Source organism: Nesoenas mayeri, assembly GCF_963082525.1.
Source record: "Nesoenas mayeri genome assembly, chromosome: 1".
Lineage (NCBI taxonomy): Eukaryota > Metazoa > Chordata > Aves > Columbiformes > Columbidae > Nesoenas > Nesoenas mayeri.
Window position 1 is genome coordinate 15,626,719 of NC_137541.1, and position 144,179 is coordinate 15,770,897.

At 40.5% G+C, this 144,179-nt stretch overlaps 3 protein-coding genes across 4 annotated transcripts in view; 2 read left to right on the forward strand and 1 right to left on the reverse strand.

The window, feature by feature from the left end:
• Positions 1-1,887: 1,887 nt before the first annotated feature.
• PRKAR2B (protein kinase cAMP-dependent type II regulatory subunit beta) lies at positions 1,888-88,642 on the forward strand (the record flags this gene model as incomplete). The annotated part of the gene is given in 12 exon segments (XM_080363565.1): positions 1,888-2,220; positions 2,222-2,285; positions 32,257-32,292; positions 67,410-67,462; positions 68,579-68,662; positions 81,450-81,556; positions 83,690-83,843; positions 85,114-85,215; positions 85,787-85,861; positions 86,612-86,677; positions 86,837-86,975; positions 88,509-88,642. Coding segments are annotated over 12 exon segments (1,347 nt in total).
• A 9,382-nt stretch (positions 88,643-98,024) lies between these two features.
• On the forward strand, positions 98,025-116,825 carry HBP1 (HMG-box transcription factor 1). Of its 2 annotated transcripts, none has more exons than XM_080342269.1 (11): positions 98,025-98,126; positions 102,315-102,507; positions 103,613-103,847; positions 104,757-104,889; positions 105,646-105,757; positions 105,877-105,989; positions 106,315-106,471; positions 107,021-107,165; positions 109,575-109,904; positions 113,618-113,759; positions 115,710-116,825. In XM_080342269.1, the coding sequence occupies exons 1-11, from the start codon at positions 98,112-98,114 to the stop codon at positions 115,725-115,727; spliced, it is 1,593 nt and encodes a 530-aa protein (XP_080198395.1). In that variant the 5' UTR covers positions 98,025-98,111; the 3' UTR covers positions 115,728-116,825. The 2 variants fall into 2 exon arrangements, with proteins under 2 accessions (XP_080198395.1, XP_080198396.1); XM_080342270.1 differs by having other exon boundaries at positions 98,079-98,126; positions 102,319-102,507.
• A 9,596-nt stretch (positions 116,826-126,421) lies between these two features.
• The window catches only part of COG5 (component of oligomeric golgi complex 5), a gene marked incomplete at both ends in the record, with an annotated part of 114,786 nt that continues 97,028 nt past the window's right edge, over positions 126,422-144,179 (reverse strand). Inside the window, 7 exons of the mRNA XM_080363321.1 lie at positions 126,422-126,553; positions 126,786-126,912; positions 127,409-127,485; positions 136,178-136,415; positions 137,781-137,884; positions 138,684-138,746; positions 140,124-140,234. Coding sequence (XP_080219447.1) covers positions 126,422-126,553; positions 126,786-126,912; positions 127,409-127,485; positions 136,178-136,415; positions 137,781-137,884; positions 138,684-138,746; positions 140,124-140,234 — 852 coding nt within the window. The remainder of the gene's footprint in view (positions 126,554-126,785; positions 126,913-127,408; positions 127,486-136,177; positions 136,416-137,780; positions 137,885-138,683; positions 138,747-140,123; positions 140,235-144,179) is intronic.

A 144,179-nucleotide genomic window follows, 5' to 3' on the forward strand; every position in this document is an offset into this window, starting at 1 on the left:
CTTGACCTTGATGATGTTCCTCAGGAGGGACAGTGCTAAACATCAGTGAATTTCACTTCGAATAAGCACTTCACAATGGCGAGCTGTAGGCTTTTCCTGCTGAGAGAAATTAAGCCACAAGATGTTGCTCAAAGGTGTTCCACAGCTCCATTGGTGGAAGTTTCTCTCGCCCGCTGCAGGGCAGCAATATCACCAGCACATGCACGGATCACTCACTTCACTAATTTGCCTGGTCTGTAACACTTTGAAGATCCAATTTGTGAATAAGCTCATCCTGAAAATGCTTCCATGGCAAGCATTTGGTTTCACTTGGAAACTAATTCAATTAAAAATGGTTTGAGATCTAGATCCGTGTGAGAAGCATCATAGGGATTGCTGTATTTTGTTGTCACATATTACTTTCTTGAAGTCAGGTCTTACAGTCTTTCTTGCTAGTACGAACTTGAATTTTGACGGCTTATCTTACCCTAAGCCCTGATGAAGTATATTTCAAGGCAATTTGAGTGATCCTGAATGTTTAGTGAAATCAATTATCAAACAGCAAAGTAGTCCCAACCTTAGACTTTTTAGCAGCCAACTCACTTGGTGCATAAAAACAAGACTCTAATAGATAGTTCTGGAACACCAAAACGTTGGCCAGATGTTCAGAGGTGATTAGGAATCAGGGGGTGATGCAGTTTTCATGCATTCCAAGGATCTCGCCTTCAAGAGGCATTTAGTAAAGCCTTATGAAAACATGGCACCCATAATCACTACTTACTTACTTAAAACATTCAAGCTTCCTGGTGATGACAAGCAGCGCTTACCACTGTGCTAAGTAGTCTGTGCAGCATGACTTGGAAGGGTGTCTATGCTGAGAGTTGGCATTTGCCAATGTTTAAATCGGACATTTTTTAAACGATTGTTTCTTTCTCCAGCTAAATTTTTCTTTCAAGGACAAACAGCTGACAAACAGGATGCGTTTTCTAGCATCACGTCACTCGTTTAATGCTAAATAATGTAGATGAATATAAATAGATAACGTATCTATGTATATGAATGATGTGGGGAGTATCTATAAGGTGGTAGATGGTCATGAAAAGCACAGCAGCAATTGGCTATGAAATACATCCACCGTGTTTCTTCACTGCCCAGGGACACGTCTGCTCATTAGGAATCCCCGCCGGTCCCCAGCGCGGGTGCCTGGATCCCCCACAGCGGGAAGGCACCCCCAGCGGGGATCCGGGGGAACAGGAGGCCGCGGTGCCCCGGCAGAGGAAAGGGGTACGAGCAGAACGCAGCGAACTGCCTCGGGAAGGCAACGAGCACCCCGCCCGGCGGCAAGATCTACCTGCCCGCCCCTGAGGGGCCCCCCGCCCCGCCGAGGTCCGCCGCAGGGCGGGCCGGGCCGACAGGCCGCCCCCCGCTCTGCTCCGCTCCGATCCGCTCCGCTCCCCGCCTCCCTCCGGCGGCGCGGGCGGGGGCGCGCTGCGGGCCGCAGTCCCCGGCGGGAGGTTGTCATGGTTTCCCGGGTCACATGTGTGCGAGGTTCCCCGGCGCGGGGGGAGGAGGCGGCGGGGGCGGGGAGGCTTCAGTCACGGACGGGGCCGCGGCGCCAAGTGTGGGGCGAAGCGGAGTGAGGCGCTGCGGCCGCCGAGGCTGCCAGGGAGCGGCTGCCAGGGAGCCGCTGCCCGCCAAGGACCCGCCCCCCGCCCGCTCCCACCTGCGCCGCCGCCCGCCCCTTTCCCGCTGCCCACGGGCGATCCGCCGGGCGCGCCTCGTCTCCGGGCTGCGGACCCCCGGCCCCAGCCGCCGCCCGCGGGCTGTCCCCCCTTCCTCCTTCTCCTCTCCCCTTCCCCTCTCCCTCCCCCTTCCCAGCCAGGCTGCGCCCCCCAGGCCGGCCCCGGCATGAGCATCTCCATCCCGGCGGGGCTGACGGAGCTGCTGCAGGGCTTCACGGTGGAGGTGCTGCGGAGCCAGCCCGGGGACTTGCTGGAGTTCGCCCTCCAGTACTTCGGGCGCCTCAAGGAGGAGGCGGCCAAGGCGGCGGCGGACAAGGAGGCGAGTGGCCGCAAGGCGGGCACCCCCGCGCCCGGCCATGACAGGGGCGGCCAGCCGCCGCGCCGGGCGCCCCTCGACGCCCGCGGGGTCAACTTCGCCGAGGAGCCCATGCAGACCGACTCCGAGAGCGGCGAGGAGGAGGAGAAGTTCCCGGGTAGGTGTCCCCCGCCTCGCCCGGCTCCGAGGGGGAAGGAGGGAGCCGGGCGGGCAGGGCGGGGGCGGCGCCCTCAGCCGCCCGGGCTCAGGTGGGCAGCTCGGCCGGGGAGGCGAAGGGCGGGCGCTCCCGCTTCGGCGGCCTCACGGCTGCGAGAGGGGCGGCCCCGGGAGCGCGGGGCGGGGGGTGTGGGCCGCGCACAGGCCCCGGCCCCGGCGGTCGTGGGTCGTGCCGGGGGACTGCGGGGGGCCGGGGGTGTGAGGAGCGCGCTGGCCTCGGTCACTGGAGTGTGAGTGGAGGAGGCGGCGGCCTGCCCGGCTGCACCCTGGGCAGGTCCCCGCTGGCGTTGACGCCAAACAACGGAGCCCACGGGAGGTTTCCCGTCTCCCGCTGCAAACTTTAACCTGCCGGGCTTTTCCCTTTTGTTCAGCAGCGCTGGATGCTGGGCACGCAGGTGGCACCAGGGGCTGCAGCTGTATTACTTACCACGTTTAGGCCTGTAGTATTCCTAAAAGATGTTCTTCTTTGAGCACGAGAGAGCAAATCTACGTTTTGTAGCTGGTCCAATGGTATGTCTACCACAGAAAACACTTATCATGGGCATGCTACTCATTTGTGCACTTGATTAAGCATTTTGCATCGATGTACTTACATGTGTTTCAAAAAGCAGAGCATGATTTTAAAACATGATTTCTTCTTGAAAGCCAGGGTGAAATTTTATGCATGGTAGAAAGGCCTATGGAGTAATCGTAGCTGTGAGGACAGCAAAGAACGGATGCAGTGTCTCCATGTTTGAGGGTAACACCTATCTGCACGCAGCTAATGATACCTTATCTTTGTGTGGCTGCTAGGCCTTATTTAGACACGATGTCAGTCCATCAGCCACCCTGATTGATGGGCTGAGTAGCAGCTGTCTCTGAATGGTGGATAGCGCTTCGTCTCATGATCAGGCTAAATGAAGGGTCAGTCAATATGGTTAGATGCTGAGAGGTCAGTCAATAAGGTTAGATAGAGAAGAGAAAGTGTCCAAGCATCTTCATAATCAGCTTTTTTTTTTTTTTTTTCGAGAACAGCTTGAAATTGAAGTATATCTCATCAGATCATTGAAGCATTCATCCCTCCAGGTCATGTTGGAGGTGGATTTGCTTAGCAGAGTACAGAAGCCAGCTGTTTGCTAGATTAATATCAGTGCAGTTTTAAAAATAATGTCTTATGTGCATTTTATCAGAAAAAATGTAGATGTTTAGGAACTGGGTAAGTTTTCTGAATATGTTATGCTTTAAGACAACTGCCATTCTTTTCATCTGTTCTTTGCAGCTATACCATGCGTATATAATGGGAATTTGAATCTGTCAATCAGGTTCTGCAGATTTATGTGGTAGTTTTGAACTCTAATGCTGATTATGTGAGATTAGTAAAAATCTGGAAATTTGCTGTCTTTGAAAACTGAAATGGTGGTAATGTGGAAGAATAAAATTATTATCTTAATTCACTAACACTAGACGTGGTTTTCAAACATGAATTATTGCAACACTAAACAGACTCATTGGTGAATGGAGAACTGGAATGTTGTATGGAGTGAAGTGCAGAAATCCAGCTTGATTTATTAGCATGTATGTGTTACATATATAAAATTTTAGAGGGTGTTTTAAGAAGCTTTCTAAGCTTTATCTAATGAATACCTGTAATCAAGATTCTCTTGATATTCCTTTTGTTGTGATTGTGAAGAAGGAAAGCCATTTTTGTCAATATTCTCATTAAGGAGAATACTAGAATGACTTAGTTTAACTGATTGGTTTATGCATTTGACAAAAACCCTTTAAAATATCACGTTTTTAAGCCTAATATATCTTGAAAGTTTAATCGTATTATGCCTTGTAATTTCTGTCACTTGGAGTAATTAATAATTAAAAGTAACAAAACCGGAAATATTTGTGAAACCATGTGGAACGTGAATAATAAGTAAGTTATAGTAAATTATTACTAATGGTGTGGTTTTGTATGTGTGCATTGTGCAGGAGTGTGTATTTTAAATCAAAATTTTACATCTGGCCTGAATATGCATTCTTCTAAGGTAACATAACAATGCATTCACTCAGCCTTTTGTTAATAACTGGAGGCATAAAGGCTTGTATTAAAATCTTTGTTTAATGAGTTTAAATACCAATTTAAAAGTGCATTTCTTTTGTGCTTTTGCTTTCTGTTTCTCTACACAGCAATTCTTGAACTTAAGTTGGGGGGAATTTTTTTTCTTTTCATTTTTTTCTTTTGCCTTTATGAATAATCAAACTGCTTCTGTATAGTCAATTTGTCCTGTTTGTATACTGCTTTTGTACAGGAGACAAAAACAAATTGGAAAAGTTTATAAGCAAATGCAAAATAACCTCTGAGAAGGAGCTCAGACCTGCTGGTGGTACCTTTTCTTTGTTAAAGCAGTACACTTGAAATGTCGAACTGACGGCATTCCTTAATTAATTCAAACAGGATGCTCCTTGTAAATGCTATTGTCTCCCACCTTTCTTTTTTTTCCTCTTTTTTTTCTTTTCTTTTTTTTTTTTGTTTAATCCCAGTGCGTGTTTCTAAATACCTATAAGCACTGCAGTTGAACTCTTTGTCAGTATTAGTTTTGTCCTTGAAATGGATTTTGGAAGGTACATGAGCATTATCCTATTTCGGAAATGACGACCATAAGCTGTGTTTAAAAGAAAAAAAGAAAAAAAAAACCCCTATTCTCAGGATTAAGAGTCACATGTGAACCATGAATTAAACTCTGTTCATATCCCCTGCTGTGTCCATTACATCAGTTGCAGAAATAAAGGTAAAAGCAGTTATCTTGTCTGGAGGAAGAACTTGGTTGTATTGGTGTTGTAATTCTGAATTGGCACCTGGAGTTAAGGTGACCTCTGAAATGATGTTCTTTAGGTTCAGAGCATTTAGATTATCCCCTTCTCAACACACTGCTTAAATTTGGAATGTTTTTTAGGTCTTCTAGTTGGTGGGGTTTTTTTGTTTTGGTTTGGTTTGGTTTTTTAATATACATTAAGTTGTCCTACATGGGTGTAATTGTGTTAACCAGTCACCACAACTAATTCCTACTAATACTAATAGGAATTACTAAATTGAATAAGACATATACATAAAAATGAGCCCCATTTCGGCAAATTCTTCTAACTGTTTTAAGTTCATATTGAAATGTATTATACTGTGTCTGCAGAATTTGAAAATGCTCAGTAAGTTATTTGTTCTTTTATGAGTGACTATACTTTTCCACTTACATGTCTATATGCAACTTATTTGAAGGGTAATGCCCCATATAATTTGTAACAGCTGTTTTTAAAATATTTGCTATAGCTAAAATTTCATATTTTATCCAGCCTTAATGTGAATTAGTAGAGGTGTTTGTAGAGGGAGCATTGCTGTTCTTTAAACTTAAAAATTGCAATGCTGTGTGTACAATTTGGCATCATGAAGCCTCTGTTTTGAAATAATAGGTAAATTGTAGAAACCAGAGGGTTGGAGAAGACTTTGCACACAACAGCGTCCATGTCAGCTTTGTGATGATAAATGAACTTCATCCGTTCTGTTAATCTCACTTATGATTTTCTTCCTTAAATGAAACAAAATCAGAGAGCACTGAACAGTTTGCAACCTTCCTTCAGGTCTGTTGCGCAATGATAATGGGTAGATTAGGGCAGTGGAAGGGCTCAATAAGAGCAAGGAGGCAATATAAAAATATGCATAGGTTGTAGTAGGGTATCATTACATTGGGGACCATATAGAAAAATATGTGAATTTCTTGAAAATGTGTATGTTCAAATTAAAATCTGGGTTATGATGGGTGGTGGCAAAAGCCTTACTGTCTTATACCTGCTTAGCCAACTTTTAAGAATCACAGAATGATTGGGGTTGAAAGGGACCTCTGGAGATCATCTAGTCCAACCCACCTGCTAAAGCAGGTTCACCCAGAGCCAATCACACAGGAATGTGTCCAGGTGGGTTTGAATGTCTCCAGAGAAGGAGACTCCACAGCCTCTCTGTGCAGCCTGTTCCAGGGCTCTGGCACCCTCAAAATAAAGAAGTTTCTTCTCATGTTCAGATGGCACCTCCTGTGCTTCAGTCTGTGCCCGTTGCCCTTCATCCTGTCGTTGGGCACCACTGAAAGGAGTCTGGTCCATCCTCTTGACACCCACCCTTGAGATATTTATAATAATTGATGAGATTCCCTCTCAGCCTTCTCTCCTCCAGGCTGAACAGACCCAGCTCTCTTGAATGAAGTTTTAGTAATTTCTCCTGTCACTCATCTGAAATACAAAAAGAAATAAAGCATTATTTGTGTGGTTGTAAGGACAAAGCTGATCAGACTCAGGCTGGTGCAGCCTGACTGTGGAAGCAGTTCAGGGAAGTTCCTGGTGACAGGCGAGTCCCCTGCGGGCGTGTGGGCACAGCATCCGTGTGCTCTCAGCGCAGCTTTGGGCTGCACCCCCTGGCAGATCCTGTCTGATGTGTGTGCAGCATGTGTAAGAGACCATCGGGGACGGGCATTTGGCATGCAGACAGCTCCTGGAGGGAATTTTAGCCGCATGGACGGGTGCCTTGGCGGTTCAGTGGGCCTTGGTGGGTGGGAGGGCCACTGGCCACTCTTAGTGGTGTGTGCAGTCACAAAACCACAATGCTTTCAGTGCTTGCTGTACATCTTCAGAATAATAGAGCTTTTGGAAAGAATGTTATCCCAGTATTTTTGACAGAAGAAAACTATTTTCTTTCTGGCAACGGTTATTTTAGAAATCAAACCTGAGCAATTTGGCAGTTTAGTCCCTTTTTTCCTTTCTCTCTCTATTTATTTGTTTTTTTAAATCCCTTAATCTGACCCAGGTGTTTCTTTTCAGGCTGGGAGAATTGCAGTCCAAAAACTTAGTTTGACAAAACTATAAGCAACTAGAAATTTGAACTTATAATGGGGTAGCATTCAGTAGTCTTTGTAGTAGGGGATATGGTTCATTCTCAGACATATGTGTATTTGTGATTGTAGATGAAAAACATACTTCTGCTATAACCAAATTTTTTTTAAAGAAAAGTATGTTTTTATGAAGAATTTAGGTGAAATGATAGCAGCCTCCACTCAAAAGTGTGTATGTGTCCCTGCTCAAAACAAAAGGATACATGAGTGAAGGTGTCTCTGCTGGCTATTCCTTTGTTAAGTTTGTGTCTGTGCATTTAAGAGAAGCAGGAAAAATTCAAAATACTTAAGGACATAAAAGTATTAAAACTATACCAAACCCATTTGAATTTATCTCCAGCTTTTTCTTTAAAGAAACAGCTTGAAACTGTTTTGGCTGTCTGCTCAGCTCGGGAAGAGAGAACAGCATTAATTCAGGAAGTATGGGAAGACATACAGTTCTGTTGGCATGAGTTTGTCATGATTGCATTGTGAATGATAAGGTATAAACAGTGTCAGTACTAACATTTGCACACCACCACTGTTTCTTGCACGTATCATGTCTGTTTTAAAGGAAAGCTGGCTTCCTCAACAATGCTCCAGGAGTTTTGTGTCACTTACTGACTTTGGTTCAGGTTCCCAAAGAAACTTGACATTTTTTGCTCCTTGTGTTTACTCCTATTGATGCATTTACATGACTGGAAAAACATTTACTTTTTTTTTTTTTTTTTGTGAACAGAATGAAGATGTATATGTGGACACTAAGAAGGTGCCTGTTTTTAGAGCGTACTCCTGTTGGTTATAAAAAACAGCGTAATGGCTTAGTGTTTGTAACCTGCACAGAGGTGCTTCATGCATCTGTCAATAAGTTAAGCTTAGTTTAATACATATATATCTCAGGGCTTATCCTCAATATGTTGAGCAAAAGTGTTGCATTCTGTCCAGTGAGAACCCTCAGTCTGAGGGAAGTCTACCTTTAAATAGTCAAATCTCTGCAGGCTCATTGGCCTTAGCTGCTCCTGTAAATCTGGAACATAAGGTTTAGAAATCGCACATTTAGGTCACAAGGTACAGATTAATCAAGGTACGGGCTGCTGCCCCACTTCTGCCTTTCCAGTATCAAAGATGACCTCTAGATTGGGAAATTTTATTTGTCAGGACAGTGGTGAAAGAAACAAGAAGGCAAGGTGGAAGGAAGGACATGGAGGCAGAAAGGAGTTGGTGGGTGGTAAGGAAAATGCAAAGGTAAAAGCGGGAGGAAGGAGGAGGGACAGAACTGAAGTAAGGGGAGGAAGATAAAAGGATAGAAAGCATACGTGAGAGAGCACATTAAATTATCTGCTTTTGTTTTCTCTACCCAGATATAACCCTGCTCTCTTTGTGTATACATCCCAAATTTATGTCCTGAATTTTTTTAATGAAATTCTGTTTGGATTATAAATGTATTTCAGAAAAGCATAAATGCAAACTTACACTAAAATTAGTGGTCAATGCATTTTATGAATGTGAACTGAGTCATTTGTGATTTTTTTAATGTATTTTGGCATGATTGTCTGTCATTACCATACCTGGAGACCTATAACGCTTTTGTTGGGCATGGATTCTAATGAAAGTTCCAACTCAAGTTTTTCGTGGAGAATTCAGATTGTTTTCAACCTTTTTCTGTTTCAAAAAGTAACAGTAGTGGTTTTTGTCAAAGAAGTTGGTATGGACATCAGTACAGCTGCAGTCTTCATAGAGAGTTAAGATGGTTTTGATGCTGATGGAAAAATGAAATATTGAATAGTACATAACAAAGACTGTGAAATGTTTCTTTCTTCAATGCTTAATAAAAAATTACAGTGGTTATTTCACTGACTATTATTTTAATGAGGTACCTTAAAGTCACGATATAGAAAAACTACTGCTTCAAGTTTGAGCCCTTCTTTTGAGCTTCAAGGGAGAGTAATTATGGAGAAGCTCCCTACTTTAAAAAGGTGGATGATTTTTTTTGAAAAGTGAATGAAGGAAGGAGAAGGCTTTGAGAATAGGTCTTGACATACGTGAATTAGAAGAAAAAGAGGTGATCTTACTCGGGATGATACATTTATCATATCAACTTTTTTATAGTGTAGGTTGTTATATGGATGTGGTTCTGTAAAAGATGAAGTCCATGTATGCATGAGTTACTATGTGCTAGGTAAACCTGTTAACAGAAATACACACATCCATAAGTCTGTATTATTAGCATAAACATCAATTATGGTATTGCTTAAAAGCAGTCTTATGAGATTTCTGAAGGAAATATATACTTTTTCCTTTTCTTTGGGACATTGGATGATGACACAGATAGCTCTAGATAGCTTTAAATAGAGCGTTTATGCTGAAAACTCTTATCCTTTCAGGGAACCCTTTCAGACTTGTCTTTTCACTTGCTGAGTTTGAATGGTAACCTGTTTACTTCATGAAACTGAACAGGATGTTCTTACTCTGAATTTTGATCGTGACTAGTAATTATGAACTTTGTTTTTATTTAATCTTTTCCTTTATAGACTACATTTCTGTTTGGTAGGACACTTTTCAGTCATAGTACTAAACAAAATGTTGAAGAGGGTGAAGTTTACCTATGAGTGTCTTCTGTTTCTCTTTATTTTTTACTTTTCTAATTAACCGGTGTTATTACATTTTTCCTCAAAGAAAGGCTTCATGTTTGTCAATTCTGTTTTTCATTTAAAAATTCAGAGAGCTCTATTTCAGGTTTTTGTGCATTTGGTGATAAAAATAGCAGAAGTACTCAGAATTTTTGTTTGCAGTCTCTAGCTAGTGTAATATATGAATCCAGATTTAAATCAGTACAGCAAGTAACCCAGAAGACACACGGGTTTGGGGCTACATCAGGAAGATGGTGTTAATCAAATGTCCAGTGCCTCATTCAGCATTTGAAATGATACCATCTTATGCAAAAAAAGTGTGAGATCTGAAAGGTAGGGGGATGCTGACAGGGCAGGGTGTCTAAAGTGCATGGGAGTAAAATGCAGGTTGTGGGCACAAGGGATCCACAGAGTGAACTGGACACCAGCCATATGGCTGTTTGCCATCTTTTGCATAAAAGGCATCCTTTTAGCACTGCTGCTTAGAGAAGTCATTTACGGACTATGGATAAAAATGAGGAAATGATAAGGAATGAAACAACACACACCCCCAAATTTTAATTTAGTCTTGCCTCATTTTACTGTAACACTGGATAATGGAAGGTAGAGTGGTAAAAAAACATGCTGTAACAACAGAAAGTATTTTTTTACTTGTACGTTTGCCTCTTAAATTGCTCTGCTTAATTATATTAATATTAAGAAAAAGTCATCAGAGCAAGAATTCGAAGCTGAGTGCTTGTGCAGGTCAAAGCTGATAACGAGAATAGCTTTCTTACACAAACTGTTCCAGTTATTTGACTAAAGTGTTTTTTGTAAAGCTGGGCTAAAAGGGCCAATTAGTAAATATTATGAAGACTTCCTTAATGGATGGACTAGAAAATTGCAGTATATAATAGATTTTGAAAGGAGGAGAAGTAACGTGATCTTTCCTGCTCAGACTTGTTCCAGATACTATCCTACTTGTATGAAGATCTTTATAATAGCAGCAACTTCTGAATCCCTGTGATGCAGATGTAAAATGTGTTTTTATAAATAGTGATAGTCTCTTTGTAGTGTAACTTTTTAGCAGACATGTCTATTGTAAAACATAGCAGACAGGAAGAAAATAAATCCTTGCCCAATGCTGGAAAGAAAACATTCCTTGCAAAGTCTCAGTATAGACTATAAATAAAAGATGTACAGAGTCCTCAGTGTTGGGATGGATACAAGCTGGAACCAAGCATAAACATTCAGACTTGTTCGCCTGAGAGCACAGGCTGAAAGATTTGGTGTGTTTTCCCAGTTTTATTTTAATGATGGAGTTATAATGCTAGTGTGACAAAAGAAATCCATCGCTGTGAGCTAGAAGGCATTTGTAACTGTTGCAGGGTGTGGATTAGCTTGAACTCAAGCTGTCCATGGCAGCATTGTGGTCGCCTTTTTTGGATGACCCCGCAAATGAGTATATATTGTCACTGTACTAATCTTGCCCTTCTACCAGTGAACTTGTTCCCTTTTAGATCCTTTCTTTGAAGCTATGACACTTCTTTTTGTTGATGCTTAAGAAACTCCATCGTTAGGCCAGTTCTTGCCTTTGGTAAAAGGTTCAGACTGGTGTCACAAGTCCTTGAAATAGGTGTTCCTCAAGAAATTTTTAAGTTTTGCTTTTTAAGATTCTGCAAATGAGTGTCTACAAGCTAGTAAGTCTGGATTAACAATAGTCAAGACCTTTAATGCCAAAAACTTTGTCTAATGGGGAGCTGGGATTGTCCTGAGGTTTATTATTCTTTTCCAAATCAATGTTTGTGATACTCATCACACAGTCAGAAACAATTACGATGTCTACTGTAGAGATATGTTAAAGTTTTCTAAAGGTTTTGAACACAATGTTTTCTGCCATTCTAATAGAACAATTTTTTCATCATGAATGTGTTTTGAAGAAGGTATGTTCTCAGTAACAGACGCTATGAAACATTAGAGGGACAGTTTTTTGATTTTTTGCTTTTCAGTTTTGTCTAATTTCTGTTGAAATTGAGGAGTTAAGATCCAGGTACCCTTATAGATCTGCGTCTTCTGTCTCTTTGGTACTAGGCTCAGTCATCATTCTATCTTTAGTTCTGTGTTGTTGGTTCTTTTTAATGCGTAGCATTTTCTATTTCCAGACATGTTGTTCAATACTTTTGAGTAATGTTCAGGCATCTTTCTCTAAAAGCCATCTTTTAGCTGATAATTTATCTGTCTCTATTGGTTTTTAATAGGTGCTCGAAACATAAGAAACTCTGATCTAGCTTTCTTCACTACATTATTTAAGCATTTGTGAAGTAATTTAAATATAGAGTTAACAGCCTTCCTTCCTTCCTGTTGCCTCAACCTACAGGAAATATTATTTAGTGGCTAATGCATGTGTAAAAAAACGTTCTGAAAGTAGACAGATGGTTATTTATTCTTAGATACTACTAAATTCAATTCTTGGTAAAAATTTATCTCCACGTCTCCCTTGCTAATCTGTCAGTTTTGTCCTGCTGGAATGTAGCTGCTGCTGGCAGTTGTGGGAGTAGACACAGATTAATTTCCATTATCCACCTTGCAAAGAGCTCTTTAAGTACGCCCTTGTTTGTTATCTGGAATATATTGTCATATGAACATGGCTGATCTTTAATTATTTCAGGTTATGGCCTCAAAAACTTGAAAAAAGAAGAGAAGCAATATCATGCTTTCTCTAAGTTCATCCTTCAAATCATTGCATTCAGTGCTGAGATAGGCTTTGGGATGTAGAAGCGACTGGGAAGTCTTGGGATCTTGAGAAGTCTCAATCAAAAAACAGTTTGAGGTTGTGAGAGAAAAGAGTGCTTTCCATGCAGAAATGTAGGTGTTTGTCTTCTGATTTGTTTTTGGGGAGTTTTGGGAGTGTGGAACAGCCTCTAGAGTAAAGTTTCTTAATGTGAACTTCTGTAAATACTGCTGCAAAGACCTGACTTTCATGCTGCTGCCAAAATTGGAAGTCATTGATCCATTTCCACCAAAGAGAGGATTTTCCTGGGGAGCTTATATAGACTGTAAGAGTAAAGCAATGAGTTGCAACCTACTTCTTCCATCTCAGCTATTGTGGTGGTGGTGGTGGGTTTTTTTTGCTAAAGGATCTTTCTCAGGCACTGATTTTTTAAAATTATTATTATTTTTTATTTTTATTTTATTTTTTTTTGAGAAACAAATGATAGTAAGAGACAGTAAAAGACAGTAACAGCATTTCTATTTTTCACTTTTTGTCACTGTTATAGAGTGTATCAAGTGTTTTGCTTTCCTTCTTTTGCTTTTTGCAGTATGCGAAATTAAGAAGGTTGCTTCAACTGCTATTGATAGAGAAGCTCAGTCAGTGGCTAGCATCCATTTAGCTTGTTTCGAGATAAAGGATTATTTGCAGTTCTGCTTGACAGTAATGGAAGATAAATGACAGAAATGTGTGTGATCACACTTCTCAGTCAAAAGGAGACAGGTTGATATTTACAATTCTAGCATGACAGTGTCTTTAGAGCTGTAACACCAGATGTGGAAGACAGCCGGGGAGTGAGTTAAGGTGCATGTATAGGCCTTTCGGAAGAAGGGGCAAGTTCTCTTGGATCCAAATCATTGCACTGTTCTTGGTATTAGCCATACCTCTTCGGGTGCTTACTGGAATATGCTTTTTTTATGTTAAAAAAATGTGTTTATGTCTCACTCTGGAAGCGTGCCACTGTAGAATCTGAATCCTTGACAAAAATCAAAACAAAGCACGTGAATGAGCTTCAGAAGCAAACATCCTTACATCTTACAGGTTAAGGAGCCTGTTAGTGCTTCTTTCTAATAAACCAGGCCACTGGTTATCTCTCTGACTTGGAGGTGACCAGCCCAGGGTCCCTTTTGGAGGGGCTGGCCCATGGTCGCTGCCTGGGGGGTTGGGCACTGCCAGGGCGTCGTGCTGCTGGCGTGGGGGAATTCGACCACTGAGCACAATGAGTTTTGTGCCTCTCATGTACCTAGAGTTTTCCATGGTTTCTGAGGTGTGTTTTACTTCTGAGACCGGACTTGGTGTTTGTGGCTCTGTTAGAAATCACTACGTTGCGATCCAATGTCTCACCTTCAATGTTCATTGCAAGTTCCTCTTCTATGGATTTTTTTTTGTTATTGTTGTTTTGATGTTTTGTTTGCTGAACCTGTTACTCAGTTGCTTGTGAAGGACTAATAACATTGACTACACAGCACTGACCATACAAACTGGCATATACTTCTATTGTTTAAGTCATAGTATAAAAATCATAGTGGGAAGTTGTCTCAGAACTCTAAATGGTTGATACATGTTCAGTTCAGTTGGAGGAAAACCAAAACAAAACGTTTTATGGCTGGAAAGATCCAGTTGGTGTATGACATGGAGTTTATATCACACCTTTGCAACATCCAGCTGTATTCAGGAAGCACATTACTCCCGGCACATCAGTGTTCAGATGGTGCAGTGCTCACAGCCACTAGTACTGGCTGCTGATCGATAGTCCGGATGAGACAGACCAACACTGAATTTATGTGACCTTTCCTTCATGGTGCATTGCAGTTTGGTGTCAGCTACTAATTTTTGCAAATTATAAGGAACTTCTTTGCTTTGAGACTTTCTTCATTGTTAAATTTAATTTAAATGTTTCAGAAAGTTCCAAAGCTGGTAAGAGGACCAAGCAGGTGGAAGGCATGACTGTATCAACTTTGCTGTGAACCAAGGTGAAAGAAATAAAGCAGGAAGCAGTTTTCTGTCAATGTTATTACTGACAGCAATTAATAGCAACAGAGCATGCAATAGCCTTTATTGATCGCCTTTTTTTTCTTTTAGCAATTGGTATGTCATTTGCAAATGAAATGTCATGTTTAGTTTCAGCACAAACCATTTAAACACATTTAAACCATTTAAAACGGACAGGTTAGGTTCTGTGGAAGCACACTCTTTCCTCATAAGTATCAAGAACAGAAACATAATTGCTATTTCACTTATGCCTGTTAGTGTAACCGATACTCGGAAAGTAATAGGAGTTCAGTTATTGCTGAAAAGTATTTCTTTATGATTTTTTTTTTGTTTTCATTTGGAAAAAGTACAAAAGTCAGAATATAAACACATGCGCTGTTTTAAAAATGTAAAGGCAGAGCCAAGAAGGTTTACTCATTCATTCCGGAAACTCTACTTTATATTTACTTCTGGCTAGGAACTGACATGGTTTAACTTGTGTTCTGCGTTCTAGGACAAAACAGTTTATAAAGCTGTAGAACTACCCTTTTTTTTTAGGTGAAGGGATTAATTTAGCTTTCTTCACCATGTTATAGTTTGTTATGGAGTACATTTTAGGTAGTAAAGTTTGTTTTCTCTATAAAACTAGCCTCATAGTTTTTGTTGCACAAACCGTGTTTCAGAGATTCAACAGTTGCAATATTTTCTAAAGATAACTTCCCTTAGTGTAGTTTATGTTTAATGTTAGTTTCTGTGTTTATAGAGTGAGGGACTAAATGCTTATAACTGATTGTACTTCAGGGAGTGGAAAGAAGGTTGAAGTTTTCATCTGTAATTGGAAAGTCACACAAATTCTAGTTATACTGTGAGATTAAACTTGCCACTGGATATAAAATTGTCACTTTTTTCTATTTGTATCAAAAGGAAGTTTACTTATAGTTCTCAGTTTAAAAATTTTTTTTGGTGATCAGTTGTTTTGATTTCTAAGATAGTATGTATTAATATCTGATGTTTTCTATTGGTCAAATCTTACATATTTTATGCAACTGGTTTGATTTTTAAGTAACCTCTTGTTTAGATAATAAAAAAGAGTACTTTGCTCTGGAGCTGTGAAACAAATGAAAGAGACATGTTAATCACTATTATTGGCATGTCTGTAAAACTGGATAGTGTTTATCTGGAATGCTTATAGAAATTTTAAGGTCATGATACAAGAACACCTACAGGGTCTAGAAACTCTATGCTTTAGAAAATACATACATGTCTACTTTTATAGGCTGGCCTAATGAAGCTGTTACAGTCTGTCAAGTTAGTGACAAGTTTTTAAATGAGTGTTAATGCTGCTGTATAGTAGCTGAGGGCAACTTTTCCCATATCATACTGGTCATAGGAGATACTTAACAAATGTGCAAAAGTTATTCAAATACTCTGTGGGTCTGGATGAAATCCATGAGAATTTGGATTGAAGGTGAAGGTTTGGTCTTTTCTAATCTCATCCCTCGATAATCATCCTTTAGGGAAGAAGAATGATCCAGCAATTAAAAAGAGGGCTCTGAGAGTTCAAATAGAGTTAAATCTCCATGTGTGTTACAGACGTACTGTGTGCCTTTGAGTACCCTGCACTGTACACCTGCGCACACGCTATAACTTGGTAAAATAGAATACTTGCCATCCCCACTTTTCAGTGACCTGTGGCAGTATTTGTGTGAAGGGCTGTGAGGGGCTCATATATTAATAGCATTGTTCGCCTGCAATACTTTAAAAAAATCTCTAGTATCTAGAGTCCAGAGCCCAGCCGATGCTAGAATTTAAGATATTTTTGTCTGTTGCGTCATTTTTTCTGGCCAGATGTAGAAAAAAATTGATTTCTATTTCACTGAGGCATTCAGGAATACCTGAATAATCATCAAAGCTCTTGTAGACAGAGGGAACCTATATGTCCTCTTTACGCTACAAAGATTGCCTGTAAAAGGAGCACCAAAACTGAGAAGGCTTCAGTGAATGTTGCCATAGATGATGTCTGGGCCGGCTTCCCTTCTTCCGGATTTTATCACAGGAAAGTGCTGGTAAAGCTGTTGATAACTATAATATGGTGCTCTAGTGAAAAGAGCAGCTTATTTCCAAATGGACTTGAACTCATTTAGGGGAGTGTGGGGGCAGAGCTACAGGACAGGTTAGGGGTGGAAACTCTTGGAGCATGAGTAAGAAAGAGGAAGCAGGAGAAGCTGAAGGCATTTGCCTGGCCAGCAGCTGCCCATCTGGGGGACACCATGCTGGGGGTGGCCTTGGGTGCCTGCACCCTGGCAGCCAGAGCTTCTCAAGCACAAACTTGCGTGCAGTGAGTGCAGAACTGTCTTGTCTGCATTGCTTGATGTTCCTAACAAATGCTGCTGTTTACCAGATTGTTTATATAAAAGGCAGTTTTTGGTTATGAATATGGACTCCTGCCATACAACCATTACAGAATCTACATTAAACAATGTACTCTTCTTGTCACACTTAACGTGAAAGTCACGTATAGACCCAGACTATAAAGGGTGAAAAAAGTTTTGTGTTGTTTTTAAAAACAAAAAGTTACCCTTGTTTGTAAAGTTTTTGAAAAATCTACTAGTAGGACAAAAAGTAGAATTCAGTTGTTTTTTCTTGTCCAAAATAACTTTTAAAAGAAAAATTAGCAGAAGTACTCCTCATCTTCACTTGTATTGACCTAACGTGGGTGCTGGGAATATGAGTTAAAAGTAATATTTGTCCTAAGTTTATGAAGTTGAGTATCTCTTAGTTTCAGAAACTTTCTGAAGCAGTGTACATTTAAAGAAAAAATTCTGAGAAAGCAAGAAAGAAATCTTAGAAATTAACAAGTAATTTACAGAAATCAATTTTAGCTTTTTTTTTTTTTTCTTACTGAGGGCATAATGTAAAGCACATGTGTTCCAGCAGGTTGGAAAAGAAACTAGCTTGTCTTTGTGAACACTTGAATATCCAGACTACTAGGTCAGAGCCAGGCATCTTATCTGCTTTTCAGCATGCTTGCTTGCACATTGACTTGCTTTCAAGAGAAGAGCTTTCAGTGCTTGACCTTGGAATACGGCATGACCTGGGGAATAGGGCATTTTTTTTGGTGGTGTGAGTTGCTAGTCTGACACATAACCCAGCAAGCAGACTCATCTCTTAGTTTTTGTTCCTCCCTTTTTCATGCGATCTTGACCGTTTCTGTTTACCTTCTCTAAAATAAGCAGAACTTCTTCAAAGGCAGTGGAGGTTGGGGGAGCACACTAGACAGGACAAGTACCACCTCATCAGGCACAGAGTAAAGAGTTTCCCCCAAACAGAGAGTCTCAGCAAGACTCCAGATCTTCAGCTGCATCTGTTGGTCTGCCTTTATTCTCTCTCTCTACTTCCCTGTATACTTCAAATTATCTGCCCAGGTAGGTAACTGTAAAAAGACAACATGAAAAAAGTGTGTGTTGGACTTCTTGGATGGGTTTAGAGGTAAAGGATCTTTGGGTCATGACTAATATGTTTGTTATGATTGGTGTTAGCTGCATTTTAGGTAGTGGTGTCATTATCAAATGTAATTTTGCTAGGCAATCCAAACTGGGAGCACAGTAGGTTATTATTATTATTATTTTTTTTAGAAGCCCTTTGATGGAAGACTATTATTTTATGCCAAGAGTTATTTCATTGCCTGATGACTAATCAGCTCATTGGAGAGTTTTGTTATCAAGAACCATGGAAAGTTGGCCCCTGGTAGGAATCTCACAGATAGTTACCAAAGGAAGTCAGGACTATATTCTCAAGCTTTGCTAGCCAGGAGCAGAGTGAAAGGGGAGTGAAAGTAACTGTGATGCTGAAGTTTACTTACAACAGATGCAACTTCTCAAATGCTGCTCAAACTATTGAGCAAAATGAAATAGCACTGAAAAATCCAGTACTGACCATTACTGGACATTTCTGAATGTGATCCCAGTAATTCAGCTGTAATGGGATTTACAGTTCTACATAGTCTCATTGAATGCTTTTAATGGTGCTACAGTGTAGGAAGACATCAAATTACAGTAGATAGGTCTTTATATTGCACCTTGACCATCTCTCTGCTTGGAGGCATAGCTCAGATGCTACCAGTAATCTCTGTTTCCGACTAACAAAACAGAAGATGCTGAAGTGAATTTCTATCTGTCACTTCCTTTGGCCACTCCTCATCTCTCCTGTACAAGTCAATTGGTTCAGGACAGGAAAGGCATATCCGATTAACCTGTCCATAAGGTGTGTTCACACTGACCTCCCCATTCTCTTGAGAAACCAGTTATTTCGTCTCAAATGCCCCATAATCAAGGCACAGGTGAGGGGCAGTTTGGCAGTAGAGACTAGATTTATAAAGGGGCTCAAGTGACAATGTTTAGTATCGTTATCCACAAATTTTACCTTTAGGGCACAAAAATCTCCACACCAAGTCAGGCAACTGAGCTCTTCATTTTCTGTGTAGTCTGGGATACAATCCTGGCATGTTCTGTGGAAGTTTTGAATTGTTACCATGGAAGAGAAAAACAGTTTGAGATGATTGCAGGCCTGGAAAAAGAACCTAAACAAACGCATTATACCATATATGTGCTATGTTATTTGCTGTAGTTTGCATCTTGGCACTGGGATGGTAACATGCAGCGGCGTGGGTCTGTTTGATCATGGTCTGTGCTGGCACAGTTGTATGAAGACCGAGTACACAATGGAAACTGTGTTGTGATACATGCTATGTTGTAAGATGCAACACATTCTGCAAGCTTACATTTGTGAGAAGAGGGATAGCTGGTGGTGGGGTATCATGTTGCAAAATATTAGCCATTCAAGTGAGAATTTCAGGATCATTATGGAGTTGAGGTCCATGTTGTGTTTGCTTTTTATTTTCTCTTGTGTTCTCCATATTGACAAAGAATCACACAATAATTTAGTTTATTGCAAGTCACTGTAGCTCATTGTTGATGGATTTTTGCCATTAGCTGCAGTTCTTCAGTTGGTTTGGCAGGTTTCATGATGCCTTCAGTAGCACTTGCATTGCCGGTGCCGTGTCGACAGGCCAGCATGCCGCTAATTGAACATTAAGCTTGTGAAGATTTGTGGAGTCACTTAACAACATAGAATTATTTGGTTTGGAAGGGACCTTCAATGGTCATCTAGTCCAACTGTCCTGCATGAAGCAGGGTCATCTTCAACTAGATCAGGTTGCTCAGAGCCTCATCCAACCTGACCTTCAGTGTTTCCAGCGATGGGACATCTACCACCTCTCTGGGCAACCTGTTCTAGTATTTCACCACTCTCATTGTAAAAAAAAATAAAATAAATTAAAAAAATTTCTTCCTTATGTCTAGTCTAAATCTCACCTCATTTAGTTTTAAACCACTACCTCTCATCCTATCGCAACAGGCCCTGCTAAAAAGTCTGTCCCCATCTATTACAGAAGCCCCCTTTAAGTACTGAAAGGCCACAGTGAGGTCTCCCTGGAACCTTCTCTTCCCAGGCTGAACAAACCCAGCTCTCTCAGCCTGTTCTCCCAGCAGAGCTGTTCCAGCCCTCTGATCATTTTTGTGGCCCTACTCTGGATTCATTGCAACTGCTCCGTTTCCCTCTTATGTTGGGGTCCCAGAGCTGAACACAGCACTGCAGGTGGGGTCTCACCAGAGCGGAGCAGAGGGGCAGAATCACCTCCCTGACCTGCTGTTCACACTTACAGCAGCCCAGGACGCTGTTTGCCATCTGGGCTGCAAGCACATGTTGCCGGGTCACATCCAATGTTTCATCCACCAGTACCTTGCAGGACCTTGCACTTAGATATCGCTGTCACCAGCCATTCTTTTGTGGCCTTTTCTACCCCTTTTTTTGATTTATAACACCATTCATGATGGTCAACCTGAATCATGCCTGAGGGCTTTATATTTAGTGCATCATCAGTAGTCTTCTTGATGTGGATATTGGTTTTGACCGTCTGAAAGGGGGGGAGAGGCTTGTATTATTAAGGGTGAATCTGTATCCCACCTTCTCCCTGGAGTCATGTTTGCATGCTGTCCTGCATGTTTGCAAGAGTAAATGAGAGCAGATATTGCAAGAGAACCCAAGGCCTGTGGTGAGGGCAGCCACCAGCACCAGCTGTGCTTCATTCACTTGTCTCTGAGAACTGGAAAGGCCAAATTGTGAAGGGTGTTTTGGCCAACAGCTTCACCGTAATCCCTGACAGCTGCTTGTGGCAATTTAGCTTTGCATGTATGTGGGAAATGAACAGTAAAATTTATTTTTTTCTCTCTGCTTTTATGTTTTCTTCCTTTTGCTCAGCCTCTCAAATCTCAACACTGGGAGCCCAGGCTTTTATGTTGCTGCTTTTATCCAGGCCTGCAGCCTAAGAGTACAAGGATTTACTAGAAACAGAAAAACAAAACCCCAAAATATCCCAAACTCATTCTGAGAAACTGCACTCTGACCTGTGGGACCTGAGCTTGGGGAAGGTGTCAGCCACCACACTGAGTGACTCCAGTGCATGTGTTCCGAGCTGGTGGGAGGACACAGGAACTTTCACATTTTGTTGTTGTTTCACTAGCTGGTTTTGTTGGCTGCCAGACAAGGGACAGTTTGTCTGGTGGTGGGAAGCATGTAACTGGTAGGCTGTTAAACCAGTGAGACATCTGAGCAGGAACCATGCGCCGTGCTCTGGCTGAGGAGTGCAGCAGGTTTCATCAGTCAGCACGCAGGAGTCGGGACGCACCATCCTGCCTGAGGTATCAGCCAGTTTCTGTGGAGCTGGCATTTATGTGGTAGGAGTCAGGACAGAATAATGCTCGAGTGCTTTTCTTTTTGGTCATGACTTTCCTATTTAGATACTTATATAGAGAGATTTCTTTTTTTTCCTGATGCAGTCTCAATGCCATTCTTCTCATTATATTCAAGCAGTTGGGGTTTGGGCTTTTTCTTTCAGAGTCACTATTCTCTCTGAAGTACATCTCTCAGCCTTTCTTTAAAACCAAGTGGGAAAACGTGCTTGGCCTCATGATCTGAAAGCTAACAAAATTGTTTATTTTAGTTCTGACCAGCTGGGAATGAGTTATCCTGAATGCAAGAGAAACTCCCGTTAAGTACGTAATATCCTTAAAATATGCAAACTTTAAAATACACGTCAAGTTCAGAATCTTAAATTTCACCAGGAAGTGAATAAGCAGGCAATGCAGATTGCAGATCCTACATATTCATGTATTTCTTCATCAAGGTACTTTGTAGCACACGTTTCTGCCAAGATTGCCCTAGGAAGCAGAGACTTTGTATAAAATCTTAACTTCAGAAAGTTTTAATGGTGCTTGCCCATGTAGGATTTGTTATAATAGCCTAATGGCAAAGTGACAAAAACATGAATAGTAGTAGGAAACCCTGAGTCTCAAAAGGTTTGAGGCTTTGGATTAAACATGGGTAGTATTGAATGTGTATGGGAGAAAGCAGTTATGTTCACAGTTGTTAAACCGTATAAAATAGATGAGATAATTATAAACTCCACACAAATATCTGTTCCCTCAGAGAAGAATACTGACAGCCATGACATCTCCTCCAACCCACTACCATCAGCAAGATTGCGACCTTATTCCTTTGGAATATATATATAACTTGCAGGTGCTGTCAAGAGACGAAAAACATAGGCCAAAATTTTGTAAGAAGAGAACAGAGCCTAAAGTGCAGTTCTGTAATAGTTAAGGGAAGCTGTTGGCTCTCAGGAATTCAGGAGGGCAGGTCACTCCTGTAAAATCTTGGGTGACCTAGTTTGCAGTCTGACAGAAATATTGATCAAGGACAGGTGCAAATTTATTCTTCATTTTATGATATGTGATCCTGCGGCCTGATGACATACAAAATGTCAGTTTGATAGTTTTACAGATAAGCAGCACCACCCAACTGATTTGGGCATTGCTGGTAGAGCTTTGGCAGAATTACCATTTTTTTTCTCCCCTTCTGAATGGGAACATGCATACATTAGTAAATATGCTTCAGGCAGCAAAATTAGAAAGCAGAAAAGAACATGAAATTGGATCTGGACGCCTACGCTGCAGTGTTAGAAAGCAAATAACCATAATATTCTTAAAATAGCCTATGAAATTTCAAGTGGAAAGAAGCCATTTACAGATGGTAAGAAGATAAAAGCATTACTGGCATTTTGTATCAGATGGGGTTTAGTGGCAATTGTAAACTATGCTATGGCTATAGCACAATATTCTTTGGAGGTGGTAATAAACTGCTTAGCAAAGAGGCTTGTTACGGCAAATGGCGTTGGGGCATAACGATCATGTTAAAAAAAAGTAACAAAACAAAACCAACCGAACAAAAAACCACCACTACAGCACAACCCCCCAAACCCAACAACAACCAAAAAATGAACAAACCAACCAGATAAAAACCTAAAAAACCCCAGCCCACTCTGTTACGCAGAAATAGGCAGTTTGGTAAATTGTACAAGGAAAATGGGATCTATAGGTGGTGCCCAAGCTAAAGCAGCACTCCAGGTCTTGGGGTCTGGCTCTGTGGGAAGGCTGGGGTCTTCATAGCCCAGCATGTGTCCTGCAAAGACTGCATATATTAGATAGAAAAATTAAATACGGCAGCATCTTCATTTAATACTTCTATGTTCTAACATGCAACATTAATCTGAAAGAAGTGTTATGTTTAAAAATAAAAAAAGGCCAAATCTCAAGCAAGCTGCTTGGGTGGGAAAAGTAAATACGCTCTCCAGGAGCAGCATTTCATTCCCATTAATGGGCTGTGACAGCCTCTTTGACTGCGTTGGGTCATTGGTCTGATACATCAGACAGGCACTTCATCTTTTTATTTTCAGTGTTAGTAGTGACATGCAGCATCAATTATTCATAAGAACTGAAATCTCTTAGCTGATAAAGCTGAGGGAAAGATCTCTTTGCCTCTCTTTCGAGGTTGGTGTTATGACAGGTTAAACAACCAGCCAGCTTGCAGCATAGCGACTGGCTGTACGTACGTATAAAAACACGACCATGAAAGCCTGCTGCTCCATAGTAGCATTTTGAAAACAAATATTTTTAACATCAACACTAATTATAATCTGCAAATAATGTAAAAATCCTGAAGTAATGTTTTCGATTCTCTATTTATTAAATGTTTTCAGGGACTCCATTTATAACATTGCTGTTTTCCTGATACCATAGTGATGTGTTTAAATGGATACATGGCATTTTCATCTTTCACAAAGCAAAACCCACAGTATTTATCCACATATTTAATTGACATTCTTGTGCAGTGACATCTTAATAATCAATTAATTAATCAATTGCCAAAAAATTTACTGAGCTTTTTTTTGATGGCAGTTATCAAGTCAAGCCTTTGGGTTTTGAAGAAATAATTTGTGGCCTGTTATTGTGTAGTCATCAGAGAGAGGTGAGGTAGGAGAGTTTGCTGTTTGGTTTTGGTTTGGAGCAACAACTCGTGTGCATCACCCAGGAAGCACATGTTAGTATGTGGGATGAAATATGTAAAGTAGAGCAGCTTTCTCCTGTGCTGTTTTTGGCAGCCTTTCTTTAAAGGAAAGTTTATGCATTTGTAAGAATAAAATAAATTGCTGTGATTCGTCATCTCAGCTTCCTTTGAAGGTTATTGTAGGAGATCATAGAATCCTGTGCAGCCTTTCAAAGTGTGTGGCATTGGGTTTGCAAAGGGGCAGTCCTAGTGTACTAGCACATAATTCTGGAAATTTGAGCTCCAGAGCTAAATTGCAAGGAGCACAAGGAAATTATCTGATGTAGTTTTTAAATTATTGTGACTACAAGGCTTTACCAACTTTCTTGAGAAATTATTTTACAGTGAAATGGAACTCATTTTCCAGACTGAAAAATGAAAAGAAGTGATCTGTAGAGCCAATAAAAATCTCAAAATTCGGGTTTGACTAACTGCATTTTAGGACTACAGCCTCTTGTAAATTTAGTTTAGTTTGCACATTATAAAAATTGGGATAATGGGATATTCTGGTTTCTGTATATTTTTTTCTGTTACAGGTGTGTTGATGTCTTCAGAGACAGGAATAATCATGTATATATTTGTTGTGGTACAGATAGCTTTAAAATCTGTAGGTGTCATTTCTAATTAAAAAAAAATATCTTAGGGCATTCTATCTTATGTGGCTATTTTCTCTTGCCAACATCTATTTTACTTGCAACAGCGAAATTATTCTCTCTGTTTTTCTCCCAGTACCACTTAGATAATGCCACTGTAGCATCGTTTCCTCATCTTGGGCTCCTCAGTCTCTGTGTACAGGACTCCCTGAAAGCATGTGTTTACTTCTGGTCTCCCTGCCTGCATTTTGCCTGCGTATATGAATGCATGTATGTGTATGTGTTCTGCCTCCTCGGGTGCATAGCAGCTGTGACTCCTTGGGGAGCACACTCTTCGGAAGAGCACGTACTTGCAGTGCCTTCCAGCTACACACCCATCTTTGGATGGAGCCAGATCCCTCTGCCTGCAGATCCTACCCTTTGAGGAGCTGGGGGTTTTCCTTCCCAAGGGAAATCAATGTTTCGGAGTGGACTTCAGAACCTTCTGAAATGTTAAGGTTTGTTTATTGGGAAATTTGGCAGCAGTGTTGCTGTCTAAACTTTCAGATTCTTTGGCCAGGTGTTACAGTGTGTACCTGCATGGCCATGATCTACCCTTTCTCCTTGTGTAAAGGCCCACCTTGTGTGCTGTTCTTGAATTTTGTTTTTAATAAAAAAATCACCTTTTGAGGCAGACTGACTTGGTGGGGGAAATAATAAAATATATCTTATGTATTTCATCATTAAAATATTACTGTTGCTGTTAAATTTCCAGAAATAGAAACACACCTATGTAGAAAGCTATGCTCTATCTAACTACTTTATTGTAAGGGCTGTTAGTTTGTCTTCTGAATAACAGTTGTGTGTTCCCCGAACTTATCCCCTCTCCTCATTCCTCACAATCTTTATGGCCTTTCACAGAGAAATGGCAAGAACCATTCTCCATGGACCTGACAACTCCCTTTGTCAGAGACATTTCTTGAGACTGTCAGTGCACATACCAACCGGCATCTGATAACTAGAAGGAAGAATAGCTCTTCAGAGTAAAGTGAACCGTTTCTACAGTTATTCCAACCATAACAGATTTCTTAAGAAATGTTGAGATCTATATTGCAGAGTTTTATTATACATAGTTTGTGTAATTTCATTTAACATTTTAACAGCTTGATTTTATCATCTTACTAAATCTGTATCTAGTACTATTTACTATTTAGAGATTCTAAGCAAGAAATGACCATGTACCTTTACCTCAGGTATGCTACCAACCCTAAATACAATCAGCTATTAGTTCTCCACTGGTAAATTATCTGCTGTGGATAGACTGTGCCATTGTGGTTGTGTATTACTGTTGAAGTTTAACCCGAGCTAGCAATCAAAACTGATAGCTGCTCACTCACTCTGCCTGCCCCCCACTCCCCTTCAAATAAGGGTGAGAATTGAAAGGGCAGGGAGAGACTCATGGATTGAGATAAATGCAGTTTAATAAAATTAAAAAAAAATAATAATACTAATATACTACTACTATTAATATATATAAAATGGAAAACAGAACATAAAAGATACACAATGCAATTCCTCTTGAACTTCCTCAGCCAGTCCCAGGAAGAGAACACCCTGGTCCCAAACAACTTATCCTAGAGGGAGAGGAAAATAAAAAGGCAGAAAGGCCCAGAGGCCACTGCAAATCAGCAGAATGCAAAAGGCCAAACTAAAAGAACTCATGGATGGAACTCAACCTAAATGGAGCAGAACTGGAATGTGTCTCCCTAGCCAGAAAACCCAGCTCTCATTAAATATGAAGCAGGATGCTAATGGCATGGAATATTCTCATTCTCAGTCTGGATGACACCACCTGTGGGCAGAGAGCTCAGAAAGACCTTGGCTCCCACACAACAGCTAAGATAACAGTAAGCTCTTGCATCCTCTTTGTTCCAACTCAAAAAAAGCTGGAGAGTTACTTGGAGAAAAACATTAATTCTGCCCTGGGGTGTTATCTTGTTCTCAAACTAAATCCAAACAACAACTGTGCTAGCTATGAAAAAGAAAAGTTTCTAACTGCATGAAAAAAATTAACTCACTTTCAGTCAAACCAGCCCAATTAGCTGTGCCACTGCTACCTGTGCTGCTCAAGCCCAGCTGAAGTGCCTGGACAGCCAGCTCCAGTGCTGCCCCTGGGTGGGGGCAACTCAGGTGCCCCTGATGTGCCTGCAGACCTCAGCATGCAGAGGCAGCTGGCTGGAGTTCGTTTTGGGAAGGTTGTTTCATTAACCTGGGCTCAGCCCCAGCAGTGCTGGAAAAGGCAGACGTACCCTGCTGAGACTGGCTGTGGGTGGCTACTGGGGCTGAGAGCACACAAGGTGGTGGCAGTGGTTCTGCCTTACTTGAAATTCTGTGAGGTTTCATTACTGTGAAGGTACATTAATGTAATTGTATTATTTTTTGTCTGTTTCAACCTGGGAATGCTCAGAAATAATCATTCTGCCTGGAATAATCCTGAACCAAAGTGAAAGTTTCCAGCAATAGAGGGAAATCAGAGGGGCTCCAAATTATTACTATTAGCATTATCCATGGTGTCTCAGTCTGTCATTGCCCTGGGTAACAAGGAGCTAACTGTCTTTCATCCATTTGGGACATAAAAACCCCGTAAGTCTGACTAAAGCATGTATTTTAGAAAGGCATTCATTTAGATTTGATTTTTCTCTTGTTCTGATTAGTTCACTCTAATTAATAATCCATTTACGAAGGAAGACAGGCTAATGTTAATTTGAATAGTACAGGAATGGGATTGCAATAGGCATAATTCAAAGTATATCTGAAAGTTACTGGACCTCTGAGCAACAGGTGAGCTTGGGACTGAAAAGGTGGAGCATGTAGTGTCCATGATGCTCATCAGTTGAAACTTGCCCTGGGATTTTGAGATATGTCATGAAAAAGCATGTATAAACCAGGAATGACTCTTCTGAAATCACTTGAGTTACGCTATACAAAATCCTGTGGTGTGCTGAGAGCAGCTTCTCAGTTGTTTTTTGAAATTTGGGCCTCAGTGAGGTCCTTGAGAGTTTTAACACTGTTTTGTCCTTATTAGAAGACTTGTTTCATAAACTCACTGGGGGCATTTGAGTCTTTCACCCAAGGATAATACACTATGTTGCAGATATTTCTGTTTTTATATACCTGTTAAGATATAATAGTGATGTTCCTACTCTGTAAATAGAGCTGTTGTTTGGGAGCTATGGGCTGCCAAATTTGAGGGCTTTAGACATGTAACAACTGAATTTAATTTTTTGTTTGTTTGCTTTTTTTAAGGAGGTTTAGTCCTTTGTCTTATGAAGAAATTACAGTGGCTAATTGGAAGTGGAGCTTGTGAAAAGTGTTCTAATTTTTCCTAACACCGAAGATTAATCACTAATCTCCTGCCAGCCCTTGTCACTCAGAGAAGGCATTTTGCCTTTGTGTGTTTTGCTCTGAAAGAGCATTGCCTTGAATTGCCATGAACATGGCCTGAGCAGCTTCCCGATGCCCTCCGGCTGCGGGGAGCCGCATGTGCCCACCCAGCCTTGGGCACGCACAGGGTCCGGTGTGCTCTGCGGCACTGCCCGGGGTTGTGCATGTCCCTGGTTTGCAGACCTGCAGAAGGCACCAGTTTGCAGGTCTGGTTGTCAGAAGGAGTTTGTCCTTAGCAGCCCCTGATAAGCAGAACCTCTTCTTAAATCCCAGGCTGACAGTCCCTGACTTCTTAGGACGGCTGCATGTCTTATGTCTGCGATGTGTTTAGCTTCTTATTCCAGGTGACATTAATGGCACAAGAATCTCTGTTTCTGAATCAAACTTGACTTTGAGCACTTAAATTGAGATTCTGCAAAAAGGGACAGCTCAAGCTATCAGAACAAGTTAACCGTGTAGAGCAGGGGTGTCAAACTCATTTTCACGGGGGGCCACATCAGCCTCGCGATCACCTTTGAAAAGGCTGAATGTAATTTTAGGACTGTATGAATGTAGGAGTAGTTACATTGCTACACTCCTAAAATTACATTTGACTCTTTGAAGGTGACCGCAAGGCTGATGTGGCCCCCCGTGAAAATGAATTTGACACCCCTGAGATGGAGGATGCCCAGGTAGGATTCCATTACCTTCTTAGTCTTGGTGCTCTGCAGACGACACCATAGACCCCAATTTCTTCCTCTTCTTAAAAAATTATGCTGCTTTTATCGTCTATTTTGCAGGGTGGTTGTGATGACTGCTTAGTGCTCATAAAGAACAGATCAGAGGTAAAGTACAGTGGACAGGGAGCAATGGACAGTTGTCGAGCGATGGCAAAATTTTTAGTCCATGCTTCTTGTAGTTTGATGTTGTTTTTACAGCCTGTATTCTTGGCCAATAGATGTGTGAAAACACTTTATGCTTTTTTGATCATTTATAAATTATTTCTGTTTATTTACTTGATTTGTATTGCCAAAATATTTTAAAAACTGTACAATTTTACAGTCATCTGAGCAAGGGTATGCCAACGTGAATTTCACTTAGCAGCAGGTAACATCCTAGATGTTGGAATTCTCTCTTATATAGCACTAACAACAAAACAATGTAATATGTCACATAAGGATCAATAGCTTGCTCACTTTCAAACGGTAATTTAATCAAAACTTCATCATGGCACAGACCCCTGCCATGTCTCTTTTTCTCTCCTTTTAGTCATTTTCCTCCATGTAAGGCTGTAATAGGTTTTGGTTGAGACAAGCTATAATATGAAGAGTCATGTTTAATACTGAAGTGACACCATGCACTTAAACAAGATCCTCTGTGCACAGCAGTACATTGTGCAGTTGTGGTGCAGCACTCTTTCTCTTACTGTGAAAAAAAGACCAAATGTCACTGGACATGTTCTGAATTTATCTGCATGCCAGTTTACCCTTTATTGGGAAAAATCCCTGGATTTTGCAATGTCAAGGTTTTGCAATCCATGGGTTTTGTTCCTTTTACATTTTGCACCAAGTCCGTGGTGGGGCAACTATAGCTGTAAGTTACTGTAAGCAGTTTATTTCTAGCAAGTTGTTTTATTGAATCATTCTGAGCAGCCAACCCTCAGTACAATGTCACTCTAACCTTAAAGTATATTTTTGCTGTAGAGTTTATTTCAATAGCCACGGAGGTCTTGCATCAAGCCCATTCCTTTCCTGAGTTTTCCCTCGTTGGAATATTGTGGTGCTGTGAACTGGTGCATGTCAGCAGTGTTGCAAGTAGGATATTGGGGGTTTTTATGGTTCCAGCAAAATGCTTCTTAGACTCTGTTTCGCCCACCTTACTATGCTTAGCCTGCTAGCCATCCTCGCAACCTCATTGACCATGCATCTACTCTGTCATGAAAATACCAGCTAAATTTCCGTGGGGCTGATGATTCTCTGCAACCTATCACTTCCTTCTTTCTGGGCCCAAAAAAAAAAAGTATATTGCAATTTTCTACAAGAGAAACAGAGAGTATTTCAGCTTGCTCCGTGACAAAGAACTGTGGGTTCTGCTTCTAAATCTCCCAGTAACACATTTGGATGACCTTCACAAAATCCCTGTCTGGGCAGAAAGGCTTTGCCTGGTTGCTGCTCAAACACTGATTATTCACAAGAGCTCAGAAATAGGTGCTTATCAAGGTTTTGACAATCTAGCTAATTTTTTCCTTTTTTTTTTTTTTTTCCCTAACAGTGAATAATTTGTAAAATATATTGTAAAATAAACTAAGCTTCCTGCAACCAAAGGAAAGGAATTTAGAAATACATAGCCAGAGAAGGACTTGTCTCTTTGACAGTCCCAGTAACTTATTTCAAAGAGAAGCAGTCTCAAAATTATGTTAATTTTGTGTTAGGTGTTCTTTTTTAATGTATTTTTTTGTGTTGGTAAAATGTGCTGAGGTAGCTATCTAGAGGAGTTAAATCTTCATATCTACAGATGATGTACAGAACTGACAAAGCCAAATACCCTCCCTGAGTTTGGAGAAGGCTTTTGACTGGGAGCAGAGCACTATTTTATGCTTTCTTGTTACAAATGTGTCAGATTCCAAGTATTTTTTAATATGAGCACGTCTGCTGAGAGCTGCTGCTGGTTTACATGCTGGAGGTAACAGCTCACCCATCTGATGGTGACAGTCACAACCAGTGTCCTGAAATGAATTTGACCTGTAACCCTAGTGACAAAATGAACAGTTTTGAGGAACAAAACAGCCCCCTGTATTGCAAAACAGTAGTTGCATAAAATATGGTGTCAGCTCTAATAAAAATATGTCTATATTTATTGTCTTTTTATTAAAAAAAAAAATGTTGTGGGGAATCAGAATTCGTGTTTAAGAATAACTTTCCTGGTTTTTATATATATATATATATATCTATATATCTATATCTATCTATCTTTGGGGTTTGTGGCAGTTTGTTCACTGGAGATTTCCTTGCTCATGACTCGCACTCTGAACCACCGTGGTCAGGTTTCCCTGTGTGGTTCTTACCTCTTGGCCCTGTGACTACTGTATGTGCTCGCGCAAACTGTCTATGACTGTGCCTCAGAAATTGTAGCTTTGCTCTGTTTTCTTTTTCCTCCCCAAAGGAATAAAAAGTCAGTTTGCCTGTCAAGCTGTTACTGTCTCTCCTGTTTTCTCAGCATTTTTTTTCTCTTTGTCTTGGCTTAGATATTTAAGAAATGATGCATAACTCCCATTTAAAATTAAGTGGAATAAAATTTAAAAGTCCAATCTTTTTCATTTTTCAGTTCCATGTAAACATAGAGAGTGATTTTTCTCTTTTTTTAAGGTTGAATATTAATAAGGACTGTGAGTACATACATTTTTAATGTAGCTGCTGCCCACGTTTGAAATTAGGTCATTCAGATTTTCTTCTTGTTTATACCAGCAGTTAATGTATCATGTGAAAGCAGAGTTCAAGACCGGTGTTTTATACTAATTAGAAGCAGACTGAAGGTTGTATTTGGAAGGCAAAACATAAAAAGTTTATTTCTTTGTTTTATATCTAGTAGCTCCTGAAGAAGCTGGTAACCCTGGAAATTAATTAGAGGCAAAACTGTGCACTTTAAGATGTATTTTGCAGTCTCTCCCAGTTGGAAGCAAGACAGGATTCCAAATGTTTGCAGCATGGGCTGGAGATCTGCCAGGAGGGCACTATAAACCAGTCATTTGCACTGTAAAATGGGGGTCTGGGCGGGGGCTGGCATTGTTATTGACTTACCCAAAGAGGTTTAAAGGTTAGTCAAAGCAAAAGTTGATCTTTCAAATGGGATTGCAAATTAGTCTTTTTCTCTGTAGGAGTATCTTTGGTGCTAGATTTCTAATAGGTATATTTTGTAGAAGTAAATGAGGTTTTTTTTTACATTTTTTTCTTTAATCCATGCTTGCGTCATTGTTTACAAGATTCCAGTTTCTGTGCTCTTGATAAATAATGGAAATGCAGATCTCAATGTTTCACAGCCAGTCACGAACAGCAATAAGTAACAGTAACTCTTAAGAACCTGAAAATGGCTTTGAAAGCTACTGGTTACTATCTGCTTAAAAGTTTAAATGTGTATGAAGTTAACATGGGTTTCTATAAAGATACAAAAATAATGGTTAACAGATTTTTGTAGCTGTCGCACTTTGAAGTATAACATTGTTATGTTTAAAGTGTTAGACTGTTACAGAAAGAATCTAATTGAAATGTTGTGTTTTCTTTCAGCTCCAGTGATAAACCGATTCACCAGACGCGCATCAGGTAAGTTGGATGAAGTTGCATGCTTCATTGTTCTATATAAGAGTTGAAATGTAATGCTGACAGTGATTGTTGTGTAAAACATGATGTGACATTAGTCAGGTTTCTTTAAAGATGACTGACTTAGGTTAACCCCACATTTGTCATCTGGTGTACTGAAAAATGTAGCCAAGGTTTCAGGTCATGGAACTTGCATTAAGCTGCCTTGTTGCTGTGGAATTTATGAAAAACAAAAGCTTTGCTTTTTTCCTTTAAAGACAGTAATTTTAGTCCTAACAGAACTGAACTTTGAGAGCAAGAACTGAACGTGATCTTAACCAGGGTTGTCTTGCTTACTTCATAGACAGCCTGGAACAGCAATTTGGTGATCATGTATGCATGAGAAAAGGTACAGCCATGCCAGAAACCTCACTGTGTTTTTCAGACCGGATTGGGTTTGTATTCTGGTGTGTTATTCCATGGTACTGAGCGTGCAGGTCGGGGCCCAGGCGCAGCTTCGCCATGGTGGCCATGTCTGGTGCTGGGTCTGCGCCTGCCCAGCTTGGGGCCGATCTGTGTGATCCTCAAGTTAACTTGGTGCCTGCCAGCTCTGTTTACCTTGTTCCATTAAATGTAACAGATCCCTCCAAATTACATATCATTAAAAATTAATATTCCTGGCCTCTCCTTGTTGTTCTGCTGTATTGTAGCCTTTAGGCTTAGTTTTTGAGGGCTTTTTCTCCTGAATCATGAGGCCCAAAGCCTAAGTCTTATTTGTGTGGAATACTATGAATCTGAAAGTTGGGTGTGAAAGGCACCAGTAAATGTAATGAGACTCATGACTGACTCATAAGAGTCAGCAGAGCGGGAGGTGTGAGCTGTTCCCAGTCATCTCAGTATGCTAAGTTTAAAATCTAACTGTAAAATGCTTTCTGTTTGCAACTGCAGATCACTTTTAATAAATGTAATAAAGTTTGCATTCCATCATTCAGTAAGTCTGTCCAGACTTCTAACAATCTCAGTCAGAAGGTTCCTTGTCAATATGAAAATATTAGTGGAGATCCTCAGGATTACTAAGGGACTGTATAGAATAATGAAGGTTTGCATTTGGAGGATTGGTGCATAGCGCATGTAGCACAAAGCAAGAAAGTGTAGTGAATTCCAAATATTCTCAGGCTTTTAGTATTGATAATACTTCGTGAGGTACTGTAGCAAGAAATGAAAGGAATGATTTATTAAGTAACATTCAGGAACAGTGAGCAGGGCTTTATGCAATTTCATTGCATGTTTTAAGGAAGGTTTTACTGTGACTGATTGATAGCTGACTTTAATGAATGCAGTCCTTATAACAGATGTGTGAAAGACTTTTGCATTTCAGTAGGAGAGTTTGATTGTTTGAAAAGCTAATACTTGCTCAGGAAAAAAAAAAACCACAGTTATTTTTAATGTTCCTTTAAAAGGAAACTGAGACGTGTTAGAAGCTTGAAATTTTTGCACAATTTGCACAATTGGGGAAATAATTTCTATGGGCATTTAATGTTTCATGTGTTTTGGTCATGTTGTGGAGAGATAAATGGAGTTATCTCATTCAGAATAATGAGTCAAGTTGCATGGTATGGTCCATATATAAATCATGGTTTACTATATGTACTTTTAAATTAAGTTTCTGGCAGCCTTAATAGTAAAAATAATTATTTTTCAAACAAGAAAGTCCGTGAAAGGTGATAGTTTTTACTTTTCCCTTAAATATTAAATGGCTACTGGAGAGGTACAGTACATTTAAGAAACCTGATTCATAAAGTATAAAATTAAGGGTATGAAACAGACTATGCTGATAATACAAACCCTTTACAGGGATGTTTGCAGCCCTAACCACATTTTTAGATACTTTTAAAAATTGAATAATTGTTTCGATACATTAAGGTAGTCAAGATACCTTGCAAGTGGAAAAGCCAGATAGTAGCTGGGGGTTTTTTATGCTTGGCAGCTTAATAGCATTCTGTAATTCAAGTTGATTCTCCTGTTTAGGAAATTAGAAGCCAAATGAAACACAGTTGTTTTTTTGTTAGTGTTTTTTGTTTGTTTGTTTGTTTGTTTCTCAAATATGGATTTATCTTAATTTAGGCTATTTAGCTAAGAGCTATTTTAAAGTCTGAAATGTGCAAGATTATTGAGTCTTGAATGGTTTTTGAAGATTTATGTCTGACGAACATTATTCCGAGTCGATGAGGGGAGTTTGGAGAGTCAGCCGCAGCTCGTGGTTTCACGTTTCACCTGCCTGAGTGATACTGCAGACTGATTCCCAGAGGGTGATTTTAGGGTCCCTGCCCTTGTCACGCTGCTGCCCAGAGGTTATCTGTGCATCCCTTGCAGAGACCTAGGAGTTGTGCTGCCTGAGGGTGCATTGATTTGAAGAAAATAGAAATGCAGGAGGTTTTGGTGTGTTGATTTCTGTTGATTCTGCAACTGACCTGTGCTGTGGCTCCCCTTAAAGAGGGATGGTAGTGAAAGGGGGGTAGTAGCAACTGCCCTTAGGCAGTGGTGGGATGGAGAAGGAGCTGAACTGCTGACACCAGCTGTGGTGAAACATCTAGTGATATCTGCAGCAAAGGCTCCTAGACTGTTCTGCTGAAAGCTGCTTTTTGAGCTCTTGCAATGATAAGCAGGGAGAAGCCAGGAGATGACACCCATTTCTTCACAAAGAACAATAATTCTCTACAGCGGATGTCTTGATTTTGATGTTTCTGTTATTCTTTGGATAATGCATAGTATTTTACTTGGTGGCATAAGATATAGTTATTTTTCCTAACTGAGCTAGAAATTAAGCAGCCAGAGTTTAATTGCTGAAGCACCTGCTGAAAACAATATAGTAAGGCATTTATTATTTAACAGCTGTTCCTGTTAACATACTGTGAATGTATTAATATGCTGTCATTGGTATGTAGAGGAGAAAGGCATAAGTAAGCTAGGATCAATTAATTGTTCTTGAATTTCAATTCTTAACATTTATTGAGCTACCTAATTTAGTATATCTTCTATGTGTTTATGCAAATGTGTGTATATATGCAATGTGGGCTCTCTATATAAAATACACATATACCATAGTGCTGATGACATAGCTACTTATGGGCTAGTTAATAATGCTCTCCATTGTTCTAGGCTATGCACAAAGAATAATAGATATCATAGTCTTAAACAGAGAAGTTTAGCAAGAAGAGGAGATTAAAAATATGTTATAGAGCTAGAGTGAACAATGAGCCAGCTGCAAGTAGTTAATCCTTAATTTGTCTTTTAAAATCTGGTGGGACCGAGATGAAGAGAAAGGAGAAAAACTGTTGAGACAGTCAAGAGGCTTGGATGGGAAGAAAGGGGGGTATGGAGGTAGAAGCAGCATGAAATAGAAGAGAAAACTGTATGTTCCTGAGGTGAAAAATAAGTGGAAATTCCTGAACAAGCTGAGGTAGCCAAGAGATGCAGTTTCTGAATAGAGACAGATACTTTCTTGCTATGGATGAGATTAGTTTTCATCCGTCTAAGTATAAGATATCTAGGGTTGGAAAGCTAATATGGTTCTTTGTGTCAGCAAAAGCATTGGGTTCCTGCTTTTCAGCATCTTGATGGCTATATAAACAAGTAAATTATCTCATTAAATACTGGCAGGAGTTTAGAATAATGTAACAAAAGCAGCATGGGTTTGTCACAGGATGAACTTTAAATTTATACTTGATAGATACCATTTATGGAGGCTGTTTGTACCCATTGACTAGTATTACATTCAAATGTGTAACATAATCTTAATTAAGAAATAGATAACACCCTATGAAGTTACTTAAGTTATGTATCTGCTTAAGCTTCTGAAATAGTGAAGAGAACCTAACCAAGGTTGCTGTGAGTTAGGCTTCTCGAGCTAAGAAGAGCTGGTAGATACTCTCAAGGGCATCTGTGGAGCATCTCTTAACAACAACAGAGATAAGTTCCTCATTCCTCTCCCCTAAACTATATCGAACTCCAAAATACCATTTTCGCCCTGTGGAAAGGAAATAAATGAAGTTTTAAATATTGTTCTCTCAACCACCTGGGAAAGAGAAGCAGCTTTATTTATTTGTGAACTTACCCGCAAAACTCTTAAAAAAGTAATTTAAACAGTCAACAGTCAGAGTACATCAGCGCTGAACCTCGAGGGAGAAACTGGCTTACGTATATTTGGAATAATCTTGCAATCAAGGAGATACTACTGTTATAGAAAGAATAGAAGGAAGCAGAGAAGGAAAAAACTTTCAGGCGTCTTTATCGTGGATGCCAATAAGGAGCTCTCCAAAGAGAAGAGAAAAAAAACGCATTATAAATAAAATGATACTTCATTATAAACCGACAGCATCAGCCATCAGCCTAAGGGACAGAATCTCACATGATACTAGAGGACATCTCTCTGCCACTTTTTTTTTTTAATTTCAAACTCCTTTGTAATTTCCAGTTGTTGAAATTTGAAATGTTTTTTGCCTTTACTCACACTGCCAAAAACTATCGCTTTTAGGTACATGGCTGATTAACTGAGGAAAGGCTGAGAAATAAGGAATCTCGTTTTTACACCCTTTCAGAAATATGTGTTTAATTAATTTAGCAGGTACTCAAAATATTTTTGTATGGAGGTCAAATCACTTATGTACTGCAGTAACCTCTGATCAAGATGGAGCTGTGTTTAGTGGCCTGTCTTCTTTTTAATTATTATTTTTTAATTTTTATTTATATTTTTTCTCTTTTAATGAAAGTATGGAATTTTCTCTAAGAACCAAACCCCATTTTACTTAACTCTACAAATTTTAGATTTACAAAACATCAACAGTTTGAAGAGAAAGAAATAGATGGAACATTCTCTTCATTCTTAATTGCTTTAGATGCCCAAAAGCCTTTATAATGGAATTGTTGAACACAAATGGTAGTTAATTTAAATTGGTAGAGGACTCGTTTTAGTTCACTTCTTCTCAAGCCTTGCAATTATTTAAGTATTTTCCAGCAAGAATTTCTACAGTTTATAAATATTTTCTGTTAACCTCAATCAGCAGAAAACTCTTAATAGGAAACCTATGACATTTTCTGTCATTTTAGAATTTTCGGAAATAAGTAAATCTTTTAACTGAAACACTGATTAATTTCAAAGCCCTTCGAGCTAGTTATTTTGATTAAAATGCCACATACACGCAGAGAAACGCTTCACAAACGGGTTAGTGAGCACGTTATAGCACCATCAGGTGCGCTGCTGACGTGGGTGGTGAGCTGGTGTCAGAGCCCGGAGACTGCGCAGCTGGGAGCAGGACGGGGCACCACATCAGGGACCGGGTACGTGCCTGCACACCAGCACACGTGGGTCACGCTGCAGGGCTGTCCCCGCGGTGTCACCAGCCCTGCCCGAGCCTCGTCACGCAGGGGTGGGTGCTCAGCTCTGCCCGCCTGGCGCCCGGGGCTCCCGCCTCTGCCTGGCACGTGGCAGATGACACCCGTGTTTTGGCAGGCGCTCAGATGGGAGGGGGGAGGTTCTGCGCAGCCCTCATAAAAGGGAAAATCTGGGAACAAGTTTGCCAGAACAATTTATCTGTTCTCCATCTCTGTGTAAGGTGCAATTAGGAAGAAAGTGACAAGATGAAAGTTTTGGGCTTCATTATTCTGAAGAGATATGTGGACTGTGGATTAGTCATTCCCACAGTAGCATTTACATATATCACTGCTGGTTTTCAATTTAATGATTTCTACGCAAAATGTGACAACCTACTTAAGAAACGCTGAGGAATTTTACTGAATTTACACCATGGGAGTTTGTTAGTGAAGGAACAGCTAATTGCTTTCTGAAATTATAAGTATGGAAGAGCATAGGTGATACTAAATTCATTTGTTAAATATAAACTAATATTTAGGAAGAGCAAGTTTATACTGTTAGACAAGAATAGAATATGCCCATAGGAACAATATTTCATTTGTAATTGCAATCTGCTTGAATTATATTGAGATTTTCTTAAAGAGATTGGCACCTACTTTCCTAGAACATGTTAAAAATTGTCAGAGAAAGGCAGCTAACTGAAATGAAGTGCTGTTGTCTTTTTTACAGTAAGGCAGAAGCTGGAACTGTACCAAAAAGAGTGGTGAGGAATGAATTAACTGTAAACTCCCCTTTGAAATGCTTGGGTAGCAGGCAGTGTTGTTGTAGAAGCATATCAAGCCATAGTGACAGAAGAAAGAAGAATAAAGAACTTTATTGATGAACCAGTAATCCAGTGTAGCTCTTCAAGCAGAGTTACTGGTTCAGCTCATTCTGAGTGACGAATAACCCCCAAACTGAATTCAGGTGATGTTGGATTCAACTTTGTTCTTTGTTACATGCATGTAGTAAATCCGTAAGTTAAAATGCCCAGTGCTTCAGGCTTCTGAAATAAACAGGGACATCGTCAAGTGAAGTGCAGTAGTATCTAACACTAAAACTCAGTTAAGCGCTAAGGCTGCTGTCGTAGTAGTGAGGAAAACCAGAAGAAAAAGTGTGGTCAGAATTTTAGGGTGTATCTACATTGTATGACAGAGCATGGTAAAGAAGACTCCTAAGCTTATGGTGGCACATCAGCGTGGTATGTTGTGACTTACTGGAAGTCACAGAAGTAGAAAATCTTGCCTAATTTCAGCCTGGTGATGGGATTGTTAGACTGTGCTGACTTGTGCGGAGCTGCAGCTGTACGTGGGCACAGACACATGCCATGCATCCTTGTGCAAGTGGACCTGCACTTCGTTGCACTCCCCCGGCAAAGCAGCCATTGATACTGTTCATGCAGCTTTTTATGCAGCTGTTTCTCTTCCACCGTATTCTGTAATAGCGACTGCCTCAATCACTGCTTGTTGAGAACACACTCCTTTATTTTGTGATTTTGCACACATGCAATGTATGGTCTGTACCCTCCAGTCCTTGCACAGAATAGCGTCTTTCCTTGTCATGGCCTCTCTTACAGTTACCATCACTGTAACACTTAAATCCTTTGCAAACCTTGAGGAATTACCCAATACCTATTCCCATTAACAAATGAAGAGTATCCTGAGCTTATAGGATCTGCAGATTTCTGCATCAGAAATGGAATGCCCTACACAAAATCCCTTGTTTACTTTCAGCGAAGCCCTTAGCATCCGAACTCCTACAGAGTATAGCTGTAATTGTATGTGCACAGCAATTTTAAGATCAGATGGTTATATCTCTTTGCCCTGTGTCTACCCTGTATTTCTTCCTGCATGCCACAGTGGAACTTGCAACTCATATATTCCATCTGCTCTTGCAGGATTATCTCATGGCCAATGTCACAGGGAGAAAGAGCTGCATAATTTTCCCAAGAGCAGTCTCTGATATCAGGTGCCACAGGAGCTCGTGGGACTTGTCTCTGGACTGAGCTTAGGCTGTTGTATAACAATATGGGCATGGTGTGCTGAGCTGTAGGCACCGAAAGTCATTGGGTCAGGCAGAGAGCCCTGCGTCAGTCTGCTCCTGCTTGAAGCACATGTGTAACTCTGGAGAACGAAGAACTTATTTTGGTGGCCTGTCTGGCAGCACTTTTGGGTCTGTGGAAAGTTAGTGATAGAAGCTGTTTCCCGCTCAATCCACGACCAAGTGAACTGGCTTCTTTCTTTAGTTTCCTCTTGTGTAGTTTATTTGCTGTGCACTTCACAAGTTTCTGCTGCAAATGAGAGAGTCACAGAAACAAAAGTTTAATTTGCTCTGTCTGCTCTTCTCTTATATTTTCTGGGAAAAACTTCCTGTAGAAAAATGATGTATTAACATAGTCTTAGGGATGCTTAGAGAGTACGCACATTTGCTTCTCAAGGCTAACCACTGTTTTTGTTCAGAATGTCTAACAAAATAGCATAATCACATTAAACTTGGAGTACTTATTCCTGACCTGTTGTAACCTTGAGATTTGTCGCCTTTGGTGCAGATCTGAAGAAGAGCTGCTGTGCTCAGCAGCTGGTCTGCCTCCTCCCTGGCTCAGCTGTTTTAACTGTTCTACTCAAAGATTCTGCTCGTGGAACTTTTTCTTCTCTAGATCACATTGCATCTATACCATAACTCTTCCGTACAACAGTGTATAGTTGGACAGTAGTCTTCTTATTCAAAAGAAAACCAGATGTAGGCTATCTGTACATTTCTTCTGGAACTTTTTAAATGGTTCACTTTGAACGTTTATCTATTGCTTTATTAAACCTCCAAAATCTAAAACAGAGATTCTAGCAGGTTGTATCAAAGTGTTTCCTGGTATAGATCATCAGCAGAGGTTGAATATGAATTTTTCAGAGCCCATTTATGGACCAGAGTTACAGACGTAGCCTAACCATTGCAAATTAATGTCATGCCAGATTTTAGCTGTTTTGTCATAATACTTTAAGCTTAATAAAATAGGAAGGAATTAGTAGATGCAGAGTTTGAGGTGGTGGAGGAAGGGAGGAAAGAAGGCAAGGTAAGGGCAGGAGGGGCAATGGTAGGAATACATGCGTAAGTCTTGCGTGATGGGGTAGATTGCTATAGAGAGGGCATCAATATTTGTCCCAAGGTGGTGACAGGGAAGGAAGGAAAGAAATATATTGGCCCAACTTTTACACAAACAAATATTTAGGCTAGGCTTTGTGGAAAACTTTCTAACTAAACACTTAGTGAAGCAGTAGACTAAATTCCCTGGGAATACACTATTATCTCAGAAGTTTTAAGGAAAATTAAGACTTTTTCTGCAGGGACAGAGGTGTAATTCATACCACAGCAGTCCATGAGCACGATTCAGGTGATTTCTTGAGGTTTCATCTCTGTTTCTGTGTTTGTTTAGATGACTTTGCAAGCACATATTTCTAGACTGCGTTTTATAGACTGACTAAAATGTACAGAGTAACCATTTTTAAATTGCGCAATTTGGTAAAGCTGGATAGCAACCTCTTTAGAAAACAGAAGAGTTATAAATGTGTTTTGAGTTCACAAATGACTGCATACACCCCTTTATGGGAAATTGTAATTTTTCCTGCTATTTTAGTTTTATCTTTGGAAAGTATTCTGCATACAGTTTTGTTTCGATAAAATTAATTGCTATAGTTTTTTCAACTATTTGGGCTAATCTTGTTTCAGTTATATGAAACACAAACCAGAGGTTGATGTTGAAATACGAGTCAAATTCATCTTAACGGGCTGTTGCCTGGACAGTTTGATGAAGAGCTCAGATATCCTGGCAGGGTATGAAGCGGTTAGACTGACTGACCAGTTCCTTTAAACTCATTTTATGTATGTAACTAGTAAACAAGATGGGTACGGGAAAGTACGAGCTTGTGTCTGTATGCAAAGCTGTTCCACAGCCTCATCCTCACCTCTCTTGGGGACTGTGCCAGAACCGCACTGCAGCCCGGCTCCCCCAGCACCCACATTGGTGTTGTCTCCTGTTCTGCTCAACACTAGATAGGGAGCTATCTAAGGAGCTCTTTTTATTACTTTAGGCAGATCAGTATTTGACGCTACCATGTTTGGAATGCTTTAATGTAGTATCTAATATTTATTTCATGACCAAACAAATCCATTCTAGACAAAGAGATCTTCTTCTTGCTATGTAACTAAGTAGTAGTGAATAAATTGCAGAGAAGACAGGATTTTCAGACAAAACAGACTTTCTATCAAAATAAATACAGAAATGAGGCCAAATGTTCATATTAATAACAATAAATATGGCTGTTATTTGTCTGCAAGCAGTAGTTTTCACATCAATGATTACTGAATAAATGTACTAGGATTTCTTAATGGATACTCTGAGATTGCAATGAGTGCTGGGAATGAGTTGATATAAAACACAGATTATTCTCCATTGTATTTTAATTTCTTTTCATTTTGTACCCAGGTTTTTCAGAGTAACGGTTCCTCTCTTAGCTCTGGTTACCATTTGACACACAACGAATTTTTCCCGTGCCTGACAACCTGTAGGTTATACTGTATTTTCTGTTTCAATCTGCTTACAAGTTTGCATTCGCCATTGATAATCTCAGCAATCCCAATAACACTTCAGAATCTAAACATGATCAGAGATGCTAATAACCTTCTAGTGCTTTTATCAGGATGCTCATAACTCATAATTTTGAAAGAAATTAAATAATTGCTCTTTTTTTGAATGAGTATGCATATTACTGAAAGAAGTAGGAAGGATTTAAAAATTATTTTTGGAGCAGATGTGCATTGATAGTCATTATTTATTAATTCTGATTTTTTTTCTCTAAAATATTTCAGTATCTGTATCTATGACAAGTTTAACTTCAGTTGCTCTGCTGGTTTGTTCTTTGTGTTTCGATTAGGGAGCGATGCTGCCTCCACTTTAGATGAAAGAACTGTAGGCTGTAGTATCTGCTTACCAATTTTCCAAAACAATTCCATTGCATCTGTGATCTCATGTGGTTTGGCTTGCATGCTAGAGAAGATTTGTTCTGGAGGATAAAAGACGAGTACGACAAGTCATGTTTTACATAGTGAGTTGTTCAAAATGGCACAAAAGTATTTTTGGAACATTTTGATTAGCAGGTTTTCTTGTAGAACACTGTAGTACAAATGGCTTGGCCTTTGACCTTCAAGTTTGGCTTAGTATTTAGCAAGTAATGCTTCTCCTAAATACTGTGGAGTCAAAGAAAGAGGAAAATGATGTATTTAAATATCATTGCTAAATACTATGTTGTTTAAAGTGCCAGATGCCACTTATTCACATTGTATAAAATGAACAGCAGCCTGATGTTTTGCTTCCTAAACACTCCCTGTCAGTTCCGTATGTTTGGTAGGAAGCCCGATGCCTTGAGCTGCAGGGTGTACTTCTCAGTTGTTTAAACAAAATGTCCTTTGTCAAAGCACAAGCCCAAGGCTTTCTTGTAGTCAAACCCTCCCTGTTTCCTGCACCCACCCCCCTGCTGCCACATCATCCTTGTCCACAGCATCTTTGCTTCATATGTGTTTACTATATATCTGTCAGATCCACTTCTCCGTCTAATTTGGAGGATATAGACAAGTTTAAAGCCTGGGAGAAAGTAGCATCTCTGAAATGAGTATTTGTATTCTTATCACTGGGTCTTACCAGTGTCCCATACTTGTGTGCTGGACATCCACATAAATTTAACAGCCGAACAGATTGGTACATACCATTAATACTTTTTTTTTTTTTCCTAACTTGGAACTTATTTGCTTTCTTTAACACTAGGTAATGCCCGTTTTCTCATTTCAGATCTCACTTTCTCTTCTAGACAGAGATGTGAAAAGTCTTCTCTCTTGAAAACTCATTTGGAGATCTAATTTTTAAATCTAGTGTGTATGTACATATGGGTTACTTAGAGCTGTACTAGGCAAGTCACTGTTGCTGTCATACTGTTACTATATACTGTGGTTTAACACTTGTGGATCCAACTCATCACTCTGTGCATTATATTTGTTTAATTTACTGTTGTATACAGAAACTTCTGGAAATGTTTATGTGACCATTGCGTACAAGCAGTTGGGGCAATGAAAAGCATTTTGTACTGTGCACAGTTGTATTTTAGCAGCATGAAATGACAGTGGAGCATTGCAAGACATATTCCAGTAAGGGACTCCAGACATCTTTCGGCATGCACTATTTTTACTCCCACTTGTCACATTTGATTATTAGCTTACTATTAAGGAATCTCCTTAATAGATGTTGAACTTGGGATATCTCCCTCTGGTTCAGTCTTACACTGACTGTGTAAGTTCTGACAAGTCCTGCTCCCTCCTATGGTGCTTGATTACATGGCAAACGGCGAAGGATCTGGCCGTTGTGTGGCAATGCTGTTCATGTGTGTGTGCGCAATGCAGCACATACGTAGATTTTTAGTACAAAATTTGTAAGGAAACTGTAGAAGAACTGACCATTAATTTGAAAACTTCTCCTGACTTTTAGTTTCAGAAATTTCTTTGAATAAATATTATTTGTATTTTTCCTCTTTATACCTCTCTCACCCAAAATAAATTCCTTTTATTCTTTAGGGGGAAATTAAATTTAAAAATAATAAAATATTGTTGTATTAATGCAATGCATGTTGAAGAGTTTTGGTTTTGAGCTAGTGATGTCAATCAGTAACAAGAAGATGGATAACACCTGTTCGTGTCTGACCACTATTTTGTTTGAAATTGAGAAAGACTTTTTTCTGGTGTCTTCGCAGTTATTGTGAAGAATTATTACGAGTGTGCCAGAATGAAAAATTGCTATATACCACAGTCTGCTCATGAAGAAAATTGTATGTATGTATTTATTACGTAGCTAGACTAGGTAGAAGTTGATCAGAAAATAAAGAAAAACGAACTTGTCAAAGTAATGCATTTTAAGTAGAAACGTTAAAACCTTGCTTGCCTTTCTTGTTAATTGTCAGGCTGCATGGTGACACTCTTTCCCCTCTCTATACACAAGAAAAGAATGAAAATGTGGACATTCAGTTTCAAATAACCAGTCACAGGAGAAGGGCCCCGATCAGCCTGACCTCAAAGCTGCAGTCAGCCTCTCAAACCATCTTGAGTGCTGAACATCAGCTACACTCTGCAACAGAACTGGGAGTTTATACCCTTAAAATTCCTGTATATGCAGTCTAGTAAGTGATGGGTGCATCTTTTAAAGCACAAAGTCAACACCTGCTTCCCAGCCTTGATCTTTTCTGCTCTTACAGTCTGTGTTTTGGAAATACAGCTTTAGCGTGGAGCTGTACAGCAGAAAAAGTGTGCTCTGTGAGCTGGGGAATTGGAACACTGGAAGCAGGGACTCCTAAACAAGAATTGCTTTCTGCTCCCTCGTATTCTTACCTGTGGGCAACAGGAATAGGCATATTTCATCCATTTTTTCCTGATAGGATTGGTTTGGGAACTATTTTCACATCCATTCTGGGTGGGTCTAGAGCAGAGTACACCTACTCTTATTTTTTTGTCTATCCCATCACAGTAATATATTCAGTATCAAGCAAAGATATTAATGCAGAACACAATTTATTTTTCTCAAGCATTTTCTTTACTGAGAAGAGAGACACTAATCTTATTATTTATTCTAAAAGAACTGCCCGATTTATTCTAGCCATTTGGGAATAAATTCCTAGGGAATGTCAGGCATCACCAGTTTGGGGTTCAGGCTCAAATTGGCTAAGACGAATCAGCCATCAGCAGGCAAAAAAGCTAGTGTGTGTATGTATTTTATATAAAACACAGCAAAAATGGCTCCCTGTATAAGACTCACCTGTTGTTCTATAGGATTTTTAGGCATATCACAGGGAGTCAGTCACATTTTCTCATGGTCAGTATGAAGGAATGCTTCTGGTGCCAGACAACTAAGAAAGGAGAAAAGAAATACTTATGCCTACTGTGCGGCATAATTACACTGAAAGAGATGAGATCCTAATCAAAAAGTTCCTCATGTGGTGTGCTCCTGGGATCAGTTTGTTGATGAGTAATTACAGAGGAGAATCTAAATTGTCATCATGTCTCAGTAGTGCCCAGCTACACTGATATGTTGGTAAAGAACGTACATTTTGATAACTAAATTTCTTGCTTGCACAAGTCAAACTGTGTAGGAAGGATGAATATGGAGTGCCCCATACTTCATCTTGTGTAGGGGGCTTACTAAATCAAGCCATTTGGCTTCTTTCACATGCCATCCAAGAAACTGCTCTGCTGCGAGAATGAGGAAGGGGAAGTGTTACGGTTTTTGTGGATCAGCTCAAGAAACACAATCCACATGTAAAAGATGGTGTGGAAAAAACTCTACAAGGGCTGTTGGAGAGCTGTGGTCAGGCAGGTGTCACAGCAGCAAAGCAGAGACAGAGTAGTAACACAGTGTGACAGTAGCTGATACACTGGGTTAGTAAGGGCCTAGAAGAGGAGAGTAGGAAGCCTGTGCTTGATACAGTCAAAAAATGAAGAGTTGAGTGGTTTCAAGTCCTTTGTGGTGCACCTACCACCCAGTGCCTGGCAGCACTGCGTGTTGGATGCGAGATCCTCATCTCCTGCTCTGTGCACATTCCAAGCTCTGCAGAGAACCTGGTCTCAAAGGGAAGGAAGATTAACATGCATAGCGACATAAAAACTGTGCTGCAGAAAGGAGACAAAGAGTGCCTGGTTTGCTGAAGTTTTACGGAGGTGTAAACTCCATGTATTATTGTGCTAATGCTCTGTATTTGCTGATGTGGCTGTGCAGCTCATGGTATCCTCACCCCTGACTCTGGGTGCCAGTTGCTTAAAACCTTCTTGAACACAACTTGACTGTGGAATGGTCAAGAAACTGTGTAGATTTAAAGCTGAAAGGAACAGGAATAAATTAATTCCTATAGATGCTCAGGCCCCCACAAGGATGGGATATTAACTGTCACTTGACACAGAACAAAAAGCTGTCCTGACAAATTTACATGAAAAGCAATTAATTGAATTCACAAGTACATTTAGCTGGTCATGACACATTGGAGATCATAAACAAAGGTACATGGGACCGTGCCCCAGATCCCTGGGAACTGCAGCTTAGGCTCTTGTGATGTTACAGAGCAGGAGTATGAATGGTGTCTTAAATAAATAAAAAGTGTAATTGTTCTCTAAATGGTTGTGAATAATGTGCCTGGAATAAGCTACAGGAGTGGCCTCTGAGGGACAAGAAAGCAAAATTAAAAAAAAAAAAACTGTTTTTTTAGACTTGCAGAATAGCAGCTTCCTGCCCTTCTGGCATGAAGAGTGTACGTGGAACAGAGAGGTCTGGGGCTGGGTTGGTGCTCAGGCCTTGGAAGTCTCAAAATGCTGTTGAGTGTGTCTGTGGATGGAGGGGATGGTATGAGGGAGAGACAGGACTAGTATTTACTTTCTAATTAGAATTGATTACATGTTTTCTTTCTCAATAATCTTTGTGGGATCCTAATTTTGTTGTCCATAAAATAATGCTCTGTTTCATTTCTCGTGACAGGTAGACGTTTATTTGTTTATTTATTTGTTTGTTTGTTTGTTTATTATTCGTTTTCTGTTGTTTGTGTTAAATTTTAGGTTTCTTTCATTCTGAAAGAGCAGACAAGGTTTCAGGGATGCTAATAGGCTTCCTCTGTCAGTTGCTGTGGCAATGATTTACCAATTATTTATTTTATTTTTATAGTGTTATGATGGTCAAACTGGGTGGGAGAAGGGGAGAGGGGGCAACACTTGAAATTGTGATATAGTGCACTGATATTTATTTGAAATGCTTGGTTTGAATTGGGAATTTTTCTAGAGTGAATGCTACCAGCCTTAGTTTTCGTAACGAGTAGAAGTTTATTGAGTTTCAGAATGTGTTTATTCTATTAAACAACTCTTTAGGTAACTGGACTTACAGAATTGCTGTTACTGAAACGTACCAATGTACCCATTGTTGTGACACACCCCTAAATTTCTGGCAGATAATTTTAAGATTTAATATTTTGTGGTTAGTCTCTGACCATAATGTAATTCTTGTTTGCAGTCTGCAGAGCAAAGTTCTTTCAGTGTCTGTGACATTTTCAAGGCTGAAGCAAAATAATTTTCTGTGTCATGTGATTTTAGTTTACTGACCACATATGTGACAAACTAGCTTTGAAATTTATGGTCAAAAGCTCTGCATTAAGGTTCAATTGTTAAGTAGAAAAAGCTTTTCCTACCAAAAGTTAAAACTGACTGAGTTAGGTTTTCTATCATGAATTTATTAAGCCTATGTATTCAGGACTAGGCCTATTTTTAAAAGGCGCTAAGTATCTCCCACCAATTTATATGAGAATGAAGGTGCTCAGTTGGATGGAAGTTGAGGGGGCAAATGGTTGTGTTGTGCAAGGGAGGAAGCGAATTTCAGGGGCATTTCTGTTCAGTTCACACTTTTCATGCAGAGCTCTTAGAACACAACGTGGCTGATGGATCATTTTCAAAGACGTTATTTACATGAGCAATTGGAATTGTGTTTATTTATAGGCTGGCTGCAATCACATCCGACTACTGGGTTTCTTAGCGCATTTATCACACGAATGGTACCAGCAGGAACTCGGCATTTAAATCCCCATGTTGCCATTTTTAATGAATACTCCTTTTTAATGAAACTTCTCTGCTTTGTTTCCTTGCATTGGTTTCATGACTGCAAAGTTAGAGCTACCACTGTCCTTCCTTCTGAAGACAGAATCAACACACTTTAATGATTAGGTTATAAAATCGTACATTGATCCAAGCGGGTAGAATATACGTAAGTGGCTTAACAGAAGGGAATAATGTAACCCTGGGCTGGCTAGGTTAATGGAAGCTCTTTGTACCCAGCCACCTAGGATACACATGTACACTTCTTTCTCTATTAAACAAATGTTTACTGTCAGAACTTTGGGGTTTTTTAACCTACGGGGGGGGTTTTTGTGTGTGTGTTCCACACAAAATGAAGTGAGAGCAGCATGACTGTTTACTTCTTCATATTGTCTGCTTTTGATTTTTTGGAGGATCCAGTCCAGTGAAGACTTAAAATTCCATTTTCCAGTTGAGTCGTTGATCCTTTAGTTGATACAGCCACAAACATATATTGGGAACTGTATGCTGTTTCCCTTTACCTCTGGCATGGATATTGGGGAATATAAGGTAGAATTTTAATCTATTTTTGCAGGCAACAAAGCTGGTGACTAGAAAACTTTCTTTTTAGGCTTTTGAGGGTTCTTTTTACTTTCTAGTCTTTCAGTCTTTGCTTCCTTGGGAAATCCAATTTTAGTCATACAATGTCTTTTGTGCTTATCACAATATGTAATTACAGTGATAAACATTGCAAAACAGATTGGAACAAGAATCTGTAACTGTAATCCATTCAGCAGTGGTCCCCTGCCTTCTAAAACTGTATTCAACATCAGTGTTTTGCACTGTGCCCTTGTGGCTGTGAAACTGGAGGAGTTTGTTCTTCGCGATGGAGAACTGAAGGCCCAGAATTGTTGGGTGGTACCTGGGTGAGGGAGTGGAGCCCCTGAACCGTGTGCTCCCCTCCTCTCTCAGGTCCTGAAGCACCCTGTTATGCCTTTTCTTTCTATTATATTCTTGCAGATATAAGGAATGGCTGGGGACTGCGGGGGACAGATGCAGCAGCATGAGGGAGTGGAGGCTCTGTATATGGTGTATCCACCATTCTCTGGATCCCACAGGCTGTATGTACAGTGCTTTTACGTGGTGTCTCTAATTCTTTTGTAGTCCTATAGTTATTACCTGGCTTCATCCTTACAGGTGTGTTATGTTGATATTATTTAACTTCATGACAGCTTAAAAATACTCTGAGAGCCTTCTGCCATGCTCACTGAAACCAGTGGTAATATTTACACTTTTTTTAGCAAAGTTTTGACTGATTTTTTAAATTTCTAATTTTCAAAGGTCAGTGTAGTATGCTGATGAGTTTATATGATCTGGAGGATCTTAAAATTTCCTTTCGTTAGCAGTTCAGTGAATTTTTTAATCTTCCTTCTTGTAATGTGCCTTTTCTTAAGTCATTAGGTTTTCAGTGATGACAGTGTAATAGCAAACACTTTGTTCTGTACTGTTCCTGGAATAAAAGAAAATAAGAAAGGCCTTTTTCTTGCTGAATGTAACCATAACAGTAGGAATTCATGTCTATTTTAGATAGTTTTGTCGTCGTCAATAAATAATTGTGTATTTCTGTGGATGATACTCCAAGGGGACATTCACAGTGTCAGTGTACATGCTCCTCACTGCAGATCACATCATTGTTTTCCCTTGGCAATACCTGTAGGGATTCAATGCTGGACCCTCCCACATCCTCAGAGACAGGAGTGGGTGACAGTAGGAGTTGTGACATGCCCAGGGACATGTCTGCTCCTCCAGCCACTCTGCAGACATGAACCACTTTCTGCTTAGGCAGATTTTATTCTGCATGGTGGGTTATTCTGTGTCCAGTTCTTTATGTTTAAAGCAGTGATGTCTTTATAATTTACGTCTAGCGCTGTGAGACTTGGGAGGTTTGAATTCTATCTTTGATCCACCTGTGAAGTATTTTTATTGCTTAGGAAGTGATGCATTCCTGCTAAGTGTTCTATTTGCTATTCTTTTCAATTGAGCAAGTGCAGGGATCAGGTGCCTGTGTTACCCAGTAGTGGAGCTGGGAGAGCCGCAAAGGCATCAGCTGGTCCAGGTGTCTGAGGTTGCAGTGAGCTTCTTGGGCACTGCCAGGGACCAGCACCACTCTGTGCACCTCTGGGACCAGATTTTTTGGGATACTGTTCCTAAGATGACTCCTCAAGGAGTTGCCTGTCTCTTTCTCCGCTTGTCATGATAAAGACAAGACCTTTGGAGTCTATGGAGTAATCACAGGGTCTTGTGACATGGATGAAGCTTGTGTGGTGACACTGACTCTATAGCACCGGTTTACCAAATATACACCAAGATGTTTATGCATTTATCAGCTTTTTCCAGTTCAGCAACTGTGTGATTTACAGCTCCATCAGATCCCCTGGCACCAACTGGGGTTACTTCTGTAAAAGTGACACTTTGGTCTCAGTAGTAACATGCAGCACTTTGTTCAAGCAAGTTCAAGAAAGTGAAACACCAGAAATAATCTTAGACCCTCAGTACTGTGATACAGTCCCTCAAATGTGAATCACAGAATGTTGGGGATTGGAATGGACCTCAGAAGATCATCTAGACCAATCCCCTGCCCTCAAATGTGAATCACAGAATGTTGGGGATTGGAATGGACCTCAGAAGATCATCTAGTCCAATCCCCTGCTGGAGCAGGAACACTCAGATGAGGTTACACAGGAAGGTGTCCAGGCGGGTTTTGAATGTCTCCAGAGAAGGAGACTCCACAACCTCCCTGGGCAGCCTGTTCCAGTGCTCTGTTACCCTCACCATGAAGAAGTTTCTTCTCATATTTAAGTGGAACCTCCTGTGTTCCAATTTGTACTCACTGCCCCTTGTCCTATCATTGGTTGTCACTGAGAAGAGCCTGGCTCCATCCTCATGACACTCACCCTTTACATATTTATAAACATTAATGAGGTCAATGTGAATGTGGATACGAAAATGAATGTTGTCTTGGGCACTTTCTTTGGTGGGTGGCAGTAGTGGTCATTTGGAAATGCATCTTATTCCAAGATGAGGAAAAGGAGCTATGAGTTTTGTAAGAATGATTGTACCTGATGGGTTATTGTATTCTTTATGTAAATACTTAGGACACAGTTCTGTTTACAGTTCTGTTTACAGTTCAACTAGCACTAGTACCGAATGCCTCAGTTTAGCTGCTTATTACGAAGTAGGTAGACATATGTATCTCACTTCAGGATGTGGCCTCAGCTTTTTTTCCCCAACATTCTCTTCAGACAAGGCTTTGGCTTAGTGTTCTCCATCTCATGTGAGGAGACAGTGTTTAATGTACTACAGTGGCCAGTGTTCTTGTCAGGTTATGTTCAGATGAGTGGAAGGTTAGCTTAAGGTTTCTGTAATTAAAACATATGGAGACCCCTTGGGTATTTCTCATCAGTTTCCTGCACTTCTGTGTTGCTCCCCAGTAATAAAGTCAGTCTGAAATCATTTGACTTTCTTAGGAGAAATGCTATCTTTTGCTATTTTACTGCCTGTAGAATTGCTGAGGAAATATCATATTTTTATGAATGTGAACGTTCTATGCATTGATACAGCAAATTCATTCTCGGTGAAGTGAAATGCTTGGTAGTCTGGGGGGCAGGAGGAGAATGTGTGTGTTTATTTTCATTATTATGATTCTGACTTGTGATTTATCAGATTCTATTTGTTCTGAACAATGGCGGCTTGTTAAGATCTTGCATTGTCTTTGTTCAGCTTTCTCTGACTAACAAGACTCCTTGCTGAAGCCCAAATTAATCACAGAATCACAGAATGTTAGGGATTGGAAGGGACCTCGAAAGATTATCCAGTCCAGTCCCCCTGCCGGAGCAGGAACACCCAGATGAGGTTACACAGGAATGTGAAGGCGGGTCTTGAATGTCTCCAGAGTAGGAGACTCCACAGCCTCCCTGGGCAGCCTATTCCAGTGTCTGTTACTCTCACTGAGAAGAAGTTTCTTCTCAAATTTAAGTGGAACTTCTTTTGTTCCAGTTTGTACCCATTGCCCCTTGTCCTATCACTGGTTGTCATCGAGAAGAGCCTGGCTCCATCCTCGTGACACTCACCCTTTATATATCTGTAAACATTAATGAGGTCACCTCTCAGTCTCCTCTTCTCCAAGCTAAAGAGCCCCAGCTCCCTCAGCCTTTCCTCATAAGAGAGGTGCTCCACTCCCTTCAGCATCTTTGTTGCCCTGATTGCTTCTAGAACATCTCTTTGAGGTACTCTAGGTTTGTAGCTGTGGCTGTAAGGTCCCTGGCAGCTGCTGTTTTCACTGGGACATCCTGGTTTTAGAGTTCTGGCCTGTATAGGAACATGCTGACATGTTAAGGATCTGCCATATCATGGCTTCTCTTTTTCAGTCACCAGGGCAATGTTCTGGTTTCATTAAAAAATTTACAGGCCATTCTTGGATACATTGAACATTTTCTCCTTTTGCTTCTTTCTATGTTATTGTCAGGGTGAGGAGCCTCAGGTGAGGCCTCCTATGGTTAAATTAAAAGCACTATCTGCAAAACAATAATTTCAAATGAACTACACAGAAGCAGAAGTTTATTTACCATGAAACAGTAATTAACTTTGGTCTCTCTAATCTGTTAGGGGCATTGGGACATAAACACCAATAACATGCTCAGGGCTACAATCGATGGCATTTGTGTTTTATGCATTTGGCTGTGTGCAATCCCTGCAGTCTTCCCCAGCATGCTGAAGGTGGCTGCTGCTCACTGTATTCCAAGCCTGCCACTGTTTATTTTTAAGTCTTGTAGTTTTAATTTGTATTACTTTTTATTGTTTTCAATTCATTTAGAATTAGAATAGTTTTATTTAATATATCAGCAGTGGGTACCTCAGTCAGCAAATGGTCTGGTTCCTTCAACTAGAATATTTTTGTTATCTTGGTAACTTTGACACTGAATTATTATTTAATCATTAAACTGGACGTTTCTAGAAGTGTCAAGGGAATTGTATATAAATTAAATCAGAAGTTCTTTAGTACTGCTACTGAGACACAGGATATTTATAAAAGAATACAATTTCCTTGGGGTTCCTTCAGCTTTTTCTGTGGCCTTGATTATTCCCTCTAAGTTTTATGTCTGAAAGTACATTCTGTTACAAATGAGTGTTTTGGCTGAAGAAGCTAGATGCCGCTCTGTCTTACTTTAAGGGTTCATTTATTCTCCTTTGATATTTAACAGAGTTGTTGCTGAAGAGCGTCTGTAGATAATTCCTTTCATGGGAGAAAAAGACTGAACTGTAAGCCTGAATTCTAGCACCCCCAAAGTGAGATGTTAACTCTGTTTAACTTTTGCTGTAATTCTAGGAGCTTTTCTGAAAAGTGTACACCTGGAATACATGATTTCCTATGGTATAGGTTTCAGTAAATGTAAGGTAACTGACTCCGGTTAGGATTTTTTTTTTTTCTCCTCCAAATTGGAAGGAATTGTAGTTTACAGAGCACATATGTGTTGTTATCTGTCCTCTCATAAAGTAAAAGTAGCAATAAAAATCTTTCCACCTTTTCAGTAAGAATAATTTCATATGTCTATTATTTCCCTGGAAGTATGGATCTGATTTGGATGTATAGCTGACCAAGAGAAAGCAGAGTTGAAAGCATGAATTTTATGTTTAGTTTTCAAAATGGCAAGTCCACTTTTGTTCTGAGGTTTTCTGCTGTGGATCCAGTTGCTGAGAGTGTTGCTGCACTCACACTCATGAGCTTCCTCCTGTTGGACAGTTTAATTTTCTGCTGAAACAGTGTAAGGTTGTGGTTGTGCAAGGGAACGCAAGAGTTGCTCGCACTGGAGATCCTGCATATGAGGGCATGAAATTACGAGTTGAGGTTTGTGTAAAATGAGGAACTCTGTGGAAAATGGGGAATACTGGAACAGGGACTGGAATACAGCAGCAAAAGGTTGTGGAGATGTGGTCAGCTTTTTCCAAGATAATACATTGTAATTATTGGAGATTTGTTGCAGAAGTCTGGAGGCTATTCATGCATGGATCACTTTAGTCCTTCATTAAGTGGAAAGCGCAGAGTCTTTCTTGGTCGACTGCAGGTGGGCGAGCGTGCTTTTGCCATCACAGCTGCTTGGGTGCAGAGTGGACTGGGAAGTCCAAAACAACTGTCTCGACAGTCTGAGGCTGTTTGAGGTCATGTTGCCAGGTGTTCCCCAGTGATATTCTCCTGCATACTTTATGTCAGTTTTTTTGGGTTCAGCCTTAGCCAGCTTATCTTCAAGTGTAATGTGGTTTCAAGTAGCTACTGAGAAAACATAGTTAAGTGGTGATGACCAGCATGGAAGAGTGATACAACTTGGAGTGTCCTACATGTATTGATGACACCTTCTCCAGCCTTTCTGCATCTTCTTGTAGTAGTATAAAACAAGAGGGAGCAGAACACTGTGGAAATCTGCAAGATCAATAGGTAGAAGAAGAAATAAAACTGGCTTTACAGTATGCAGGAAAAAGCTTGATTTGCATCAGGTTTTGTGTTCACCCATTTAGTCTCTTGCATACAGTAGTATTTAGTTCATAATGGCACCAAATGTGTATGTGTGGGAGGGGTGGAGGGTGTTTAGAAAGCTGGGAATAAAGATGCAATTTTTCAGTTATCGGAATACACTGTCTGCATTTACCTTTGGCTAAGGACTTTCTGAGAAATATTAGTTCCAAGCAGTAACAGTTCGTTAGCTGAATGAGTGGAGCTGTTTGTTTTTATTTTTAGAAAAAAAGATTAACTAGTTCTGTGATGATGCCTTCTTTCTTGTTCTGAGTGGTAACTTACCACACAGTTACGGACTTCTATTATTTTGGAATATAAATGTTGTAATCTGTGTTCTCAGCGTGATTACAGTCTCACTTCTTCAAAGGGTAATATTTGTAGTTCATCTTTGGCTTGTTATAGTAGTCTGCACCATTACAAATGTAGGTGAGTGATTGCTATGTTGAATGCTTGCTTTTTTACCTTAGTGTGTAGTACCAGTATTATTTCATAAGAGCAGCTTATATTTTGACTATGAAAAAGTAAACCAGCATATTTCATAGTCATGATTTGTCTTCTAAACTTCCTTTGGCTATCTAAAGAGAATCCTGTCAGCAAAAAGACTTAAAGGGATTACTTGGAATTGTTGAGAAACCAGATGTTCAAAATCAACCTTTTCAAAACTTGGCAGAAGTATTTTCCATAATGTCTTTTGTCTACCTGTCTTCCTGTTTTATCTGGAACCTGTTTAGTAAATTTGGTTTATCATATTTCTTGTATAGATGATTATGTGAGCATGGCTTACCCATTCAGTCAAAGCCAACATACCTAAAATCAGCATGCTAAAATTCCGGGATATAAGCTCCTTTAGCTTATTACTGCATTTCATTTTGCTGAACAGCCTGGGCCCAGGAGGAAGGAAGAGCATCTCATTACAGAGTATTTTGTAATGTAGAATGTAGGGCATTTCTGAAAATGGGTTCAGGCTTCCTTCCCTTGGTCCCACAGCTGTGAAAAGCAAAGGTAAATTTGCTATAGCAACCATTCTTTTAAAAGGATGACTCCGCCTCTTTTTTTAGGTGCCTATCCTCAGTTTGCTATTCTGAATCTCGTACAGATGCAGGGTTTTCTGTGAGGCCTGTTGAGATTGAATTTTGCACTCCCTTAGCTGCCTAGACCAAGTCTGCCCTGTACATGGGAACACTGGTTTTGACACGTGCCTCTGAGGGACTCTTGTAATTATGACTTAATTAGATGCCATTCCAAATACTCCTAGGAGTATTCTGGATTTAGTATTATCTGTACCTTCCTCGTCTTGCTCAATGATCGATCATACTGCTATTGGCAGATTTCTCACCTTTCTCTCCTTGTCTTGGGCAAATCAGTCCACGGCCAGGACACTGAGCTTGTCAGAGTTTGGGTTTTGTCCCTCACCTCCCTGCAGTCACTCTTTGCATGAGTCTTTGGCTTGGAGGTCACCTTCTCCTGTCTGCCCTTAATCTACATTTTTTTCTCTTTTCTTGAATGCTTTTATATCTTTACATATCCAGTCATCAGTGATTATTTTCTTCGTGTGTCACTCATAACCATTTTCTTTCTTACTACATCCTTCCTTTAGCTATCAAGATCTTGTGTTAATCTTTAAAACACTGGCATATAAAGTGACCAAAAATGTTGTTCTATAAAATAGCCACCTTTTTGTTTAGTTAACCTTTGTAACTCTTTGCAGATCTGTAACACTAGAACCTGCTCCCTGTTCCAGTCCAGTTAAATCATAGTGGTGCTCAGCTGTTTTACCTGGTGACCTGCTGGCAGACCTCAGTTCTGCTGTTTGTTTTCCCCTCTTGAATTCTGTGTTCCTTAATGCTTTTCTGAGTTCTACTCCTACTCTTCCAAATGCTCCTTTACACAGCATAGGCACTCCCCCTTCTTCTCCAGAATGTTAGTGCCTTGGAGAAGAGCATCTTTCATCTCTTTCCCTTCTGTATGTTCTTACTTACCTTATTGTGGTGGGTTGACCCTGGCTGGACACCATGTGCCCACCAAAGCTGCTCTGCCACTCACCTCCTCAGCTGGACAGGGAGAGAGAAAATATAAGGAAAGTCTTGTGGTTTGAAATAAGAACAGGTAGAGATCACTCAGCAATTACTTTCACAGGGAAAACAGACTCGACTTGGGGAAATGGACGTATTACAAAACCAATCAGAGTAGGAAAATGAGAAATAAAAACATCTTAAAAACATGTTCCTCACACCCCTCCTTTCTTCTTGGGTTTAACTTTATTTCAATTTTTTCTACCTCCTCCCCCAGAGCAGCACAGGGAGGATGGGGGTTGTGGTCAGTTCATCACACATTGTCTCTGCTGTTCTTTCCTTCCCACACTCTTCCCCTGCTCCAGCGTGGGGTCCTTGCTGTGACAGACAGTCCTCCACGAACTTCTCCAGTGTGGGTCCTTCCCACAGGCTGCAGTTCTTCATGAGCTGTTCCAGTGTGGGCCCCTTCCACAAGGTGCAGCCCTTGAGGAGCAGACTGCTCCAGCCTGGGTCCCATGGGGTCACAAATCCTGCCAGAAAACCTGCTCCAGCCCAGGTTCCTCCCTCCACAGGGTCAGAGATCCTGCCAGGACCCTGCTCCAGTGTGGGCTTCCCATGGGGTCACAAGTCCTGCCAGAAAACCTGCTCTAGCCCAGGTTCTTCCCTCCACAGGGTCAGAGGTCCTGCCAGGACTCTGCTCCAGCGTGGGCTTCCCATGGAGTCACACAGGTGGAAATCTGCTCCGCCATGGACCTCCATGGGCTGCAGGGGGACAGCGGCCTCACCATGGGCTGCACCACGGGCTGCAGGGGAATCTCTGCTGCACAGCCTGGAGCACCTTCTCCCCTCCTTCTTCACTGGCCTTGGTGGCTGCAGAGCTGTTGCTCTCACGTTATCTTCATTCCTCTCTTCTGGCTGCTGCCTTTCCCTGCAGGTTTTTTTCCACCTTCTTAAATACATTATGCCAGAGGTGCTACCACCATTGCTGATGGCTCAGCTTTGGCCAGCAGCGGGTCCATCTTGCAGGCAGCTGGCATTGCCTCTATCAGACATGGGAGAAGCTTCTTGCATCTTCTCACAGAAGCCACCCCTGTAGCCCCCCCACTACTAAAACCTGGCCATGCAAACCGAATACACTTATTTACTTCTGCTGTCTTATGTCTGACTCATTCTTATATCTCACCTTCAAAGTTTTCTCAAACTCCAAAATTTGAGTACCTCCTTATCTGGCATTGCTCTACTTGTATTTTTGTATTTTTCTCCCATTTTCTTTCTTTTCTTTCTTTCTTTCTTTTTTTTTTCTTTTCTTTTTTTTTTTTTCTGTTGAATTAATAGTTCCATGTTTTACTTTGCTAGGTTTGTCGTTTCAGTGGTGTCTTTTTGCACACGTATTTCATATTTAGCCCATCATTACAAATAAGTATTTTTAATAATTTAGCCCCAAATACACATATTTCATTTAACAACCAAAACTAATGCCTCCTTTTTCAGATATTATGCAAGATTGAGGGCAAGACATGAGTGGGCAAACCAAAGGAGAGATTAAAAGAGATTAATGGGTAATAAATTAATTCAAATGTCTGTTTCTGATTCCTCTTTATGGTATTCAATATGTATAATTTTGCCATCAAGTTCAGAAAAATTGGCTATGGTCGTTTTTCAAGAACTGGCTAAGTATGCTATTGACCACTTTAATGTGTCTTCAAATGTACTAGAACTCATCTAAAGAGTTTCTTGCTGAAGTTTACATAGTTTAGTAAAAATCAACAGCAACTCTTATAATTTTTGGCTGTATTATATGAAACTTGATGTGATGTACACTATAAATTACAAACACTGTCAGACTAGACAGATAATTCATTTTGGGTAGGAACAAGCTGCTGTTGTTGTTTATTGCATTGTATATAGTTTCTTTAAACTGTACTACGTTACTAGTTTAAAAATGCAAATATGTACATCTCAGGTTGTAGGCTCTGGAGATGAACAGTTGTAGCTTCAGTTTTTAAAATGTTTGTAGCAAATCAGGTTTTAAAGCTGTTTGTTATTTTAATACTGAATTCAGAATACTGAAAAATATTTTGATGTAAAATATTTAAATCTGATTGTAAAAAGCAGATGCAAAATAGGCAAAAAGACTAGGTTGTGTTGTTCAGAATATGTTTTCTCAATTGCTGCAATTTATCTTTACTTGCTTTCTATGTAAGGATGAGTTTTCTAGTGGGAAAACAATGTACACTCTTTGAGATCTTTCTGATGCTGACTTTTCAATAAGAAAAAAAGCTGTAGTTGATGGCCATGAAGTACTAAATATGGGAGGAAGAGCTGGGGGCAGTTCTGTTTTAATCTTGTGGTATTAGCAAATATAAAGTGGAAACGTATGCAAAGAGAGCTGTGTCTGCTCAGACTTTGTCAAATATTTATGCGTATTTCAAGTATGTCCCAAAAACCACACTGTAGCATCGTGAGCTGCTTGGACTCCTATGAGAATGAGAACAGAAGGTTACACAAGTCAACACCAGAGTACAGTATGTTGCTATATGTTATGCTACTCCATATGCTAGATTGGGAAAGCTTATAATATAGTACATGCTATATACTGGCAAACTCTTCTAGTGGAAGTGCATCTTACTTTTGTAATTATTTTATTCTTTAATAACTACCTGTAGTGTCCTGGACACTGTAATATGTATTTGTGCTGGTTTTCGCCAGCCAGCCAGATGAAGTTAAGCATGTCCTGAGAAGCCAAGTAAAACTGTCTCCTACCATCAGCCAGAAGCCTGGTTGTTTGTTTTTTAGCTCCATCTTGACAAATTACACAATTATGGAAAGAACTGAAATAGGACTAGAAAAAGGACGAAGTACTATGTAAGTCCTTAGGGAAATTCTGTTAAAACCCTTTCTGTTTCCCTATTTAAAAAACAGGGAAGTCTTTTCAGCTCCTTGCGGTGAAGTTGGAACACACTGTTTCTGTGGAGAAGCCTATTTAGCGATTCAAACCACTGTGATTTCAGGGAAGAGTGTACATCTTTGACCCAGCGAGGAGCATGCTGGCTGCAATGCAGCTTGCTTTGACCTCTGGAGTACAGGAGGTTACTGCTGTCTAACACGTCGCAGTTTTCACTGTTAAATACCAAATAACATGCCCACACACAAATAAATCTCTTGGGATAAAGTTATCCAAAAATGTCTTGTGTGGGCAATCATGTTTCTTCAAATGGGCTTTCATAGTGTTCAGTACCATCTTGATGAAATCCCTGCTTCACCATGAGGATTGGTGAAATATGAATAAACCTCATGTGCACTCTTGAATGGGGAATCATTGGGAGGTTCTGTGACTCACTGTTGGCATGGACCTCATTCAAGACGCTACATGTTATATTAGGCACTTCACGTTACTCGGAAATGCTGGAGGAAATATCTTGAAGTTTGACTAATTAGAAATAGCATTGGTAGCAGATGGACGAGAGAAAATACTGTGTAAAAGTTGATTGTGGGAGTGTTTGATTTCTTGCAAGCATGTAGTGCAGGCTGAGCAAAGTCTTCCAACTCTGTCAAAAGGTTCTGGCGTTAAGCTGCGTAGCTGAGCACAAACTCAGTATTTGGTATGTGTTCGTGACTATCAGGCAAGCTTTGGAGAATTTCAGTCTATATGCTGAAAGCAAGAAGAGAGAACTGTCCTTCATGAGCAGCTGATCTTGAAACAGACTGTCTTGGCCATGCTCCCAAGACTGATTCAGTCAGTCCCCGCCTGATGAACTGAAGGCCACCTACCAGATAATTAAGAGCAAACGAGCTGCCTTGATTTTATTCAGCTTTTGATTTTTAGGCTAGTGTCCTGAGCACTTAGTCATGTATGTGAGGTGGTGGACCAGTCAAAAGTCGCTACCCCATAAATCTGGTAGATTGGAGGGGAATTTCTTCAATTTTGGGTTTGTTGCATCTGAGACCTTTTTTTTTTTTTCTGAGCATACATACTTTTATTCCAGTTTGGGTAGCATTTGTAATGTTCTATGTCGAATGTAGTAATAACACAGAATTGCAAGCTATCAGGCATTTTGTGTATTAATTTGCCTAATAATGCTTAAATAAAGTTTCAGTTTAGTGACCCTATCAGGTGTAGGTGTTTCACAGATGCTTTCTTTTTAACAGTATCATGGGAAATGATAGCCCCAACGATCATGCTTTGTTCCAAATTAGCTTATATTTGAAGTATACTTAACTCCTTGAAATAGTCTCAGGGTTTTGCACAAATGGATCTCAGCAGCAGAGCCAGTTGGTATTGCCTTATTATGTCATGCATGGAATCAGATAAATTTTCTTATCTCTTCATGCGCTCAGATAGAGGGGAAAGTTGATCTCCTTTTCTGCGTTGTTCTTCAGTCCTTAAGTTTACTTAAAGCTCTTCAATCTCATCTTCCATGTGGTCCAGTCACAACCAGGTCTAGAAATAATGTGAAACTTGGTAGTTGTAAGCATCACACAGGGTTGCTTTTGTTTAAAGAAAAACTACTTACACTTTGGGGATTTTGGGGTGCAGGGCTCTGTTGCTAGTTCATCCTGCAGTGGTAAGATTTGGTGAGATGTTAAAAAATGGGTTTCTGTGTCAGCAACTTTGGAGGTCCCATAGTATTTGCGGTCCAGTTTGGAACTACCACCTGCCCTGCAAGGAGTCTCTACGCGTCACATTTCCAATCTGGGTTTAGTAGATGGAGAGAAGTATGTCCTGACAAAATGGGGAAAAATCTCACACTGCCTTTAAGTCACCATAGCAATTTCTGTACAGCTAAACCGGGGAAGTGACATTCTTGCTGTATGAGGGGATGGGCATAGCGGTCGTGGTTAGGGATGTTGTTCGGAACGTGTGGCGTGCTGCCAGAGCTGCAGGGGTTAGAGATGGTTGGTTTTCATGCTGCAGCCTGATTACTTGTGCTGACAAAACTCTGCTCTTGATTTGCCCTGAATGGGATGAAGAAACATCTCCACAGCTCTTTTTTTGCTTTATGACTTGGAGGTTCTGTATTTTAGAAAAGGTACACACATACTGATTTTTTTTTTCCAGCTGTGTTTTGAGTATAATACATTATTTTATGACTATATATGGATTTTCATTCATTTCATTATTGATAGCTTCTTATTTCCTGATACATCAAGGGAATAGATAGAGCATGACTTACATTTTTGGTGATCTGATGATTACTAACTGTATGTTAATTTTCATTTTATAATTAATTCATGTCTGAAGTGCCTGTATTTCTGGTTTTGAATATAAAACATATTTCCTAGCTGAAAACCAGAAAATTGACTTTACTTGGAGTGATGAGTTAGGAATTATAAAAGCTTACCTCTTCTTGCTGACAAAGCAATCCATCTAGAGTTGTGTGCACTTTTCAGCACATGTATTTTAATAATGCACTGCCTTTTGACAATTCAGACTTTTCTTACAAATATTTTGCATTGATGTATTTGGGTTTGTGCTTGTGTCCATCTTGGGAAAATATATGTGAAACATAACCCTCAGCTGGAAAAACGGAATAAAAATAGTTTCACTTAGTTGAGCTTGGCAACCAGTGGAGCAATATGTACAGTGTTTGTATCACTCTTTTTCAATACCATAATTATGCATGGGATTAAATAGGTCCCTAAGAATGGTATTAGGACTATGTTTTGAGCAACGATGTGAGTATTGCATTCAGCAGCAACATGTAGCAAAATGTGGCAGGGTGTTTGGGCATGATGAAATCACTGTGTACTGTGTTATGTCAGGAGTGTGGAGTGAGCTGGACAGATAGAAAAATAAAATGCTGAACACTATGAGCATTGCAGCCACCAGCAGTGCACCTGTGGAATCATAGAATGTTTCAAAATAATTAATGGACATGGTGCCAGTCAAGCCTTAGACAAAAGGAATGGGGAGCACAGAGTGTCTCCCTGGAATATACAAAAAGAATAAAGAAGTTGTGATATTGCACGAGCAACCCACTGTCATCATCAAATGATGAATTTCTTTATTTTCCAAGAAATACGAACTAAATGGAGAAGTGTGGAAACCAGTCTTGCAGGTTGTTGTAACTAACAGGACTCATTTCAAGAGAGACAGGGTTTATCTTGGCCAATGAGCCACATTTTAGATTAATCTCATCTTAATCTAGACGTGTAATACAGGATAGGTGAATCACTTTGTACATGTGTCCATTTCTCTCCATTGACTGTAATTGGAATCCAGGTGACTTCTGCAGATATGGTTCTGTACGTAAGAGGCATCTTAGCTTTAGATGCTTTATGTCATTAGGATTCTCATGTCCCAAACCACCAGTGTTCATGTCATGAAATTCAGTTGGCCGTAGTAACGTCAGAAACCATATTTCAAGAACAGAAGTAAAAACTATCAAGTTTCTCCCTGACACATCTAGTGCTGCGAACTTAGCAGTTAATATTACTAGACTATAAAGTCTGCAGGGCAGATCGCTGCGGTAAGCAAGGAAGGGAAGGAAATTCCATATTTAAAACACAGAGCCACAGACTGGTATAATATTTGTGGCCCAAATGAAAGTTGCATCCATCTGTGATTATGGCAAAAAGATAAGCCAAGGCAAAGTACAGAATTGTAACCAGAAGAGTAAGTTTCTCATCACAGATGATAAGAATAAATAATTTTAAAATTTGGACAGAAAGGCAGTAGCCAGGAGAAACTGCAGTTCTTAAATATATTGTCCATAATCAGTTATAAAGAAGGAGTATTTATTGAAGGCACTCGATGATAATAGTCACTGAGACTGACTTGAAATGAGCTTCTAGCAGAGAAGGGTGAAGTTGGAGCAGAGACACCAGACGCTACAGACATCTCAGGAACACACTCTGTTTCTGAACTGATCCTGCTTCAGGCTCTGTGAAAGGGACTGATAACGTGATTCAGGGTGGGCACGTATGAGGCTAAATTCAGTTCAGTTCATGTGGTTTGGCAGGCTGTTAAATTTTCAGCCAGACTTTCTGAGACCTGTAAATTCTGGGATGAAAACATCAAAGCTATTAAATTAATTTCCTGGTTTGTATATTGTTTTTCAATGTAGACGTTTTATTGGAGGCAAGGACAGGACATAACTGTACCTCAGGCTGAGATGGACTGTTTGTACCCCCAGCAGCACTCTGTACTGTAATAGGGATTTGTTGACTCCTATTTACATACATACACTAGGTCACAGAGACTGATACCAGCTCAAAGTAGAGATTTACATTATGATGGGCCATGGTGCTTACTTGGTGTGTTATTATTGTTGCTATTCAAATAAAATCCCCTAAAGTTTATTTCAGAGAAGACTGAAGTAACTATAGTACCACAAAACAGTTGGTAGGAACATTTTGTTTATGCAGAGGTAAAATATTATAGTTGTTCAACAGATTGCAGACTTCCTTTTGTGGGCATTTGTAATTATTTGGGACCAAATCCAGTTCCTAGTAAACTTGGTAGGAATCTTTCAGTCAGTTCCAGAGGGACTTCTATGAAATTTCTTTTTTTTGAAGATGCCAAGTTTTATAAAGTCGACATTTTAGTGTTTTCCAGATGCCTCATGTGGTGAGGACCAAGACTTCCTTGAGACTCTGCATAATATGTGCAATTATATGTTTTGCCATTAAATCATCTCAATTGGGTTGGATAATGAGGACATTAATGGGTCTAGCTGGTCACTACTTTAGAGTTTGTTTGTATAATAACATAGGAAATGTGGGGAATAAACAAGAGGACCTGAAATCTTAATCCATGAGTGACATTGTGACTGAACCAGCACAGCAAAGACACAGTGGGAGGACATGGAGGAGGATGAGGATTTTTCTGTTGTGTATTGGGTTCAGACACTTGTGCTGTGACCCCATTGTAGGAGGGGTTGGACACTCTGGTGCTCTGTGAGTAATACTAAGGGGTAAGAACTTGTGGGCTCCATCATTACACAGGCATTGCACAGACCACCAAACAGATCAGGTAGGTGGGGATTTTTATTGGCAGAGTACAGGGGATGGTGGTGATGGAAGATTTCAATCAATCAATCATCTGTTGGAAATCACAGAATCACAGAATGTTAGGGATTGAAAGGGACCTCAAAGGTCATCTAGTCCACTCCCCCAATAAAGGAGAATACCAACTGCCCAACATGTTTTGCAATGCGCTTAGGACCAAATTTTGAGATGGTGGGAAATGCAATTGAAGGGGAAGTTATTGTATTTGATACCAACTCTAAGCAAGAAACTGTTCAAGAATAGGGAGAGAAAAGGCAGCTTGAGTAAGAATAACCCTGGCATGACAGAGCTTACAGATTTTGGGAGGGGAAAGAGGCTGAGTAAAAGAATCAGAACAACAGGTTTCAAGGGGTATTAGAGGACTGTGGGCATAATCTCTTTGGAAAGGAGTCTGGAGAAAAGTTGTTAAAGGAATTGGTTTTTCCTTAAAAAGAAAAAATGCAAATTGAGGCAGCATAGGAGAAGGACAAAAAGAATAGGAAAATAAATCTGTCTAAAACATAAGCACCTTATTTATATCAAGTACAAGAAGGAAGCAAGTAGGAAATTAAAACTAGGTTGGATTATTCAGAACAAGTGCAAAAGAATAGCAAAAGGGGGGGTTGTAAATCAAAGAAGCCAAGGCCAAAAAATGTGAACAAGAAGAGGCTGTGTACTAGAATGAACATGAAGAGTAACAGAAATTGTTCTGCAAGTGTATTTCTGGTGAGAGCATGTTCCAGGAAAGTGTTGCTCTGCTGCTTAACAGAAGCACGTCAGTCTTCACTAATGGTAGTAAGAGCATACGGAAAACTCAGCCTAGAATAGAAAAAGGACACATCAGAGAGTACTTAACATGTTAGGTGTTCCCTGGTTAGCTGTGCCTGAGACACGCTATACTTGGAAACGGGAAGAACTGGCTAAATCAGTCTCAGCCCTGTTAGCATTTACCATTGAGAATCTGAAGGAGAAAAATGAGAGAGTGTGAAAAACCAGAAAAGTAGGAAAGCCTTAAAATAGTGGCAGAGCTGTGGATGGAAGAGGCCTATCACAGATTTACAAATCATTTTTGTTCCTAAGGAAATTACAGACAAATATTCAAACATTTTGTAAGTACCTGGAGGAAAGCAACAAACAGTAACCGGCATGTGTTTGTTGGAACTACTGAATACCTGATAACAAGAGATTAAAATCTGTGGATAAAAGAAAAGGAGCAGATGTCCTAGATTTTCATTTTAAGAAAGTTTTGAATGCTGTCTCTCAAAACTCCCTTATCAACAAGCTCGGGAACATTAAGCAGTAAGTTGCGTGGGATACAGCTGCAAAACTGGGTGGATAAGGTAACCTCCAAGCAGCTACTGCTGTTTCACTGCCCTGTGTGTTTTCCACAAGAGTTTATTGTAGAGATTGTTGTGGTTTCTTAGTAATAATCTGGATTACGTATTAGAGAATATGCTTATTAAATTTGCAGTTGTCACACAATGGAGAGTGGATTGGAAGGATGCTGGAGAACAGGATTAGAATTGAAAATGATCTTGACACGTTGGAGGAATGGCTTTGGGAAAAAGGCAATATTAATATTTAATAGGTGCAAGTGCATAGTGCTACACTTGGGCAGAATAGCCCTATACAGGACACAGGACAGCTGGGTGACCAGTGGGTTTTGAAAATGATACATAAGTCATTAAGATTACATGAGCAAACATAAGCTGTTATGAAAAAGGTGTGGATGGATGAAAAAGACACATAGCTTGCAAAATGTGTGGAATAATTGATCTGTTGTACTCAGTACTCTGCTCAAATACTGGGTCCAGTTTTAAGCATCGCATGTCAATGAAGATAGGGCTAATTGGAGGGACTTCTGAGAGTGGCAGTGGGGATAGTTAGAGAGCTAAAAAACATGACTTGTATGGAAAAAAATGAAGAACCAGTATTATTTACCTTAAAAAGTAAAATATAGGTAGGAGAGAAAGTTTTCCAGTATGAAAAACAAACAAAAAAAAATACTCAACCAAAGAAAAAAAAACAAAACTAAAAAACCACACCAAAACCCACAAATCAAACCAAACAAAAACAACCAAAAAACCCGCAACCAAAACAAGAACAAAAAATGCCAAAAAAGCACCAGCAACCCCCAGATCACCTTGAACTTGCACAGATGAAGGATTTCTGCCTCCAGCGTGGAAAACTTAAATTCTAACAAGAAAGGATGTTTAGCCATCAGGAGAAAAAAATAATAATAAAAAAAAGTAAGATAAGATCATTTAGAACAGGTTAGGTGAGAAATTTATAACTATATTAGAGGTCCTTTAAAATACAGAAAATTGTCCAAAATTATACAAGCGTAGCCTTGTTTCACCCTCGTTTTGGAGATGACCTGCTACGGGCCCTGTCAGCAGTATCTTCTGTGGTTCTCTATTGAGTGTGTTACATCACTGTGTATTATTACTGTGCCACACAATGCATTTCTGTTGTGTAAATTTTGTGAAACATTATTGTACTTTGAATTAAGATTATACTTCTTTTATTTCAGTGTGTGCAGAAGCTTACAATCCTGATGAGGAAGAGGACGACGCAGAATCTAGGGTATTTAATACTTTGAGTCAAATACTTGTTTTTTCAGTTCTCAGGCATCCAATTTAGGAAGGAAAATGTAACCAGCATTACCATTCCTTTCTAAAAGCATCCTTATTATAATGTACTTTAATAACCTTTTGGGTTGTCATGCTAAAGGAACATTTACACATTCTCTGTAATAGTCACCTCTGTAGGACCTGATGGGAGTATTGTTCAAAATTACCACACCTTTGATATATGGTCTGTTAAGGAAAAATTTCTGTGCAATTATATTTGCCCAGAGAGCGCCTGCTCCTAAATGTACTTACTTGATGTCCTCATAATCTCGAAGTGATTTCCTCAATATTCTAGTATTTTTCGTAAGGCAGAAAAAAAGTAAATTATAAAATCACTAAGATTTTCAGATGTACAGGGCAATAACTAATGAACTATATTAACTTATTTTACTTATGTCACCCTTTTAAAGGCATTTACTTAGCTTTTAATATGAAATGGCATAAGTATGACTTTTACAACAAATTTAAATGTTTATATTCTACCTAATTTCTAGCTTGTAGAACTTTCAAAAACGTTATCCTGCAGTATCATAGCTTTGAAACCTGGCATACCAGGTTGTGTTGAAAGAGCAACTTGATCGATCCATTAAGCAGACACTGGTAATTTAGTAAATCTCTGGCTCACTTGGATAGTGCCAAGTTTATTGTTTACTTTGTGGAACTTCTAATATAGATTTAACTTTGGGAAGTAGTCATGGGAAAGGGCTAAATATAACAGTGATGCTTTTTGTAAAACATGCACGCTCCAAATTTGATTAGAGAGTAGTGGAGCAATAGTTTATGCAGCAATAGTTCAGATCAAGGTATCCAGAATGGCTTTCAGAAATGAACTCGATTCTACAAATGTAAAGATCATGTTAGCTTAAATACAGCAGTTCTTCGTTTGCTAACACTATGGCGATATAATGTTATCAATGAGTGTTCATTCAAATTCTGAAGATTTTGAAATGAAAGCGTTATGAAGCATGGCCAAAATATTGTGTAAAATGCTTAGCTGAATTAGCTCAGTCCTTCAGCTAGTGCTGCCATGTGATAACCACTTTAAAGATTTTTCTATTATACCCCTCAGATTATTCACCCTAAAACAGATGATCAAAGAAACAGACTGCAGGAGGCGTGCAAGGACATTCTTCTTTTTAAGAACCTAGATCCGGTAAGAGATTTTTGGTAATGAACAACGTTTAGCAGTGCTGCTAAGAATTAACTCTCTTGAACTTTTGAACGGAAGTTTACAGATTTGACTGTTTTAAGTTCTTATGTGAGCTTTTTTGACCACTTCACAAACACCAGAAATGCCATTTCGATAACTGATATGTCATATATAGAGAGCCTTTTGTTCACCACAATGAATGATATACATATATACATTAGTATGATTGTAAAGTATTGTATTTTCTTATTTTTAATCTTCTTGCTTTACATTGAAGTATATAAACTCATCAGTTAACTGGAACACTTAGGTCGTTCATTTTTTTTTCATCCAAAACGGTGCTGAGTGCTCCATCAAAACCTAAAATTACTCCTAAAACCCACAGCTTAGCTATACATGTAATTGAACAGCAAATTATCTAATAGAGAGTAAGAGAACAGCAATAGTGAGGTGTTTACGTTACTATTTCAGCTTAATACAGATACTGTAAAAATGCCACAGACAATTTTCTTCTGTGCAGATAATTTCTGTCTGTTGCCTATAAAAACAATTATGGGCTTTTAAGAAAGCTGAAATGCAGTGAATGAATGATCTGGATCAGAGAAAGGTGACAATGCTTCAAAAAAGCACTGGGCTTTTTAAGGGAAAAAGTGAGTGTATCAATCAACACATCCACACTGAGGATGGGCTGACTTGCAGCACACCAAGTGCTTTCTCAGGAGAATTGATTTGGTGCTGTCAGGACAGGGAGCATGGGGAAAGGGAAATAAGTATTAGAGTTTTAAGCATGAGAACACAAAGTTTTAAATTTTATTCAAGAGGGAGCCAGTAGGACGACCAGCCTGCAGCTCTATGTGGAAGTCAGGTGCTGTTACAGAGAATGCACACTAATTCGTGCTGCAGGTCTCTCACTCCTGCTTTTGTCAGCACACAGGCTGTTCCCTGTTCCCAGAGAGGCCCTGAGGACCAGTGAACCACAGACCCCCAGCTTTGCAGAACCCTGCAGTTAGAGCTATAGGAGGGCATCAAAAGTCTCACTTAGGTGCCAATAGGTCTGCATTCTTGGGACACTAGGGATCCTGACACAGATGATTTCCTAACTAATGCCCTCGTGCTGTCTGTTTAATGGGTAGTTGATTAGCTGTTCCACTATACTTGTTGAAGCTCAAGTCACCCAAACATTTGCCCCTTCCACTCCTGAATTATTTTGCTGCATATCTTCAGAGGAATAGTAGTTTGTGGGCATCTGCTCCGCATGTGAAATTGCTTTGTTGTATATCTTCCTTATTGTTGCTGTGTCCTGGCTTGCACTTGGCCAGATCATCGTTACATTAGCCCACCAATGGCGTTTTGGAGGACCCCTCTTGATTAGTCTCTAAACATTTCTCTCTTATGAGCCCTGTGACAATGGATTATTGTGTGCTCCTAGAATCTGCAGTTACGTTAACACTGAGCTACTGCTTTCCTGATTCTGGCTTTATGCAGTTTCTTGGTAGTATCTGCTTATAGTATCAATCCTCTGGATGAGATATGCTTTCTCTTCCAGTGAGAACAAGATCTTCTGTCTAAATCATAGAATAATTTGACTTGGAAGAGACCTTTAAAGGTCACCTAGTCCAACCCCTCTGCCATGAGCAGGGACATCTTCAACTATATCAGGTTGCTCAGAGCCCCGTCCAGCCCGGCCTGGGATGTCTCCAGGGATGGGGCATCTACCACCTCTCTGGGCAACCTGGGCCAGTATTTTACCACCCTAACTGTAAAAAATTTCTTCCTCATGTCAAGCCTGAATCATCCCTCTTTCAGTTTAAAACCATTAACCCTTGTCCTGTCATAACAGGCCCTTCTAAAAAGTTTGTCCTCATCTTTCTTATAGGCCTCTTTTAAGTACTGAAAGTCCTCATATGAGAGGTTCTCCAGCCCTCTGATCATTTTTGTGGCCCTCCTCTGGATCCTCTCCAACAGGTCCATGTCTTTCCTGTACTAAGATCTCCAAGATGCAGTACTATAGGTGGGGTCTCACCAGAGAAGAGCAGAGGGGCAGAATCACTTCCCTTGACCTGCTGTCCACACTCCTTTCAATGCATTCCAGGATACAATTGGCTCTCTGGGCTGCAAGCACACATTGCCGGCTCATGTCCAATCTCTCATCCACCAGCACCCTCAAGTCCTTCTCTACAGGGCTGCTCTCAATCCCTTCATCCCCCAGCCTGTATTGATACTGGGGGTTGCCCTGATCCAGGTGCAGGACCTTGCTTTGGCCTTGTTGAGCCTCATGAGATTTGCATGGGCCCAGTTCTTGAGCTTATCCAGGTCCCTCTGGATGGCATCCTGTCCCTCAGGTGTGTCAGCTGCACCACTCAGCTTGGTGTCATCTGCAAACTTGCTGAGGGTGCACTCAGTCGCACTGTCTGTGTCACTGATGAAGATATTAAACAGTACTGGTCTCAGTATGAACTCCTGAGGGACACCACTTGTTACCGGTGTCCATCCAGACATTGTGCCGTTGACCATTACTCTCTGGCTGTGACCATCCAGCCAGTTCCTCATCCACCAAACAGTCCACCAATCAAATCCATATCTCTCCAATTTAGAGAGAAGGATGTTGTGGGGGACGGTGTCTAAGGCTTTACAGAAGTCCAGATAGACAACATCCATAGCCTTCCTTTGTCCACTGATGTAGTTGCTCCATTGTAGAAGGTCACTAGGTTGGTCAGGCATGATTTGCCCTTGGTGACAGTGTGCTGGCTGTCTCATATCACCTCCCTGTCCTCCATGTGCCTTAGCACAGCCTCTAGGAGGATCTGTTCCATGATCTTCCCAGGCAGAGATGAGGCTGACACGTCGGTAGTTCCCAGGATTCTCCTTTCTACCTTTTTTAAAAATGGGTGTGATGTTTCCCTTTTTCCAGTCACAAGGGACTTAACCTGACTACCACAACTTCTCAAATATCATGGAGAGTGCCTTGGCAACTACATCACCCAATTCCCTCAGGAGTGCGATGCATCACATCAGGTCCCATAGACTTATGTAGGTTCAGGTTCCTTAAGTAGTCATGAACATGTTCCTCACAGTGGGAGGGACTTTGCTCCCCCAGTCGCTGTCTTGCAGTTCATTTTCACTTGAGACATGTGGGAAGAGAGATTGCCTGTGAAGACTGAGGCAAAGAAGTTGTTGAGTACCTCAACCTTCTCCTTGTCCATTGTTACCAGTTTACCAGTCTTGCTGATCCGGGGGGATACACTTTATTTGACCTTCCTTTTCTAATAGTAGTCATCAGCCACTTGGTCTGCAGGGCACAGATCTATTGGCTTTGCGTCAGCTATATAGTAATGTTTTGTAGATGTAGAGCGTTAAACTGTTCTAGTGTGGGCACTTGATAGAATTGTTTGGGGGAATATTGAGGGATCACTTCCCCTGTTAGTAGAGATGGTCTTTGGACTGTGCTGCTGTCTCAATACCTTATTCCCTTGATGTTTTGAGGTCCTTTTTTACTTCTGAATCAGTTATTTGTAATTGCTAATAGTTCCCACTGTCTGTTACAGGTCTTTAGCAGAAGACTTCTTAGCGGAGTCCTGCCCTTATGGAGCTCTGCAATCCAAAGCCTTGAAATCCACTCCTGGGATCTCCCAAGTCTTGTTTATTGCACTTTGCTCAGGATGTCCAGTGGATTAAGAACACTTCCTTCTGCTTTAAACCTTCCACTTTAAACCTTCCACAGACAGTGTACTAGAAAGTTGAATAAGATAATTTTTGTAAAGGAGTTTTTTATTTTTCGTCATAAAAGGCATTGGAAAGCTACTGAGTTCTGAAGATAGCAAGGAGGTTAAAATGTAGCCTTCTTCAGTCTGGCTTGCTTCTTCTGTGGAGCTGAGATCTGGAGTCCCCAGGGGACTTCTTCCACTCCTCCTTGTTCTGGTGCAGGCAGTGACTCAGGAGCTCTGCCGCTGTCATTGCAGTGATTGAGATGTTCCTGTCCCAGCTGTCTTCCTCACCTCTGCCTCTCCAAAGAGCAGCACGAGCACACGTAGTACCAGCTGCTGCAGTTCACTCGCTGGTGTATTACCAAAAAACCTCCATCTTGGAGGGAGATCGTATCTTCAGCTGCCAAAGCTAAAGTCTCTGGAACAAAAGTCAAGCCCTGTATGGATAGTGTCTCCCGCTCCCACTGTTGTTTTTTTTCTTGCATTGAACTTCAGCCTCTTTCTGCTACAGTTCTGCATATGGAAAACATTGTTTCAGAGATCAGTGAGTTAGAGGGGAAGAGACAATGTAAAGTGCTCAGTGGCTTTTCCCTGATGGCCTTTTAGCAAGGTGTCAATCACCGTTCCTAGAAAGGGCACCACTCTGGAATACAATATAACAACATGTCTTACAGCATTGATACTGAAACGAGTCCACCCTTTCTTAAAATGTTATCCCACCGTGACACGCTGTATTTTAATTTGAATGGAAGGATAACATAAGGGTATCATTGAAGCAGAAGGAAAAGTTGCAGTAGTTAGGAGGTGACTTACAGTACTGCTCAGTATTTTAATTAAAAAGTCCATCTGAACAGACAAGAGCCTTCAAATAAAAATAAAGAACAGCAGAACCATTTTACTTTGAGATGAAATGAGAGGGAGGAGAAAAAGATAACCTTCAGACTTCGAGACAATGTAGGACTTTCTAAACACACACAACAGTCTCGAGCCTGCATTTACCTGATAGCAGTGTTTGAATATCAGATAGGTAAACTTATGGAGAAGTGTCTATAAGTATCAATATCTCACATATGGTCTTTGATTGAAAATATAGCACAGTATAAAGGAACATCAGCTGTGGTGTAATTCCTTGAGCAGCATGCTATGTTTTAAAGCCCAGCTGTTCTAAATTCCTTAAAGTCTGTGAAGTTACTTGAATTTTCTTGAAACTTTCCTTAACTTTGTGGATTGATAAGGATGTGACTGGTCAACTAAAGTCAGTAGAGCAAGGAACTTCTGAGTTAACTCACTTAAATAAAAAGTACTTTTAAAGAATTGATGTGTTAGCAGTCTTTTCACTTTTCAGGGGACTTATTCACTTCCATCGTGTTCCTGTCACTAAATATCAGTTTTACCTAGTGTGTAACAGTATTGAAAAAATTACTTGAAGAGAAGAATATGGATTGAAATGTGCATGTGCAACAAGGTGAGGGAGAGAGGTTTTTGCAGAGCTCTTTGGCTGCTTTTTTAAGGACCATTTCAGGAAAGAGTCAAGAGAAATTCCAGGAGCAGAAATGTGTGGATGAGTGAATTAGAAGAGAGAAAGGTGCATTCAAATGTTTTTTTCTCCTTTCCCCACACTATTAACCTAAACTATGCTAGATTAACCCATTCCTCTTCTGGGGCACCTCTTCCTGTTCTTCTTTCCAGAAAAACCTCTTCCTATTAGACCACAGTATTATTTATTGTTCTTCTTCGGTTGCTTGCTACGCCATTGCCAGAGATCCTAGTATTACTTTTGTTCTCCCAGGAGGGCCATGGTGTGCCAGGCCACTTGCTCTGGATGCACCCACAAATCATCCACTGGCAGTGGAATCAGAAGCTGCATGTCCTCTTTTCCCTCCGCTTCCACTTTGTATAAGCCAGCAAAGAGAAAACAAGATGATGATGAGATGCCTTGGGCTATTACTGAGTATAAGCCCAAAGCTGCTGTTACTAGAATTTGTTCAGACAAATGGCTGTTCTGTCACTGGCATGAATAGCAGCAGTAGCTCATCTAGTGGCCAACATAGCTTTCTACACTTCCTTTTTACAATGCATTTCAGAGAAGTTATTATTTTGGTTTTATCTTTTAAGAGGAAACTTTGCTGGGGATGATGAACAACAGGGTATTGGGTTTGACTGTTGCAGCCCATAGGCCAGTAGTTAAAAAACTGATGAACCTATTATCAGAGTAATGAGGCTGGCTCAAGGGACTGGTACCATCAAAGCTGTGCTGCACCCTTACACTTAAAGTTTGAATCCTTTTGCAAAAATTCACAAGCAGTGTTAGGTCATCTGTCCTCATTCAGGGGAATTTTATTTTGGAGACCTTTGCCCTGCTAATGCTGTAGAGAATATTTCAAATAGGTCTTGACCCTTTTCTAAAAGGTAATAAATTATACATATTCTTCACAAATATGCAAGAGCAATTTCTGGGCATATTGCCACTCATGCACCTGGAGAATTATTATAAGAGAGCACAAATATTGATTAATCAATTAGAATTGATTAACTTGAAGGAAGATGAAAGCAAGCATAATGCAACTGTGTTTTATGAATAGCAAACTTATACTTTAGGCCAAAGCATTCCTTTAAAAGTGTTACTAACAGAATATTCTCATAATGCTCTTACATTCTTTAAAATTTTGATGAAGAATTAGAATTACAGCTGTCAAAGCAATTAATGGCAAGACACACACACACACATACATACAAGTGAGCCTAGAATGCCTGAACACATACTCTACCCTCTTAGGTGGCACAAAACTCTCTGCAAACTAATAGGTTCCCAAACAATTAGAACTGTGCTTAATCTGTTTTTTTTTCCTAGGGCAAAATTAATACTTACACCAGATCTAGCAAAAAGGGATTCTCTCCACCTTGCCTATTGTATCAGCACTAGTGTGGCCAGCAGGACTAGAGAAGTGATTGTTCCACTGTACTGGGCACTGCTGAGGCCACACCACGAATCCTGGGGTCAGTTTTGGGCCCCTCATGATCAAAAAGACGTTGTGGTGCTGGAGAGAGTGCAGAGAAGGACAGTGAAGCTGGTGAGGGGCCTGGAGCACAAGTGTGATGAGGAGCAGCTGAGGGAACTGGGGCTGTTCAGCCTGGAGAACAGGAGGCTGAGGGGAGACCTTATTGCTGTCTGCAACTACCTGAAAGGAGGTTGTAGTGAGGTGAGTGTTGGTCTCCCAAGTAACAAGCAATAGGATGAGATAAAATGACCTCAAGTTGCACCAGGGGAGGTTCAGATTGGATATTAGGAACAATTTCTTCACAAAAGGACTTGTCAGGCATTGAAACAGGCTGACCAGGGTGGTTGAGTCACCATCCCTGGAGGTGTTTAAAAGGCATTTAGATGAGGTTCTTAGGGACATGGTTTAGAGGTGGACTTGGCAGTGTCAGGTTTATGGTTGGACTTGATGATCTTAAAGGCCTTTTCCAATCTAAATGATTCTTTGATTCTGTTATCGGTTATTGATTATACCCTGCAAAGGAACTGCCCAACATAAGGTGCCTTCATCTTTCGTTTAAGAATTTTGGAAACTATATGCAACTTTGGATTATTTCTGCTCTTTTTTTAGCAAACTGCTAAAAAGAATGAGTCAACTTTCTTAGAGGGCTAGTTACAAAATATGAAAAATATGAAAAGTGTTACTGAGCCAGACTAATGGGCATGTGCGTGATATTTGAGAGGCAGAATTAACCTTCCTCCACACAGTTATATGTTAAGGTATATTCTCAAGGAAAATGTTATTCCTTGAAAAATATTGATTATACTTCTAAACACAAATTAGATTCTTTGATAGTGAAGAAATAAATGCCTTTTGATTAGTTTAAAAGTGGATAGAACACAAGGGAGCTAAATATTTTGAATTGGATTAATAGTGCTGCTAACATTAATATCACAGTTGCAGGGGAGTGTATTTACCTGGCTTTGTTCTGAAAAACAACTTTGGAGAGCTGTAAACATTAATTCTGTCATTTACTCTTCCTCTCCAAGGTCCTTACTTGTTAATTAAGAACTCCTTTTCTTTCCATGTTTTCCCTGCCTGTGTTTTACTAACTTACTCCCTCTTACTCTCTCTCTCTCTTTTTTTTTTCCCTTCCTATTCTGGTATTCTGTCTGCTTCATTACCTTCTTAATATCATGCTAGGCATTAATTTGCTGATATTTCTTATGGCTTCAGGTGATGATAAAGTGGCCAATAGGATGCTGTTTTAACTTGGGCTCATTTTAGTAAAATGGTTGTAGGAATAACGAATAAAGTGGTTTATGAACTCAGAGGCAATAGAAGTGTGGATTCACTTTGTTCATAGGATAGCCTTATGGTTGTGTCTCAGAACATGATAATTTTCACAAGTCACATGAGATAGGCAAGTCTTCTTGCTACTATTGTACTGAAGTGCAAGGCAATCTCATGCCTGTTTAGATTGTGCAGGATGTCTTGGATCTAAAAGGGAAATTTAACTGAGATTTCCTGTCTACCAGGGAGCACGCCAACAGCACACTCATCCTTATTTTAGGGGTATTCCAGAGCACATATAGTCCCAACATAGCATCCCATAGCTTGGGGACTCACTGCATCCAGCTTGATAGCTGGAGTTTACCAGCTCCTGTCAAATACCAGATTAAGATTGTCTTGGTTTGCTGTCAAAACCCACATCCTTTTAATTGTAGAAATGGAGTTGTGCCTTCTATCTCCTGAATACCTTCCCTTAAACAGTGGGGAAAGATATATTTCAGAAGTTACTTTTAACATTTGTCATTGTCTCAGCTTCCATTGATGATTGTGTCCTACTTCCTGTTTTATCTGTAGTGCCTTCATTGATTCAGAATGGACAGCACTGTGTCAGACAGCAAATGTTTATATCGGCAATTCAAACATTGATGCTTCTTAGAAGCCTCGTTGTTTAAGAAAGGCTGAGTTTAGTATGGAGAGCTTTGTTCTTTTATCTTTACAAAATGTGTCACAGTAAATTGATAGAGTGATATTAAGAAACATGTACCAGGCACAGTGGTAGCAAATCACTTGGTAGCCTGGCAGTTAAAAGAGCCACTGGCATTTGGGAAGGATGTGTCGTGGTCTGCCAGCTCTCCTGAACGAATCAAAAACTCTCTTGCAAGGACATGAGAGTATCTGGATTTTTAATCTGTGTGAAATATATACTAAATAAAATGCAGTTTAAATTATAGTCACTGCCCATTGTCTAACTGATTCTTTTTCCCCAAGGAATTGTCTTGAGATGTAATTGCCGTGTTTGTTTTGTTGACTTGAAATAAATTGAGGCTAACATTTTTTCAAGCAATGCAACATGCATCCGGAGGATAGTACTCATGTGATATGAAGTACATGTTAGGATAGCTCTGAGTGATTATTTGCAGTTTTTCACTTGAACTGGCAAGAAAGATGGAATCAGACCCTGTTCCAGGGGGATGTCCTCGGTAAAGTTATTATTAATGTCTGGGGCTTTGTTCTTCTGGATCTTCTGTCATGTCTTTTGCTTGTAACTGACCATAAACATGCACAAAATTTTGTATGTTTCAGATATGACATGGCAATACCTCAGGCTTGCACACACCTTACTATGCATGGGTATCACCACAGGCCTAGAGTCTTAAAGGCAGCTGGTATCTCAGTTTCACTTTAGTCACAATAAAACATTTCCTAACTCAGAGTGATTCTCTGCTTAGGTGTTATGCTGTTCATAGGCACCATTATAACTACCAGAGGGATTTTTTGACATTAAACTTCTGCTTCTATGCTAAGAGGTTCACGTGGCCACCATGGGATAAAGGGGAAGAAAGGACAATTTTTTGCCACAGGTATAGTGTTTAGAACATTTACTCACAAGATGACTGTCAGAGAACGTGGAGCCCCAAGTGAAGGTTTGTTAAAGAGCATCTGAGTAACGGCTGCTGAGGAGAGCTCGCTGGCAGGAGCACAGCAAAGAGGATGAACTGGCAGAGACGTTGCGGTTGAGGTATAGTTTGTGCAGACGGGAGTTTGAAGGGAAACTGGAAACAGTGTGCAAAACTAGAAATACAGATTTTGTTTGTCAGGAAATTAAGAAGGATGCCCAAAGGCAGTCTGACTGACTGCAGTAGATTATTTTTAAATTTTCCAGCCTTGTCACCTTTATTCAGTTCAGTAATCGGTAACAACAAACTACATGAGAGGACATTCTCTGTCCCTGAGGCCGTGCAGTGCAGTATGACATATGTACATACAGCTAAACTCTCTTGCACCTTCCTCTCCTAACTCCACCAAACCAAGCAACTAACCAGGGTGGTTTTATCTCTACTGGGAAGAAGCCCTGGCTCAAACGTTCCTCCAAACCCTGACCAAGGTTTGCCAGGAGGAGTGATAGTTGGCACAAGACAAAGCTGTACCAGCTGTGCTGACAATTGCACCAAGAGCAAACCAGCCCAGACTATACTGTGTTGGCGCTTGAGTCCATCCCCTGGTCCTGTTGAGTTTGTGCTTCATAGTTGCAGACTCTGATTCTGACTGATGTAAACACGCAAAAGAACTTTACAAGCACAATTAATTTAAGTTGGTCTAAAAGCAGGGTAGGTACCATCTTGATCTAAATAAGAGAGGGAAGAAAACCACATAATCTCCGCTTTAGGTGAAATGAAAGAGTCTATCGTGCTGGCTGCTGCTGGTAGGGGAGGTAACACTCCTTTACACTCCTGCTTCCCAGCAGTTAAATTCACATTTGAAAGCAAGGGTGATTGAGAGAGTGATGATGGCTGTAACTATGGCCTGTTTATTCACTTGTCTAGTAAATTATTTTGTGAAATCACACTCTGTCATTCAAGTCCAATTGTTAGAAAGACTTTTTGAGAGAAATGCAGTAACTACAATTTAAAGCAAGGAAATACCTTTATAAAAAGAAAATCTTGATACATGATTTAGTTTGTATTGTGAATGTGTCTTTCAGAAAATGTGATTTCCCATTCAGCCTCCTCGCTTTTAAGACAGTTAAAATATTTTCTCTATCACAAAGGATGGTGGTGAAAGTGTGCTTTCATGGCAACAACTCAAGGTTCCCATAATTTTCTATAAAATGTTCCTTTTTTGAAGCATTTGCCTGCTTCACAGTTTAGAATGAAAAAAAATCCACTGCATGTATTAATCAAAGTATGTAAATAAGCATAGAAACAATTGAATTTGAAATAATTTTAACTTTAGATATGGTTCTTTATATCCGTAGAGTGCATTATCCTTAAGCAAAATAGAATTATCTTTTTTTCAAGATGTCTTGGGATTATTTTCGTTTCCAGGGATCAGGGCCTATATAACCCATTTTTTGTGCATTGCTTGCATTTAAAGGACAACGCGTACCCTCTGCCCTCCCGTAAGTGTGGAGCATCCTCCGTGTTCTTATTTGTCTTCCAACAGCAGCCAAGGGCCCCTGGTTGCGGAGCCACTTTGCCAGTTCAGATGCAAAGCCAAGTGGAGGGGAACCTGCTGCTTCAAGTGCTTTAGATAATTGATTGATACTACGTCAGTTTTGCAGATTCTGTAGGAGTTCTTTTTAGTTTACATAGGGAAAACTGAAAGACTGAGGTAATATATGAATTTAAACATGAAAGTTTTTGTACCTGTCTATACTAAAAACATTACTAAATAGAAGCATAGTTAAGTGGTGCCTTGCTGGCCTGTGCAGGCTGCATGATGTCTCGCTGTATTTCACCATGATCAGCTGTACTGAGCATGGACGCTGCCATTCCGCTGTTATTTGTGCCCACACACAATGAACTCTGTGAAGTAAAATTGTACTTAGCTTCCCTTTTTTAAAAAGGCTCCGGTAACAGGGTAGTGCTGATATTTCTAAAAGCTTTGTGTATGTGAAGAAATTCGACAGATTAAGGGTGGAATTCATTCCACCTAATTTTATCTGTGTAAAAATTAAACAGTTAACTGTGAGTTATGGTGGACCTCTATCATCAGAGGGAAAAAAGAGGATCTCTAGAGGAGGATTCTGAGCTTTCTGGTGTGGTTATGGGCTGCCCGTGGGCTGCAGAAGGACTCTAGAGGGCTGGCTTAGACTGGTCTTGTTTAGAACAGCAAATGCCATCCTTCAGTGGCTGGAAATGCTGTAAATTGAACAGCTGTAAAATGTGCGGGGATCTAAATCCACAGGCTTCTCTTTACCTGGTTTTCACTAGAACTGTTTGTTAAGTGTGATACATGCTTTGTAAGTTTAAAAAAATGGAGGATAATTTTGTGTTGATTGTCAGAATTTTAGAGATATTGCTGGACAAACTGAAAATAGAATTTGAATTATTAAGTTAACTTTTTAGGATTCATATAATTAATCCACAATGAGCTGTGCTTTGGTTTTTTTTACGTCAATAGTAATGTTTAAGCAGGCTTACACCAAACAAGACAGATTATGTAATTAGTGATTTGTTTTTGTTATTAGACAGTCATAATTCAGATCTTGACATTTTATTAGTCTGTTAACATTTCTCTCTCTAAACATTTGTGTTCCATTCAAATTAACAAAGTAGTTTTATTACCATGTGTAAGTTCCTACTTCCAAAGGAGTCCAGTATTTCCTTACTCAACCAGAGTGTTGTATATCTTTGTAATTACATCCATCTCAACATTTTGCAGGCATTTTATAATCTAGATTTCCAAAATACTTCACAATCATTTTGAAACTTTAAATTCTGTAAAATAGTTCTAACGACAAAACCAGGTAATTGTATTTTTCGCAATATGGGATAGAGTTTTTTCTTTTAACTGTATCACGTTACACAATTGTAAAGGGTGAAATTCTGCCTTTGGATGCTCATGAGAAATTTATATTGCAGACAAGGTCTATGTTATTGTTAGGGATAAGAAAGGAAGCTGGAAGAGGAAAAAGCTAACCCTGAATGCTAAATAAACTGTCTTTCTGATTGATCCACACATTCCTTTAGCACAAACATTTTTATGTCTCTAAGCTTTATCTGCATATTTGGGAGGCTGAAATGTTGATTTGAAGAGTAAAATTTTTAAAAACAGATGACAATTTCTTGTCTTTGTCTGTGTTCTTTTAAATAGGAACAGATGTCTCAGGTGTTGGATGCGATGTTTGAAAAGCTAGTTGAAGGAGGGGAACATGTCATTGATCAAGGGGATGACGGTGACAACTTCTACGTCATTGATAGGTGAATCGCTGTGTCTTACCGTAGCACAAAGTATTATGCAAAAGTCCACTGAGAAAAATTTATTTCTCTATGTGCTTGTATTTAACTCCTACATAGGTTTGCATGGGAGAAAGAAACAATAACTCACGTGAACCAGTACAGCTCTGTCACAGCTACAGAGGGTGGTTTTTGAAAGGAGATAGATTTTTCATGTGAAAATATGTCCCTGTCCTCTTTATGTATTGCTAGATCCCAAAGGCTGTTTGCTTGGGTTTATCTGCTTGTTCTTTATTTTGTTTTGTTTTTACATGAAAAGAGATCCAACATAAAACACAATGGGAAAAGTTTTACAGCTCGAAATTTGAAATCTTACTGCATTTCAATACTCTCTGTAGATGTTCTCATTCACATTAATATTATTAGACCTTGAGTAGCTAAATCACAACTCTCATTTGCAGATCTGTACTGGAAAAAGCAGGTAACTAAGTAAAATCCTGGATATTGATTACTGTTGAATCCGTTGAGTTAGAAAGAGCATTTACTTTGGCATCTTTCACTAGTCTGTTGGCACAGGCTCCAGCCAGGCTGTCCCAAAACACCTTTTCTTATTTGTACCTTTAGTTTTAGGCTAACACAGTGATTTCTGAGAACATTTGAAAGGAATTTTATGCTAAAACTCTAGAAGAAATTGCAAAGATCAATATAACTAGCCAGTCAAAAGAGGTGATTGTCTGGCTGTATTCAGCGTTGGTGCAGCCTCACTTGGAGTACTGCGAGCAGTTCTGGGCCCCACAATATAAGAAGGATGGTCAGGTCCTTGAATGTGCCCAGAGGAGGACAACAGAGCTGGTGACAGGGCTGGAAGGAATGTCCTGTGAGGAGCGGCTGAGGACTCTGGGTTTGTCTCGTTTGGAGAACAGGAGGCTGAGGGGTGACCCCATTGCTCTCTGTAGCTTCCTGAGGAGGGGGTGTGGGAGGGAGGTGCTGAGCTCTTCTCCCTGTTACCCAGTGAGAGGACACATGGCAATGGCTCAAAGCTCTGCCAGGGGAGGTCTAAACTGGACATGAGGAAGCATTTCCACACTGAGAGGGTGGTCAAATCCTGAAACAGGCTTCCTAGAGAGGTGGTCGATGCCCCAGGCCTGTCAGTGTTTAAGAGGCATTTGGACAATGCCCTTAATAACATGTTTTAACTTTTGGTCCTGAAGTGGTCAAGCAGTCGGAGTAGATGACCATTGTAGGCCGCTTCCAACTGAAGACCATGAAAGTCTGCCAGGATTCTTCACTGAAGAGTCAATGTTTGTCAGCTTTGTGAGGTTACAGTTTGTCACCTCTTATCCAAAAAGCTGAAGGGACTTAACAGTGTTTTGTCAGCCTTGCAGTTTTTAGGTGCAGTGAATCACCTCCAACTCCCTTATAAATGAAATAATTGTACAGATTTTTGCATTCACATGATTTATCAACACGTACCATGCAAATATTCAGTACTGAACAAAGTGATGGCTCAGCATCAATGGGGATGGCTGTGCCATGTTTTACAAGATACCAGATTTTACTGCATTCCCAAAGAAAAAAGAAGTTACTAATTTAATGATGGGGAGAAAAAATCCAGAATATATTAGAGAAATATATATCTTTATTTCATAATCCTATGTTGCTTTTCATATACATTCCTTCTGTTTCCTGCATCTCCTCTATTTCTTACATTATACATTACTACTTTACAATATTTTAAATGTTAAATAACTTGTATTATTATTTCAGTGATCATATCATAGCAAATTTTTGCGAAGATTTGTTACATTTGTATTTAGTGTGTTTAAAATGAAATTAAGAAACAGATTCTAAGTTAGATCTTCATTTTTAATAAGTGCTGGTTATCAATACATCACTGTGAATCCAGTCTATCTTTAAAGTGCACTAATGTAAAAACTAATAATCCTATCCTTCCCTTTAAAAAGGAACTACTTTTATTATTTGTGAAAATGATTGAAATGTCTCCACAAGGTGTTTAATATAATTTAAACAAGCGAATGTATATTTCAAATGCTTTATCTTTGGAATTCATGCTATAAAAAAAATATAGTGAGAAGCTGCTTAGCAAAGATCAGGAATGGGTTCCCCTCACTGAATTTTTATGTATTTTATTAACAGAGGTACATATGATATTTATGTAAAATGTGATGGTGTTGGGAGGTGTGTTGGAACCTATGATAACCGAGGAAGTTTTGGGGAGTTGGCCTTAATGTACAATACACCTAGAGCAGCTACAATTATAGCTACCTCTCCTGGTGCCATCTGGGGTTTGGTAAGTGAAATACTTGTTTTAAGATATTCTTTATTTTAGTTATTTTATATAATTGTGCTGGTATGCTATATCAGCGTTTAAAAAAATGAATTATACGTTTGGAAAGTTCAATTTTAAAACTTTTGAGAATTCCCAACACAATACTGTCTTCTCCCAGAATCCGCAGAAGTAAACCTAAGGCTTTAGAAGACATGGAGTTTTAAAAAAATAATTTTGTTTTATTCTATTTGAATAATATTTTCCCAAATTGCAAACCACTTGGCAATTACTTGGACGCATATATAAAATGTTTTCCCACATCTTGATAGCAAATGCATTTAGTTCTAGAGTAAAATTAAAATATGAGGTTATTTATCAGTTATATTGCCTGGATCCTTGACAACAGTAATAGAATCTACTAAAAGAATAAAACTGGGATAGCCGTCTTCTTCAAGATGTGTGTATCAATCTAATGACTGATCCAAATGTAGCATTTTCCTGTTGAAGCGAAACACATGTTTTTTTCACCATCTCAATCCATATGACTTTGGGGATCGTGGCAGAGTTTAGGATGCTATAAGAATGGCTTTAAATTGGATTGGGCTGGATTGGCCAGCAAGTCCCACCTGTGGCCACAAAGGCTTGCACAGCATTTCACCTCTTGTCTGTCAGCAGCAGACAGTCATGTGAAGCTGAGAGAAGAAACCAGCATACGTGTAGTTTTTCCATCCGTCTGCTTCACTTAGATTGCCAAATAGTAAGGAATGTCCACTTGGCTGTGTAGGGCAGCAATGAGTCTTGTTCTGCTGAAACAGCAGAAAGTGGACTGACCTAAGACCCAGACCCCCACGTATTTTGGTTTTGTTTGTATAATAACATAAAAACCTCTTTGTGTACATATCAATATGAGCAGGACCTCAGGATAGTGAACTTTGTAAATTAAATGTTTAAATATTGAGGATTTCTTCAGTATTTTAAATTACCTACTCAGTGTTCATTGTGTAGCCAATCTGTTTAAGTTAAACTATGTACCTTCTGTATGTAAACTCTGTGCATTCGCTGCTGAAGGGCAGAGAAGATTTTCAGAATGTGAATCAGATCAGGAGCTCAACTTTAGGAGCTCTTGATTGACCTCTAGAGGAGTCTTTCTCAACTAATGTACCAGCCAGCTGGTTTGACAGCTAAACTGAGTGACTGAAATTGGGGAATTTGAACATATTCAGCCATTTGCAAAGTATTTTCTACCACATGCATATTTTCTGTTAATAAACCCTCTTTTTTGTGTTTACAGGACAGGGTAACGTTCCGAAGAATCATTGTAAAAAATAATGCCAAAAAGAGAAGAATGTATGAAAATTTTATCGAGTCATTGCCATTCCTTAAATCTTTAGAAGTAAGAGTTCTGTTGCATTATTTTAATGGCTGTATCAGAGGTACCTGATAAGATTCTGGTTTTGCAGACTTTAATTTGGAATTAAGATTTTCTCCACAGTAAAATTTTGCGTACTTTTCTTTGGGATATCTCTAAATCTTCAGGATAAAGAACTATTGATAATATTCTAATTTTTAAAAATATATATACATTTTTACCTTTCATTTTCTTAAGGATAATTTTACAAAATAATAACCAATAAAATTAAACAATGATTTAGGGAATTTCAAAATATTTTCATTTAGCAGCTATATTTTTACATGCATACTTTTCTGAAAGTAATTTTTGAAGACTTGGGATATACGGACTTCATACAAAAATGGAATCTTTGTCAAAACGTGTAGCTGTTAAGACTATAATATATCCTCTGGAACACTATTCAGCAGTTCTTCCTTTTTTAATGATTATCAAAACAGGAAAATAAAGACACTATTCTATGTAAAGGTTCATGAAAATAAATATGAAAGGTCTTTCTAAATGTAATATTGTAATGTTAACCAAATATTTCTTACATTTTCTTTTTTAAATGAAGGTATCTGAGCGTTTAAAAGTGGTTGATGTGATTGGCACCAAAGTATACAAAGATGGAGAACAAATCATTGCTCAGGTACACTTTCTTTCTACTTTCAGTTCTTCTTTTCCAATAGGGAACAATTATCATGTTATCTATAGACAATACATATTTTTAAGCTATTTTTGCTTTGTCAAATGAAACAAAATCAATGAATGTTGCATGTAAGAGGCATGATTATTTTGTTTCAGAAGCTAATTTTCCATTTACACTACTTTGAAAAACATCCCTCTTGGGAATTAATAAAGGAGTCAACATTTTTAGTATACTTAGAAATTCAAACTAAATGAAAGAATGATTGCTTGCAATAAGGAGCACTGAAGACTTATCCTGGTTTTGTTGTTAAAATATGATAATCTTTTGAGGAAGAATGCAAAAGTAAACCTTCAGAATAGGCAACTGAGATTGTCTTGCCCCAGAATAATTATTTGATATCAGATAGCTCTTGGAGGCTTTTTTACATTGGAAACTCTGTATGGGAAATAATTTAGAAGGAATACAAAGGTGGAGAAGCAGGAGTAAGGATCCTAAAATCTTCCATAACATTGTTTTTCTCTGCTTTTTGTATAAGGCACAGTCACCTACATCTTTTCATTAAAAGGCCTTGCTGTCAGCTCTGTTTGATTATTATGTGCCCTGAGTATGGTTTTCACAATAAAAGTGGTTTCTTTTACAACAGGTATCAAAAAGATGAACTTCAAGGCACTGGCTGCAAATATTTTAATGTTACCATTAAACTAAAAAAGAAATGTCACACTTCCTTTACTCTATTTTTTTCTTCTACAGGGTGACTTGGCTGATTCTTTCTTCATTGTGGAATCTGGAGAAGTGAGGATTATAATGACAAGGAAGGTAAACATCCCTAAAACACAGAATTTTCTTTTAATCTTAATCTATTCTAAGTGTTTAATAGTAATGCTGCCATTGTTGCTAACTTTGCTTATACAATCCTGAGTTCAACAAATCTCTCATTCTCTTCCTGTCTTTTTTTTTTTTAACCTGATATTTCAGGGTAAACAAGATGTAGAAGAGAATGGAGCAGTTGAAATAGCTCGATGCTCAAGAGGACAATATTTTGGAGAACTTGCTCTTGTAACTAACAAACCACGAGCCGCTTCTGCATTTGCTCTTGGCACTGTCAAATGTTTAGGTATTGTTCAATAATATTTTATATCTGATATATCTGGTAACCTCATCTGGGTGTTCCTGCTCCGGCAGGGGGATTGGACTAGATGATCTTTTGAGGTCCCTTCCAATCCCTAACAGTCTGTGATTCTGTGATACATAATCTGTCTGGTGGTTTTTATTGTGAAATGTGTCTTTCTGCAGAACATAAGATTTAATTAAATTTACCCAAATAAAACTTTTTAAGTACCTAATCTCTTAATGTGCATTCCTATTTACATTATTTATCTGCAGAAATGATTTGCAATTGGCAACTGGTATTAAAGACAAATTCTCTAACATTTCTCTGATTGCATGGAAGTAAAAATTGTTTCAGGGTGGTACAGAGAGTATTGCTGCAAAACATTTGTGGCTATCAGATAAGTGTCTAATACTCCGCAGAAAGGTAAAGTATTTATTTTCTCCGTAGGCTGACTCTCATCCAAGAAATAACTGTGGTAAAAATCCTGTGCATTTTATCACCACGACTTAAGCTTTAACAAATTATTTGTCTTCACCAGCTGTTAATTTAATGATTCCGTCACACTGTTGCCTCCTGACTCAGGAAAAGAGTAGGAGCTGTGCTCATAGACAGCCCTTCACATCCGTTGCTTTTCATGGTCTAATGTTTAGCTCCTAAATATTTGTGTCTAATTATGGGAAAACTGTAAACAGCAAAGACAGATTTAGCATTCTTGAGTGACAGTTTGATTACCAAGCCAGTAACCACAAAGTTTCTCGCTTGCTTATAAAGGGATCATTTTTTAAAATCCTTATCCCCCAACATACAGGGATGATCAGGAAATAAAGATCAAAGACGATAGAGAGAAAAGAACAAGGGGCAGTGGTGAGGAAGTGTCACTGCTCAGTACAGGGTAAGAGCTCTGGCACTTCCCAAAGAGCAGAGATCTTGAACTTCTCTCAGGAGCCAAGAGACTGCAGGCCACCAGGTTGGAAGCTGGTTGAAGTATGAAGTTTCCTCCCTGGCCTTTTGGCTAGGACTATAGAGGATAACATTGTGTGATCAGGTGAAGAAGATACTCTGGTTGGCTACACATTGACGTGACATGTGAATGACAGTTTTCAACTTTTTGTACATTTGCAGGGCAATCTATTACAGTTTCCACTGTGGGTGGAAACATGTAAAAGTGGCAAGGAAATACACTGTTAGACCCCAAACACAGCCAACAACGTCAGCAAAGGATGTGGGGTTTTTTAATCTCAAGGGTCTTAAAACTGTATTCTGTGGAGGAATCCAGGGCCCTCCAGACTTTGCCAGTAGCTCTCGAGTCACATAAATAAGAAACCCAGCAAACTATAAGTTTAGTTATGAACTTTCAAGACAACAACCTCTTGGTTGTTCTTGGCTTTGCTACAGTAAATGGTTCTCCTCTGTGCAAAGAAAGTATATACCTTGGTAGTATCTGTCCTGTTATCATTTAAAATTTTACATTGGAATGCCATAAACACCCAGACAAGCATGTTATATTCTTTCTCTTTCTCTCTCCTTTTATCTTAGTTATGGATGTGCAGGCATTTGAAAGGCTTTTGGGACCTTGTATGGAAATTCTGAAAAGGAACATTGCAAACTATGAAGAGCAGCTAGTTGCTCTGTTTGGATCAAACATGGACATTGCCGATCCCAGCGCGTGAACTAAGCATTGGAGCAACAAGATCTGTTACGAGAACATAGCACAGTAGTGGTTAGTCCACTGAGAAATTGTCTCTCTTCCTATAGATGCCAAGCATTTTTTGTGATTTTAAGAGTGGGTTCGGGGGTATTTTTTTGGACTTATTACAGTGGAAATACTAGGAAACAAAATACAAATTTAATAAATTGTGGGCTTGATTTTTGAAAGTGCTCAGTATGGGTGGTTCCACCTGGCATTAAGACAACCTGTAGTAGTACAGCACCTTTGAAAATCAAGCCTTTCAACACAGAAGGACCTCCTTAAAGAGTAGATTTCAAAAAACCCACATGCGATAAAATTGTTAAACCAGCTTCTGTTCTTCAAAAACGTTACTACTTTTCTGGAAAGACTGTTAGTTTGAATGTGATATGTTGAAAGTATTAGTGCACACAAAGTGTTTATTATGTATTAATACAGAAGATATACAGTAGATATTACTTTCTGACTATTACAGCTGTCATGGTTTTATGTTGCGTTTATCACAGATGTAGGGAATCACAAGACTAATCGTAAAATAAAGCATGACAATGCATTTTGTGTAACGCTCATAACTAAATCTGATTTTTAACATTTTGTAATTTGTTTTAAAGTCCTCTTTGTTTAATATGCCATGTTTCAGCACGACATTGTAATATCTTATGCAATTTAGAGGACTTGTATATTTTTGCAATAAACTGCATTTTTTATTAGTTACATGTATTGTGTACAGTCTAGAGTGAGGACAGCTGACATACTTAATGCTTTAAAAACAAAGGCATAGGTCATTGTCATGTTCTACCTAATCATATATAACCTATATTTTTCCCTTCTCCCTTGTTTTATATTTATGCATTTTGTCTTCTCTATCTATGCTTGTTCTCTAGTTAATTTTTTTTTAGATCTCACCTTTTTTATCTGTTAAATCTTTTACCTATTTCAAATGAAATGATCTCTGTATATCTCTCTCTTCTTGCAGTCGAATTTTAGCTGTCAGAGACCAGACTCAATTACTGAAGTGATTGATATCGAAAGCCATGCTAAACTAAGCTGCTCCTTGAAAAAATCCTTATCAGGAAGTACAAAAATATTTTTAATTTGGAAGGTCAATACTCCAAAAGCTTTGTGCAGGTCTGGGAAGTATGTCATTGTTAAAGCTAACATGTCATGCTTTCAAAAACCTGCAAGTCATCATAAAATAGTATCTTTTTAGCCATAATAGCATGAGATACCTTCTGAGACTGAGGAGAGAGAATATCGTCTTGATTAGGAGCACAGAGCTCATTGCTTACAAGGGTCTGTGGCTGGAAATTTCAGGCACAGTCCAATTTTAATACTACTTACTGACATAACTGTTGATGTACATGGAAAGCTAGTGCACATCACGGCAATTGGCAACGGTGCTGCCAAAATGACACTACAAATATTGTAGGAAGGCTGCTTGTGCCCCGTTTCAAACATCTGAATTATAACATCTTTCCTTCTTAGATAATGACTTTTCTAATGCCATATATTTGTGTATGTTGATGTAATTATTATCCTATAGTTAGTGACATGTTCTGACAATTTGTATAATCATACTTGCATATGAGATTATGATTATATACTATGATAACAATATATAATTTATATCATACAGTATGGTATAAATTATAAGTCAGACTCCAAACAAAATACAATCTGAGCAAAATTTACAAATGTAGTTTTATTTTTTAACCCTGGAAACATGGTATGAATAATTGCACATATGATAATTTGCCTTTGTACTTTTGATTTATGGAAAAAAAGAAAAGCCTGTTATACTAGAAGGAAATACCAGGTAACCAAAATCTACACTCTCGTCATTCTGTATGCTTAATCTCTAAAAGCTACCTATATTTTGCACTAGCTTGATGTCATTATGAAAAATGCTAGAAATTACTTGTATGGCAGTAAACTACAATCAAGGCCATAAATGCCAGTCACGATATTTTCAATATTGTTGGTTATATTTAAAGTTTCCTTACAATAAACGACACTTTTATATAAAAAACCCCTGTTTATTGATATTGTTGTGTTTTAATTCCATTATCATAAAGTTACAAGTGACCTATTTATATTCATTTATGAAAACATTCCTAATTCTTAACACTTTCATGTTGGTTTTAATAAGTGATGTTATCCAGATGCTCTGTCTACTCAGAATAGATGACGCAGTGTAGTAATTGTCATAGATACTTTGTATTTGATGATTGCCTTGAAGCTTATAGCTGGGAAAAGGCTGCGGAGTGAGAAATTTAAAGATAATCGGAGACTTTGGATTTTCTGAGTCGCGAAGTAGAGCTTCGTGTTGCAGCAATTTTTTTGTGTTCCTCTTGGATACTGGATGATTTCTGGACTTTTCTTTGTCAGCGAATTCAGGAGGGTTTAACCAACAGTAATAAACTGTTGCTTTGTAAGTTTTGTCCAAATCGTATCCTTCATCAGTCAGCACGTGGGATTTGTCCTGGATCTGTTCATGTGTACGCTGCAAACATGCCTGTCTTTGTCTCATAAATGTGGTAAGTGTTCATTCTAAGAAGGAAATGATACCAAGTCACTGATTTTTTTTCTGACTTTCAAAAAAAGGTAGATAATTCTAATAATTTTAAACAACACTATGTCATGTTTGCTTTTTGAGACTATCTGCGTCCATACTTGGATTACCTGTTGCTTCTGTTATTAAAGATTTTATCGTCCTTGTTTGTAGTGGGATCTCTAAAGGAATGGGACTTGGGCAGTTACTTGGCATGTACAGTTTTGTTTGTCTCCTCTCTTCTCAACCTCACCAGCAATTTGTAATCCTGCAGATGAGCTAAATGAATTTGACAGAGGATTAAGTTCTAGCTGGGGGGGAAAAAGCTCCAAGGAGTTTGCTGAAAGTATGTCCTGCTGCATGACGAGAGAAAAGCCTGAGAGAAATCCTGTATGAGAACGGCATTCATGGGCTCACATGTTACTAAGCAAAAGAGAATCCACATGGCAGCAAATGTTTACAAATGCTTTAACCATAGGAAACAAAAAATTGAGCACAGCCCTTAGTTGATCACAAGACATAAGCCCTGAGGAAAGCACCTTGGTCCTGGTGCTGATGCCATCATATTCTACATGTCATTTGTTTGTGCTTCATGAGATTTTTTTCTTAAAGTTCATGTGGAATAAACGCTTCTGAAATAATTCCCTTCTGGATCCCCTGTTTGAGGTCCAGAAGTGACTGATTGTGGAAGTCTTGGGGCAAAGCTGTGAAAAGCATTTTGAGACCATCTACAACCTAAACTGCTGTATCTCTATCTTCTTTCCTCGAGTTGTCTTTTGTCTTCATAAAGACTATTCTGGTCCTTGCCAGAATGGTGGGTTTGGTTTTGGTGATCAGATTTGTTTTGTTTGAAATGTTTGGTGCTTTAAGCCTGATGCTGGGATCAGTTACATCATTATTTGTGTCATTTTGTAGTTTATGACACACTTTCCATGGCAAGCATTATTGTTTTTCAATATCAAGAGTTCTTAGGTGTACAAATTCAGTATCTGCTGGTCACCTCTCAGAGATGCCCGGCACACCAAGTTCCTCATCGTTCTTCAGACACTTACTGCATATGATCGTTTTGCTGGACAAAGTGCTTTGCTGAAAAGTCTGTCAGCCACAGCATGGACATTCTCACATGCCATTACTAAAGTTTTTGTGTTACTTTAAAGCTCTTTTTATCCATCCATACATGTGATGGTTATGTTTTTTTTCAGTTTCTAAGATACTTTCCTGTGTCTGTAGTCCTCAAGTAAGCACCACAGCAGTTTTTTCTAGGAGTAATTTTCTCTTTGTATGCTGAATACGTACAGATCTGTGCTGTTGACTGTCTTACGAAATTTAGTACCATTTTCAAATAATTCAGAGAGCTGGGTTTCCTTCTGATATACACCAAGACTGTTCCTAAGTTCTTCATCTACTTTTTTGGCTCAGAAAGAGGCTTAACGGGCTGGACATGCTCACTTCATGGACTGAAGGGAAGTTGAATAATCCTGGTAGGATATGAAAAGCCGAAAGAAGATTATATTTTAACATTGTCTCTTCCTTTACCCCATTTCTGTCTTTCCCCTTAAATGATCTTCACTCTGAGGGCCAGCTGAAGAGCCAGTGGCAGCAGGGGGATGTAAGTCAAGTGGAGTGACTGGCTGGGTCCATGCTGGGACGCAGTGGCCTGGTTGACAGGGCAGTGACTCTCCCCTCCTCATCTCCTTTGTCCCATCCCTGTCCCTTCTGCGACAGCAAATCACGCTGAGCTGCAGGGCAGGAGTGGCGTTGCCATGGCTGTGCGAACCCTGTGGGTAGGGCTGCGTTTCTTCCTTAGAGCTGGTAAAGATGTGTGTATCTGTGGGGAACAGGGAAAAAGAGAAAGGCCAAACTGTTTCATAAAAGAAACTGTTCCCAGTCAGAACTGTGTGAAGCCTCTGACAGTAGGTTAGACTAGGCCATTGTGACAGTATCTGTTGACTCTAAGCTTTTCTTATCGAGGTAAAAATAGCATCATGGCATGATACAAATACTTTGTCCTTTCTTCTTTGAGAGCATTGATTTTTTTTTCAGCTGAATAGCTATGAAGTTTTGGGAAAGGATGACACTCTGTGCAGGTCTCTTTGTGGAGCCTCTGGGACCTACTCCCCCACATCTCTGAAGATACTGGAAACTCAGTTCTGAGAAATGTCTTATTTGGAAAAAGCTGTCCAAGTATCACCAAGCTGTATCTTCTTTTCCTCTTTGTTGCTTTGTCCTTGTGGAGTCAGGTGGTGTCACTATCTTAAGCAACCTTAGCTTTACTATGCTTTTAGTGCATCTGTGTGGTTACACCCATAGTAGGAAATTTTATGTGCCTGAGACCATTTGCTGGTACTGAGGCACTGAATGATCACCATTCATACTATTTTCCAGTGTTTGTATGGGCTCTTTTATAAGCTGTCTTAGAAGTTTTTTTCCAGCTTTCCACATGGGGTGGCCATACACAGATGGCCAATGGGGAATAGTCCTTGGCCTATGGTAGCTCCCAGACCATATCCAAAAATTATTTGCTATTGGCCCACGTAAGAACTATGCCAGGGCTATTCTAAAAAAAACTTACAGTACAGATGATTGTATTCCAGTGCCCAGGGACACTCCCTGGCATTTTAATTTACCAGCCAGCTACAGATCATCAGTAGTCTCCTCTTGACTCACTTTTCTGCAAGCTTTGAGGCTGGGGTCGAGGGGTTCCTTATTTATCGCTCTTCTGGATTGTTTCTTCATATGTCAGGTCTTTCTTTTTTTCTTATACTGTTGTAATTTTTTGTCTTTCCCTGTAGGTGATAAAAGTTTAGCTAAAACTGGAATCTGTACCATAATGACGTGAAGTAAATTTCTCACTAATTCCTGATCTGTATCGGGAGAAGAAAAAAAATCTCTGGCCTGTTATTTATTCTGTTTCTTCTCAACTTGAACCACTGCAGGAGGCAAGTGAAGCTGCTTTTCTAGCACTCAAGAAAAAATATCTTTCCTGGGAGCAGCAAGCCCTCTGTTCCTCTGCTCTGCACCCCCCCCCAGCATCCTCTGTGAGGATAGAGATAGAGGTGAAATGTGGGGGTGGGCATGCCCAGAGCTGTCCTTAGGAAGGTGGAGAGAGCCAGCCCCACTGCAGCTGGCCACAAAGGGCTGTGAGAAGAGGGAAGGAGTACAAACAGCTTTAGGAGATGCAGAAGTCGTCGTGAAAGGAGAAAACTGATGTGGGAGGGTCTGGCAGAACGGCTGCAGTGCTGTGTGCAAGCTGTGGTGAGCTTCCATCAGAGCCTGCTCTGATGTCTGGGGAGTGCTCAGTTAATGACAGAGGGTGAATGTCCACATGTGGATGTGAAAGCTCCAGTAGCAGATTTAAAATAATGATATGTTGTTATTTCAGAAAGTCAGCAGTAGCAGTTGTGTCATAAGGGCAGGACAAGACATTGGCTTTGAATGGGAGAGATTAAAAGCAGAGAGATAGGCACAAACCCAACACAGAATGTGTATTTTACTAATATGACTTTGACTGTAATACTGTTCATTTTTAAAATCTACCTTGTGTTTTCTTGACTGTGTGGCTGGCAATTTTAAGAGATAAATAGCTAAGGATACAGATTTACCTGTACCTTTATTTTCTGTTTGTGTAGTCTCTCCTGCTTATTTTGTGCTTCTAAGTAGTCATCCATAATGTGACAAGCACTCACAACTAACACCTCCCGATCCCTCACTTTATTTTCTCCCTCTCTTACAACAGCAGAAGCAACTGAATCAGCAAAGCTACCAACAATTGCTGTGTTACACAGTATTGACTCATCCTCTGAGCACCCATTCATTTTGGGCATGGAGTAAGGTGAGGTAGGGGTGTGTGGAGAGGGAGTAATGATTTAATTAGAGACTAGGCACACAGCAAGGAGCATGGCATTGACCTAACCTTAGTTCTGAAGTTTAGAAGACACATATTTTACTTCAGTCAAAGGGGTTAGTAAGTAAGTAAGCTTTGAGACAATTTTATGTGCTCTGCTGCCATCTGCTGCATGGACTACCGGTCCTTTTGCTCATTTTCTCTTGCATCCTCACTGTTAAATGTTAATTTACCATATGCAAAGGAGAATAAGTAGATTTGAAAATAAGAAAGCTGTTGTGTTTCTGTTTTTAGAATCTCAAAACAATTCAGATGTTCATCTTTACATGATTTTAATCTCAGTCCTAGGTAGGATACACTTTTTTGTGCTTTCTGGGTTAAGTCATAGATGGTGTGATACCAAGGCTCTAATTCAGCAGTGGCATTTACTTGTCTGCATCTGGAATCCTGGCCAGTGGACCTCAGAGGACTGGGCTTCACACATAACACTCCTGCCTAAATTTTTATAGAGAACTGTGAAACTTCACAGTGAATAGATATAACGCTTAGTTCAGGAAAAATGCTTTTCTCCTTTTGGGCAGAAAAGTACATAGTGGGTTGGAAATGTGCTTCATAACAAGGTGTGCAAACCTTTAGACCAAACAGTCCTTTTCTGAAGAATCTGATGGGGCCTGAGACAGGATTTCGTACCTTCTACAGCTGCTTGATCCAGCCCCTGCACTCTCCACCTCCCACGCGGCGGCAGATGGAGCTTTCCCATGAGTAAACTCTGAGTTCTGCCTTGCAAGTGGCTGCACTGCAAGCAGAGTAGCCCGCTTGCAGAATGGAGACATCTGCAAACACAGGTCTTCTGCCAAGCCTTCGTCTGGAAAAGCAGGGTCTGCAGTAAAGCTCATGGAAAACCCAAGGAGATCGGGTCTCTCTCCAAAGAGACCAAAGGCAGTTTACATGTGTACGGAAGATCGAAAGGGAAGGGGAGGAAGTAACACAGCTTTCAAGTTAACCTTATTGTGGAGTGGTGTAAAAAAGATTCCTGGTTTACCAATTTTCAATTTATTAGAAAATGTATTTTAGAGAGAGGATGCCATGAAAGCTTTCTTTTATAAAGATATAAGGAAAATCCTGAATTCTAAAATCTGAGCTTGTGAGATGTAGGGTTAGACAGCTGATATAACAACACGCTGCCTAGTCTCTTAACAGCTGAATCTCAACATTAATTTTCAGATTTTTCCTGGAGGCACTTGTTCAAATAAATATTGTGTTTTCACAACTGGGAAAATTATCTGCAAAGGGTTGGCTTGTTATGTGAATAAGCACACAAGATTTTCACTTAAATTCCATGGCACTGGTTTTTCTACTGTTTTTAAACTAAACATGCACATATAAAAAGTAATTTCAAACTCATACTATGGAAGATACTACATGTTTTTGAAAGTAACGTGTTTCTTCAACAGCACCCGCAGATGGCAATAACTTTACTAACCAGCAAACTATCACTTCTTGGAAAAGCCAAACTTAAACTGACGTGCCAATGACACCTGCACACTGAGTGTGTTTCGATGCTAAGTACAATTTCGGGGGGGGTGTGTGTGTGTTTTTCTTTTCAATCGCACTACCCTTCGCAGGCCTGTGCAAACAATGAAGCCAGCATTCCCTCTAGTGGCCACTAACCCCATGTTTCATGGGACAGCAAGCTTGCACGGAACTCCAAATACGGAACCATTTCTGTTTAAATTGTAGTAGTAAACTCCTTTTTTTCTTTTTTCTTTCTTATTTTCTCACATACCTGTGTTAGGGTGCCTGACAGACAGATCTGTTGCAGATACAAAATTCCAACAAATGCTGTGCTACAGGATTTAGGACACGTTACCACGCTTGGGACGATGTTGAAAATACAGAAAGGAAGAAATGCTTTCCTTGGAAAGACCGCAACAGTTGCAAAATCTTGAAACTGTTTCTAAAATCCTATTGACTATTTCCGAATTGCGCATTTATTTGCTTGGTATCGGATCACGCACAGTAATAGATTTTATGAGGATGTAGCCTCAGGAGTCCATTCTTCTCTCTGCCGTCTCCCAGTCATTAAGTGGGCAAATCTCATAATATCTGTAGTCCCATTTCTCTGTCGGTGAAACAGAAGTGGAACCAAACCAGGTTGTTATTTTGGCAATAAACACAAGGGAATGTCCAGAAGACACTAATAAAATAAATCTGCGTGGATTTAAAAAAAAAACAACAAACCAAAACAACAACACCACTTTTTTTTCCCCACCAGCTTGTGTTTTGGAGCCGAGCCCCGCAGGGTCTGTGCCAGGGACGGCGCCGAGGCGGAGCAGCTGCTGACTCACGCTCTGACCTTTGGCAACTGCTCTCACCTCCACAGCCTCCGCCAGGCGGAACGCGAGCGGGGCCGTTTCGCAACAGCGTTGGAGCGTTAATGAGGGGTGGTGAATCACGAGAGATGCCGGGCCCCCCACCTGGGGATCGGTACGCGCAGGCACCGGCGCGGTCACCACTTCTACGCTGACGCTGTGAGCCAGCGCCCCGCCCCGCCCGGCCCGGCCCGGCCCGGCTCGGCTCGGCCCGGCGGAGCTGCGAGAGCCAGGAGGGCCCTCCCGCCGCCGGACACCGGGACGGCCCGTACTGGGGGCCCGGGGCGCGGTACACGTGTCCCGGTGACTCTTGTTTACTATCGGCCGAGCGCCGCGCGGGGCATCCTGGGAGCTGTCGTCCTATCGTCACCAAGCCGGCAGGCGGTGGCGGCGGAGACGACTACAACTCCCAGAATGCGTCTGCGTGAGCTGTCGCGGGTGTTGACTAATCGGGACGCTGCCTGCGGGTGATTGATGGGCAGCGCGGTGCAATCCGCTGCGCAAAAGAGTCAAAACATGTCCGCCCTCCGGGCGGATTCCTGATAGGCAAGCCAAACAGCCAATAGAAAGCAGCTGCGGGTTGAGCAACGTAGTCTTTGACCACTTGGCGACTGAGCATCGCCAGGGCCGGGCGGGACTCCCCTGTGGGGAGGAGGCGGGGGGAGCAGTCGAAGGGAATTTGGTAATGGCGACGGGTTTGGTAAGTGCTTTAAAGTTTGGAGCTGCCGCTTCTAGGGGCCTGCGAGGCGCCGGCGGGGGATGGACGGAGTCCGCCGGGCCGGAGGGGAGCGGCGGCGGCCGCGGGCCGAGCTGAGGAGGCCGTTGGGTTGTGGCTTTTGGCGGCGGCTGAGCCCGGACATTGTTTACTGGGCGCCTTCCCTCAGCGGCCCGGCGGAGCCGCCACCCTCCCGCGGGGCTGGGCTGAAACCGGCGGGCTGCGTGGGGGCACTGGTGCCCCTTGGGGCCTTTTCAGCTGCGGTGCCGGGCCGCGAAAGCCAGCGAAAGAAAGCCGGTGCCCCCCCTTGTTTTCCCCGGGGAGCTGCCTGCCTGCCCCGCTCTGTCAGAGCGAGGGCGCTCTGCCCCGCGGTGGGGAGCGGCTGCTGCTTGGGGAGAGAAGGCAGCGGGAAGCTTTGCGCCAGGCGGGGCCGGCATGGCGGGTGGCTGCGCCCGGGGGTAACAGTGGGTGCGGGGGGAGCGCCCCCCTCGTCTCCCCCCGGCCGGGCCGAGCTGTTACGCAGTTGTGAATGAATGGGGCCTTGCACGCATGCGCGCTGCCGCCTGAAGTTTATAAACAAGGGCCGCGTCCAGGCGGGATCACATGACGCGCGGGGGAGGGGGGAGGGAGGGAGCGGGAGCGCGCTCCCGGGCGCGGCCCCGGTTCAGCCGCTGGCCTGGGGCTCCCCGGCCATGGGGGGGGGCGCTGGTGGGGAACGGGGCTCCCCGGGGCCGCCTGTGCGGCTGCGGCCTTCGCCCGGGGGTCACGCACTGCTGCGGGCTTTGGTTCTGCTGTAAATGTCTTCCTTGTGTAATCGAAGCAGTGGCTGTTGAGTGGCGGGGGGGCAGCGCCTCCTCCGCGGCCCCTCCTGCGGCGGGGGAGGCAGCGGTGAAGCTGCGGTTCGGCCTGTGCGATGCTAAAGGGCCGCGTCTGCAAAAACACGGTGAATCACGTTCCGTGCCCCGCTCAGGCTGCGGCGTTTTCTGGCTCGGGGCTGCGGAGCAGGATCCCTGGTCAGGGCAGCTCTGCCAGTCACAGTCCCCAGTGTCGATCCAGTCCTGCCACTATGTTGTGTTTTGCTTGGAGGAGCTGTTCTCTGTATTAAACTCCAGTGAATTACTGCAGGGGAAGACCCTCCTTGGGACTCGGGAAGTAGGCTGGGGGAAGGAAGGCAAATAACGCAAGGAAAAACAGGGGGCAGCACTTCCACTCAGGCATTCCTGTACAGTGCGGCTGGGTCGGTGTTCCCCAGTTCCTGCTGAACCCCTTCTCAGCCACAGTCTTTATTTACTTTTGTCACGATTTTTTTTTTTTTCTCCCCGCAAAAATAGTTACGGTTTAATTAATAAACTCTTCGTTGATGTTGCCGTTTGTTTTACCATGACAAGTTCATGAATGAAGCCATTTAGCCTCTAAAGAAAATGGCAGTAGTTATAGTCCTATGAAGCATATTTCTAGAAAACATCTGTTGCAACAAGTTTTGAACCTGAAGTTGAATTTGAGGGGGGAAAAAAAAGTATCTTTTCAAGCTAGATAATGTCATTCCCTTAACGTTCCAAAACATTGGAAGGCTGAGGACAAGAGAAGCACGTGATGTCCAAACCAGGGCTTAATCAAGTAGAACAGAAAAAAAGAAAAGTAAAGTTGGGCTTATTTTTTTGTTTTTCTTTTTAATGCATTGGTTAGAGGATTTTTTGGCTTTTGTACACGAGTGGCTTTGGTTTAGAGAAATTCTTGTGACTTGGAAGAACAATTTGTTTCTCAAATAAGTATCTTTCTTGTCAGACTAGCATGTTGTATCTGTACCTTATCCCTGATGTTCAGTGTGTTAGGATACGACAGGTGCTTCAAAATCTTGGCAGCTGGTGGGAAGGAAGGGGAAGGTAACATTCTCAAAATAAGTTAGGTCGTTCATTTTGGTAGGAAAATGGGAGAGAAAGATAGAAAAAAATAGAGGGGAAAAACAAGGCAGAAAGGACGTAGACAAGCCAGAAAAACAAGGAGTGGCTTTTTAGAGTTGATTACGTGGAGATAATCATCAAGGTCCTGACCTGTACTACTGAGGTCTGATTTTTCCTGTTCAGAAATGACTGAACTTTCTGCTTTTGTGGTGGTCTGTAATTTTACTGTCACTCATGGGTGGTAGGGGCATAATTTGTATTAAAGATGCTTCTTACAGGTGAAATACACAGGCCATTGATAGTTTACTTGATTGTATATTCTTCTTTCTCTTGCCTTCATTCTCCACCTCTTAAAAATCAGAATTACACCGTTGTGGCTATTGTAGTAGTGCCCTTTGAGTAGAATCAAACATCTTGTGTTTGGAATGCAAGTTTATTTAAGTTTTGCATGTATTTGAAAGATTAGGAGATGAGCAGGTTAGAAATTTTCCAGTAAAAAAATTTACGTATTAAGTCAGGCCTCTTCTGGTGGGGCCAGTATCTAATTTGAAGGGTTATGTCTGAACTATATTATGTACAGGACAAACTGCAAAATGAATGAAACAGATTCATAGAATGAGTAAAACCATGGCATATCGTTAGTGTTGGTTGTATACACACAATACCTCTAAACTATTTTAATAAAGATTTTTTTTTCGGTAATCATTATCAGATGGCTTTTTATGAATTTCACTAAGGGAACTTTCAGGCTGATGGGCTTACTGTTTCGTATGAAAATATCGGACTATTTGTAGCTGTTTTTTGTATTTCTGTTGTTGTTTGTATAACTTAGTGGGCATGCATGTGGTAGGCTTTTCAGATTTTCTTTCTTATGGGTTTTTTGTGCTTTTTTAGGGACTTGCGATTACTTTTTCAATGACACTGCATTAAAGTACGAGGTAATAATGTTATGGTAGCTTTAATTCATTATCATCTGAAAAAAACTGTAGATAACCAAATTACTGAAGACTGCATAACCTTGTTTTCCTGCTATTAGAGGCACTGGTTGTGTAGAATAGTCACAGAATTTTCTGACTGCTCAAGATGTTTCAAAGTATTTCTTTTGGTATAAATGTTACAGTACTGGGATTTGGGGACTGAAACCACAGTGATATCTACTAATAGAAGCTTCCTTTTCTTTCCATTTACAGCACAGGGAAGGATGTTAGCAGTCAGATGTGTTTGAGACCATATCTAGAGTTGAGGTAGCAAGGGACATGAAGGGCAGTGAAAAAGGCTCCTGCGGATTCACCGTTAGTGAAAGAGTGAGCAGGGGGAATGTGGGCCTGATGCTAAATGGTATAGGAGACCCCACATCAGTCCAGACTGAGGACGGCATCTTCTTCGCTTTGTTCTTTATTTGGAAGGCCTTTTTCCAGGTTCTTCAGGTCCCTGGGCCTAGCACCATGCATCTGAAGGAGCAGGGTCCTTCTTTGTGTATGGCAGAGGAAGAACAGGTTGGGGCAGGCCAGGTCTGTGAGCAGCCACGCACCATCGGTGAGACCGGGTGCAAGCACTGGGGGAGCTGGTCAGTGATGTTGTGAGGATGGTCTCCAAAAGGTGGTGGATTTGGTGGTGGAAGGGCTCCCAGTAACTGGAAAGGAGACGATGTCACACCCGGCTTCAAAGAGGAGGATGTGGGGAAGCTACAGGCTGGTTGGCATAACCTTGATCTGCAAGAAGATTGTGGAGTAGATCCTCTGACAGCCATGTCCTGGTTCTTACAAGGCAAGAAGGTGACTGGAAATATCCAGGACAGATGAACCAAAGTCAGATCTTGTCTGACCCGTCTACTTGCATTGTGTGGTGGGATGCGTGGCTCAGGGTACCCAGTGAATATTGTTTACCTTGGCTTGAGTGGTGGTCGAGGAAGTGACCCCAGACGCGCAGAGGCAATGGGCATAGGTGTTGACAATGGAAATTCAAACCATGTGCAAGGCAAAACTTGTTTACAGCAAGAGTAGTCACTGGAACAGATTCCTGAGAAATGTCAGGGAACCTCCGTCCTTCAAGATACTAGAAACTCAAGTGGCCAGGGCCCCAAGGAGCCTCATTTGACTTTAGAGTTGGCTCTGCTTTCTACAGGGATGGTACCAGATCATCTCTAGAGGTCCCTTTCAAGCTAAATTATGCTGTGATTCTCAACAGACTGTGGAGGACTTGGGATTTTGGTAGCAAAGTAGCCGGTAAAACAGTTTGTGTATACAAATTTTTAACATCTGTCTCTTTAAAGTCAGATACTTTGGAACATCCTAACATGGTCTGGGAAGTGAAGACAAATCAAATGCCTAATGCAGTTCAGAAACTCCTTCTGGTAGTGGACAAGAGAACTTCAGGCATGAATGAGTCACTGGATTTGCTGAAGTGTAATGAAAACCTGCCCTCTTCTCCTGGATATGCATCTGGTGATGAACACATGGAACTTGGTAAATAACATGACTTTTTTAGAAGCAGCCAGATTCTGAAGTTTGTTGTAGTTTTCCTATAGTGAAATTACTGGAAGTTGACTTAGATTACTGATTTTTAACTTAAGTAGGGGAGGAAATATGATAGTAAATTGTGATCTTATTTTGAGTCTTATTTTGAGTCACTTTTCCCTTTAACCAAGTTCCAGTTCTGACACACTGGCCTGTTGCCTTAAATGTGTTCTTGAACTCAGAGCTACAAATTTCTGCTCCTAATCTCCGGAGAAGCTTTCTTTGGCACAAGAATAACAAACAGAAAGCTCAGGAGCTCCTCCTAAAGGGAAATTATGCTGCTTTAGATCAGCTGCAAATAGAGATTCTGGGCTAGAAGAACATTTAACTTTGGTTCTTATTTATTGGACAAAAATAGCATGTAGGTTAGAAAGTACTGATATAATCAATAAAATCTTAACACACTTAATTGAAGTCATGGAGTGATTAAGAATAATGATACTTAGTTACATGAGAGCATGTAACACAGGCTTTTGTTAACAAGCTGAACTCTCGTATTTTGTATAACATGTGAAATGTGTAGATTATTGATAGGAATTCAGCTCTACCAGACTGTATACCCAGCTTTTATGACTTCTCAGTTACTTAATTCCATTCCCTGGTGGAAACATGGAAAACTTTTAACTTGTACAGCCCCTGCTGTTGATATTTTTTAGTGTCACACCTGTTAAAACATTAATTTAGTTGCCTTTTATTGAATGTTTTAGTATTTTAGTGTAACATGTTGCTACTTTTGCATAATTCTGCAGTACAATTCTGTGTAAACTAGTCAGTCTAGTAAAAACTTCAAAACCAGAACTACATTTTTATCTAGTTACTTAATGTTTTTCTTAAACTGATTGTATGAATGTACAATAGACTAGAGACGGGATTATTTCTGTGGCCATTTTGTTCATATTATGAATAGGGTTTGTGAAATGTTGGTAATTGTGATATGAGAAAACAAAATCAGTTACTTCGTTGTGGTTCTGTTTTGATTTTTATTTGCAAAATTGGTTGTCAACTAGAATTTATCAGTGGGTATAGTTATGGTAATTTGTGCATTTGTTTGTAGATGATCTTCCTGAACTACAGGCTGTGCAGACAGATTCTACCCCACCTGCACTTTTCCAGCTTGGTGCTGATGTTTCACATCAGGAATGTTCAAGGCCTTCATGGAACCAAAATACCTCAAACAGCAATGCAGAAAATGCTTATTCTTGTGAGAATGGAGTGAACTGGTTGACAGAATTAGCAAATATAGCCACAAGTCCTCAGAGTCCTTTGATGCAGTGCTCTTTTTATAACAGGTACTGACATTTATTTTCATGATGAACCCTAAGATTTGTAATACTCTGTCTTCAGAAATATTCCCTTCACTCTTCACACCCTCTGACTTTGAACTGGAAGCCTATTTTTGATCTTTCTATATAGAAACTTTATTCTTTCTACAGATTATGGCACAGGACTCATTTCAGAGCCTGTTGCAAAAGCTTCTTAATTGCCAGCCATGAATGAGGTAGGGCGGTATAAGGACTTTGCTTAACCACAGGAGGCTCAGAAATTATTGGCATTTACCTCCTGTGAAGGAGTAGATAAAAAATGAAGATGAACTTGTTACATTAAATTCTTAATATTTACTAGTGCACTGGCTTTAGATTTTTTTTTTCTAAAGAGCTAGTTGGAAATCTAATGTAATGTGTATTTTTTTGATGCTATTCGAATTTGTGATCTGTAAATTCCGTAAGGCTGTGAGAGGCAGTGTGGGATCTTAGAAATTTCTGGGCTTTACCTTCTGTTGTACAGATTTGGTCTTAGGTTTGTAATAAGAAAATTAAATGCAGTACTGTTAACAGTAGTGCAGTTGGGTTTTAATCATTAGGACAGAGAAGATATCTTCATGTACTCTAAGAAATGAGGCATTCATTTCAAGATATTTGTGAAAACTTCAGCATTGTGACAAGAAGATGCTGATGTGGCAGTAGTACTGACATTTGGGTGGCGTATAGAAGCTATGCACAAATTATGCTAAATACTCCCTTTGCCTGAGCTTGCACCCTTTAATCATCCCATTTGAATATTGGTGTGTAGGAAGTTTATTTGGTATTCAACTTATGCAAATGGCAATATTTATTAAATAAGAGCATTTTAGAGTAATGGCAGCTAAGGCTTGTATTGTCTTAATCTGAGATACTTTAAAGTAAATTTTTCTGTTGTAGATCATCTCCTGTTCACATAATAGCTACAAGCAAAAGTTTACATTCCTATGCACGTCCTCCACCAGGATCCTCAAGGAATGATCCTAACTTCTCCAAGAATGATTTGGATGAAACACCAGTCAGACATGAAAGGGTGAGCATGAGTAATGGGTTAAGCTTTTTGAAAAGACAAGCTAGTTTTAAAAAAACTTCTGTTTAGTTATAATACCATTCTTATGTAAGCTAGATTTTCTGTTACTTTTCTTTTTACCCAACACAGTAGGCTTGTGGTGCTGCATCATCGAGTTCACATTATTGTGATCACATTCTAAGAAAGCTCTACTTGTCTTGTAGCTCGTTCTATAGCAAGCTTTAAAAAAATTGTATTAACTTGTGTGCTATCTCAAAAAGGAAATATGAAACCATCGCCTTTTACATGCACAAAAACTGTCAGTCGTGCTTCTCCCTTTGCTGTGTAGTGTCTGAAACTTGTCTGATAAAGACATTGAGGTTTTTCCCAGTGATTTATCTTGAACTGACTTGCACCTACAGCTTTCCAGTAATTTGACCATACAGTAACGTGTGCTTTGGTTGGTTCTGTGGAAGGCCAAGGAATGATGGCTTGTAAAATGCTTGTACCTAAGCATAAGGTGATCCAGAGGTGCAAAATTAATCTTGGAGAATGAAACCCAGAAATTTCAGGATGACACATTTCAAAAAAAGGAGATGAAAATACTCTGTTCGCATTTACTATATTCCTTGAGTCTTTGTCTTCATGTTACATTCCTATTAGTATTTAAGGCGAAGTGATGACACAGGTGCAAATTAGAGAATGTGTCTGAAGACATACAAGCCCAGCCCTACAATCTTCTGCAGTAAAATATCAACACTATTTTACTTTTTTCAATAGGTGAGCAGTGAATCAGAATCTGGCATTTTCTGCATGTCATCACTTTCAGATGATGATGATTTAGGATGGTGCCATTCCTGGCCCTCAACTGTCTGGCATTGTTTTCTAAAAGGTAAAGAACATGTATTGTTAAATAAGTATTTGTTTTGTTTTCTTTTTTTTCTTTGGTGACACAGACTTTCTACATAACACTCATCTGTTTTTTTTTTCCCTTAAAAAAAAATCTATTAGGCTCTCGTTTGTGCTTTCATAAAGGACGCAATAAAGAGTGGCAGGATGTTGAAGATTTTGCAAGATCTGAAAGCTGTGGAAAAGAGGAAAATCTCCCAGCAAGTCCTTATAAGGTAGCTGTTATTTGTATTAAATTCATTTCAATACCTGTAGCAAATATTTAGTTTCTTTTTTCCTGAGACAGTAATTAAAGGCACAGGGATGACATGTTTATGATAGTCTAGAGCTGATCACTGCACTATTTGAGTATCTTGCTATAAAGCAATTCAGCTGAATTCATTTAGGTATGTCTTGAATGTTGTATCATCTTTATTAATTTCTAGTGAGAACACTAAGAATGCTGGTATTTTTTAATACAAGATGAGGATATAAACCTGCAGTATACACAGGTATATGCTTTCTTGGAGGAAAAGCTCTGAACTGTGTGTTTGTTTACAGGGCTACGGTGCCGATGGTTTGAAGTTGATTTCTCATGAAGAAAGCATTTCCTTTGGTGAGTCAGTGCTGAAGCTGACTTTTGATCCCGGCACAGTAGAAGATGGCTTGCTTACAGTAGAATGCCGACTCGATCATCCTTTTTATGTTAAAAATAAAGGTATGAAATACTACAACTATATTTAGTTGTATATTCTTAGAAAGTGGTTGCAGATTTTATTGGCATCCCATATTGCTCAAGAAATTGATTAGAGTGGTGGTGTAGAATCAATTTACTATATTTTTAAAGAAATCCAGAATTTTAATAGACAAAACTGTAAAGCTATAAGGCTACAGAAATACTGCATCTCTCTTAAGGAAAGATTTGATCAAATATATAAATGGAGCTCAGGAAAGGAGAAAAACTGGGGGGAGAAAGGAAAGTTGCAAATAAGGGAGGCTTTTCTCACTTGCTAAACATGGAACTTCTGGTGATAAAAGTTTCCAGGTTTTGATTACTTTTTTTACTAGGAGATTTTACTTGAGATAAAAATAAACTATTTGCAGTAAGAATTCCCTGAGTGTGTGTTTCTGATTATTCTTTTGGGTGAAAGAAACGACATCAGAACATTTTTATAAAATGATATCATTTAGAGATACAGGATTGCTCCAGTTAAGAACTAGAGAGATTGTCTGGCCGTTTGTCTAATTTAACTCTTTACCACTTCAGGTTGGTCATCTTTTTATCCAAGCTTGACTGTGGTACAGCATGGCATTCCATGCTGTGAAATGCATCTTGGAGATCTGTGTCTACCTCCTGGACACCCTGATGCCATTAACTTTGATGATTCAGGTGTTTTTGATACATTTAAAAGGTAATTTTTGGATAAAGTGGCCTCAGTGGTTCTTGTATTTAATGAGTAGGCACCTTAAGTCTACAAGAATTTGAAGCATGTAGACGAAAAAGAGAATACTTACGGGTAACACAAGATAAATGAGATGGGAAAATGAAGACTGAATACTAGGAAAGCTATGTAATGATGTGCTCTGCTAACCTGCAAAGTAATACCTTGGAGTGAAATAACATTTCAGCTCCTTTTTGTGATAGTCTAAGACAGATTAGATGAAGCAGTGAAAAAAACATGTATTTTATCTGTATAAATTCTTCAGGTAAAGTGGGCTATGTTTGAAAAAAAACTAGTAGTTTTCCCACAATAGTATGTCTGCAGGCTATTAACTTGTGCTTCATATGCAGTTGTGTATCTGAATTATCCAAGTAGTTTCTTAGTAATAAATGCATGTGCTATGGCTTTAGAATACAGGACTTGCATAACTAGTTCTTACTATTTTTGTATACTCTGCTTTGTGTGATGTTTTTTCTAATATATCAAACTTATCTAACTTCAAAGTTTGATTAACTTTGAGTTTTGCCTTGCTTTGAGCAAGGAGTTCAACCAGATAACCTTGAGAGGTCCTGTCCAACATAAATTATTCTATTCAGATTCTAAGGAAATAGTATTACTCAAAGGTTTTTCCATACAATTTTGAGATTTCTAGGTTTAGTAGAATTCATCTTCTCCTACGATATTGGATCCTTTTTAGTGTTGTTTTTAGTTCAGTTGCTTTTTGTTTTTTACAATTAAAAAAAAAGAATTTAAAATGCTGTTTGCAGTTCAAGCCGTAGGAGGCTTGCATGATGTCAGTCTGGCATAGAGAGTTCACATTGCTTGTCTTCACTCATTTGCTGTCTTGGGGTTGTTTTTTCTTTCTTATTAACTGCTGTTCTGAACTGCCTATGTACAGAGCTGTTGGTCATTATAGTTACATCTCACTGAAAAAATTGGAGTTGTGGCTCCTTATTCATCCTGCAGCCCAGCTAAATACAGCCTGGATGCTCCAAATTCCTTGTCTCTGTTTCTGGGCAGAAGGGAGTAAGTCACTGAGAAAGGAACGTGCAGAAGTGACTGTTTACAGGACAGAAGAATTAAGGAACACAATTCTGTTGCTGGGTTATGGGAAGGAGATTAAGAATAGGAAGGGTGTTTGTAGAACAGAGAGATCCTTTCTCATTATCTCAAGCTCACCTGCAAGGTTGGCGGCATTATCCTTTCATTGCTGCTTTTTACTTGTCTGAGGCATTTTGGAGACAACCCTTCAGGCTCCTCCCTTGCTCCTGGTTCCATCCTTGGCAGAAGGAGCTAGACTGCCACTTGCAGTCCTGCCTTCCCGGTAGTTCACTTTGTGTGCAGAAAAAAGCTCTCCAAAGCCTTTATTTTTGCCATAAATTATGCAGCTATAGGCACATCAAGCAGTGAGTGAGCACAGCCTTAGAGTTATATACATTTCATGTTTATTTTGTGGTGGTAACTAGTGTTTTGGAATTATGACTGATTAGCACTTTGACCAGTGCGTTTTCCCCATATAGTGTGCTAAAGACAGGATAGCCTGCAGCTCCCAGACTGATCTGCACACACCTGGACACGATAATAAGTAGCCTGTGGAATTAAACTTCTTCTGTAGTTAATTGTAGTTGTTCATCAGCAACAAATTACAACAGTTACAGTATTTGGAGGTCTACATTGTATGGAAACAGCTTATCTAAGCTGTTGAAATACCTTGAAATATTGAGGTACCTCACATTTTTGTCACTAGAGGGCAGACGTTTGTCAGTTTGAATCAAATAGTTTGCAACATTATGGATCTTTAAACAATTTTTTAGTATCAGTGGAAGGTTTGTCCGTAAAACAATATATATTTAACTGCTTAGAGAAGTTATTTATGCACTAATGTATATTATATATTTTAATATAGTGTCTTCATATTTGTGATTCTTCTGTATTTTCAAGTGCTTGTTCTTCCCACATCAGTTGTCCTTTTCAGTATCTATAATTCACCAACTAGATTTGATTTATAGTAAGGACAGAAGCAGAAAGAAAGCAACATATTTCAAAAGAGGATTACATTTGAAAACAGTGTATATTTAATTGATATACAGCTGGGGAATTGGTAATACACAGCAGATCTTGCAAAGTTGCAGTCTGCCAGCACGTTGAAAAAACTATTCATTAATCTGCCAAAGTTTGGTGTGGTTTTTGGTTTTGTTTTTTTGGGTTGGTGGCTGGTTTGTTTTTTTTTCACACTGACATTGCATCAAGCACAAGTCATTCTGTTCCACAAAAGTGACCAGAATACTAGAAGTTTAGAACAGGTGAAGAGTGAGCAGCTCTCTAGGGATTTTACATTAAAATTCTTTGATCGTTTTACGCTATGTCTTTTTCTTGTAGTTACGATTTTACACCAATGGATTCCTCTGCAGTGTATGTGCTCAGCAGCATGGCTCGCCAGCGTCGCGCTTCTCTGTCTTGTGGAGGATCAAACAATCCAGATGCTGAGAGATCAGAATGCAGCAGTAAAAACTGTGCGGCTGCTACATCGTCACATCTTTCCTCCAATTCTTTGTACAGCAAAGCTGGCAAAAGCCACAGCTCAGGGACTGCAAGTACTGTGAGTGCCACATCTCCAAACAAGTGCAAAAGACCAATGAATGCCTTCATGCTTTTTGCCAAAAAATACAGAGTTGAATATACTCAGATGTACCCAGGAAAAGACAACAGGTAATGGTTTAAAATTCTAGTTTTTTGATTACTGGTGTGCTAGCCAAACATCCATGTCCGGCCTTTAAATTTAAGTGGACTAAATTTTGCATTTGACATAAAATATGTGTATGTTAAGAACAAGTTTTGTAAGATGCTGACACGAACTTAAGTTATGGGTGGACTTCAAATATATACAGTGCTTGGTAAATTTGACACAAGCCATTTTTGGCAAACTTACCCAATTCTTTCTCAGAAATTAAAGCAGCTGACATATGTGTATATGTGCACCCAGAGTCACAAGTACACAACTGTCTTTGTTTACACTGGTGAGAAATGTCTGTGTGATAAAAAGCACCAGGCTCGCTCCTCATGTGTTGTATTGGAAAAAGGGAATTTCTGGTTCTTCTAATTAAGTCTTGACATATTATCGCAAATTGTTCAGTGCACTTACTATCATTTAGTCTCAGTCTGTGTATCATATTGAATAATGAAGTACTGATTGTTAGGGTATCTGAAAGATCTTCATCCAAACAAAACATTGCTAAATTTTGTTTGTCTTAAAGGCATTCAACAATCTGCTGAAATTTGCAGGAGTCGTCATATGACCATGTGTTTGGGGAAGGGTTCTTTGTTGGTTTGTTCTTTTGTTCATATACACATTCATGTCTAAACATTTTTTATATAAAGATGTCCATTACATATGTTTTCAATAATATGCCATGCTAATTGTGCATGTGAAATATAAACCGAAAGATGAACACGCACTGATCTTATAGTCAGATTATTAATATATATAACAACATGAAAACTGTTACTGTCGAAATTTACTAAGTCTGGTAAAAACTAAAGGTGACAGGGCTTTGAGAGAGTTTTGGTTATTTTGTAATGTTCAGTAAGGAGTCTGTAACTGGTGTTGAGAAAGAAAATCCTACCATACAGATAACTCATCCTTAAATCTCAGTCAGTCCTGTGTGTCCTGGCAATGGTGCTCTGCAGTGTTTATAGCAATTCCAGTGAAGCAGATCTGCTGCTTTCACATTCATTGCAGCTATCAATGAGAAATGGAACAGAATGTCAACTGGGAAAGTTTATGATGATTATATATTTAATTTAAAATGCTGATTTCAAGTGGGTGCAGTGAGCTGGATCTGCAGCTAGGTGGATTTGAAAACAAATGGAATATTTCAGTGAGAACCTTGAAGGAGGGCGATGGCGAAGTTCCACATGGGTGGCAGAGCACGCCGCTCGCAGTCCCGTTTGGGAGGCAGCGCGCTGGGGCACAGTCCTGTGGCATCCACAAAATACAGCACAGGAGAAGTCATACAAGTTAGTGATAATTGGTTTTATAGGCATTCAGCTACTGTTGTTAAAGTGTTGCTGGAACATTTACTAATTCCACCTGTTCAGAGGCAACTCTCTTGTTTCTTTTACTGAGTAGATCTTAGAGTTGGTTACAGGTAGGACACATTTCTGTACATGGAGTTCTTATGCTTGCTACAGTTATTTTTCTTATGCATATAAGAAATTGCAGAACTTGAGGTATTCAGAGTTAAATGGTCTCTTCTGAGACAAAGTAGCTCAAGCTATGTCGACAAAATAATAAGCTGTAAGCATTAAAAACACAAGTTAACATTCACGTGATACTTAAACTGTGGACCCTAGGACTGTACTTGAGAAACTGGTGTTAGAGTGGCACTTCTTTTCTAGATATTCTCACTGTAACTGTAGTTGGACTTGATTGTGGGTTCAGAAATACTTGAATAATTGGAGTAGTGTACGTTCTAAAGATGAAGAAAATCACCTGAACTATTAACAGCGTTTGTTCGTGCTGAACATAATTGCTGAGTAAACTTGAGACATTCTCAACTACTGTTTGACGGTTTCTTTTGAATCAGCTGCAGTGTAAGGGATGGCATCCTGCACGCCAGGCTGTTCCTAAAACGTTATCAGGTGCCTGTCCAGCACTGTCAGAGGAGGAGGGCGGCACAGCGTGCTGCCGCCTTCTGACTGGTGAAGGGTACCTGAGGCAGGGATGCACTAGGGTCAGTGTTTTCTTGATTCTGGTTGGGAGGATTAGGTCTGTTATGTCAGAAAATTTCTCTACACATCATTTTTCATTCTCAGTTGTTCGCTCATTGAACTATTTCCTTGTAGAAATGGAGCTTTTGTCTTTGAGTTATATTTTTCAAGTGTTTTGAGACATACAGATCTGTATTCACTTTCAGTGCCTCAGTGCAGTTTTTTCTCTGGAGGTACAAAATCCATATTTTTGCATTTGAAATACAAAGATTTCATAGTGCATTTTTTGGAAATGCAGTGGCTTTCTCAGCAAGCCTGCTCACTCTGGGTCACTGTGCTCTTTCCTGGGGCTATGAGTGACCCAATACAGACTGGTGACCAAAACCAGACAGGTTTCTGGTGCTGTTGATTTGCCTCTGGATACTGCCAAAACATGAAATATCTGCTAGTTAAGCTGGAGTGTGTTTAATTCTGACATCAGAACTAAGATACCGGTTCTTAATTCTGGTAGAAATTCCATTGCCAAAGAGACAGGCTGTGCACTTGGGTTTGATGTTGAAGGGATCTGGCTGCAGCTGGAGGAATTTGCTGTGAGGAGCCACCAGAGCAGGTGGCAGTAGGTGCCAGCAGGGGTGCAGCACAGCCTGGCCGAGGTCTCACTGTGACCCAGAGCTCTGCAGCTCCGGGACCCTGAGCGGTGCCGCGCGGGCTTGCAGGAGCCAAATCCGTTTCCTTGGTGTGGTGCAGAAGCGCCTTCAGAATTGCTGCATGTGAAATGATGTGGAAATGGTTGATGAGACTCTGCTCTTCTTGGTTCTGTTAGTCTGTCAGTAGCTTTGCAGTCACAAGGAGCCTTTTAATATGATAAAGCAAAGTACTTAGTCGTACACACCTTTTTTGTAGAACTTTCATCACTGTAATCTGAAGCCAGAGCATCCCTACTCAGTAGTTCAGTAGTAAGCATTGATAAAAGAGCTGTTGTTTAGAGAATTTCATTCAGCTACAGGATGGAGTTAAAAGCTTTAATGGAATATTGATCCAACATTTGTGGGAGTGCAGTTAAGCAGTATGGCATGATAACATGGGGAAATACTGCCCAGAAGACATGAAGTTCATAAGAAGTAGGAAAAGCAATTGATTCAGCTACTGGCAATAATAATAGGTGTGTTAGAACAAATGGGAACTTTCCGGTATGTTCCACCCACTCGTGTTCTCCCCAGTGTGGGTAAAAGGTGGAGAGAGCTACACACATCTATTACATAGACATGGGGGTTGCAGTTAATCAGATATTTGTTTGGCTGAGGTCGTGTTCAGATCATTGCTCTAATTATTAGAGAACATATTTTCAGCAAATCTGTCATATGATCATCTAGTACAAAAGCAGAGCAAAACAAATGTGAGTTACCATTTGGTGGTAGTTCTTTTAACATCCCTATTTTGCTGGTTTATGCAAGTTGCTGTGTATTCAAATGAACTCCCTTCGAAATGTTAGAATGTGCATTGACCCATGCTCAGCCAACACAGAACTCTGAGCTGTTTAACTGTTACAAGAAGTATGAGAAGATAATCAGAAACACGATTAAGATACAATTTATTTATTCTGTGTGTATTATTTCCACTTTTAACTTTTGTATTCTTGAAAGTGCTGAGATGAAAAAGAGAGTATTTCTTAACACCTTATCCTGATCATACTGTAAACATTTCTCTTGCAGAGCCATAAGTGTGATACTTGGTGACAGGTGGAAGAAAATGAAAAATGAGGAAAGACGGATGTACACACTAGAAGCCAAGGCCTTGGCAGAAGAACAGAAACGTTTAAATCCTGACTGTTGGAAACGAAAACGAACAAATTCGGTATGTTTGTGAAGCAGGCTTTTTTGTTGTGCAACTAAATGTGTTCCTACGGCAGCCAGAGTGCGTTTGTTCAGGCCAAACTCTGCTGTCCGCTGCTGTCTTGATAGCCCAGACCTTCCCATTCCTGCCTTGTGCGTGGGAAACAGACCAGGAGAGGCTCTGTCTCTATTTTGTGAGGGTTCTGCCTGTTCTCTTGGACTGAAAGTGAGTGTGCTTGTGAAATGCACAAACTTTCGTTTGAAGTAACTGAGTTTATAAGGTTGTACCTAAATTACGTCTGTCCATTCCCTTCAAAAACACTCAACTTTCACAGAATTGTCTGTTGTGATTCAGTGAGTCTCCTTTTTCTTCAGTAAAAGTTCTTTTCCAGTTTTGTATTTTTTACTCGTAGTTTCTGTCAGCATATGTGAAGTTATGGAGGGAGCAATTTTTTTTTCTATTAATCACTTTCATTTATTACTGTGTTTAATTGTAAAATAAATAAAATAGATAACACTTCTTCTGTAGGGAAAGAAATTGCTTTCCACTTCATAGGAGTCCATCAATTTAAGAGTCTTCTGTAATGTATTGGTAGGTGGTGAATGTATTAGGTAAGATAAGGGCTTTCAAGCTAATATATTATATGAAGAGAACAGCAAAAAAAGCAGAATTTGCCAACTTGCATGTTCAGCCAGAAGAGCAGGTTGGAAGGAGAGAGCACTGAGGTACCCAGAATGCCAGGGCCTTTCCTCAGCTGTTTTGTGGCTGGGTAGGAGACCAGCTGTGCTGTGGGCTCTGCAGGTTTCAAGTTTTCATCTTCAAGTTACGCCCCGTTCCTTTTGTGTGTAAATGAGGTTAACTTTCTCCAGAGTATACGCAAGTGTTGCTTTAAGGCTGAATCAGAAATGCTCCAATGCCAAGTTGCTTCTTGCAGTATGTACTTGGTGCTGAGTTTTCAGTCCCTTGGTGCAGAAGGTTTCACCAACTCCCAGCTGTGAAGAACAAACTGGTTTTCTGCTCTCTGTATTCTATTGGAATCAACAGTGACAGCTGCTCTTAGATTTCCTTGTGGGGTTAGTTAAAATAATTAGATTTATTCTGTTTTTACACGACTGTGGTCTTGGGCATGGTATGGTGACATCAGGTTCACTGTGCACCTCTGAGCTTCAGGAACTCGCTGGGATGTCTGTGTGTACCTGAGAGGAATGGGGTGGGTTGGCCTTAGTAGAAAGGGTGGTTTTCTACCTGCCTTGCAGTAGGGTCTTCCTTGTCCTTAGGGCCTTCCTTGTCCTTAGGGCCTTCAGGCCAACATAACAGAATCTGTAGAACCTGTTACCTCTGTGTTACAGCAGGAAATACCTTTTTTTTTTTAAAATCACAGAATGTCAGGGATTGGAAGGGACCTCAGATCATCCAGTCCAATCCCCCTGCTGGAGCAGGACACCCAGATGAGGTTACACAGGAATGGGTCCAGGCAGGTTTGAATGTCTCAAGAGTAGGAGACTCTACAGCCCCCCTGGGCAGCCTGTTCCAGTGTCTGTCACCCTCACTGAGAAGAAGTTTCTTCTCAAATTTAAGTGGAACCTCTTGTATTCCCGTTTGAACCCATTGACCCTTGTCCTACCGCTGGTTGTCACCGAGAAGAGCCTGGCTCCATCCTCCTGACACTCACCCTTTATATATCTGTAAACGTTAATAAGGTCACCCCTCAGTGAACTAAGAACTTTTTCACAGCTTGGTTACCTTACCAGTAGTGATGGTGGACTCCAGGCTGTGACAAAGAAGTCTTGATGGTCTTTTGGTGATGAGGAGTTAACATCTTGTGGTTTGGCCTTTTGTTTTATTCTGAATAACTGACCAATGATGACAAGTACTTGTGGTTTCAAAATGAGTGTGTGCTGGATTCAGGACAGTATCTCGTGCCCCTTTGCTCAGTAACTGCTTACCTGGTTTTCTCTTCTCTTTTCTCAGGGCTCACAACAGCATTAAGCCAGAATTTTCCTGTCGACTCTGTATTTACAAAATGGCTGTTGCTTGATGGCAAGAAGATGCAAGATCACGGTCTTACTATTTGTTGTGACTTTGTGTGACCATAAAATACTGGCACCATCAAGTCAGAAATGATCTAACATGAGTGCAGATTCGCTTTTTACAATAGAACATTAAGTAAGCTAAAACTATCAACATTTTAAACCAAATTGCCTTATTTTTCTTCCAAACTTCATCTATGTATCAGGTAATATAGGCTTGAAAATGGATATCCTGTGGTGCTAAAGTACTTTAGAAAGAGGCGAAGGAGACCTGTAAAAATGTTTATTTTTAGAAGAAAATGTACAAAAAGGGGAATTTTAAAATACGTAACAGCTGTTTATATACATTGATTCTTATTGCTGATTAATATGTATTGCACAACCATATTATTGATTACGATTCTGGGGCCTGGGCTTTTCTGAAATGGCAAAATGTATTCTCAGCCTCTTGCTTCCCAGCCTGCCCAGACGCCAACAAGTTACCGGGACGTGGTAGATGGAGAGCGCAGGGTCACGGAGCACGAGAGCTGCCGCTTGGGCTGCCGCGGCAAACGTTTGTAGCCACCAGTGAGCTGTTTTTTGCACCAGCCGGCACTAGTGAGAGCTGTTATTTCCAGTAGAAACAATGGCCCAAGACAGGATGAAACGAATAAGTAGCGTTATCTCAAGAAAAAATGGTGCTGTTGCTACCATCACCATCATCATAGTTTTAACTCTGTGTTTTGTCTTTGCCACATATTCTACAATATTTTATTTTGCCATATGACATCTTTATGGTGGGGGCAAACTTTGCACTTAACTATACGTGCAACACTTGCACTTTACTTTTTTTTCCTCCAACTGTCTAAAATTAGAGCAGCTGCATTAGGATTACAAATTGCTTCTGCTGTGAACTTTTACAATCGTGGCTTTTCATGTACTAAACAGCTGTGTGTTTCTTTTTTTTAAGAATCACAACTGTAAATTTCAGTTTGACACGTGTCTACATGATGTTGCCCCTAAAATTTTTTGCACACTATATTCTTGTATATTACTTCAAATAAAGTCATTAAAATTTGGTGGTGTGTATTTTATAAGATGAAGACATGATGAAGTCAGTCCTGTACAGTGTGATGCTTTGCAGAATTTCAAATGCCGAGTTCAGGATTAGATAAGTCAATGCTCTTTATTACAGTTTAAGCAAAAAGAGAGTTGAAATCAATAGAAATTATTTCAAAGTGAACAGCAGTGCACTAGAGAACCATTTATGTAAATTTATAAATATTTTTCCTTGCGTTAAAATTAGTGATTTTTAGATGGAAACTGATGATTCTAGAGTTTCAAAAGTACAGTTTTCTGAATAAGGCTAAAATGTATCCAACTGTTTAAAACTGTACTTGTAGGAAAAGAGCGTCTTCCTTATTTGAGATATTCAGCAACTATACTGTAATGTCTGAGTATGTTCTAATTTTAAACGTTTCTAAATTCAAAAGGAATGCTAAAGAATGATTCTTTTTTATTAGATGTAGGCTCACAGTACATAGAAATTGTACAGTTTCCTTGTAATAGTTGTGTATAGGTAAGTAAGTTCTATAATGCGAATGTAAAGCAAAAAGGCAGAAGTTGCATGGATGAAGAAGGTACTTGCATTTCACTATAAAGCCCATGTGTTTGGGAATAATTTACATGAACCAGAAGTACAAAGACCCATGACTGTGGTCCTGTCCATTCCCTCTTTTGGAAGAATTGGCCAAACATATTCACTGAAGGGCCGCCATGGCTTTCTGCAGCAGCTGAACCATTATGGGATAGACCGGTGCAAACTCCTTTTCCTCTCTTGCTCTTACTGATTGAACATAAGCTTCCAGTGCACCACTGGAAAAGAAAAAGAAGAGTGAATAGCATGCAAGTACGGTTTTCCCCCCACTGCAGAAATTTGCTCGTATGATCTTCTGTGATCTTGTGTGATCTTGCTCTACATAATTGTTCCCTCATCTTTCTCTCCTTACATGTTTTGAGGAGCGAACAAGCTAACATTTAAATCAGCAGCATGTTGCAGATGGCTTGAAATGACAGCTCTGACGCACAGACCCGGGCACAGTGCTGTACTGGTAACCTTTAGAAACGAAAAGCATCGACTCCAGCTGCTGCAGACACTGTGAGCAGGACTTACAGAACGAAAACCGGGGCACTGGGGAACAGCCAAGGTGCCTTTGGGTGGTTCCTGGCTCAGGCTTCTGCCCTGCTGCTGCCCCTCGGGGAGCGCGGTGCTACCAAAGTGTATCCGTGTTCCTGCGGCTTCGCTGTGTTTTTCTTCTACGTTGTCACAGGATGTCACACAGAGAAGTCTTAGGTGATTTGCATAAATACAGCCATTTCAAAGGTAAATGGGGCAATTGTGGTTACGTACCTGCCTGTACTTAATTGAACTTGCTTTATAACACAAGCCTACTTTTCATCCAACAAATCCAGTAAATAGTGGTGTTGAATAACAGCAGAGCTGTAAAAGATTCTGTAAATGCTGAAATGTTCAGATTTTGACATAACAGTTAAGTAGGCCAAGTCAGTTTCACCATACCTAAATATGGCTTCTAATTCAATTGATTTTTCTTCCTTTCATGTAACAGATCTCATGATCATGGGGTTTCCTTCTAAATCCCTTTGCTATATTATGTTCCACTGGTGCTACTTTCAGCAAAATTGTGACATTCAAGAAAACGCATGCACAGACAGCCCCTGTCCCAAGTGGGGACAGGGACAACTCCCAGCACACAGCGAATCCTCTTCTGGTTGGTGACAGCTGCAGCACCAGCACCGCACAGACCTTCCCCGCCGTGTCAGGCACCGTCCCACGGGGCAGCAGCAGAGCTGAAATCATCCCTCAGGGGCTCTGCGAGGTTTCAGACCAGACTGAGCAAAGTTACAGTCCCTCCTGTTGGAGGGGACACACCTGAGAGCTCTTCAGTTTCGGTAACAACTACCAGGGAGTTACTGCTGAGGGGCCTACACCAGGTACCAACACGCTCTGATGAGTCACTTGGCATTCTTTGCACATCAACAGCAACAGAAAAGTTATCCCACGTTACAGCCAGAAAAGCAGGGAAAGAATATTTATCTAGCCAAAATAAACTGATGTGTTGCAGCCCGCTCCCTGGAAACGTTCAGTCTGCTCTTCTGGTGGTCTCTGGGGAGCAGCACAGCGGCTACACCGGGGCTGTCAAATGCATTTTCATCAGGGGCCACATCAGCCTTGCAGTCACCTTCAAAGGGCTGAATGTACTTTTAGGGCTGTATACATATATATATAAATGTAGGAGTAGTTACATTTATACAGTTCACAGAGGTTGATGTGGCCCGCGGTGAAAATGAGTTTGACACCCCTTGTCTACAGCGAAAGGGACAACAACTGAACAACAGCTCACTGCACCTCAGTCCCAGCAAAGGCCACCAGCGTGAGGGACTGCAGAGAGATCAGGCACAGCCACAGGTTAGTGCTGATTCCCAAGATTTAAAGAGAAGAAGTGAGACAGAGGGAGCGGGACAGCAGGTGCATCTCAGGTAAAGTGGCCTCTGGTGGCACGGAGGGGCAGAGCATGTGTGAGCAGACAGCAGGAGTGGGAGATGCAGGCAGGGGAGGCTCCAGGATCCCACCAGCATGAGAGATGTTTCCCAAGAGTCAGACGTGTCCCACCCTTCCACTCGGGTCAGCACTCAAGTGCTCTGGGCAGCAGTAACCATTGAACACATTGTATGTTAGTTACCTTCCACAAAGAATAGTCCCTTATATTAAAAAGACAGCTGAGAAACTCCTGTGACAGTTTTCTTACTGTAGCTGTCACTCATCTTGCTGAATCTCTCCCCTTCCACTCACCAGTGTCACTGGCTTTTCCTCTATACACTCCCCAAAGTTTGTTGGGCGCAAATAGTTTTTAGAAGTCAACAAAAACTGAAAATAGAAAAAAACATATTGACCTGCTTAACTTAGAAAGTTCTGACACCTCTTGATGAAGTTGTGGGTTGCCATCATTATCCAGATGGTAACATTGCTATCCCCTTCTGACGTTATCTGCTTGCTTTGAAAAAGCCCTTGAAAAAGATGACAGAGATAACCAGATCCCTTCAGATGAAAGGGAGAAGCTTTACCCTAAAAGCAGCACCCAAAACCACTCAATGTCAGCCCATGATAATCCTTAGCCAGACTTACTCGCATCAGATCAAACAAGAGGGAATGAGATTTAGGCTATGCTAAGTGCCAAACACCAGCATCAGAGTCCTGCTTCACCTTCCAGCAGCTTTTATCTTTTTGCTTCCTCTCCGGCCTCAAAAGAATATGATTTAACTGGTAAAACCAACTCCATCAGGGACAGGCCCTGTCCTCTTACAACTCAAAACACAGCTAAAAGGAACTTGGCAAATGGTTTGGTGGCCTCAGAACTGCCCAGACCCTTCTCCTTCCCAGCAGAGACCAACAGCTGCTAGAAGCTGATGTGTCAGCGCCCTTCTGCTGTGCTTGCTCTTTACTGTGCCTTTGCTTTCAAAGAGACAAACTACATCAATATGACCAACTCAGGAGCAACATCACTAACTCTTTTCCGCTCAAAAGACAACCAATAATTACTACTCCATCCACAGTATAAGGTGGATTCTCAGGCATTTTTCTAAAAGAGACCCTGTATAGCTTTATAGTAAACAATGAAGATACAAGTTTTCTCAATAGTCTAGATATATTTGCTATTTTCTCCTGTCCCACACTTCTATCTCCAATAAAAGTGTGTAAACACTAAAAAACTGAATGTCAAAGTGCAATTCATAATCAAGTACTTGACCCGAAATGCTAACACCAAAAAGCTTGTTTCTTCTCACACAGTAAGAGTTTTGCTAATGGCCAAATCCATGACACAGGTGTGGTGAGTGCTGGCTGCTCACCAAATGTCACATCCATGTCAAGGGTCCCGTGACTTGCCAGCCATTCACTTGTGAAGGTTCTTTTGCAAATGCCACATCTCCCACTAGTGGGGATTTCACTGTAATGCTGGGGGAGCAACTGACGGGAACCGCAGCGCCAAGGATGAACAAGCCATGGAGAAACATCTACCATGAAACAGAGGACACAGGCACCTCCAGAGCAGAACTGGGCTGGAGAACTACCAGCTTCACGCCCCGCCGCGGCAGAGCAGCCGCCCGCCTCCCCGCGGGGAGCCTGCACGAAAGCAGCTGCAGGGGCCTCACACCGAGGGGAGCATGAAAAGCTGCTGCAGCTGGGAGCCAAGAGGCAGCTGGAGACTCCTGGAGCTCCGCGCCCAACCTGGGGACTGTGGAACAGCTCATGATCACGGTCAGGCTCTGGTCAGCTCAGAAAAGCCTCCACAGCATTGCCACTCGTGGTAAGGACAGGATGGCAAGAGGCTAGGATGGCAAGAGGCCAGGAAGCGTGTCCATCCTATTATGAACAGCGTCTCTGGTAACGAAAGGTCCAGGCGGTAAAACAGCAGAAATGATGGATCCAGGGAGACAGGAGGTTTGCAGTGCAGAGAAGGACAGTGGGGCTGTGACGGGGTGCGAGGGTGGGAAAGGCTGTGCAGGGAGCTGCTCGCAGTAGCGCAAGGCGGGTGCTGCTGCACGGAGCCACAGACCGGCTGAGCTGGGCAGCTGAAGCTGCTGAGATGCCCACACCACTGTACCTCATACAGGGAGACAAACGAGTCTAGTGGTGATGTGAACACTTGAAATGCAGATTTGATGGTGACATTTTCGTAAAGTTTACCATTTCTAGCTCAAATGAGCTGTTGTAAAGTATGCTGGGAGTACAGGGTTCAATTCAGATGCACCGTCTTACCATTAAAAACTTGTATTAAACAAAGGAAGGTTTGCTCCTGTAGAGGACACTGTGAAAACGCCAGTACATAAGTAGTAATGGAAAAATAAATGGCATCATGGGTGAAGGCAGTTATCATCAAGTCTCCAGCACAGAGCAGATCACAGCTGTTGTCATAAAAAAAGATGTAATTTATAGTCATATTACTGATGTTTAAGAAGATGGAAGAAACCCTGTTTATGTAATATACGAAACATACTCTTGAAGGGATTAGACTAAATAATGCCCTAAATTCAGCATCTTCCAGTCTAATAAAGGACATAAAACCTGTTCAGCAATCTGTTTCTATTTTAAAAGACAAGCTATGGTATACATTACAAATCTTGTTTGTAAAAGGGAGCTATGGAAAGAGAGTTGGTGGGATGTTCTGCATATATTAATGTTTCATTAAAAATGCCATAAGAAGTAAGGAAAAAAATAATCTAAGTTTAAGATGCCCTCCCACATAAGGAAAAGGATTTTAAAGCACTTATTAAATTACTTCACTTGCTTGAGCAAAAACATGAGCTTTCTTGGAAATCAGGACAAGCTGATTATATAAGACTCAGATAGTTCTTTTTGAAAATGTTATTTCAACCCATGAAGATTTACATCTACAGTTAAAAGGAAAAAAAAAGGGGGCATGATTTGGGCTGTGGTTCTATAAGGGATCTTAAGGCGTATAATTTAGAATTACTCTAATTAATTAGTTAATTTTGTGTGGAATTGTGAGTGCCACCCTCCTGGGCTCTGACTCGGTCAAACGGAGCCTGATTTGAATACCGAGCTTTGGAGGAGGCTGGGATCGCCTTCCAGCGCAGCAGCGCCCTGTGCACGCGGGTCCCGACCCCTTACACAAGGGCCGCGGGAGGACAGCAGGGCCAGGACTCCTCTTCAGGACTCTGCTAAAAGCCTGTTTGCTCTGCAAACTTCAGGGCAAAGAGGAGAATGGAAAACACGCTGTGTAAGAGCACATGTGTCTGACACACACGTCTATTCAATCGAGTGCGATAGAAGTTACTGTAAAACAGAGCAGTAAAATCTCCAACAGCGTCATCCGTAGGACAACAGATTAGCAAGAGACATCTCCGGTTTACTCCAGATTGCAAAATAAAGAGATGGATGGACCGTGTGTTGACAGACAAGCGTGAAGTGCCACGGAGGGTTTTTCTGGGGGCCTGGGGCCGGCCGGATGCACTGGGAGGCGCTGGCAGCCCCAGCCGCTGCCTGGCTTGAGCAGAGCAGAGCAAGGCTGCCACGCTGCTGCGCCTCACTAAACCGCGCCTAACGCACTGACGGGGCTTTTGTGGTGCTTCCCAAGCTGGCACTTGTCCCTGCCCAGGCTCAGGACATCAGCTCTTTATGAAAATGATCCCTTCACTGGGCCTGACTTTCAGCTCTGCTCCAGCAGCAGCGAGCTGAACAAGGGGAGTTCACCCACATTGGAATGGCAAAGAGAAGAATGAGGCTGTTGAGGGGTTGGCTCAAATCCTGCCATGTCTAACAGGAAAGTTTCTTCTAGGGAAGGCAGGTTGAGTTTTCAAACTTAATTTACAAAGAAGAAAGTGCCCTGGGTGCTGAAGGAAGCGCTGCTTTCAGCACAACCCACCTGCCTCTGCCCCAGAGCCCCCACCCTACGCCCCACACAAACACAGACCCAGCACACAACACAACTGACCTACTTTAGGTACCAACTTCAGGATGAGACACATCAGCCCCAGCAGCACCTGTTTCTTTCTGTTGACTGTAAAGGGAGTGTGGCTAATACACTTCTGGGCAGGTAAATCTCACCCTTTATGCTGAATACAAGCAGAAAGAAAGGCACCAAAATGCTCAGAATGCCACTAATTCACAACATTAACACCACGTGGCATATGAAGCATTTAAGATCTACAGAGCAGAAGAAGCTGTAACGATTTAATATGAAGGTGTAAGGATTCTGATAACACAAGTAAATTAATATCTAAGCAGCAGGTCCCTAGAGTAATTGCACAGTTGTTACAAAGGGCAGTTGCAGAAAACTACCATTCGCAAGGTTGCAGCAAACAAAGATAATTTGTCAATGTAGATCAGTGCAGGGATCTGAAGGCTCAAAACATCCAAGGTTCAACTAGCACAGCTGAAAAACTCCAGGAGGACAAATCTTGAAGAAGGTGATTGATAAAAGACTCCAGACAAATGAAAAAGACACCTGTAGTTCCTTAGGTTCATATGACACATATGAAGAGCAGGCTCAGAAATGTTCCAATAGAGTATTAAAGAAAACATGAGTGAAACATGGTCATACTAGTGACTGATGTTTGCTTGCCTGCCTTATGTACAGATAACCAGCCTATTTAGAAACGATGAACAGGCAAGAGGAGATGGTGAGAGGGCAAATGGATACGGCGATGCCTGCAGAGGTTGCCGGTGTCTGCGAAGCAGGACCATTCCCCTGACCACCGCACCCGAGCGCTGCTCAGCGAACCCCGCTCTGTGCTCCCCGACACGCAGCGCTGCACGAGCGCCAACCAAACCACCCCAGGGAAGAGCCTGCTCGACAGACCCAGTGCAGTTACAGTTAATTCACGTGGCTCAGCAGAGCTCCATGAATGGTGCCCGCAAGCGGTGGGCCTGGGGACGGAGGGAGAAGCAGCGAAGCGTGGGCAGTGACAAACAGCCCTGCTCTGGTGCTCCAGGAGCAGGGAAGAGCCACAAGGGTGCCCACAGAGGCCTTTGGGAAGGGCAGATCTGCAAAGCTGCCCTCTAAACACCCTGGGGGGACCAATGTCTGAGCAATGCCCAAGCACCCCACACTGCAAAGCACCCCACTGACTGTAAACTGCTCAATTGATAACTGCCAACTGACACGTTGCAGCAGCAGATCCTTGAGATAACAAAGTTAAAATATTTTAAGAGTGGTATGTCATGCAAAATGTATAAAGGATTCAATGAAAGGATTGAAGTGAAAAGTTTAAGTGTTTCAGCTACACTACTTGGTCTAATGGATCACACTTTCTCTGCCTAAAAGCCTTGTCCCAAGGCCTGTCACTTAATACCCCCATGGTCAGAGCAGTTTGTCAGTGTCTCAGCATGACCACCAGCAAGCCCATTAACTGAATCAGGCTGGATGAAATTTAATTGCAAGCAAAGACAAGAATGTGTTGTAGTTTAAGTATGGCATTTTCAAATTTGTGTAAAAGGACTGAAGAGAACAAAATCCAATCAGTTCCCAAATGATTTGCATTCTTGGCTTTCCTTAATATATCTGAAATCCAACATTGTCAGTTCTGCCAGTAATAACAGGACAGAAATTAAAATAAAAATATTAATAGCTAAGTTATATATACAGCCATATCAGCCCTGTATCTAATATCTATTCCTCTGTAATTCAACATGTCACAGTTTGAGACTCAATAAAACCTAGTTTTGTAGCCAAACTGGACATGTATGATTTTCAGGAAATATTCTTTTAATACGCATATGAAGAGACACAGTTTGCACTTTAATATTTTGGAAATAAATCCTAATAACATCTACTGGTGATCAACTAGTATCTCCTTAATTGGCCCAAACACTACACCGGACTCCATGGTGCTATCAGCTTCAAGAACTGTAAATATTTACAGCAGCCTCCTCTTGGCTGCTTTAGAAGTGTGGACAGATAATGGGTGATTTTCCCAAGCGCAGCCACTGCTGGCTGGAACTTAAAAGTCAGCTTTTATGATTTCAGCAAAAGCTGGCAACATTCACGAGCAGAAGTTCAAGGGCAGAGTTTGCTCCCAGGCCAGATCAAGCCTGGTGCAGCTACATGTGACAACCTTTTCCGTGCCACTGGAGCGGGTGACACCGAGGACAGGACACGGAGAAGATGGCTGGAGGAGTTAGGGCATTCGGAGCCAAATGATCATCTGAGCCTGGAATCCTGAGGATCCTCGGTCTGGCTCTGTCATGTTCATACAACACATCTGTTCTCTCTAACATACTTGAAAAATCTGTTTGTTTTGAAAAACAAGCCTCTTCAGAACTTCTCCTAACATTTTAAGATGCAAAATAGTATTCAGCTATAAAGTCATCTACCCTAGGAAGATTTTAAAAATCTGATGTAATTATCACTTCCTAAAGATCCCAGGCTGATTTACTAAAGAATAACATTACAGAGGTGTAACAAGGGTCTTCCATTTTTAAATTCCTATCTACATTTTCATTGCTTGAGCTTCCCAAGCTTCTTTTTCCTGATACAGAAGACAGGATGGCTGCAGCCTTGACTTTCCAACAGTTGAAACAGGCAGTTTTGCTAAAACACAGTATTCCTTTACTCCATCATTGTGCACCGTTTCCTTCCTGTGCAAGAGGATTATGTGCTAGAGGGTTTGGGTGTGTGGGGGTGAAGGGGAGTGTTCAGTTTATACATTCTCTCACTTTGCAACTCATCCCATGAGTGGAGAGAGGGTAATGGTATTTATGACACATCTCCCATAGCACATTTTTTATTTTTCAAGACCTGTCCTGATGTGCAGATAAGTTACTGCTCCTTTATCATAAATGTAGAGAAGAAAGAAGCATGATTTTTACCGTATGAGAGCGAGCCTGTCTTTTTCAGATGGATGATCATCGAGCCACTGGGAGTAGCGGGCAATGGACCACTCAGCCCTCTGATACAGAGAAACATAAACACCAATTACACATAAATGTGAAAAGGAAACACACACACCAACTTCAGAATCAAAGATGACATCAATGAAGGCCACGTGAGGCTCTCTTAACAACGCAGTGATGCAGAAGGAGTTATGCAGTCAGAAACAAATTAACAGAAATAGCCCAACACATTATTTGGGAGCTCAGACGTGATCTCCTACATCAGCTGTTTGCCTAATTCCAACAGGGAGTGGAATCCAGATTTCCTGCATCTTACATGAGCAGGATCCAGGCAATTTGCAGTCTGTGATAAGACTTGCAATTTCTTCTATGAGCTGACAGAATTTAAAGAATTTAGAGTCTATTTAAAATCAGGTTATCATCTTCCTAGTGTTGTTAATAAAAATATGAAGTCAGTGACCACAACACCTTTGCCACAATAAAAACAAAAGCCAACAGATCATATAAAGTATGAGCTTGGATACTTTTAAACTAAAATAATTAGGGCAAACTACAATGTTCATTCCTCCTTAGGACATCTCAAAAGGAAAGACTGATCTTGTTTACCTGGAAGGGTGATTTTAACTCTGGTGGTGCTCTTGCAAATAAGAACTGAAGAATAATGCTGAATGGAATAACCTCTCCCAGAGCTGGGCTACTGGCAATATGCTCACTGGTCTGGAACAGCAGTGGTCTGGAAAAATGTAACAATAGACTTGTGAAAGGAAGAAAAAGCTTATCTTATGCATTAGGAACACGCCTATACATTGGCAATACTGTGTCAGGATAGAATCATCTAATTTTTTCCACTAGTCTGCATCTTGGGTTTTCAACACAGGTTCAGTTTGCAAAAATTTACAGAAATTGACTATTGTAATTAAACAACACAGGACTGTAAATTTCATATTTCAGTGAAAACACTTAATGTAGCTATAGAACTCTCATACAGAAGTTGCACTGAAAGCAACACAAAAAAAGTACAAATTGGCCAACATTTGCATGACAAAGATTGTTAAATCACAGATATACTCTGCATAAAATTTAAAAGAACTTTAATCTATTTCTGATTTGCAGGTGGGTGTTGCCAAAAAAGCTCTCAGTTCAATCAGAAGTAACACGAGGTACTAAATCAGTTTTGAAATACCGTGTGGTCATACTGCCAATCACTAGTTCCTGCGACTGCAACTCACCTGAAGGACCTCAGCTGTCTGTACGACTTTCCTAGGTCAGACACTCGCCGACACAGCGGTGCAACTGCCAGCTCCATCTGCAAAACCAAACATTTTAATTTGAATTAGATTGTCCCAAAATATAAAACTCGGTATTGAAGTAGCCTGCCTTTAAAAGCAATAATCCGAACCTTCAGACCAAGTCACTGACTTGGCAGCTGAATTTAAGACAAGAAGTTTCCCCTTCCTTCCATACTGCCTTGCCCAAGCCAAGGCTTTTGTCTCATTGCTGGCAAGGCAGTGAGCATCCCACAGCAAACAATAGTGATAGTCTGTGGTTAAGAACAGAAGGGGTCTCATGAGCTTTCTGAGACCAAAGCTTTGTTTCTCGCAGCAGGTTTATTTTGTTGGTGATGAGTTTCCTGATACAGCTCTTATGTCAGTACCCCAAAAATCTGCCTGCAGTCTGGAAAGAGAGCAAATCTAGGCAGGTCTCCCCAAACTGCTCCTAAAGCAGTAAAAACAGGCAGTAATTTCAGCTGGGCACACTTTCCCGTGGCAAAGGACAAGGTTAAAGAGATTCTTTCTTAAACACTTTAATGCGAATTCTGGGGCTCAAAACCTACACAGACTTGATAGAAGGCAGCTGAGAGCTGTTGTGACAGAGGCATGTGGAACCACAGGCAAAGGAGGATCAGTAGAGCATTATTTTCCTACTTATTTTCATACTGTTTGGTCTCAGAGTTACAGCAGCCATCCTGAAAACAAACGATTTTTAAACACTTTCTGTTTTTAAGCACTGGAGTTCTCCTGCCTTTTCAAACAAAAGCCAGGTTCTGCTTGGATTTTTACATCATGCACATGAAACGAGATTCTGTCCCAGGCTCTTCATCCACAGTGAGGACACAGAAATGAGAAAGCACAATTTAACTTCCAAATCCCAGACTGAACATGAATATTACATGGCAAAGCTTCAGTTAATATGCACACTAATACAAACACCACCACTCAAAGAAACCCATAGGTAAAGTAACTTCAGCCAGATATGGATTAAGTATTTATTTTGTGCATTCCTGAAGTGTCAGTCAGAGAGATGCAAGCTTTATTCTCCATGTACGTTTTTTAAAATCCCCAACTTGAAAGACTATTCAGACTTTGATTTCCACATAATGCACAATTAAGCTAAGTTTCAAAGGATGAGAACTAAAATAAATAAGAAGATCAAAACCACTATGCAATGAGTTTCCCATTTAAGTAACATTGCTGAATGAGTTTCAAAGTGTTTGTGATAAGGCACTATTTACAGTGAAGTGTTTAATATTATTATTCTTTCAGGCTGTAGCATTTCCTCAGACAGAGCTGGCTGCTGGGCCACCGGCTTCACCAAGAGCACATAACTATGCTGGGGTTCCAGCACAAACAAGAAAGATGGTACGGCAAACTACGATGCCATAATTCATCTAAAACCAGAAGAAAATACATTAGAAATTAAAGCAAATTAAGGCCATATACTTCGGCACCCATCTTAAAAAGCAGGTGGTGGGATGGGAGTCATCTCACCTGCTTCTCAACATCTGCAGGTTCTCTTCACACCCAGTGGAGACCAACAGGCACTCCTGGGATGGGATGCATGTTTCCCTGAGGCAGACATCTAAAACTGGTCAGGTGGGTCATGTTGTAGGAGCGTTCACCTATGTGACACCCGCTCAGACAAAGCTGGAAAAGCCAGAGGGCCCAACCCAGGCCCCTAAGCTGCCTCTGCAAGGAGGAGAGGGGAGCACCTCTGACAGGCGACGGGGAAAGCCCCACAGGGCTGGCCTAGCAACAGTGCAAAGCCGCTCCCCGCTAGGAACCTTGGAGTACCTGCCTCACCTTGAGCACTTCCAGACTGCCCGAAACCTACATTTGATATAAAGCAGACACTCGCAGAAGCAGAAAGTGAATAAAAATCCAGGAAGCGGAAATAAGGATCTTTGTCTTCTGCTTTCAGACAAATGCTGCAGCCCTGGGTAACAGCCCGGCTCCCTCCTGCCCTTCTGGACCCGAAATCCTCCACTCTGGGCTATGAACTGGACCCTTTCCTACAGCTGTGGGGATCCCTGCCCTGTCCCTGTGACCCTGCAGCCTAAGGGCTGGGTCACCTCTGCCACACACAGGCACAAGGGCGACCTGTTCCTTGGGCTGAAGAGCAGGTCCAACCCAGCTCTGCAGCTCCTGAGCACGCATGCTGCCCGTCGGGCAGAGACACGGGAACCCAACGTCCCCACGTGGAGGAGGAGCCGCCAGCCCTGTGCTGGTGCTGGATCTGCTGGCACAAGGGCGCCAGGTTGGGTGCCCGCGCCAGGACGGGCAGGTTCTCCCCAGGGATTACTGCTGGGGGTGCCCAACTCCAAAGTGCAATGAAACTTAGAGTGAGTTCAGCATGTCGTTCCCCCAAACCCCCAGGACGCTTCTGAGCACGTATGGGAGCCAAGGGGTTGGCCTGTTGCACAGGATCAGAAGCAAGTAGCCAAGAAGAGAAGGTAATTAAGTAGGTTTTGCTGCATCATGATACAAGAACCCTACGGACCTGGAAAAACAAATGGGAGCAACACTCTGATTTCTCCAGAGCTTCTTTTCAGGCATCAGCATTGTCTAGGGGCATCTGGAAGTAACTGAGATCCTGCAGGAGCTGGTGTCTCAGCTCTGGTGGGAGCCGTGGGCTTGTAGCTGGGAAGAACCAGGGAGAAGATAATTCTTTTAGGTGCTTTAGAGGATTTGATAACAGGCAACAAACTGCCAGTCTGATTTGTGGAAACAGAGATGCATGCACCAAACCGTACTCATGAGGGGAAAGAAATCTCAGCACAGCAAAATATAATTTTGCTTAATAAGTTTTAAATGATTGTTTCACTCCTGAAACATAATATGATATAATGAGATGTAAGTGAAACCTTCTACAGCTTAACCAATGCCTTATTAAGACAAATTTGAAGATACTTGGCAGTTTCCATAAATCAATATCTTTATTCTTAAGTACTAAAGAATAAAATTTACTTTGGAAAATTCTATTACTTCATCTTCAACCTCTATTCATGGAAGGAAATTATCAGTATTGCTAGAACTAGATAGATTTAATGGCAGCAGATGGTTGATTCGTGAAGTACTAGTTGCCAAAGAAAAAAATTGTTTTTAAGCTTTGCAGCATACTATACCATCTCAAATTGACTCATGAAGAGTGGGAATCAGTGAAAACTAATGTGGGAAAAATGTACATAAACCACAGAAACTTTTTTTTTTAATTTACAACACTAGTCTGCTACGTATTATAACCCAATCTCTCCAATAAAAACTATACTTCACATAATAACTAAGATTGTTTTCTTCACTTGAATTTTAGCTATTTGTCTGAGCCAGATGATGCAGTGAGATGCTACAGCATCTTTCTGCTGTTAGATTCATTTCTGCAGGCCCACTGAGCGGGGTTGTGTGTCTCCGCTGAGCATCATGCCGGCCGGCACCGCCGGAGCAGCTGCTGTTTGTTCGTGCTGGAATCGGGCAGAGGACTGAGTGTACACCACTTGTTTTGCTACCTGTCATCACCTGAAGCCGCACCAACTCTCGATTCATGCAGCATGTTTATAGCACAGCAGCTTTTGCTATGACACACAGCTCTGGTTTCCAAAGCATCTTGGTGAGCCTTGACAGGTCAGGTGATGTTTTCAGCTCTCTGCAAGCCAGTATCTGTATCGCGTGTGCAAGGCTTTTCCTACAGCTGTGTCCTATGGACTCTACATATGAAAGGGTATGTAGTATTTGTTGTTTCTTTTCCAAATTTTTATCCCAGAATTGCAAATTTGAAAACTCGGATATGCAGGTTAAATTCAGGGATGAATCAAGTGTCCAAGCAGTAACTGGCAACCACAGAGGCTTGATTGACTAATGTGACAGAATCATTAACAAAGGATCAGAGAAGCCGTAGGAAGCGCACATGCTGCCGAAAGGAAGGGGCAGCGAAAACACACAGGCCTAACAACTCCACCTCATTTCCTCTACCCTTGTTCAAACCCCATGGCTTTTTGTGTTGTTTTGCTACGCTTTGCAGAACACAGTGGCAGAATCCTGCCTAACACATGCTTCTTCCTCTCTAAACCCAAAAAAGCTATATTATATTTTCTTCTTATATGACCCTGCTACAGCTCATGGCTAGGTGGTCAATTATCTGTTGAAATATTCACTGGCTACCCATATTGTACAAAATACATCACGTGGCTGGCTTCTCTAATTGCATTATGTTCAGCAATCCAAGGGTGAAGTTAATATGTAGTCTAGATACAGATAATGCATATATATTGAAGAGTGCAGTGAAGTTATTGTTTAGTGTCTATTGTGGTATTTTCAAGATCTCTGATTACTGAACAGCTGTTTTTTTCAGCTAGAAAATCTTAACATTAAATATTTATCAATTATATTTTCTCTTGGCCAAGATGAATTTCAAGTTTTTAAACGTTAACTCAAAATGCTTTTTTTCTAGCCATTCACCAGGAGAGAATGCGTTAACAAGCAAGAGAGCAGAAGAGCTCTGAACTGACATATGAAAGCAGCTGCCCTTGAAGGGATGTGGAATCTGATTTCTCTCATACAGCAATTCCAAAATGGTGGACATTCAAGTAAATCCTTCAGCTGCAATACCTCCAAAATAACACACACCAGAAAATCACTTTCTCCTTCTGGTAAGATAGTTAGCATTAAGCGCATTTTAGCTTTAGCAGTTTCTCCCCTTATGATTGCAACTGTGATTACAACATCTTGCTTCTCTTACTTCTCTGTAAGAAACTACAGAGGAAATTTTTTTATAAAAAATGATAAAAATCATTTTTGGACTCGTATCATCATGTTTGATCAAACAAGCAAATCTGTTCATATTTAAAAAAAAACCAAATACATAATATTCTTGCTTTTTAACACCACATACTGAATCAGGAAAGCAGATTCTGAGCATAGGTTAAGCAGCAGATAGAAACGTTTCTTCTGCACTAGAATTTAGCATTGTCAACGTCTACAGTAAAAGCATTTTCCTAGGAAGATTCAATAAAATTAAGACATTTTGCAGAAATTTATTGATGAAGACTTGAAGAATCGCTGGCAGTGTTAACTATGCCCCATCAAAACTGTTTGAACACAGCACCAAACAATGCCAAAAACCCCACCTATAAATCGCAGCTAGATAAGAAATATACGAGGGTATATACAGAATAATATTAACCCAAACAGGACCAATAAAAATAGTTCACTCGACAAGGCTGAAAGTAATCTATCATGACATGAGATGGGGTTCTCGGCACAGACTCCCGTCTTATATGTCACTCCACACACACACCTGCACTATGAAAAGATGGGAATTCATGTCATGCCTTCATGCCATGAAGCATACAGATGATTTAGTGTTTGCAGTTCCTACACTAGTTTATTTCAATGCAGTTGTGATTTGTATTTGCTATTAATAAACAGCTGTTTTCCTATATCAGCTTCCAACCTTTATGTAGCGGGCTACTGACTTCCGTGCCAAATATTACTGTAGATTCCTCATTTCTAGTACTTCCCAGAAACATAAATGTTGCAAAACCGCAGGGCTTGCTGGCTTGCTTGTCTCCAGGAGAACATCTTTCTCAGTCTGACTAGTACTGAATTAAAAAGTGAAATTGGGTATTACATACATGAATACTGAATTATAGTCACCTTAAAAATACAAAAACAAATGAAATCAAACTGAACCAGGGATTTATAGGAGTGAACTGAAAAATAATCCTGTGCAATTGCCTGCACAAAAACTGAGAGCATGAAAAGAGGTGAATTCAGCCTGTAGACTAGAAATATTTTGAACGAGAAGAGTCCCAAGAACAGCACAGTATGTGATAATAACCTTGCAGCACTGCAGACGTTTCCGAAGGCTTAAAATATCTCTCCGTCCCTGTAAGCACTGATCTTCATGAAATCATATTAATGATATTCAGGCATATTTCAAGCCTATCATACATCTGTTTACAGCTGCACACTAGAACACACCTGGTCTTACGGCTGAAATATCTGCAAAATGCAATACTGACACTGGAAACAGGGTAAGACAGAGAATTCAAAAGAATTACAGCAATAATTCCTAACTGTATAAGTAGATGAGCCTTACTTAAGAAAATTGTCTATTGTGCACCTCACCAAACCCAGTTCTGAATGAGGAGAACTTGAAGCCTCAGTTTTCCCCCTTCTGTATAGACACCTGTTGTTTTGAGGCAACTTATCAGTAAAACACGTTTCCACTGCAAAAATTTTCAAGTCTGACTCTCAGCCAAAGCTATTCTGCTGAGTGCAAGGCAGCTGTAACTCTGAGTGCTCTGAAAGAAACGTGCACAAGCACGAGATAGCCAAAATCTGATGCAACCCAAGATTATGTGACTTACTGCATGCGAGTTTATAATAGAACTCCAAATTAACCGAAGCTTCTGGACGGGTTTCTGCCCAGGTTTTTTGCCTGCAAGTAACCCCAAAACACCAAAAGCGGTTTTAGATCTCTAAAGCCGGTTTTAAGGAGGAACATGTAACCCTTTTTGAGTACAGAAAATTCAAAATGGCTCTACAAGACAGAGCACAACTAAAAACAGTTTATAAACAAACCTCCTCCTACACATAGTGTCTTTGACGGCAGGTCCTTTCCTTCAGGTTTGGCGTTAGTGCAACAATGCAGTCCCTTTCTGGGACTGAAAAAGCCCTGCACGCAGCATTTATGGAACGTTTACCCTTCCCATCAAGCAGCAGCCCAGCTAAATACCCGCTCCCCGCTCTCCTCAGCCCGCAGCAGCAGCAACTTCCCCTCCTCTCCGGAGGAATCAAGACTTTTCCTTGACAAAGCCATGTGCCACAGGAGTGTGAGCATGGAAGTGAAATGAGTCCTGTTCTGGTTTACAGCCACATTTCAGCAAACATACCCAGGACTCCCGAGCAGGTCAGAGCAACTACAACCTCCTCGGTGGGGCTACCAGGAGCTGGTGTCACCGGCACGTGCCCAAAACTCACCAGGTTTTCAGGAGGGGCAGACACAGCCCAGAAAACATGGATATAAGGCAACTTCTACATACAAAATGTTTTGGTCCTTTTTCTGTTATCCTGAGAGACAGGAGATAGTGTTGAGGCCATTCTGGACACTACAGCCCCTGTGCAGCCTGGGGCGCCCCAAGGAGCTCTGTGCAGAGATGGCCAATGGCCCAGAGTGAGCACTGAGCTGGCTGTATGTGGTTGGGTGGACCCAGATATTTCTTTTCTTAAGACCATTTTGAAACAAGTCAAAAATACGGCACAATGTGAAGATGAGAAAAACACAAGGCAGCCCCCAGATGCAGCAACAACTGAAGGCAGGAGACAAGAATGAATTCAAAACCTATTTCTTTTCTTCCACAGTACAAAAGAAATCAGAATATTTATCTTCACACAGTTGTTCGTTCAGAGTTATACTCAGCGTGGGGAAGAACATGCAAAGCCCCCTACACTCAAATGAAAACATACCTTCATTTTTCACTTAAAAGGCAGCCCATGTCAGAATGAGAAAAATAAGTGTTTAGAAAAGATAAACGAGTGATATTTTTAGTATTATTATAATAGGTGCTTAGATCAGATGCTCGTTACTGTAGAATTAGGTGAAGATATTTCCCAAATTTATAAGACTTACTTTAGTACTGCAGCATAAATTACAAAAATTATCTATATTCCTTCCAGAGGAGTTGTCAAGCATTCTTTTTTTTTTTTCTCCAGTTTTATGCCATTGTCTTCAAAACAGAGAAGGGAACTGAACCTTCTCACGGAAAGCAATTGAAAACTTGCCCGTATCTTCTGTGGTTAACAGCTGATTTGCTCCTTTTGAGTAACGAAGAAAAAACTTTACTCAGGAGTATCTAACTCACAGGCAAGTGATACAAAGCAGCCACAAGCAGCAGTGAGATGGCAGCGATGCCACCCTCTCCTGCCTCAGTTGCTTACCAGCCAAAAGCAGCACTCGGTATGCAGACAGCTGCTGCTAATTCCCTTTCCACTTGGATAATAATTACGAGGACTCTCAGACCAATCTAGTGGATGCCTGTATTCTTTGGCAAGTTAATCACACAGTGTTACTATCGACAAATTAAATTTGAATATAGTAGATAAGGCAGACAGGTAGTAAATATTAATCTGGCAATTTGGTTTGTGTTTTAGTCCAGTACCAGAGCTAGATAAAGCTGAGAGGCAGATAAGTCAATCATGGCATGAAGAGAATCCCACAAGAAAACTGCCCGTCTGTTACCAAAAGGGCAGTTCTTCCACAGGATACTGGTATTTCTTTAGCTTGTCTCCTGCACTGCAAGGCAGCTGAATTAATGGTTGGCCACTGTGGGCACTGTGATATATAAAGCGATTAAGAAAGCGACACACTATTCCATTAGAAGAGAGACAAAGAATGAAGTGAATGAATGGTGGCAAATGATGGACGTACCAAAAAGGTCAGGCAACTGGAATGAAATGTCGAGGCGCAGCTGAATTTAAATGCAACAGTCACTTGACAGGGAGCTGTCAGACCTCCCTGAATGTGCCTTACGGTGATAGGGGATCTTCAGCTACTTAGTGGATGCATTTCTCAGGATCCAGTATCTCAGCAGAGAGGATGTTCAAAACTGGAATGCACTGATCTCTACAACCGCTTGTTTACACTCAGATGCGTACTAAACTACTGATACTTTTCAGTGAGCACAGTGAAGTAACAGTAAAAAGCAGAAATCAGTATTAAGGTACCTGCGCAAAATCCGCTGCAAGCCGCATCTTCCCACCTTCACCAAGGGGCCTTATTAGACTGGCATGGCGAATGAAAAGTTCAATTGCTCTTTGAGCCATGGCCTCAGTGTTATCAAAGACAAAGTCGAAACATTCAAAATGTCTGAAGTAGTCGCTCATGACTCTTGCTATAAAACCCTGGAGTTCTTTCATGTACAGAGAACAAGGGACATCTGGTTTTCCTGAGCTAGGTAATGATCTGAAAAAAAAAAAAAAGAAAAAAAGAAATGGGGACAGCTAAATTCATCTTTAAAACACAGTCAAAAACTACTGGATTCTTTTTATTTTTTTCCCATCCCACAAAGTCATGGCATGAATTGTAGAGTTTCATTTCTACTCAGAATAAAGAGCATGTAGCTCTCTCTGAAGTTGTAGTCAAAAAAATCTTTCTATCAGCCATCCCCATCCTAACAAAGATAAAGGACACCACTCCACTCCTACCCAGCTTGCAAAGCCTCCACCACTCTGGAGCCTAAACATCAAACCCAGCGCCTAAATCTAAATGTCCCAGCTGTTGATTTGAAACTCTAATAATGGGTCAGAAAACACAGGCACATATCACGGGGTTACTACTTCAGCCTATTCCAAACCTGTCCTCTGTACAGAATTAGTTTCCTAGATTCCTCCAAACCCAGGGTTATAAAAATCTAATTATCACAGAAGCAGCACAGAAGCTACAGGACACAGAAATCAATCACCTTTCTCTTTATTTGAATCACAACCAGGCTCTTCCAAACTCATGAACCTGAGTGTGCAGGCTACCACACAAAGCTCAGCTTTTAGCTGACTCGGTTTATCCACACAGAGAGGTATTTTGCTAGTGGTAGCAAAAGAAAGATGGAAAGGGTAAAATATTGGGTTTTTTTTTAAAAAAAAGGGGAAAAAAAAAAAGGCAAAAGGAAAATTTAAAACACTTCCGAAAATACACTGTTTTCAGTGAATTTCCAAGACAGAAAACAAGGCATCTAATGATGATATAAGTGATGTCAGAACAGATATAACAACTAAAATAACACTCAAGATGGAAGTCTCAATGATAGATTGATCCCAAAATTTTTGCAGAGGAAGAATACTCGAAATTTTAATTAAAATGCTACAGGAAAGTAGCATAATACACCAAATGTGAACTTTCTATAAAAGAGATTTTGAAAATCATTTCATATTCACTAATACTTTAGAAAAATATGTGTAATTTTAAATCAGAGGTTATTCGCTTTGAGACAACAATATGGACCGTTCTGAAGACTGTCCACAAGAAAATAAGTTTTGAAAACAAAAGGGTTTTTTTAGCACAAAAATGGCGTCTGCTTGGCTTTATTTTTCATTTAAAATGAATTTAACTCAACAGACATGGAAAAAAAGGCAAGAAGACACATGCTACCTGATTAATTTGTTTCAATATAGGTGTAATTCTGCTTTCTGTGTTCACTGACCATAAAGCATTGCCTTCCCCTCAACGAAAATGCGCCCTTGCTCCAAGGACATCATGGCAATAACAATCTATTATGCATATGCAGGACATCTTACTAAAGCAACGTTAAATTTAAAACACATTTCTAGTTACCCAGAAAAATCTTCCTGGTGCATAGTGATGATAATAGCTTCTACTGAATCTCCTACAGAGTTCAGTAACGGTTGAACAGCACTACCCATTAGATCATGGACCACCTAAAATAGAACAAGAAAAAAGCAGAAGTAAGGAAACCGAAATTAGAAGCATTTGCATTTTGAGACCTCAAAAATACCTTGACAAACAGTTATTTTCAACTGCGTTTTTTATTTTTCTGCATTAGAAACTGCTAAATAGAAGGACAACAGCCTAAGATAACATTTCTCTTTACTTGATTTTACCAGTCAAATGCAGAAATAAGGCTGTTTACTAGTTCTATGTAAAGCCTTCCTTCAAAAATCTGGCATTCCTGGTTTGTAAATGTACATGTTTTGGTGCACACACATCGTTCCGCTGTTCATTCCCCAGACACACAAGCTGCCCTTCATTCCCCTGCTCACAGCTACTCTTGGATCAGCGCACAGCAGGACAGATGTGCACAGCTGTCATCCACGGAGGGCTGCGCCGTCACCCACATGACCCCCCAGGAAAGCACCAGGTAGCATAAAAATCATATTTTTATGTGTGTTGGAAGGGGTACAGGGGTGATGAAGGATGCAGCTATTGCTGTGTGAATGTTGCAGAGAAATACATTTATTTTCACAGTCAGATGACATCTGGGTTCCGACCATTACGAGAATATTCTTGAATACTCTGTGATTCTGTGAATACAAATGCTACTCAAGCAGTGATTTGGCATATGTGACATATAAATAAACTGCAAAATATAAATTTCAGAGTATTTGTATGCCTTTGACATAACACAAAATAATACCTGGGAAAATAAGTGTTCATTTGAAGTGTAACAGACAAAGCAAAGCTCAGCCCTATCCCTGCAACGAATGGACATTCAATTACCTTTAAGGCAGTTGTAACTGTTTGCTCAGCGGCTGCTGGAAATGAGCTCTGATTGGTAATGACCTACAAATTGTAAAGTAATAGTTAACAGTCAATATTCAACAAATTATTAGAATCCATAATATTTAATTTCATTTAAAACCATACTGATTTACTTTTAGTAATAAGTGGTTTACATAGGTATGGATAACTATTAAATGTGTTTCATATAGACAGCATTTTCAGTGCACTGGTATCAGTTCTGTGCTCTCAAATTTCCTACGGACTCTGCTTCTGCCCTGGCAAAGAAAGGATTCAATTGAGTTCAACTGAAATTTAGCTGATGGGTTGACAGAATCAGAATGAAAATAAGTGGTGCATTCACCCACTGCTAAGTATAGAATTTAAGGAGAATTACACAGACAGGTCTATGGCAAATATTTGAAAGAATGGTTGATCTTTCTCAGTATTATGATTATTATAACACCATGTGTTAAATAGCTGTTTATGTACAGCCATAGTGGTATTAGAACTGAAAGTCCAGGAATGATCTGAAGGAATATTCTACCAATTTCCTTAGTTATGAACATGCTATACGATAGCATTTTTAAGCCAGATAGATACTAAACTCAAAGACTGAATCATATCAGATCTCCTTCCAACACTAAGGCACATGAGGTTCATTACTAAACACATCAGAGAAAGCAGACTTAAAAGTTGATCTACCATCTGTTTGCAAAATCCAAGCAAATTTTATAGGCTTTTTAGCATTTTTAAACATTCTTTAAACATATCCACAGTCAGGAGTACTCATGATCTTTTTTCTAATCAGGCCAGGATTTAAACACAATTACCCCTTATCTGTTTGTTTTAATTTACAGAGACCGTGTAAGTGTTGGCATCACTAAACCAGTAAATTGGAATTATTCATAACTGTGCTTAGTCCTGAAAACATTTCCAGGTCAGACTTCGGTCACAGCAACAATGCATGGAGATATTTGTGAGGTGCTGCTTTTCTTGATTTTACCCTTTCCTTCCCCTTTTCAGTTTGGCCACAATAGTGGGAAAGCAGTGAGGGTCTTCTGAGAAACATAAGCTTGGGCTGGGACAGATGCAGACAAGGGCTATCAGGGTGACCCATACAAAGACAGAGCTTACTTGATAAGAAAAACCAGAAGAGTTCAATTGTTTAGGCTCACAAAACAATGGCTGTGAGACATGATTATTCTCTATAAACAAATCTTTCACACCACTTCTAATATTGACCATTTATCGCAAAGTGGTGCTTCCAAGGGCCAACCAAGTCTCAAAGATTTGTACAAATGCACAGCAGGGTGCAGCTCTTAACCCAAAATTGGGCTGTATTTTTCAGAGTTCTAATCAGCTGATGGGAGAATATGCAAATGACAGAGCAAGGAAGTTAATATTATGGCAAGAGGAGAAATACCAAAGGAAGCCTACCTTCAGAACTGACTGGTGCAGTTTGTACAGTGAATTAACTACAGCCACGTTCCTCCTCTGTCCCTCTGTGAGTGGTCCAATCACCTGGCTGGCATCTCCTTGGGTAGACAGCTGCAGTGATTGCAGAAATCGTTAAAGCAGTACTAACTCTTTAAACAGTGCATCACCACAAAATTACAGTTCACAGAATCACAGAATGGTTTGGGTTGGAAGGGATCTCTGGAGATCCAACCCACCTGCTAAAGCAGGTTCACCAGAGCAGATCGCACAGGAATGTGTCCAGGTGGGATTTGAATGTTTCCAGGGAAGGAGACTCCACAACCTCCCTGGGCAGCCTGTTCCAGGGCTCTGGCAGCCTCAAAGTAAAGAAGTTTCTCCCCATGTTCAGATGGAACCTCCTGTGCTTCATTCTGTGCCCATTGCCCTCATCCTATTGTTGGGCACCACTGAAAGGAGTCTGGTCCCATCCTCTTGACACCCACCCTTGAGATATTTATAAACATTGATGAGATCCCCTCTCAGCCTTTTCTTCTCCAGGCTGAACAGACCCAGCTCTCTTAGTCTCTCCTCGTAAGAAAGATGCTCCAGACTCCTCATCATCTTTGCAACTAAACTTAGAACATGGCAGAAATACAGAGGTCTTCAGTACCAGTGTTCTTCCATTTAACTCTTGTCTTGATTCTTATGGCTTCCATCTCCAGATAATATAATACAAATGGAACAACAGGAATCATGAGAGGCTGCTGTCCCAGCTCCCAGACCCCAGCACTCAGACCCAGATCTCTTGGAGATACATAGTCCCAACATGACTTCTGTTTTGTAATCTGAGAGTCAGGTGAATTCACCCACTTGAGGATGCAGGATAAACTACCACCAGCAGAAATAAACAGGTTATGCTTTTTCCATATACTCTCCGTCCTTACTTCTGCCATCCATTTGAGCCCCTCTTTAAAAACTCCATTTCTTGAAATAGATGGCTTACAGCTTTGTACATATTAGCAGCTTGTAAATGAACAGGAAAATAGAACTGCAAGGACCAAAACTGCTAGTCCAGCCATTAAAGAGAGTTCTATCCATGAACCTTTCAGCAAAAATATATATAAAAATATTTTTTTCATATTTAAACTCCACAAAGCACATATTTGTTATCATTACCATAGAAATCAAAGTTCCAAGGTGATACATAAATAGCAATTAACTACAGAACAGCCCCTTAAGGATACCACAGCAGAGGTTTGCAATTTGAAATAAAATAAATTGTAACTAGGAAACAAACAGAAATTTTCTTGTGCACTGAAAGCTGCAGAAATACAAAGAATTGACAAAAGGCTATGTGAATTGTAGAAGTACATCAAAATATTACAGCAAGAATAGCTATTAATAGAAGGCTTTACTGAGATATAATTATCTGGCTAATTATCTAGATTCCTTCAGGAAACTCCTGAAGATGCCTAGCTCCAAAAGTCTCTCAGTAAAAACATACTCAACTCATTGAACAAGTCATCAAGAGACTTTTATGAAGTGTGTCTTTAAACACAGTTGTAGCTCCTACAGAAAGCTCCTAAACTAAAACTGAGTATATAGCAACAAAAGGAACAAACGTGAAAATTTTTAAGTAATGGGAAACAGTGAATCTTTAACTAGTGAAGGACTGTTCCTGTACATCCCATAGCTTCCCATCAGCACAAACAGACAGCATGCAAGCAAAGTTGCCAGTGCTGCTAATAATGAAGTTTTAGACAAGTTCTTGCAAGCACACAGGAACTCAAACTTATTCACAGCACTACAGTGACAATATCAGTTCATTTCCCTTTCTTCATATTTAGGGATTATTTCAGGATAAATAGGTTTCCGAGGCCTTTGCAGAGGGAAAAATCTTTTCCAATGTATCTTCAATTATTTGACATCAGAATGCATCTTTCAACTAGCTGACAAATACACCATCTCAGCATCTTCCTGCCTTCCTGATGAGAACAGCCACGTGAGCTGCGTACATCTCTGTTGCCTTCCTGATATTTCCATTTGATGGACATGACTGGTTTTAAGAATTCTGCTTCTCAAGCTTACAGCTTCACAGATTAATAACAAAACAGCTGTGCAGAGAAACATCCTGTCCACCCAGCTGATCATCCTCCAGACCTCATTAAGGTTTCTTCACAGCATTTTTAAGCACTGTACAGACTATTAAATTGGTATGTTGCACATTTAGAACTCTTAAACATAAGACACTGCTAAGAGAGTAAAATTTTACATATTAGTCCCTTAAATTTCTGCTCCTTGGACTCCGTTGTAAAGGTTTCACAAATTCTTTTGCTTAGATATTATGAAATAATTAAACTGTGTTTCTTCTGCTGGTGAAAACAAACATAACCCTTCTGCAGCAGCAACTCTTGCAGTCAGCAATAGTGCACAACAGCTTCACAGGCGAAGTCTAAAAACGCCTTAAAAGCAACCAGTCTTCCTAAAATTGTTTACCATACTGAATTCCCTTAAATTAATCAATTTGAACTTTGACAGCTAGATGTGTCTCCCTAGGACTGCTTCTCCTCAAGGTGCACCTTGGGAACACCCAGCTCCTACACAGGTAGGTGTCCCCTGCCACCATGGGAACACGCAGCTCCTGTGTCCTGCCATCTACAGCAGAAGTCTCACGGAGTGGTTCCCATTTCTTGCTGTCACCACGATGATTTCTATGACCTTGCCTTGACGCAAGAAGGTTCTGCACTGACTCTGTCCAACAAGGTTCATGTACATACACTTTGTCACTGGCATATATCTAGATTTCAGGTAGTTTATAATTATTCCAATATTCCAGTGCATCAGACTGAATTCTTGACACCTCTAATACCCACTGTACAACCACGCATCCAGGTAGAAAAATGCCATCATTGTGTCTCCCCGGTTCCAACAAACCACACTTATAGCCCATTTCCTTTAGACACAAATCATCCCTCAGTTTATTTTCCATCAAACCAGGTTTTATCAATGATTCACATTCATCACTCTCATTTATATAGCAAGTACTTTTGAAGTTCTATGCTGGACACAGCTTATGCAGTCAAGCTGGTGGTAATGTAACTCCTCCTCTGCTACCTGCCCACTGGGGATTGTGCTGTGTAAGCAGGTTAAGTCAAGTAAGTGTGAAGCCTAGCCACATCCACTCAGCTGAAAGGCACAGTCCAAGGGCCTTCTTTTTGATGAGGGCACTAAAGACAAAATCTGATGACTTTTTAATCAGTTAGATTTATCCAGAAATGTAGAAGGCCAGGAGGGTGAACTGATGCTAAGCAGAAATAGGGACTACAGAAGGGGTGACTTCATCCCAAATCAGAATCTATTTGGGGAAATAAATAACTGAGAGAAAGCATAGCTGAAGGACCACATCCCATCTCCAGGGAGGCATCAGTCACGCTCGGAGTTAGTCTGGCTTTGAGCCTGCTAGCTGAAAAGAAAACAGAGGAAAAGAAACGATGCTGAAGCCAGACGTGAATGAGCAGTAACGAGGACTGTAGCAGTTCTAGTTTTCAAGTGTAGCAATTGATTTCTTACACTTGTCACTTTAGACAGCTAAATTCTTTTACCTCAAAGCCTGTCTACTATTTACAGCAATTTCATGGCCACTAGGCAAAGCACAGGCACCCCATTTCCCTGCAAGTGGCAATTCTACAAGGGGTGACATGTCTGTATGAGCTTTCTTTGCCAGCATGAGATACCAGCACACTGGCAACATGAGATGCTACTGAGGAAGAGAGGAGAGAGGTCTCCCACCAGCAAATATCAGCCAGGACTTCTGTATCATGCATCCAGGCACTAGGACAAGGGCTGTGTCTTGTGGTACCCTCAAGAATATGAATGTGAGCTTCTGTCCCATACCGCATTTCAAGAAAACTCAAAGGGCAGCTGTTAAATTAAAATGAGAAAGAAACATTGGAGGTACTATCTGACATGCATATGAGGACTTTCTCTAAGGTAGGAGGTTGAAATTTGCAGATTCAATCCAATAGCTAACTAGCTAGAAGAAGTTGCCTAGAAGACTTCAGACTTCTTTTTTTAAAA

Bases quoted from the DNA above. Each gene is read 5' to 3' on its own strand.
- HBP1 (XM_080342269.1), top strand. The intron at 103,848-104,756 runs GTACTGACATTT...TTTCTGTTGTAG, and splicing joins CAGTGCTCTTTTTATAACAG to ATCATCTCCTGTTCACATAA. The intron at 104,890-105,645 runs GTGAGCATGAGT...TTTTTTCAATAG, and splicing joins CACCAGTCAGACATGAAAGG to GTGAGCAGTGAATCAGAATC.